Source organism: Balaenoptera ricei, chromosome 3 (genome assembly GCF_028023285.1).
Source record: "Balaenoptera ricei isolate mBalRic1 chromosome 3, mBalRic1.hap2, whole genome shotgun sequence".
Classification (NCBI taxonomy): Eukaryota; Metazoa; Chordata; class Mammalia; order Artiodactyla; family Balaenopteridae; genus Balaenoptera; species Balaenoptera ricei.
Window position 1 is genome coordinate 175,527,742 of NC_082641.1, and position 134,942 is coordinate 175,662,683.

Below are 134,942 nucleotides of genomic sequence, written 5' to 3' on the forward strand. Positions count from 1 at the left end.
TTCCCGGCCCCAGAGCCTTCCCTCTGGTTCTCATCACCGGCTGTCACCAGACCTGCAGGCAACGTTCCTTTCTTTTGTCTTTTTTAAAGGCAACTCTTGAGTACATGTATTTAACATGTAGGGAACCAGTCCTGACACCTTGATCTGGAGCTTCCAGCCTCCAGAGCCTCGAGGACATCCATTTCCATTGTTTATGCACCCAGTGAGTGGGGTTTGATGATGGAAGCTGACCCCGAGGGCGTCGCCACGTGCGGGGTGACGTCAGCGGAAGAATCCCGTGGTGAGGGTCTGCCTGAGGACCACGCGCGCGCCCGGGCCCTCCCCGCCCCCCTAACTGCAGCCCTACGCCCGCACCCACCTGGGAGCAGAGCTGGTGCATCACGTGCCCGAACTCGTGGAAGTAGGTCTCCAGCTCATCGTGCTGCAGCAGGGAGGGCGGGTCAGGCGGGGGCTTGGTGAAGTTGGCCACCATGGCCGCGATGGCGATCTGGCGCCTCCCATCCTGCCGCAGGCAGCCCAGCTGCAGGCCGAAGCAGGCCGCGTGCCCGGACTTCCATTTCCTGGGGAGGGACGCGGGGTGAGGCCCAGCTTCCGCAGAGGAGCCCCTGCCCACGGCCGACAGGTTCCCGCACGCACCGAGGGTAGAGGTCCAGGTAGAACTTGCCGATGGATGACCTTGCCCGAGGCCGCGTCCTGGACCGTGTAGAACCTCACGTCTTCGTGACACACGTTGGCGCCCTCCTCCAGGTCGAAGGTCAGCCCCAGCAGCTCCTGGGAGATGCCCAGCCGCCCGCGCGTGACCCCCTGCATGGGGAAGGACTCATTGAGCAGGTACTGGTCCACGCGGTAGCGCGTCTCCTCCTCCTGGTTCATGTAGTAGCGCAGGTCCCAGGCGTTGATGGGTCCGTCAAAGTGCAGGCCCCGCCTCTGGCACTCGGCCTTCTTTAGCTCCAGGATCACGGCCGCTCCTGCTCCCTGAGGGGCTTCAGCTTCTGGGCCAGCTCATCTGCGGGCGGAGGGGAGAGGCTCGGCTACGTCCCTGTGGCGGCCCCCCAGCCGCTCCCCACCCTGCGCCCCTCGAGGCAGAATGAAGGGTCCGGGAAGGTGACCCCCAAGGGCTGACACAGTGGGGTCTCAGGCAGCGCCAAGTCCAGTCAAGGTCCGCCTGACGCCCTCCCCACTGGGCCCCAGGGGGAGGCGGGGTTACCTAGGAAAGTGGCCACCACCTGGCTGGTCTTGGCCATGTTCATCTCCTGCACGGAGTCGGCACGCGTGCTGAACCCAAGCAGGTGGGACTTCTGGGCCTGCAGCCTCACCAGCTCCCCGAGGATCGTGCAGTTCTCCTGGAACCCAGAGACGGCCGGCGCTGGGGACCGTGGGCCATGCCCTCACCACGGGCCCCGGGCCAGGTCTCTGCGGGCGGGCAGGGCTCTCAGGCCACTGGCGGGCACAGCCAATCCCCCTCCCTCCTCCTCCTGGCCCGGATTTCTAGACACTTTGGTGCTGTCCTAACATGTGGTCTTTATGAACACAGGTCCTTTTGGAACCAGAAACGGTGGAAACCGTCATGGGCTCTAAGGCCAAGGGCAGGAAGAAATGCGGCCAGGCTCTCCAGGAGCCACCCAGGGGCCTCCCCGGGCTCAACAATACAAACTCGACTGCCGTGCAGACAGCAGCTCATCCCCACGGCGCCCGAACACCCAGACCCTGGACGGCGAGAGGCCTGTTGCTGCAGGTGGGCCGTGGCTGGCTGGTGCGGCCCGGCCCCAGGCGTACGCCACCTTCTCTGGGGCCACCTCTCCGGGTCTGCGGTGGGGTTCTCCTGGAAGCCGCCAGTCACCACAGGACCAACGTGGCCTGTCTGCAGCCCAAGAAGGTGGGGACACAGGACTGTCCCCCGTGCCCCCCGCATCACCCGCGAGGCCGAGCAAGCACCAGTGGTGTCTGCGGGGAAGATGAAGGGCTCGTGCACAGCCCCCATCTACTGAAGATGCTGAAAGGGAGAAGCACAGGCTGCAGCCACACGCGGTATGGACCAAACGCAAGTGTCCTTGCAGGAACCGATGTCTGAATGTCAAGGCCGTGCCCAGGCCACAGTGAGAAGGCCCAGACCCCACGCAAGGCACAGAGAGGGGATGGGGGGAACATCTGCGAATCTGAGCTCATCGGGCATCACCCCAGAGGGAGAGGGAGGAGGAGAGAGGGAGACGGAGATACGGAGGGAGAGGGAGAGAAAGGGAGGGAGAGACGTCTCTCCCTTCCCTGGGGGTTCTCTAGTGAAGTCAAGTCTGAAAACCACTGCATTTCGGGACATGGGTCCTCGTGGAAAAGTTAAATAGTAGTTCATGGCATTATCGACACATATTAAAAAGGCTCAAATTCTTGGGGAGTCAGGGAGGGGAGCTGGCGGCTGCCTCGTAAAGGAGGAGAGATTGGGTGTCAGGCAGCCCGCCGCCCAGGGCCCCGCAGACTTCATCTCTCAGCGGTGGTCCCGGGCTGGAGGTCAGCGGGGAGGTCAGGCCGTCCAAGCATAAACATTTACTTCAGGGCTTATTTAAAAGGCGCCTGGTGGTTGTTGAAGCAGAAAGAGAAAGCAGTGGGGAGAGCATGGGAGGGGGAGGGAGCCCCCCTCCTCAGCCCCTCTCCCTCCCTCCTTCTCCCCCTCCCTCCTTCTCCCTCCCTCTCTCTTTTCTGTACACCTGAAATTAACACAATACCGTTAATCAACTATACTTAACTATATTTAAAAAATAGATAAGTAAAATGAGGTCATTAGGGTGGGCCCAAACCAATATGACTGGTGTCCTTATAAGGATGATGTGAAGGCACAGGGAGAAAACAGCCATCCACAAGCCAGGGAGAGAGGCCTCAGAACGACATTTTGATCTCAGACCCCCAGCCTCCAGAACTGTGAGAAAATAAAATTCTGTTGTTTATAAGCCATTCAGTCTGTGGTATTTTGTTATGGCAGAAACTAATTCAAATTGTTCCCAGTTTTGGCCATTGTGAATAAATCTGCTATGTACATACTCTAATGCGTGGCCTTTTGTGGACGTGTATTTGTGGCTCTTATGAAGAATACTGAGAAATGAAATTCCACGTGTGACATCCAGTGAATCCCCGAAGCTGCCGCTGAATTTCCAAGGGATGGCACACCCTGCATGTCCACACTCCCCTCCTTATGCCTTTTGCAGGGGTTGCTTCTGCCCTTGTCTTGGCTGCTGTCCTGTGGAGATTCTGGATGTGGAAAGAATGTTCGTGCCATGAAAAGGACCAAGAGAAGGGCTCGGGGACTTTTTTCCATTCAGCCTTGGACTCAGGCTTCTCCCCACTGCACTATGTTTCCCTGGGCCCCCTTTTATTATTCCTTGGAAAATTCCTGATTTTTAGAAAAAAAAATACATACTTGATGTTTAGGAAAAAGTGTTCCAGGGACTTCCCTGGTGGTCCAGTGGTTAAGACTCCACTCTTCCACTGCAGGGGGCACGGGTTCGATCCTTGGTTGGGGATCTAAGATCCCGCATGCCGCACGGTGCAGCCAAAAAAAAAAAGAAAGAAAGAAAAAAGAAAAAGTATTCCATACAGAAAGAATACTGAAAAGGAAGTACATGCATACCTCAGAGATATTGCAGATTTGGTTGTGAACCACTGCAGTAAAGCAAATATCAAAATCAATAAATGGATCAATCAATAAAGAGAATATCATGAGTCGCAAATTTTTTTTTGGTTTTCCAGTACATATAAAAGTCACATTTACACTGTACTGTAGTCTATTAAGTGCACGATAGCATTATGTCTAAAAAAAAAATAAACCTTAGGGACTTCCCTGGTGGTGTAGTGGTTAGGAATCTGCCTTCCAATACAAGGGATGTAGGTTTGATCCCTGGTTAGGGAACTAATATCCCATATGCTATGGGACAACTAAGCCCTGGCGCCACAACTACTGACCCCGTGTGCTCTAGAGCCCTTGCGCCACAACTTGAGACAAGCCCGCGCACTGCAGTGAGGAAGATCCCGTGTGCCGCAACTAAGACCTGATGCAGCCAAATAAATAAATATTTTTAAAAACCCTTAATTTAGGGGCTTCCCTGGTGGCGCAGTGATTGAGAGTCTGCCTGCCAATGCGGGCGACGCGGGTTCGAGCCCTGGTCTGGGAAGATCCCACATGCCGCGGAGCGGCTAGGCCTGTGAGCCACAACTACTGAGCCTGTGCGTCTGGAGCCTGTGCTCCGCAGCGAGAGAGGCCGCGATGGTGAGAGGCCCGCGCACCGCGATGAAGAGTGGCCCCTGCTCGCCACAACTAGAGAAAGCCCTCGCACAGGGACGAAGACCCAACACAGCCAAAAATAAATAAATAAATAAATAAAATTTAAAAAAAAAAAGCCTTAATTTAAAAATATTGCTAAAAATGCTAACCATTATCTGACAACACAGGGTTCCCACAAACCTTCGACTGGTAAAAAATCTGCAAAGCGCAATGAAACGAAGTATGCCTGTAAAGATGAGGCCAAATTGAAACACCCAGAAGCATCAGTGTTTAGTGGTTAACGTCCTTCTGGGCAGCCAGAAATGGGCACAGTTTTCCCTCAAGGGGTGGTGTTCATATGAGTGGGCCGACATTTAGCTAATCCCTTAATCATGATGGTTGTGCAGCTTTCAATTTTCCAATCCTTTAAGCCACACTGTGCTGGACACTTTTTTACAGATGATTTAGTGCACTTGGATGTGTATTTCCTTGGGCCAGTCCTGGAAGAAGAAGTGCAAGTTCCTGGATATGAAAAACATATTAAAATACATTTATATGTTACATCTCGCATATATTACATGAATGTGTGTTATATATTAATATACAAAGTACAATTTTGTAGTTATGTATATGTTTATATTTAAACCAAAAAAAATCACATGATAAAAATTTTAAATACAACAGAAAAATCCAAAAATAAGCTTTTCTTTCCTAATGGCTTCCTCTCAAAGCATCCTTTAGCAACAGTTTGATATTTCTTTTCCAAAAATAGTTTGCATATATCTACATATCTATGTGCTATTAAAGATTTACAAAAATTGTTTCCTATAGCATATGTCATTTTATATCTTGCTTTCTCTCCTTATCTTAGATATATATATATATATATATATATATATATATATATTTTTTTTTTTTTTTTTTTTTTTTTTTTTTGCCTCACCGTGCTGACATGTGGGATCTTAATTCCCTGACCAGGGATCGAATCTATGTGCCCCGCATTGGAAGCGTGGAGTCTTAACCGCTTGACCACCAGGGAAGTCCCTCAGATATATTTTTTAACATGACCACAAAGGGACCTACTTCCTTAAAGACTGCATAGCATTTAATAGATTAGAGCATAGCATGTCTTAATCTATTTAACCAGCCCCATGAACGGACAGATAGGCATTGCTAGTTTTTGCTATCATAAACAATACTGCCCAGATAGCTTATTCTCACATCTTTGCATACATTTACAAGTTTTTCTCACAGGTTGAATTATTAGCTAGTTCAAAGGAAAATACATATGTGCATTTAAGTTTTATTAGGTGTTGTCAATATTCCATCCAAAGAGTTTGCATAATTTCACGTACTAACAAAGTGTGGGAGTGTCTTTTTCTCTACATCTTTGCTACCATTGGATAAGATCAGTTTTTTACAGTTTTGCCCATCTGCTACATTGTTTGGATTTTGCACTCCTTGGAGTAAACTTGAGTGAGTTTGCACAAATGTTTATAGGCTCTCTGTACAAACTTTATAATAGTTTCTTCTGTGTGGACACTCTCTTTCTGTCTGTCTTTTTTTTTTTTTTTGGTGGCGCTGCATGGCTTGTGGGATCTTAGTTCTCCAACTAGGGATCGAACCTGTGACCTCTGCAATGGAAGCTTGAAGTCCTAACCACTGCACGCCAGGGAATTCCCAACCACCCTCTTTATTTACTTACTTTCCCAGCCTCCTTCCTGGACTCCTGCTAATTTATTCCTTTCCACTCTATCCTCTACAGGCTTCCAGAATAATCTTTCTCACAAGAAAATCTGGTCACATTGGGTCACCACTCAAAACATGTCAGTGACCTCACCCACACCCCACAGCCTGCAGGATAAAGAGCCTATGCTCTTTAGTCTAGTTTAAAAAGTCCTTTATAATATGGTTCCTACCCCATCCCAAATGCCCATTAATTGAGCACTAAGTTCAGACACCCTGTGGGTGCTGGGGACCCAGAGATGAACGAAGCAGGCAAATGTCTGCTTTGTGCAGCAGTCTGCAGCAGTTTTTACTATTTTTTTCATTATTGCTTCTCTATAGGAGAAAAATGGAATTATCTTTAATTTAAATCAGTTTTAATCTAATTACATTTAATTTCTCCCTAACAACAGAAATTAAATGTTTAGGAATAAGATTTTGTCTGGGAGGGTTGGCTTTGGAGGGCCACAAGCCATTGTCATGTCTAAGGTTTTTTTGTTTTGTTTTGTTTTGTTTTTGCCACCCAAGAATTAGTTTTGGCCCCCTTGGGAGCCGTATCACTCCCATTGAGAATGCATGCTCTAGAGGGAGAGCTGGACAGTAAACAAGTAAATGGAAAAGATCATTTCAGGGAGCCAAGAATGTTACTGTGGATTTCCTGGTGGTCCAGTGGTTAGGACTCTGCGCTTCCACTTCAGGGGACCCGGGTTTGATCCCTGGTTGGGGAACTAAGATCCTGTAAGCCCCGCGGCGCGGCTAAAAATAAAAAAGTTACCAAAGGAGGAAGAATGGTTGAGGGGGCCACTTGACATCTTGATCATTTGAATCAGGAAAGCTCTTTCCAGACAAGGAAGACCAGCCTTGGTTTCTTCAGCTGCAAAATGGAAATAATAATTTCTCCCCACAGTTCCTGCAAACAGTGAAAGCTCAATAACTGAGCTTTGTTGTTATTATTAATTTTTAATTTTTTAAAAAACGTAAATGAGATGCGATTCTATTTACCCACCTAGCAGGGTACCAGCGCCCAGCCTCTCACACAGCCGGCGCCTCTACCTCCGTCCGTAGGGGGGCGCTGTGGAGCACGGCGGTCGGGCTGCTCTAGGCAGCGGAATCGGAAGTCTCGTGCTCCTCTCACTTCCGGTCTTGGGCCCAGGCTTGGGCTGCGTGGAGAAGGCGTTCCAATGCCGACCGGAGACTTTGAGTGAGTCTGGGGTCATGGAGGGAGGCTTGGGAGGCGGACTGGGCGTTCTAGGGGGTATTATGAAGCCTGGGTGCGCCGAGGCCGCGGGAGCCGGGCCTCGCCTCACCCAGCCCTCCTCCTGGCAAACTTGTCCCCTCAGTTCGAAGCCCAGTTGGGCCGACCAGGTGGAAGAGGAGGGAGAGGACGGTGAGTCTGCCCTGTCGCCCCGGATCACCACAGCCAGCCCTCCAGGCCGTCACTGCTGCCTGTTCCAATCCCCCACCCTGGCACCGCCGTCTGACCCTGCATCTCCCCTCACGGCCAGCCCCTGCCCCGCGCCATCCTTACCCGGGCCAGCCTATCTCCAATTCCAGATGTTCACCAGCCAGTTCCTCTTCCTCCCATACCACCGCCCAAATCCTTGGTACCAGCACAGCTGCTCCCCTTCTCCGGGGAGGAAGTTGTAACAGCCTCCCTCCTGCCTTTGTACTAGCGCCCGGGTGCCAGGGATCCCCTATGCTGGCCATTGCTGGAAGTTACTACAGCCAGCTTTGTGTCCCCGGATGGCTATCCCAGGACACTTCCTGGCCAGTCGTCTGCCCTTGGTCCCGCCTTTTTCAACTCTTGGTGCGGACATCATCCCAAAGGTCCCTCCATTTCGGTTTGGGAGCTCCTGCCCCTCCATCTGATCTCTGTTCCCTACACTCCCTTTCACAGACAAATGTGTCACCAGCGAGCTCCTCAAGGGGATCCCTCTGGCCGCCGGGGATACCAGCCCAGAGCCTGAACTATTGCCGGGAGGTGAGTGACAGACTTCTCTCCATCCCTGGGCTGCCTCTTCTCCCCAGCCGCCTTCCCGCCTGGTCCCCATTCCCCAGGGCTCAGTTCCTCTTGTGTTTTCCCCTCTCCCAGCTCCACTGCCGCCTCCCAAGGAGGTCATCAATGGAAACATCAAGACACTGACCGAGTACAAGATAGATGAGGATGGCAAGAAGTTCAAGGTGAGGCTGGGGAAGAGGTGGGTGCCTTTTGCTTTGGGGCACTTGGACAAGGAGAGAGTGATGTGTGTTGGGTGCATTGATGAGGAAGATCCCCTGGCCCCAGGAACCTTGAGGAGCAGGAAGCCCAAACGGCTCCCCTTCTGTCTACAGATTGTTCGCACCTTCAGAATTGAGACCCGGAAGGCCTCAAAGGCTGTGGCAAGGAGGAAGGTAAGCACTTCCCTCGCGGTCCAGTGGTTAGGGCTCTGCGCGTCCACTGCAGGAGGCATGGGTTCGATCTCCGGTCGGGGAACTAAGATCCCGCATGCCGCATAGTGTGGCCAAAAAAAGAATAAAAAAAAAAAGGAGGAAGGTAAGACCCTTCTCCTCCTGTCTTGGGGGCGCCTTCAGGGCTGACTCAGAGAAAGATCGGAATCCTTTTCCCCAGTACCTTTATTTTTAGAAGTGGGGTTTAACTGTTTGTACTTGTTTTACTGGAGCAGAACTGAGGCCTGTTTGCACTCTATGGGGGCCCTGAAAAGTCCAGCAGGTGCAGCAGTGGGTGGGGTTGATTCTTACTCCTCTTGGGTTGTCTACCAGGAGGAACAGAGCCAAGCCTTCCCCTCAGGTGGCTGTCACAGCAGAAGAAGTGATAGCAATAAATACATTTGGCACAGTTACCTGCGTACTTTCTCTGTGTTAGACCCAGGTGCCTTGCAGGAAGTATTTTCTCATTCAGTCCCCGTAGCATTCCGGGGAGGTGTGGGGAGCATTGTGGTCCCTTTTTTATAGGGGAGGAAGTTGAGGTTCAGGTTGTTTAATTAGCTCAAGGCCCCTGGAAGTCTGGGTGACCCTGCACACCCCTGAGCATCACTCCATGGTGGGAGCTGGTCCACCACCTGCACGGCCCCCACCAGGAGCTGTTGGCTGTGGAGCTGTTTCCCCCCTGAGCCTCAGTTCTCTCATCTGGAACATGGGGCTGAGAGCTGCCCTCTCCTCCTGGAGCTGGCGTGAAGCTAGGGCCTGGCAGGCACTCAGGGAACAGGAACTGTCATCACCACTGCTTTGAGGAGCATTTGGGGAGGGTGGTGAGTGGGGTTCAAGGCCCAGACACCCTGGAGGTGGCACTTGTAAGTCTAGGGTGCCAGTGGAGGGGGTCCCATTTGTCCTTGCCCTGACCTGTCCCCTATCCCGCCCTGAGCTCAGAACTGGAAGAAGTTTGGGAACTCAGAGTTTGACCCACCAGGGCCCAATGTGGCCACCACCACCGTCAGCGATGATGTATCCATGACATTCATCACCAGCAAAGAGGTAAGTGGGCCAAGAGGCCGGGGGCCTGTGGCCAGGGTGGTGGTGGTGTCGGGGCTGTGCCAGCCCAGTCTGAGCTGCTCCGACCTGCCCCGCCAGGATCTGAACTGCCAGGAAGAGGAGGACCCGATGAACAAGCTCAAGGGCCAGAAGATCGTGTCCTGCCGAATCTGCAAGGGCGACCACTGGACCACCCGCTGCCCCTACAAGGACACGCTGGGGCCCATGCAGAAGGAGCTGGCCGAGCAGCTGGGCCTGTCCACTGGCGAGAAGGAGAAGCTGCCCGGAGGTGCCAGGGCCCGGGGATGCGGCTGGCAGGCTGTGGGGTGGAGGACGGGGATTGTGTGCGCCTCTGGGAGAGTTGTGGGTCGTCAGCTGGCGTCTGAACGGGACCGCCACTGCTGGTGGCTGTTGGCTCCCACACAGCAGCGTCCGCACTGCAAGGCTGTGACCACAGGCCACGTTCGTTTGTGTGAGAGAGACGGGCAGGTGGGTGCTCTGACTGCTGGTGATGTCACCTGTCTGTCCTCACTGGGGGCTGTGAGAGCCGCTCGTGGGCACGGCCACGTGTGTGACTGCATACACCGTGAGTGGTGGGGAGACGGTTGTTCCCCGGATGTGTCTGTGAGTTCCCTGCCTTGAGTGCGCTGTGTTTGCGCGCCCACACCGAGGAGCGGCTCACCCAGGTGACTGTGATTTGCTGATGGTGAGTTTGAGAATGGACAGCTCTACAGCCATGACTTGTGTGTGCAGCCACTTGTCACCTGCCCGGGGGCAGGTACCTGGGGGCTGTCCGTAACCCTGTGTACCTGTCTTCCCGTGTTGTGAGGCTGGACGTTGCTGTCAACCCCTGTGGGTTCTCTCGCTCTTCTTGTGCCACCGGCAGGGTGTTTAGGTGGTGTCAGCTTCCTGCATGTGACCTTTAAGTCGTTGTGACCACAAGGCCTTGAAGGAGTCAACCGATCACCTGTGGTTTGACAGATGGTGCTTGGGCGGGGCCGTGGCTGGAGCCGCCAGCATCCTGGGGCAGGTCTGCGCCGGGGGAGGCTTGACTGGGCCTTGTGTTTGGTCTCCAGAGCTGGAGCCTGTGCAGGCCACTCAGAACAAGACGGGGAAGTATGTGCCTCCGAGCCTGCGGGATGGAGCCAGCCGCCGCGGGGAATCCATGCAGCCCAACCGCAGAGGTGAGGTGGCGAGGGCACCTGGCACTGGGCCAGCGGGTGGGCACCTCCCTGCACCCTGGGATTATCCCGCGGGCGGGGCCGGCCCCTTACAGATGCCTCTCCTTGCCCGCCCAGCCGACGACAACGCCACCATCCGCGTCACCAACCTGTCCGAGGACACTCGTGAGACTGACCTGCAGGAGCTCTTCCGGCCCTTCGGCTCCATCTCCCGCATCTACCTGGCAAAGGACAAGACCACCGGCCAGTCCAAGGTGGGCGGGCGGCTGGGGGGCGGGGAGGGGTCCTCCGTCGGTCCCAGTTGTGCCTTGAACGTCCCTGACCCCTCCCCCTCCCCCAGGGCTTTGCCTTCATCAGCTTCCACCGCCGCGAGGACGCCGCTCGCGCCATTGCCGGGGTGTCCGGCTTCGGCTACGACCACCTCATCCTCAACGTCGAGTGGGCCAAGTGAGACCCCTGCCTTCCCCCGCCCCCCCGCGGCGTCGCGGCCCACAGGCGCTCGGGCTGACTGCAGGCCCCGGGCCACGTTAACAGCCACAAAGGCTGTCCTGGGGCGCAGGTCATTTACTGTCCTCTCACGGAGGGGCGCACAGCCCATGCGCGGCGGGGCCAGCTGCTTCCCGCTGGTCTGGCTCACCGCGTGCTCTGCGCCGCCACCCGGTCTCGTCCTGCCCCGTCCCCCTCATCCCCGTTGAGTTCCCTGTGGTGTGGGTGTAGGGGGGGCTCTTGGGATTCCCTTAGGGGTCTGAAGCCCCCGTACGTCCCATCCTCAGCCACCTTGTGTTTCCCTCTCCAGGCCGTCAACCAACTAAGCCGGCTGCTGCTGCTCGGCCCCCAGCCCCGGGATCCTTAGCGACGGAGGGCAGCCTCCGGAAGCAGGGGGCTCCGAGGGCAATAAAAGGTCCGCATCACCCTGTGCTGTTCCATTTATTCGCAGATGTCACTCACACTGTGGTGGGCGGGACCAGGCCCCCTCCCCCCCTCCCTCCCCCCGTTGTGGGTTTGCTCCCTGGCCCTGCCCGGGGTTACTGCTGTGGGTGGCAATTCCTGCTGCTCTGGCTTGGGCGCTCCCTGGTCCCACTATAGACCTTTCTTTGGGGAGGAAGTTTTGGCTTAGGGCCTCTTGGGGGATCAGAGCCAGGGGCCTGCTGCGCTCTCAGCCTCCATTCTGCTGCTGGGTCACAGCGTCTCGTGATGAGGAGGGGGCCTGAAGATGGGCCAGGTCACGGGCTCAACTCAGGGGACTGGGGCCCCGAGGTTTTGGGGGTGGCTGTGACATTGAGGGGTAGGGCTTGGCCGGAGTACTCTGCGTTCTCTGGGGCCTGCCCCTGCCCGCAGCCAGGGCAGCGTCGGCGGCAGCAGTACAGGCTGGGCACCACAGCCATGTAGAGCAGCGGGTGTACGCAGATGGCCAGGGGAACGAGGCCCCGTGTTACCTGGTGGGCCATGTACGTCCTCCAGCCCAGCGCCGCCTTAGCCTGGTCCACACTTGCAAAGCCTGGGCAGAGGGCTCTCCAGCGCTGCCGGGCGTACACGTTGAGCACCCCCGTGACGTAGTAGGGCACATAGGAACTGGCGTAGAGGGCAATGCCACTGGCCACCAGCACCATCACGCGCAGCTTGTTGGCCGCCGTCATGCCGTGGCTCTGCTGCACGGCCTGCCCGAGGGCGCCGTAGGCCACCAGGCTGAGCAGCAGTGGCAGGCCGCAGCCCAGTGCCACGAGTGCCAGGCTGTAGACCCTGTAGGCCTCAAGCTGGTTGTCATCTGCTGTCCCCAGGCACTTGATGCAGGCATCAGGCGTGTCCACAGTGCACTTGCCTTTCTGCTGTGGCCCACTCAGGTGGGAGAAGCTGAGCATGGGTGCGGCCAGCAGGGCCGCCAGTGCCCAGCCAGCGGCGCTGATGGCCCAGGCGTGCTTGGGCCGCAGTTGGCTGTGGGTGAAGAAGGGGTGGACAATGCCCAGGTAGCGGTTCAGGCTGATGCAGCTGATGAAGATGACGCTGCCCAGCAGGTTGCAGGTGAAGAGGAAGCGCTCCAGGCGGCAGGCAGCCTCCCCGTAGCGCCAGTGTTTGGGTGGGTAGAAGTAGGCGGCCAGCGGGGGCAGCGTCAGGGCGTAGAGCAGGTCGCTGACTGCCAGCTGGGCTGAGAAGATCACGGCTGGGTGCCAAGGGCGATGCTCCTGGGTGCAGAAGCGGTACAGGGCCAGGCTGTTGCCAGCCAAGGCCACCAGAAACACAGCCACCAGCATGGGCCACAGAAAGTCCTGGAAGCCGCTGAGGATGTGGTCAGCAGCCGCTGAGAAGTTGGCTGGGCAGCGTGTGGGACCTGGAGCAGAGAGCATTGCTGCATCAGCCCTGTCCCTGACCATGGTTCCCGCCGCCTTCAGAGTCGGAAACACTGTGGCACCCATACCGACTGTGCGCCAGGAGCCCTTTGCGGGCATACTTCCGCTGAGTACTTTTACACACCCAGGAGCGGGGGCCAACCACAGCTCCTTCGTACAGAGGGAATCTGTACGAAGAGGCCCAGAGGCCCAGAGAGGTGAGAAGCACAGAGTCCTTCATTCAGGCTCTCTCTGTGTCCCGCACCATCAAGAACCAGCTGGAGCAAGAGCCAGGGACGCAGGCTTCCCTGGTGGCGCAGTGGTTAAGAATCCACCTGCCAATGCAGGGGACACGGGTTCGATCCCTGGTCCGGAAAGATCCCACATGCCGCAGAGCAACTAAGCCCGTGCACCACAACTACTGAGCCTGCGCTCTAGAGCCCACAAACCACAGCTACTGAAGCCTGCATGCCTAGAGTCTGTGCTCTACAACAAAAGAAGCCACCGCAATGAGAAGGCCGCGCACCGCAAGGAAGAGTGGCCCCCACTCGCCACAACTAGAGAAACCCCGTGCACAGCAACGAAGACCCAACGCAGCCAAATAAATAAATAAATAAATAATAATAAAAGTAAAGAAAAAGAACCAGGGACGCATGTAACCTGGCAGTGACCACCCAGAGCCATCGGGGCCTGGGGTGGAGGAGAGGGAGCCCAGGGGAGTGTCCCACCCCACTACACAACTCCAAGTCTGATCTGTCAGTCTGTCACCCCCTTAGTGTCACCCAAGTCCAGCCCCCACCATCTACCTGTTGGCTCCACTCGGGTCTCCCTGCTCTGGCCCTCACCCATCTGTTCTCTCACAGCCTCCAAAGGGCACCTGAGACAGGTCACATCCCTATCCTCCCAGCCCTCCCCGGCTTCCTCCTCACGTGGAGGAAAAGCCAGCGCTCACCTTTTCGCACAAGGCCCTGCAGGAGCTATCCCTCCCACCCCACTGGCTCTTCTCATTTCCCACTCCCAGCTCCCTGTGACCATGGTGTTCTGGCTGTTCCTTAAGGCACAGCCTGCCTCAGGGCCTTTGCACTGGATGAGTCATGGGCAACAGGCATCCTTAAGGCTGTCCCACTCACCACCTCCTGGTCTGGTCCTGAGAGAGGACCTGAGACCACCCTAACATTGTGACTACACCCTTGGTCCCCTACCCTGCTTATTTTTTTGCCACAGCTTGTACCTCCATCTGATCACTGTAAGAAAAATCCCCAGAATGTTCCCTCCTGAGGGTGGGGCAGTGCCCTGCTACTGGCTTCCCAGTGCCCAGAACAGCACCTGGGACTAAGCAGTGCTGGGGGAAAGCTGAGCTCTGCAGTTGACCCTTCACACACCCCGCTCAGCCTCAACTTTCCAACTTGAGAATTGGCCTGTTCCCTGTTGGTCCAGCAGGCTGGCCAGGAGCTCTGTGCGAGGCGCACGTACCCCTTCCCTGACCGGGTCAGTTACCCCACTCTCACTTCTGCCTTCCCATCCCATCCCTCCACCCTGGGAGGAAGTCGGTCCAGACATGATTCTTAACCCTCCTCCCCTCTGCCTTCCAGGAGCCGGCCGCCTCCACCCCCATGACCCTGGATGTGTGCCTGGCTCAACTGACCCCGCAGTGCTGGCTCCTCACCCGAGGTGGTGGTGGCCGTGGCCCGCATGGCCTGCCTCTGGGTCTGCAGCCCGTGTGCTGTGCTGCGCACGGTCCTTTGTTGAGCTTCCAGCAGCGCTGCCGGCCCCTCCCCTTCCCAGCAGCACCTCCTTCAGCCTGCAGAGCGCGTCTGGGCACACGCCTCACTTCCACCCCCAGTTTCCTTCCTCATGACAACCAATCCTCCAGAGCTGGCCCATCTGCTTGCGGGGGCCCTTGGTAGGCTGGGGGAGGGGCCCAGGACCCCAAGGCACCAAAGCAGGGTCAAATCTGCCCGTCACCCTTGCCTGTGAAACAAGGCCCTGCACTTCCACTGCCCAGGGTCGGGGAAATGGGCCCAGGCTTCGGGCAGAAACCAGGCCCACCATTTCAAGCGCAGACTAAGACTCATGAGAAATCGGTTTATTAGAGGGGGAGGTTAGGAAAACAGTTCTCCTTTATGAAAGGAAACCGAGGGCTGCACCTGGAGGCCCAGGAGGTGGGGAGCCCAGGGCAGCATTTCTCAGGCCCCAATCTGGGGCATTCCACCTGCCACCCAGGCTTGGCCTCAGGCTACTCTCTTAGGTGGCCACGGTCGGCCTCGCCTGTGGTCCCGGGCAGCCCCTCTGGGTCCCACCTTGGCCTGGGCCCCCGGGTGTCTGCCCTTGGCCTTTGGAGGCCTCCGGTCACTGCCTCGGTCTGGCTTCCGTTCGTTTACCCGTCGCTTCTTGCCTGGGGGCCCGGCAGGCCGCCTCCACTTGGCTGCCTTTGGGAACATGTCTGTGGGAAGAGACTGTGTCAGGGCCAGCAGGGCACAGGGACAGACAAGCCCACGGTGCCCAGCTACACCGACCCCTGCCCGCCACACACCCTCATCAGGCTCCTTGCCCACAGCCTGGCGGAAATACTCGGCCTCATCCTCCTCTTCCTCTTGCTGGCTGACCCCCTCTGCCTCTGGAGGGGCCCCGGGGTCCTCTGCATCGCTGTCCCCATCAGCCTCTGCCTGTGCCCGCTTCATGCCCGCCAGGCTCTTCTTCCTGGAGGAGGAACATTGGTCAACGTGGCAGCCTGCGCCTGGGACGCCGCCTCATCCGCCTGGTGACCACACACTTGTGGGCCTCTCGCCGCTCTCGCTTGCGCTGAACGTTCTGGGCCTGCTGGTCCTGCCTCTGGGCCTTGAGCCGCAGCTTCTCCTCCTTGGCTGCCAGGATGGCCTGCAGTTCCTCCTCTGTTTTGTGCACTAAATGGGAAGAGACAGCCACTGAGACCTTCACCAAGATCCAGGTGAGCCCCCCAGCACCTTGAGACCCACCATCGATCAGGCCTCAGACCCCGCTGCCCCTCCAGCCCCGTCCTCACCAAAACTGTGGAACAGCACGTTCCCTTCTCCTACACCCTCCTGGATCTTGATGAGCTGCAGTGTCATCCGAGGCCCGATCTGGAGGAACGGGGGAGGTGGGTGGGGGAGGCTGTGTCAGTCCCTCCTTGAGACCAGGGGAAGCCACCGGGCCTGCCCCGGGCTGGGCCTCACCTCGGTGAGCCGCACGGCGCTCTGCTGGGCCCGCATGTTGCCGCGTCCTGCCACGGCCTGGGGCAGCTCCGTGATATTGTGCTCGCCGTCCGGCTCCGCTTCACTCTCGGACAGCCCTGCGCCCCTGTGCAGGGCACACACGGGGCTCAGCAGGGGATCCCAGGTTCCTGGGACAGCTCTGGGGCCCGCTGGTGTGCGGTGGCCCCCCGCCCCCACCCTGAGCCCTCCTCACGTCGCCAGCAGCTCACTGACGTCCTGCAAGCGACTCATGTTGGGGAACTTCTCCTGAAGAAGTTTCTTCATCCCACGACTTGCACCCACAGGGACAACTCTGATGCTACTGCAGGGGTCAGAGCGAGGGAGAACGGGGGTCAGGAGCCATGGGGTCGCGCGTCAGCTCCACCCCCCACCAACCCTTTCCACGGTCCATCAGAGCGTGTACTTTGAAATTAAGCAATCACAGAGGCTCAGCAGCCGTGCTGTCATCGGCCGAAGAGCGGGGCCACACCCGCCACCCCACCCCAGACTCACTAATGGCGGAAATCCAGCTCCTGGGAGTCAGGGTTGTAGTTGATGAGAAGGCAGCGCTTGATGGTGTTCAGGTTCACCTGGACGGGAGAGAAGAGAAGGCACGGCACCACATGAGCTGCACCCAGGCCCCACTGTGTGCTGCAGCCCATGCCAAGCCCCGGCTATGGCTGCACTCCTGAAACTTCACAGTAAAAGGGCACGGAGTGCTGACAGCACTGCAGGGATGGATGGGGCTGCAATTGGTGTCTGTGGGCTCCCTGGACATTGGCTAGAAATCCTGGTTCCGAGGCCCACTGAGGCCGTTGACACCGGACTTCCTGGTGACTGGCATCTAACAAGGCTAATTTGAGATCCACTGGTGCCAGGGATTAGAAGCACGGGCTCTGCAGCCAGACAGAGTTTAAAAATCTGGTCCTGCCTTCTTGTCCCTCGTATCTGACCTGAGACTAGTGACTTCACCTCTGTCAGCCTCAGTTTCCCCCTCTGTAAAATGGAGCCACAATACACGCTACTCTACTTAGATCGCATTCAACGCGCATTTAGGAAATAAAGCACTATGGGCATCGTTTTCCACCTGCCAGATGGGATGGCAGCTCACGGGGGAAGCCTCTTGCCCAGTGTCACAGAACGTTATGAGTGGGATTCGACCCCAGAACCCGGAGTTCTCAGCCTCAGTGCTAGGAGGTGAAGACTGAGCAATCAACCCAAGGGCCTGTGCATGGTAACTATTGCCTGCCCCACCACCTGCCACCACGCCTGGCCCAGCCCACCTTGTGCACGTTGATGGAGGGGAACAGGTTCTGGAACATGGTGGCCATGAGCTTCACGTGCATGCCGTGGGGGCCAAAGCTGTTGAGCACCAGGAGGGGAGGGTGGGCAAACTGCTGCTCGTGCATGCGGTGACGTCGCAGCGAAGAAACCACATCACGCACCAAGGTGTACTGCAGGACAGGGTGACGAGTGGGTGACCGCCAAGCACACGTGGCTGGGGCAATCCCCAAACCCAGCTCCTACCCCTCGGAGGCCTCATACCACCTCTAGTCCTTACCTTGTTGATCCGGAAGGTTAAGGTAGGGCCTCCCGGGAGGCGCATCAGCTTCTACAGAAAAAAAGGATCAGTGAGGGTCGAGGTGTCCAGCTAGGGAGCAAGGGGAATGGGAACCTCTGCCCATCTCTTCAGAGCGTTTACTTTGAAGCCAGAATCACGGCAGCTCAGAGGCACAAGGGGTCATCATGAGAGCTGGGGGAGGAGGAGGGGGTGGGGGAGTGAGGGGTGAGAGCATCCACTCACAAAGTAGACACTGGTCTCCGTTTTGCTCAAGATCAGGAAGTGTGTGACCCCAAGGGGCCCAGCCACTGCTACACAATCTTTCAGAGAGTTTTTCTTTCGAATCTAGAAACGACAAAAAGAAAAAGGGATGATCACTGATATCCCCTTATTGAGCAAAGCCTATACGCTTAAGCTGTTATGCCCTTTCTTGCATTTAATCCTCGGAAGAAAGGGGGGAGGAGAGAAGAGTGGAATGCTCTTGGCTTCTACAGCCAGTCAGACTTGAATCTGAGCACCGCCTCTGTCCCTCGACACTGTGTGTCACCACATTTTGCAGATGAGCCAACTGAGGCCCAGACAGGTTAAGTAACTTGATCGAGGCCTTTGAGAGAAGCCAGCTTTGCTGATTCCAGAATCCCCTCTTAACCACCAGCCCTAGGCACCCAGCCAAGCTGGGTGCGTTCATCTGCTCGCCCTCGCTGCTGCCACTCAGAGCCCTGAGAGGCAGGCACGATGGTCCCCATAAGGGTTCCTTTCTCCGGCCAGGGAGACTGAGGCCTCGCGCGGTTTCGAGGATGGAGCCACCCCCGCAGAAGACGGGGCCCACGGCGGGTGGAGGTGGGCTGGGCGATGCAGACCTGCAGGCGGGTGGCGGTGAGCGGCTCCATGACCCGCCGCAAGTCCAGGCTGAGCTGTCGGACGCTGCGACCTGTGCGGCCCCGAGCGAACACGAAAGAGTGCGGCTGTGCGGCATAGGCCTCGAGGTTGCGGAGGTGCGCCTGGGCGCGCGCCCGCTTCTGGTGCCGGGACTGCGGGGGCGAGAGGCGAGAGGTGAGCACCGCGGCCACCGCCGGGACCCCGCCCGCGCTGCCCACTTTCCCGGCCGCCGCGCCTCACCCGCCCCGACTGCCCCATGCCACCGTTTCTTCCTCGAGGTCTCTTCTGCTGGCTGCTTCCGGCGCCGCACAGCTCACTTCCGGCGCCGGCGAGGCGATTACGTGAGGGGCCGCTGCGTGATGACGTCACCACATGGGCATGCGCACCAGGTCGCGGGAAATCTCCTCGGGCGGGTTGCTATGGAGACACCTGGTGCCTGTTTCTGTGGAAACCGGGGTGGGGGGCACGGATCGAAATGAGCCGTGGGTTCGAATCCCGCCTCCGCCATTTCCACCAGCTGTGCGATTTTGAGACACACGTTCTCCACTCCAAGGCTCCTAAAGTATCCCAAAGTGAGGAGGATCATCATTTCCTCTCTGACCCGCGAGTTAAGAGAGATGATGTATGCACAATACTTGGCACACTGGCGCCAGGCACTTGGGGGCCTGAGAAGGGGATAGCACCTTGGCAGTTACTCATCTGGGCTCCAGTTCCTGAGGACCGGCTGTCCCCCGCGGGGGCCCTGTCTGCGGACGGGCTGAGGGATGGAAATTCCACATCACCTTCTGGAAATTCAGAGCAAGGCGGGAGCTTCGTGAATAATTCACCCCCTCCCAGTTTCCGCTCAAAGCCCCAGCCTTGGCCTCAGGCCTCTGGCTTCTTCCCCAGAACCTTCGGGTGGGGGGAAGAGATCCCCCAACATCCCCTGTTCCATCTGTTTCCTTCCCCCATCTGTCTCCCCTCCCCATTTGCCTCCCCTCCCCCATTTGTCTCCCCACCCTTTGCCTCCCCTCTCCTATCTGTCTCCCCACTCCAATTCTTTCTCCTCTGCCCCCTTCTGTCTCCCCGTCCCCATCCCTGTCTTCTCCCTGTCTCTGTCTCCCTCTCCCCAGCTCTGTCCTTGCCGAAAATTGTCTCCTTCATCATCTGTAAGTTTCCATCTTTCTCCTCTCTCTCTCTCTGTCCCTATCCCCATTTCTCTCTTCTCATCTCTACCCCCATCTCCCATCTCTCTCCCGATCTCCCAGACGTTTCTCCTTCTCTGTCTCTCTGACTCTCTCTCCCTCCTGTCATCCCCTCTCCTTGACTTATGAGGTTTCTTCTCTCTCTGCTGCCAATGGGGGAAGCTGGAGGGGGCCCAGCGTGGGGGGGGCGCCAGCCCAGGCCGGGAGCCCAGCCTGGCAGCTTCTCTCAGATCTGGGACGACCATTTCCTCCTTCAGCCAGGGAGGCCACTCGGGTTACGAGTTCAGGACTGTAGGAACTGGGAGGAGACTGCTAGTCGGGGAGGCCTTCTTACAAGCCGGAGACCCTAGCCTGGTGGGGGCTCTACGTGAGTCACTTTGTCCCTCAGAGACATGATTGTGTGGGTTACTTCTGTCTGTTTTCGGCCCTGCAGGACCTGACCTGTGTGAGGATGTGAGAGTGTGTGTGGGAGACAAATGGAAACTTGCGCTGGGCTGTGGGCGGGTATCAGGGGTTTGCCGTGTGCCTGGTTTGCGTCTCTGCGCTTGCCAGTGTGTGACCACGTGTACCTGGGTGTGTACGTGCCTGACGCAGAGATACAGACACGCTCAACCCACGGGGTATTTTCCTTTAAGTCGTGGTGTGTGCGTGTGTGACCGCATTTTGTTTTTATTATTTTTTGTTGTTTTTTAAATTAATTTATTTATTTTTGGCTGCGTTGGGTCTTCATTGATGCGTGTGGGCTTTCTCTAGTTGCGGCGAGCGGGGGCTACTCTTTGTTGCGTTTCGCGGGCTTCTCATTGTGGTGGCTACTCTTGTTGCAGAGCACGGGCTCTAGGTGCACAGGCTTTAGTAGTTGTGGCACGCGGGCTGAGTAGCTGTGGCTCGCGGGCTCTAGAGCGCAGGCTCAGTAGTTGTGGTGCACGGGCTTAGTTGCTCTGTGGCATGTGGAATCTTCCTGGACCAGGGCTCGAACCTGTGTCCCCTGCATTGGCAGGCGGATTATTATTATTATTATTATTTTAATTAATTAATTTATTTATTTTTGGCTGCGTTGGGTCTTCCTTGCTGCACTCAGGCGTTCTCTAGTTGTAGCGAGTGGGAGCTACTCTTTGTTGCGGTGCGCAGGCTTCTCATTGCGGTGGCTTCTCTTGTTGAGGAGCACAGGCTCTAGGGGCGCGGGCTTCAGTAGTTGTGGAACATGGGATCAGTAGCTGTGGCTCGAGGGCTCTAGAGCACAGGCTCACTAGTTGTGGCGCACGGGCTTAGTTGCTCTGTGGCATGTGGGATCTTCCCGGACCAGGGCTCGAACCCATGTCCCCTGCATTGGCAGGAGGATTCTTAACCACTGCGCCACCAGGGAAGTCCTGTGACCACATTTTGAACACACAGTTGCTCCCCAAATCTGTGCTATTTCCAGTTGTGTCGTTTTTTTTTTTTTTGGACTGCACCACGCTGCTTGTGGGATCTTAGTTCCCAGACCAGGAATCGAACCTGCGCCCCAGCAGTGAAAGCGCTGAGTCCTAACCACTGGACCCCCAGGGAATTCCCTCCAGTTATGTTGTTGTAATTGTCTGTGCCGGGAAAATCCACGGACACACACACATACACATACACACACACAGATTCCATGTGTCTATCTTTGCTGCTTTGTGCAGTGGTTTGCATGTCTCACTGGGTATCCGTGTGTGTCTTTGTGCTGTATTGTTATGTGCACACACAGAGGTGTGTGTGTGACTGTTGTGGTATACGTGTGTGAGTTCTGGAGCCATGTTACCTGGGCCGAATCCCATTGCCGATCCTTTCTTTGGCTGTGTGACCACAGGCAAGTTGCTCACCCTCTCTGAGGTTCCATTCTCTGCTGTAAAATGTGGCTACATACAGAAACCAGCTCTGTTTGCTAGGATTAAATGAGATACAAAATGTAGAGTTTAGAGTCATGCCTGACAGGCAGCAGGTGCCGCTGATATTCGCTATTGTTGTTCTCTGTGGTGTGTGTGTGTGTGTGTGTGTGTGTGTGTGTGTCTGTGCCTGTCTATGTCTGAGGCTGGGATCCACCCAGCCTCCCTGGGCCTGCAGCCTCCCACGCTCTGTGCTCTGCTGTAGGGGGAACGTCCAGGGCACTGAACTGTGTTATCAGGCTCTGGTGGCCTGGGCAGGAGGGTCTGGCAATTCTGCCTCAGTTCTCACATGGGAAATGCTAAATATTTACAGTTGGAGCTCCTGGGCTCAGCATCACCGCTCTAGTCCCAGGCTCTGGGTGGCCGGGGGTGGTTACCAAGCCTCCTCCCTCCTGATCTCCCACCAGCCTCTCCCCTTCTCCACTTCAGAGGCCCTGCTGGACCCTCAGCTCCTCCCCGGACTTCTTGTGTCTGCTGCGGGCCTTGCTGAACTCAGGGTCTTGGTCGTGAGAGGTGAGAGCGCAGGAGGGTGGGAGGGCAGGTGGAGGCTGAATCTGTCTGTTGGGAAACCTGGGCCTTGGCTTGGCTGGGGGACTCCCCAGACCTCCTCTTTACCCCAGGCTGAGATCCTGGAAGGCAGTGGATGTTACACACACTCTAGTTCCAACGGGTTTGGTCCATCCCTGTTGTGGAGGGCCTGATGTCTTTGGGCGGGGGGCGGCAATGAGAGGACCCTGCTCTGCCCTTGGTAGCTAGTGCTTGGGGTGTGAGTACAGTAGTGAATATGCCTTTCTCCAGCACAGAACCCTCCATGGTTCCCACGTGACTCAGAGTAAAACCCCAAATCCTCCTCAAGGTTCACAAGGCCCTGCACACTTTGCCCCCATCACCTCCTTGTCGTCACTTCCTCCTGCTCTCCCCCTTACTCATTCTGTTGCAGCCTTACAGGCTTCCCTGCTATTCCTTGGGCATATCAAGTAAGGTTCCACCTCAGGGCCTTTGCACTTGCTGTTCCCTCTGCCTGAATGCTCTTCCCTTTCTCTCTCTTCCTTCAGGTCTTCACTCAAGTGTCATCTTCTCAGTAAGGTCTGACTCCTCTATTTAAAACGCCCCCCCAGCCCAGATCTCCCACCCCCTTCCCTGTTTTTCTACTAAGCACTTACCTCTGGCCTACCCACCATCTGTTTTCCCAACCTGCTCCACGAGGGCAGGGGTTTTGTCTGTGTTGGTCACAGCTGTGTCCCCATCTCCTGGAACAGCTCCTGACACACAACAGGTGCTCAAGGAATGCTTGTAGAGTGTGTGAACAAGGCAATGTGTGTGACAATGAAGCCTGCAGGACATGCGCCTGTGTGGCCATCAGGATGTGTGGGTTTGGATATGGTGGATCTTGGCGCGGACAGGGCCAGCATGTGGACATGTGGAACATTTTCTTAATGTTGGCATGTGCACGTGGGAGGGATGTGTTTCCCCATCAGACAGCCTGCAAGTGTGTGAACCCCAGGAATGAAGACAATGGAGGCCTGTGTGTGGATCCTGCAGGGCCGCGGGTTGGTGGCCACAAGTATACACCCTTGAGCGAAGACACCTGTATAAGCTCACCTGTAGGAGCCAGGGAACACGTGGCGGGGGCGGGGCATGTGGGCAGACCCGGGGCACGTGGGTGTTGCGTGCGGGGTGTGTGTGACACCTGGCACTGTTTTAGGCGCTGCGGACAGAGCAGTGAACAAAACCCAGCCTCAGCCTCTGGGAGCTGATGTTTTGGTGGAGGAATTCAGATCATAAACAATGGCAAACAAGGCAATTGCAGAGTGATAAAGGCTAAAATGAAATAGACGGACTGTGCTAGGGCGTGCCCAGGCAGGGGCAACTCTAAATGGGGTAGTCAAAAAGGGCTTCTTTTTGTTTTTAAGTTTATTTTTGGCTGTGTTGGGTCGTCTTTGCTGCACGCGGGCTTTCTCTAGTTGCGGTGAGTGGGGGCTACTCTTTGTTGCGGTGCGCGGGCTTCTCATTGCGGTGGCTTCTTTTGTTGCAGAGCACGGGCTCCAGGCGCATGGGCTTCAGTAGTTGTGGCACGCGGGCTCAGTAGTTGTGGCTCGAGGGCTCTAGAGCACAGGCTCAGTAGCTGTGGCACACGGGGTTCGTTGCTCTGAGGCATGTGGGATCTTCCCGGACCAGAGATCGAACCCGTGTCCGCTGCATTGGCAGGCGGATTTTTAACCACTGCGCCACCAGGGAAGTCCCTCAAAGAGGGCTTCTGAGGAGGAGACAGCTGAGCTGAGACCTGAATAAGGAGAGACAGGGAGCTGTGATAAATTCAGGGAAGAATATTCCAGGCTGCGGAAACAGCAAGTGCAAAGGCTCTGAGGCTGGAGGGTCCCTTGTGTGTTTGAGGAACAGCCAGGCCAAGCAGAGTGAGCGCGGTGGGTGGGAGGGTGAATGGGAGGAGGGGAGGGCAGGGAGGGGACTGGGCAGAGCATGCAGGGCCTTGTGGGCTGCGGGGAGGGCTTGGGCTTTTCCTCTGAGTGAGGAGGAAGCCACAGAGGTCCTGAGCAGAGGAGGAGGGACGTGACCTGACTTGGGTGTTCACGGGTATCCTCTGGCCACTGAGGGAGAAACAGAGCAGAGGTTGAGGATGGAAGCCTGGTGACCTGGCAGGCAGCTGCTCTAAGGAAGTCCAGATGGTGTCTTGAGCTGGGATCATAGGAGGGAGTGAGAATGGGGGGGGGGGGGGAAATGTGGAGGAATTCAGGGTCTAAACACAAGAGCTGATAGGCCTGGCTGATGGGCTCCATCTGCCATGAAGCAACATGGATGACTCTGGAGTTTTGATCTGAGGAAGTGGGAAATAGGGTGTCCGCTACTAGACTGAGTTAGTGAGACTTTCCCCTCATCTCCCCTCACCCCCTCCCACCTGTTTTCCCATGGCTTCTGCTCCAGTCTCCTCCAGGTTCCTTTAATACATCAGGCATGGTCCAACCTCAGGGCCTTTGCACTTTCTGTTCCCCCTGCCAGGGACCTCTTTTCTCCCAGATTCCCCCATGGTTTCCTCCCTCACCTCTTTCAGGTCTTTGTTCAAAACTGTCACCTCTTCCAGGTCTTCCCTCCTCTCAAATTGCCCCTGCACATATCCCCATATCTCTGTCTTTTACTGGGTTTTTTTTGTAGTTGTTGTTTGTTTCTTTGGTCGCGCCGTGCAGGTTGCGGGATCTTAGTTCCCAGACTAGGGATGGAACCCAGGCCCCTTGCAATGGAAACCGGGAGTCTTAACCACTGGACACCCAGGGAATTCGCCTCTGTCTTTTACTGTTATCTTTAGTACCTAGGGCTGTCTAATACACTCTATTAATTCTAAGTTTATTTGGTCCTTGCTCACCAGGGCAGGGATCTTTGTGTTTTGTTCCCAACTGTATTCCCAGCGCGTAGAACTGAGGCCAGCACACAGTAAGCACTCAGGGAATGCTTGCTGAATGAATGGACGAGACATACTGACCCGCAGGGCGTCTGGAACTCAGTGGCAAGGCCAGAGCTGGATTCTATTGTAGTATCTCCAGCCTCGGGGCAGGGAAAGGGATGGAGGCGGGCGTGTGTGGACCCTGATCCACGCAGCTGTACACATGTGCATTCCCGCGTGGGACCAGATAGGTTTGGCCCAGCTTGAGAGTAGGGGGTCGAGCCTGGGTTCCGGGGCCCCCTCCTTCCCGTTCATCCTCTGCCTGCAGGTCCGCCATGTCGGCACCCGGGCTGCTCACGATGCAGCTGCTGCTCTTGCTGGACGCTTGGTGGGCGCGCGCAGCCGCCCCGCGCTGCACCTACACCTTCGTACTGCCCCCGCAGAAGTTCACAGGCGCCGTGTGCTGGAGCGGGCCGGCGGCTCCGCGCCCGACTCCGGAGGCCGTGAACGCCAGCGATGTGGCGGCGCTGCGCGTGCGAGTGGGCCGTCACGAGGAGCTGCTGCGCGAACTTCAGCGGCTGGCGACGGCCGACGGCGCTGTAGCCGGCGAGGTGCGTGCGCTGCGCAAGGAGAGCCGTGGCCTGAGCGCGCGCCTGGGACAGCTGCGCGCGCAGCTGCAGCACGAGGCGGGCCCGGGGGCGGGGCTAGGCCTGGGGGCGGAGCCTGCCGCCGCGCTGGCGCTGCTTGGGGAGCGCGTGCTGAACGCCTCGGCCGAGGCGCAGCGCGCCGCCGCCCGCTTCCACCAGCTGGACGTCAAGTTCCGCGAGCTGGCACAGCTGGTCAGCCAGCAGAGTGGCCTCATCTCCCGCCTGGAACGCCTGTGCCCGGGGAGTGCGGGCGGGCAGCAGCAGGTAACTCTGAAACTATCCCCCTCCCCAAATAGCAGCCACTTCTTGCGAGCCTCTTCCGTAGATGGGCCTCCTGAAACCCCATGCTCTTTTTTTTTTTTTTTTTTGGCCGCGCTGCGGGGCATGCGGGATCTTCATTCCCCGACCAGGGATGGAACCCGTGCCCCCTGCAGTGGAAGCACCGAATCTTAACCACTGGACCGCCAGGGAAGTCCCAACCCCATGATTCTCAGTTCCGAAATACAAAAAGCTCCAAAAACGGACCCCTACCTCTTTCCCAGTAACTCATTTGGGTCAAAACGCAACTGGTAGCTACTTAAAGTCTTTACTTATCTACCTAATATGAATACTTATCGGACCCTATAATCAAGCATATTATTAATATGTGGATAAAGACCAAAGACCTCGTTGGGGGTGTTAGGTAATATAAAGGTAGACCCTGTATGACTCTTTCTAACTCGTGCTATATTATTCTAAATTCTGGACTATGTCTCGCCTTAGGTTTTGAATAAGCGATTGTTGCTTTGTGACAGTACCTAACTTACAGGGTTGTCGGGAGGATTCAGTAAGTTAATACTCAATATTGGATGTACTCATATTATCCCAACTTCACAGAAAAGTTTGGAGGCACAGATCGGTTAAGCCATTAACACCAGAGCAGGAGTTTAAGCCCAGCTCTGTCTCTTCTTGACTACTAGAGTTAGGCTTGGGAGGATCAATACACGCCCCTGCTTGATCTTCCCATCTGGGTGCTAGGAGATTTACGAGCCCAGAGCGTCCTGGGCTAAGGGTTAGTGCGATCACATCTAACTCTCTCGGTTACCCCAGGTCCTGCCACCACCCCTGGTGCCTGTGGTTCCAGTCAGTCTGGTAGGTGGCACCAATGACACCAGCAGGAGGCTGAACTCAGCCCCAGAATCCCAGCGAGACCAGACCCTGAGACAGCAGGGGCCCTTGGCCTCTCCTGTGCCCTCGGGGCACCCTGCTGTCCCTACCAAGCCAGCAGGTAAGACAAGGGCAGGGCTGTTGGGGGTGTGAGGAGCCAGGAGATTCCCAGTGCAGCGTGAATAGAGGGAAATATGAGTCAAGACTTTAATGCCAGATTCCTCTCATGCTGGGGGGACTGGAGGAAATGATGCTTTTATTCTGATAATGGAACAGGGAGATATGGCTCTTAACTTTGATAAAGACCAAAATTCTTACTATGGTGTGAAAATAGGAGAGGTACTCTTACTTTGACAAGAGGGCAGGGGATTCAGGACTGCTACTTTGGTGAGAATTTGAGGGAATTCAGAGGGCCATGTTTAAGACCTCTATTCTGATGAGAAGACCATAGAAGGAGAATTTAAGAATCCCAGGCTCCACATTTGCTCTAGTGAGAGAAGAATGACTTAGAGTCTTATTTAGGTAAGAAAAGGGGTATTGGGGCTCTTATTCTGGAGAGGGGATAGGAGAGGCAGTTCGACTGTTCTGGTAAGGGGACCAGTGAGAATCAGGACTCTTACTCCAGTAAAGGGTTGACTGGTCCAGGTTGTGCCTGTCCCATATCCCTGTGCTCGTAGGCCCATGGCGGGACTGTGCAGAGGCCCGCCAGGCAGGCCATGGACGGAGCGGAGTGTATGAGCTACGAGTGGGCCGGCATGTGATGTCAGCGTGGTGTGAGCAACAGCTGGAGGGTGGAGGCTGGACCGTGATCCAGAGGCGGCAAGATGGCTCCGTCAACTTCTTCACTACCTGGCAGCACTACAAGGTGGGCACGGGTGGGTGGGGCAAGGCTGGGCAGGGTAAGGGGACCTGCTTCTGACTCCCTGACTTTCCTGCCCTGCCAGACGGGCTTTGGGCAGCCTGATGGGGAATACTGGCTGGGCCTTGAACCTGTGCATCAGCTGACCAGCCATGGGGACCATGAGCTACTGGTGCTCCTCGAGGACTGGGGAGGCCGCGGGGCACGTGCCCACTATGATGGTTTTTCCCTGGAGCCTGAGAGTGACCACTACCGCCTACGGCTTGGCCATTACCATGGAGATGCTGGAGACTCTCTATCCTGGCACAATGACAAGCCTTTCAGCACCGTGGATAGGGACCGAGACTCCTATTCTGGTAAAGAGCCCTTATTCTGGTGGTGGGGTGGGGGAGGGAGTAGGAGACTGTTAGTGCGGAAATGAAAGGGGGTGGGGTAAGACTTCCCTCTGGTAAGGATCAGGATAAACAAGAGAGTGGAGGACAGGACTCTTATTCTGGTGAGGGGGTGCGGAGTCCAGATTCATTCTCTGATGAGGCAGTAAGAGTCAGGACTCCTGCCTTTGTGAAAGGTGGTGGGGGGGTGGGGGGAATAGGGGGAGCTATGAGAGCTAGGACTCTTATTCTAGAAAGGAAGTAGAGAAGGTTGTTTTCCCTGATAAAGGAATGAGAGGTAAAACTCCTAGTTTGCAGAAAGGGTGGAGAAAATGTGACTTGTACTTTGGTAAGGGGATAAGGAAGGAATTAAGGCTATTACTCTGAACAAAGTACGGGGACAGAGGATGCCTGGCAAAAGCCTTGTACTAGTGAGGTGCTGGTAGAGGCTTTTATTCTGGTGAGAAGACGTGGATTCTCTCTTCCCTCAGGTAACTGCGCCCTGTACCAGCGGGGAGGCTGGTGGTACCATGCCTGTGCCCACTCCAACCTCAATGGTGTGTGGCATCGTGGTGGCCACTACCGTAGCCGTTACCAGGATGGCGTTTACTGGGCCGAGTTTCGTGGTGGGGCTTACTCTCTCAAGAAGGCTGCCATGCTGATCAGGCCCCTGAGGCTGTGACCATCTGTTCGTCTGTCCCCCAGGTCACAGGGGATGTGTGTCAGCAGGAGCCCAAGTTGTCCTGGCCACACCTCCTTTGTGACTCAGTGTGGGCTGTGTCCCACAGACCTCTTCTCGTTGTGGATCTGCTCCCCAGGACCCTGAAAACAGCACCCAGGAATCCCCCTGCCAATATCTGGGACCCAGACGGCTCCCCAAGGGCATTTAGATCTCCGTTTGAGCTCATATTTTATAACAACACAAAATTTCCACAGACCGTGTCTGGTTTGCATCTGCACCTGGCAGGGGTCACTCCCCGTGCCCGCCCTCCTCCTCCTCCTCTTCCTCCTCCTCCTTCAGGTCCTCCAGAATGAGGTTGTCCAGGTCTTCCAGGAGTCCCCCCTGGCTCAGGCAGGTGGCCACAGTGGAGCCACTGCTGATGTGGAGGTTGCTGGGGTGCAGGACTTTGGGCAGGTGGTTCTGCTTCCGACTCTTGGGGTGTGCGCAGGACGTCCCAGGCACGTGGGGCTCTGGGGAGGGAGAGGTTCTGAGGTCCTGGGGCTTGAGGCCATGGGGAGCTCTGGGGAGGGGAGGGGCTGAGGCCACAAGCTCTGGGGCCATAGCTACAGGAAATTCAGAGGTGAAAGTAACAGGTGTTGAAGCCACAGGAGACCCAGGGACATGGGCGTCACCCGAGACTACAGAGGACACAACAGGAGCCAAGAACACAGAGACCACAGGGGCAGAGTCCACAGGACACTGGGGTGTGGGCCACCAGAGTGAAACCACAGAACTTTATGCAAGGAAACATGGAAAGTAGATGACGCCATGGGAGGTGGGTGTTAGGAGGGGCAGGGGTCCTGAGTGACCTGGAGGTAAGGAGGCTGGAGGACCGTGGAAGATGTGGAAGGAGGGGCCGTTGCAGTGGGAGATGAAAAGGCCTCCAGGACTGAGGCCTTAGGAGGTGTGTGGAAGAAGCAGGCAGAGACCTTGGTTCTTAAAGCCTCAGAGGTGTATGTCCCAGGAGTCAGTCAAGGCCAAGTAGACTGCCCGGAATGGGGGGGTAGGCCATGGGGATGCGCCAGGCCCTCACCTCGCCGATTGTAGCAGTCCTCAGCGGAGCAGGAGTGGGTGTGGGTGCTGCGGCGATCTGTGTCCCGGTCCCAGCGTGGAGGGAGGATCCGTGTCGGATACACGGGGAAGCCGCACCCGTAGCAGGGGGACCGGGACCCCATCTGTGCCCAGCCCCTGGGGGCGGGCAGGGCCGTGAGGGTCCAAGGGCCAGCTGGGCCAGGGTGGGGCCAGGGCAGGGAGGGGTTAGGGCTGGGGTGGGGCAGGGCCGAGGATGGGGGGTGGGGGTGGGGTCAGCGCCCTCACCGGAAGTTGTGCCGACATTTCGGGCAGTGGAACTCAGCCACGCCCCACATCTTTTCACTGGGCACCGGCTCGTAGCGCTTCCGGCATTTCCTGCATCTGGACACCTGGGGGTGCGGAGACAGGAGCAGGCTTGCTGTCAGAGGTGAGCAGTGATAGCCTGGTGTTAGCCAGAGCGAGATTTACACTATGGAAATTGGCAAACACTGTAAATCTGGGGGTGCCTCCGCCCCACGAGAGCCGGTTATTAGGCATTTACCAGAAGCATACCACTGGTCATGGGGTTCAGAAGCCAGATTTGGGGTTGTGGTTTGGGGGTCAGGTTTGGTTTCTGTGGTAGCTGTCAAACTGTGTAGTCAGAGGTCAGGCTCCGGGATAAGAGTTGAGCTTCTCAAGTTGAATGTCAAGTTGAAAAGTCCAGCTCAGTGGGTTGGGGTTAGGGTCTGAGATTGGGGTTGATCTCTGAGGTTGCAGGTCCGGGGCTGGGCTCTCAGAGGCTGATGTTCTTGGGTCAGAGGTTTGGACACTAAGAGTGGGGCTTCGGAGTGGAGCCAGGACAGAACCAAGGTCAGAGGTTGGGTTATCACCTCCTTCCGCTGGGGCACGCGGCGCCACCAGACATGGTCACAGGAGGAGCAGGCGAACTGCCGGTCCACAGCAGGGATGAGGTCTTCCTGGGCACGTTGGAACATGCGTAGGTTGGCTTCTGTTAGTGGCAGGAGCGAGGTCGCCACCGCCTGCAGAATGGAGAGGGTGGTCAGCCCTCTTCTCCCCTTCCTGCCCCTACAGTGTCCCTCCTCCTCACCTATGAACACCCCCATGGATGTCCTCCCTGCTTACCTCCCTGTCCCACATCCTGGACTCACCTGGATGTCCCGGTCCTGCTTCATGTCCTCTGGGGGGTCCTGGGTGGAAACACCAGGGGCAGAAACTGGAGATGTGGTTCACGCCTCTTTTCTGGGGGTGGGGCTTCTGCACGGGGAGGCAGGGTTCTGGCCCCATATAAGAGTAGAGTGTCCCTAACTCAGGAGGAGTTGATTGAGCAGCATACACTTCCTGAGGGCAGGATGTGTGACCTCAGTTGTCCTTATAGCAACCCTGGGAGGTAGGCACACCTGTCATCCCCGTTGCTCAGACGGGGAAACTGAGGCCCAGAGCCGGGAGAGGGCTTGCCTGAGATTACCCTGAGTGAGCATGGCAGAACAGGCTGGACCCCATGCTCCCTTCCTGCCAATGAATGCTACACACTTGCTGGCATTGTGACAGGTCACCTCTTTGAGGCCATGCTGCTTTAGGTTAAGTGCTTGAGCTCTGGATTCAGATAGATGCAGGTTGAAACCCTGGCTTCATCACTTCCAGCTGTGGGTGTGTGGCCAAGCCACTCCTCCTAATGAGGGACATCTAAGAGCCCAGGTTCTGACTCTTGGTGGCCTGGGTTCAAATCCCAGCTGCCACGTGCATTCAGCATGAACCTGGTGAGTGACTTCATCACCCTGTGTCTCAGTTTCCTCATCTGTAAAATGAACATGATAAGTAATAGGACCTGTCTCACAGGACCTGTGGCAATGAAATAAGTCAACAGGTAAAATTCCTGGAGTCCTGCCGCAGGGGAAGTGCTCAATCAATGATACTCTTTGCTATTTTTATCATACTCATTATATGTATAACTGTAAATATATAAATGTTAAGGGTATAATACGTACTTTATTATACTCTTTAACAACCCTGTGCTGGGTCTTTCAGGCACGCCAACCAGTACACCAGCCACCAAAGCCATCTAAGGGGCAAAGTGGCCATGCGAAGCCTTTCATTCATTCATTCATTCATTCACATGGGCTCCCCTGCCCCTCCCTCTCTCCTCTCTGATCTCCTGCTCATCCCAGCCTGTCTGTGTGTTCCTTTTGTCATGCCACCCCCTCTTCCAGGAAGACCCTCTCCAACCGCTCCCCTTCCCAGAGATCACTCCTCCTTAGTCTTGAAGAACTTGGTACCACCTCCTCCAGGAAGCTTTCCCTGATCTCTTTGGCTCCTCTATAATGACAATCCTGATTCGTTTCACTGCTTAGTTTCTTGTCTCTCTCTTCCATTTAATACAGTCAGCATGTAATGAGCATCTACTGTTTGCAGGCTCCCTGGCCAGATACACGACTGAGAGGTGCATAAGTGAATGAGGCTAGACCATGAGTTGTGGACTGACAAGGCACAGATGGGGCTTGCCATGGATGAGCCTGACCCTTCTGTTCTCCCTCCCCTTACCACATCCTTTGAGGGGAGGGGGCAGTTTACCTGGGCATCCAGGTCATTACTCAGTTCCTGTCCATCTTTCTGCTTTACCCCTGGTGGGGAGAGTAAGTGTAAGTGAAAGGCCTTTGAAAGATCTTGTGGGAGTTTCAGGGCCCGAACCCCGATACAGACCATCCCCCAAAGAGGTGATCTCATTGCCTCTTCCTACCCTCAGCAGAGACCACATCCCCTCCCCGCCCCCCAGCGGAACCCCCTGCAGGCAGGACCCCCGCCTGCTCACCGTACACGATGGAGCGCCCCACTCCGGTATGGTCGCTGCCAAATTTCCTCATCAGAGTCCCCGCCTTCTTGGAGGATACCTTCCCATGAAACTTCTCCCGGAGGCGCCGGACGCTCTTCTCCAGCTGGGATTGGGAGAGAGGGGCTCAGATGGAAGAAGGAGAGGCGCGATCGCCCCTCCCCCATCCCTAGGCATCCTTTTTTCACGGCCTGAACTTGACCCTTGGTTTTAGCCTCCGCATCCCCCCCACCCCAATCCCTCTACTGCATTTCCTGGAAAAAGCCAAAGTCCCCACAGGGCACTGGGGGAGGGAGCGGACTAAGGCGCACGTCCCAGGCTAAAGTAGGAGGCCGGCCAGGTAACCCCTGGCCTCTGACCCTTGACCCAGCAGCCCCCGCTTCTCCTCGAGGAGGCCGCATTTCGCTCTGGGGCATGTGGCGGTCACTCTCCTTTCTGAAGGGGACGAGTGCCAGCCTGGGGGAAGGTCTAGGTTTCGGATGGAGTCCCCAGGAACTGCGAAGCCCCCTCCGCGCCCCCGGCTCCTCCCCAGCAGCTCTCGCGGGCCCCCGGCCCAGTTGTAGCCTTCTCCTACCTCCACACCTTCCTGAGACATGGTGGCGGCGCAGGTCCCCGCGAGGGTCCGCACTGGGCGCTCAGCGCCCCCCTACCTGGGCGCGCCCGTCTGTCCAGCTGCCTCTCAGGGCAGGGGGCGGGGCCTCCAGGCCGGCTCCGCCCTTCCTTTCCAGCCCTCCGTTTCGCTTTCGATTGGAAAGGAGGGGGACGGGGCGCGCTGGCTCCGCCCTGGCTCCACCTCTGCTCTTGCGCCCCAAACCCAGGCGGGCGCCCCCGATCTGCACCCTGCGGCGGAGCGCGCAGATCTCGGGCGGGGGAGGCGGCGCGGCCTCTGCAGTCGGTCACATGTCCCCACGCTGCGCGGGGTCCGCGTCTTCACGTCCCTCGTGGGGGCGGGGCCGCATCTGAAGGCCGCGGTGTGTCTCCCGGCCCCCGCTAGCTCGCGCTCCCCCAGTCCATCGCTCTGTCCCCTCCCCTCCCGTCCCCTCCCCTCCCCCAGGAATCAGGCGCTAATTAGGACCTGGACCCCTTTCTCACTTTGAGCCTCATACCTCGCCACGTCCCCTCTCTGAACCTTAGTTTACTCCTCTGTAAGATGGGGATGATGATAGTGGCTACATCCTGGGGTGTGGGTTTGTGTGTGTGTGTGCCCGCGCGCGTGCGTGTGCCAGGATTCGAGTCCCCGGGTAGAGCACTTAGTAGCGCCTGGCATGCTGTAGACATTCAGCTAGTCCCTGGGCCACCTACTATGTGCAAAATATGAAGGGGCAGGCAGTTGGCGGGGAAGGAGGAAGTGCTTGCTAAAAATACTGATTCCTGGTCCCTAGCCGTCCTGCAGAATCGGGCTGTCTAGGGGTTCCAGGGAATTTGCACTGTAAAACGGAAGGTTGAGAACCCCGGGGGGCCAGGACAATTTTAACCTAGCAAGGGGGGGAGGGGCTCTGGCCCAGCCTGGCCGCATCAGAAATGGCTTCTTGGAGGAGTCCTGGCAGTGTGAAGTCTCAGCAGGTGACGAACGGAGTGGGGGAAGGAAGCAGCTAGCCGTGCAAAAACCCCAGAATCAAGGGAGTCTAGCGCTTTAGGCCAGGGCTTCTCAGCCTCAGCAATACTGGCATTTTGGGCTGGATGGTTCTTCGCGGTGGGGGCCTGCCGTGTGCATCGTAGGATGTTTAGCAGCATAACTGGCCTCAACCCACTAGATGCCAGTGGCACCCCTGCCCCAGTCGTGACAACTGAAAATGTCTCCAGACGTTGCCAAATGTCCTCCGGGGGTGGCAAAATTGCATTAGGATAAATGACTCCCAAAACTGTTTTTCAACATGCACCTCTATCAGTAAAAATGTTGAAGCTCAACCCCCAGAGGGATACTTGTTTATAAATTATATACAAATACGGTTATACTAAGAGATTCTGTAGATCACTTTATAATAATGCATTTATTACATAATGATATTCCTTAGCAAACTTAAAAAAAAGATTAAAAAAATGTTCTGATGTTTTCTACTTGAACCCCAAAGTTTTGTTTGTGGGGTCTATGCACCCCTCCCTGGGGTGCATGTAAACAGTTCATGGTTCTTTGTGCTGAGTGGTGGGATTTCAGGCAGGGAAGGGGCGGTAGAGGCAGCACAGAGGACCTGGGATTTTATCCTGAGGGAAGTGGGGAGGCGTGGAGGGGCTCTCCCAGTATAGTTGCCAATTACTACTTACCCAGTGGAGGGGGAGGTCACAGCTACGTCCCACCCCTTGGCCAGGGTGGGCACAGAGCAGGCAGGAAACAGGTGGGAGTCTGATCCAGCCCCCATACAACTCAGGTCTGCTAGATTCTCATCCTAATGGCCACCACAGTGAGAGCTTACTCTGTGCCAGGCACTGTTCCACTGTGGACCCAGCATCAAAGAAAACAAAGATCCCTGCCCACATAAAGCTAGCATTCTAGTGGGAAGAGACGGACAAGAAACACATATGTAATAGGATAGGAGAGAATACATGCCGGGATGAAAAATGAACTGGGGCAGGAGGATGGGTAAAGGGAGTTTAGGGAAGCCTGCAGGAAGTAACATCTGAGTGGAGACCTGAAGGATGTGGGAGAAGAGAGTTCCAGCTAGAGGTGGGAGCCTGGGACTCTTGTTACCAGGTGTTGTAGTTCTCTATTGCTGCATAACAAATTATCCCCAAATGTAATGGCTTAAAACAATAAACACTTATCAGTTCATATAGTTTTTGTGGGTCAGGAATCCACGAATGGCTTTACTGAGCTTTCTGGCTCAGGGTTTCCATAAGGTTGTAGTCAAGATGTTGACTGGGGCTGCAGCCAGCTGAAAGTTTGACTGGGGCTGGAGGATCTTGCTTCTGTGATGGCTCACTCACATGACCGGCAGGTGGGTGCCGATTGTTGGCAGGATGCCTCAATTCCTCCCTACTTGGGCTGCTTGAGCTTGATACTCCCAACCTGGCAGCTGGCCTCCACAGAGCAAGCAACCCAAGAGAAGGAAAGCCAGGTGGAAATTGTATACTTTCGAGACCTCACCTTGAAAGTCACGTAGCATCACTTCTGCCGCCACATCCTGTGCGTTAAAATTGAGTCACTAGATCCAGACCATGTTTAGGGAGAGGGGAATAAAGACCCTGCCCTCTCTCCCCTCCTCCCCTCCCATCTCCTGCTGGAGCCTCTCACTGGCTGCACCAGCAGGCAAGGAAGGTAAGGGAGCAAGTCATGCAGTTAGCCTGTTTGGGCACAGAGCAGGGAGAGAAGGGTGAGAGTCAATTCAGAAGGACAAATAAAGATACAACCTGAGTATTGAATTTTGGCATTTGTAGATGATCAGAAAAACAGATTCCCAGCGAACACATGGGGGCGCTACCTACCCACCAACAGTTCTGTTTGAGCTTTGTGGCCATCTTGGTCTGTCTGGCAAGATGTAGCTTGGTTGTACAGTGAGTGGTGTGAACATTTCTGCATTTTATCCTTTGTCTTTATAGAAAGGTGTGGAAAGGGAGAAAATGGATGTGCTGATAACAGTGATAAGAAGTGTAGCCTCTGACACTTTAGTATAATTGAGTCAAAGATGGAGCCCATTTGATCCATCCATTCATTAATTTGACAGACATGCATCAGGTGCCTCCTATCCGGCAGGCGTGGTGTCTGGCACCATTTCTGCCCTTCCGGAGTCATGGTCTTAATGGGAAAGAGAAACATGAAGCGGATGATATCACAAGTAGTTATTTAATTATATTTATGATATGTACCAAAAAAGAGAAATTGAGAGATCCATGAGAAAGGATAACACATGGGACCCTGAACTGGGTAAGGTGGTCAGGGAGGGCTTCATGGAGGAGGTGCCTCTTGAACTGAATTTTTTTTTTTTTACCGCTCCATGTGGCTTGAAGGATCTTAGTTCCCTGACCAGGGATTGAACTGTGGGTCAGGGCAGGAAAGCTCTGAGTGCTAAACACTGGACCTCCATGAACTGAAATCTTAACACTTTCTAAAACACTGTGTCAAGTGTTTTGAACTATGTATCTCATTTGATCCTCATAGCAATCCTATAAGGGGGGTAATATTATTACAAAAGGGAAGACAGGTTCAAGAACCTGCTCAAGGGGGGCCCTCCAAAGGATGAATAGGAACTAACTAGGTGAAGAGGTGCAGGGTAGAAAGAGCAGCAAGTGCAAAGGCCCTGAGGTGGGAAGGGGCAGGGTCTATTGCAGAAATCTATAGGCCACCATGGCTCCGGCTTAGCGAGCAGGGGGGGAGAGTGGAGGGAGGGGAAGCTCATGCCCAAAGCAGCAAATCCTGACCTTCAGTTGAACCTTTTGAGGCGTATGCTGGGTGACCATAGGTTTAATTGTGGAGGAAATGGACCCGACTGGAGCATGTGTATACTTTTTGCAACCTAGTCAATTTCCCTCTCAGTTTAATTAATTAATTAATTAATTAATTAATTAGACCATGCTGCGTGGCATGCAGGATCTTAGTTTCCTGACTAGGGATAGAACCCGTGCCACCTACAGTGGAAGCGAGGAGTCTTAACCACTGGACCGCCAGGGAAGTCCCCCCTCAGTTTAACCAAATGAAGAAATTTAGGGATGCCCAGAATTGGAGATGTTGGGAAATGGGAAATCTCCAAACTGTTGGTTGGAAAGGGCATCCCTTGGTAGAACCTTTGGAGAGGGCAAGTCGGCAACACCTACTAAAGCATTGTGTGCTATTTTTTTTTTTAATAACAAAATATTTTTATTAATTAGCTATCAGACATGCCTCTCCAAACTTTTTTCCCACATTTTATGTCTATGTACTCTTTTTTTATGTACATTTATTTATTTATATTTTTTATTTTTGGCTGCGTTGGGTCTTTGTTGCTGCGCGCGGGATTTCTTTAGTTGCAGTGAGCGGGGGCTACTCTTTGTTGCGGTGCGCAGGCTTCTCACTGCGGTGGCTTCTCTTGTTGAGGAGCACGGGCTCTAGGTGCGCGGGCTTCAGTAGTTGTGGCACGTGGGCTCTAGAGCGCAGGCTCAGTAGCTGTGGCGCACGGGCTTAGTTGCTCCGTGGCATGTGGGATCTTCCCAGACCAGGGCTTGAACCCGTGTCCCCTGCATTGGCAGGCGGATTCTTAACCACTGCGCCACTAGGGAAGTCCTATGGCTACGTACTCTTTAATTGACTCTTCATATGACAATGATTTGTAATATTTTCTATAGAGAGAATACAAAGATAATTTATCTTTTCTCTAGCATGGTTGATCAGTATTTGTTTTTTATTATTAATAACAGAAAGAATTTTTTCATCCTCGTAGTTCATTATTCCTGTGTGTGTGCACGCACGCATGAAATTTCAGAAGATTGTGTGCTATTTTAATTGTCTCTTTCAACTTCCGTATTCTGATGCTTTGACAGCTGGGGCCTCGCTGACCCTTCCTGGGCACACACACAAACCATTTGTGTGCATTTCTGCATGTGGATCTCCACACCACCTCTACTTTCCACATGACATATTTCTCTAGCGATCGAATTTTTGGGGTTTGTTTTTTGCAACAAGCATCCATAACTTTTGTAATGAGAACCAAGAAAATACACAATAAGACAAATCCAATTACTTTTTAAAATAACATGTACGAAACCCTGGATATCTATCTTTGACAATGACACCTAAGAGGTGAGAAGTAATTTGGGATTTCATAATTTGTGCAGTCCTTAGTAAATGGAATGTCCTTTACAGCACAGAAATCTATTGTTCAAGTTTTGCGAAGTCACATTCAAACACGTTTCCAAGAATGCATTATGTGCAAAAGTTGGGTAGCTTGTTTGGGACTCTGCTCAAATGAATTTGGTGAATGGAGAAATTGCAGCGGCTAAAAGAGCCTGAGTGTATCCAGGGCCCAGCTGGGCGCCAGGCTCTCTGTGGGGTGTCCTGCAGGCTTTAGGCTATCAAGTCATCCCTCAGCCTTCTGGGTAGGTGCCAGTGTCCCTTTTTCAGATGAAGAATCTGAATTTCAGAGCAATTAAGCAAATCATGCAGGCACCTGGCTTATAGGTGGCACAGTCAGGACTTGAACTCAGGCCAGCTGACCGCAATGCTCCTTCCGGTTGGAATTGACGATGAGAAGCATAGAGGTCAAGAGGGCACATGTTGGAACCAGACAGTCTGGGTTTGAGTCCATTCCTAGCTCTTTGAGCAATTTCTTTGCCTTTCTGGGCCTCAGTTTCCCCATCTCTGAAATGGGAATAGAGTTATGGTGAAGGTTCCGTAAGTTAATATAGATAAACCATTTAGAACTGGGCTGTCTGAAAGGGTAGCCACTGGTCACATGCGGCATTTGAGCTCTTGAAACGTGGCAGGTCCTAATCCAGATGTGCCATCGATGTCAAATGCACGCTGGATTTTGAAGATTTATGTGAAATAACACATCATTGACTTTTTGTACTGACTTCATGTTGAAATGGTATTTTGGATATATTGGGCTAAATAAAATTATTATAATTTTTTTCATATTATAATTAATTTCACTGGTTTTGTTTTGCCTTTTTAATGTGATGACTAGAAAATTTAGTATTACATATGTGGCTTGCATTATACTCTTATGGGATTTAGAGGATGCAAAACATAGTAACCCTCCAAGGAGCATGTAGCTATTTTTATGACCATACCACCTTGGTTATGTTGCTTTTCCTAAGGCATTAACTGTGGGAAAACTGTTCTCTGCTCCAGCCCTGGGCCTGGTGGCCCCGTGTCTGCTCCTGGCAGCAGAAATACCCACAGTTAATTATTGATCCCACATTCCGGAAAGTTCACAGGGAAAGTATCGGGAAAGTTCATGAGGTACCCTTAGCTCTGGGAGCTGGCCAGGTGACTTCATCTCTTTATATTTCACATTTTGAAATTTCAAATTTGTGGATAGCCCCCCTAAAAAACAGGACACTGCCTTTTTTTTTTCTGATTGCAAAAATTGTGTTCTTGTTCTTAACAAAAAAATGTTAAACATTAAGAAATATTTGATTTAGGGCTTCCCTGGTGGCGCAGTGGTTGAGAATCTGCCTGCTAATGCAGGGGACACGGGTTCGAGCCCTGGTCTGGGAAGATCCCACATGCCACGGAGCAACTGGGCCCGTGAGCCACATCTACTGAGCCTGTGCATCTGGAGCTTGTGCTCCGCAACAAGAGAGGCCGCGATAGTGAGAGGCCCATGCACTGCGATGAAGAGTGGCCCCTGCTTGCCGCAATTAGAGAAAGCCCTTGCACAGAAACGAAGACCCAACACAGCCAAAAATAAATAAATAAATAAATAAATAATAAAAATAAAGGAATTCCTTTAAAAAAAAAAAAAAGAAATATTTGATTTAGAAAGAGGAAGTCTTTATATACATAGGAAAATAAAATCTTAAGTTATAGTTTTGCTGTGGCCATAGAGGTGTCCATAAACTGCAGGAAAGAGGACACAGGGTGTGCAAGCAAACCATGGACAGTTCTGGTTCCTTGCGGGGGAGGGGGAGATTTGGACGGGGCATCACATTTTCTTTCCCATATGCCTGCCTTTTGGGGAATGTTTTTGCTAGGTCTTCATGTATGATTAAAAACAACAACAACAACAACAGAAATAATAAAGGAAGGGATGGTAACTCCTCATTGCCCTGCTCCTAGGATAAGCCTCATTAAATCTGATGTATTGGATTGGCCAAAAAGTTTCTTCAGGTTTTTCCATAACATCTTACGGAAAAACCCGAATGAACTTTTTGGCTAACCCAATATATTCTTCCACATCTTTTTCCTTTGAGCTACTTATTTTTCTATCTGACTTCATGGTGGTGATATTTGAAGAAAAACAGTAACTTAAAAACATCCAGATTTCTAAACAGAGTTCAGAATCAAAAGAGAAACTTTGTTGCCAGGTACTCAAGGAAGATATGCATGCTTTGGGTGCCTTCCTTTTCTCATTTAGGAAATGGGAAGAAAACAGTCCTCATCTCCTAGAGTTGCTGGGAAAAGAAAGGCATTCATGTGTGTGAAGTGCTTAGATCAGAGCCTGCTGTAATAGGTACTCAATAAATGTTTGTTTCGACTCTTGTTACAAGATGCAGGTTCAAACTGATACCGACCAGTGGTCTTGGCCTTCCCCAATCAATAGAAATTGACTAGAGGCCAGACAAAAAATTCAGGCAAGGCTTTATTGGGGCCCCTGCTGCAGCAGGGGGGAGGGAGAACAAGCAACAGGTTCCCTTGCTTCCTCGCTCCCTGAAGAGGGGGAAGCTTGTTCTTATATGCAGTGAGGGTAGGGTTGTGTCCAAGGGTCGAGCTGGAGGGGTGGCTTAGGTGTTTTGCCCACCCCTCTGGCGGTGTTGTGTGCAGGGGGCATGCTCAGTACCGTGCTTTTGCTCCCAATGTCCTGTTTTTGGTCCAGGCTCTTCAGAGGTGGCAGTTGAGTTTTTTTAGTCTTTTGTATCTTTTTGTCCATAATTTGCCCCAACTGCTCATGCACGCAGTTATTTTTCGTCCCATATAGCTTCTTTGTATTTTGTTGCTCGAGGTTTGTCCAGATGCAAGCACTGCAGCAAAGGGTTCCAGGTCCCAGCCCATCTCAAGACCAGTGTCCCAAGATGCCTCTCTGCCCGTGGCTGACCCCACTTAAGCCTTTTGTTGGCTCATCTGTAAAATGGGATCATAGCACTCATGCCTATTGTAGGATTAAGTGAGAGAATGAGACACAGAATATACCTACTCTGCCTTCAAGGATACCCCAGGGGCACCAGTAAAAAATAAGCAATCATAACGTTCCCTATAGATGTCCAGGTTGGGGGAGGAGGGAGCATGTGGGCAGTATTCCAGAAGGAGGTGGTATGTGTGGCACGAGAAGATATTGGCCCTGAGGTTGGGTGGGGAAGGGAGGAAGAGCTGAACTAGGAGTTCTCAAACTCTCCAGAGCGTCAGGACCTCACTGGGGACTTATTAAAAGGCAACTTTCCAGTGTCCACCCCAGACCTATTAGAGGTGCCCAGGCAGTGAGAAGACACTGGTTCTTGTCTATTCAATAAATGCTGAGTGCCTGGCATTGCTCTAGGAGCAAGGAAAACAGACACAAATTCCTTTCCTGCAAGGAGCTGACATTGTAATGGCCGAGAGAGAGTCATGTGAAGGTTTATTGATAGTGGCTGCAAGACAATGGAGACAGTGGCGGGTATGTAGAGAGCAAGAAGGAAACTATGATTATCATTCTTTTTTTGGCCGTGCCGCGTGGCTTGCGGGATTCTAGTTCCCCGACCAGGGATTGAACCCAGGCCCTCAGCAGTGAAAGTACGGAGTCCCAACCACTGGACCACTGGTTATTATTCTTTTTTTAAATTTTTTAAAATTTTTATTTGATTTTATTTATTTATTTTTTAATTTTTTAAATAATGAAACTCTCTAGGAGTTAAGCCAGCATTTTATTTATTTATTTATTTTTGGCTGTGTTGGGTCTTCGTCTCTGTGCGAGGGCTTTCTCTAGTTGTGGCAAGCGGGGGCCACTCTTCATCGCGGTGCGCGGGCCTCTCACTATCGCGGCCTCTCTTGTTGTGGGGCACAGGCTCCAGTCGCGCAGGCTCAGTAGTTGTGGCTTACGGGCCCAGTTGCTCCGCGGCATATGGGATCCTCCCAGACCAGGGCGCGAACCCGCATCCCCTGCATTGGCAGGCAGACTCTCAACCACTGCGCCACCAGGGAAGCCCTGGTTATTATTCTTAAGACATGTCTCATTTTTGTCTCCTACCATATCTAGAGAAGCAAGATGCATGACAACATGACCAAGCACTCAAGATCTGGAGTGAGACAGTCCTGGGATCAAATCCTCCCTTCTTCACCTACTCATTATGGGCCATTGGGTGACCGCTGTAACTTGGCCATGCTTGAGCAGGACAGTGAAATCGGGTCTCTGATGAGAGTAAGGAGTGAGATAGGTTCATCGAGAGGCCTTAAACAACCCAGAGATGTTGGACAGGACCCAGGTGGTGGCACACTCTTTTCCAAATGTAGCCACTGTATTAGCTATCTAGCGCTGCGTAACAAGTTGTCCGCACATTTAATGGCTGAAACAACAAACCTCTATTATCTTGTGGTTTCCTTGGGTCAGGAATCTGGGCATCACTTAACAAAGTGCCTTTGCGTCAAGGTTTCTCACAAGGTGGCAATCATGATGTTTGCTGGGACTGTCATCATCTCAAAGTTTGATTTGGTTGAATTTAGGTCTACCATTTTATCATTATTATTATTTGGCTGTGCTGAGCAGCATATAGGATCTTAGTGCCCCAACCAGACATCGAACCCAGGCCCTGGCATTGAAGGCACTGAGTCCTAGCCACTGGACCGCCAGGGAATTCCCTACCATTTTATTGTTTATTTCTGTTGGTTTCCTTTGTTTCTTTATTCTTCTCTATTTTTTTTTCTCTCCTGCCTTCTTTTGGATTACAGGCACACCTCGGAGATATTACAGGTTTGGTTCAGGATCACTGCAATAAAGCAAATATCACAATAAAGTGAGTCACATGAATTTTTTCATTTCCCAGTGCATATAAAAGCTATGCTTAGGACTTCCCTGGTGGTGCAGTGGTTAAGAATCCGCCTGCCAATGCAGGGGACACAGATTCGAGCCCTGGTCTGGGAAGATCCCACATGCCACGGAGCAACTTAAGCCCGTGAGCCACAACTACTGAGCCTGCGCTCTAGAGCCTGTGAGCCACAACTACTGAGCCCGTGTGCCACAACTACTGAAGCCCGCACGCCTAGAGCCCATGCTCCGCAACAAGAGAAGCCACCGCAATGAGAAGACCACACACTGCAACGAAGAGTAGCTCCTGCTTGCCGTAACTAGAGAAAGCCCGGGTGCAACAACGAAGACCCAAAGCAGCCAAAATAAATAAATAAATAAATTTATTAAAAAAAAAAAAAAAAACAAGCCAGAACCTCCCTGACATCTTTCCTTTCATCCTTCCTTCCTTCCTCCCTCCCTCCATCACTCTCTTCCTTTTTTTTTTTTAAATTTATTTATTTATTATTTATTTTTGGCTACGTTGGGTCTTTGTTGCTGCACGCGGGCTTTCTCTAGTTGTGGTGAGCAGGGGCTACTCTTCATTGCAGTGCACGGGATTCTCATTGCGGTGGCTTCTCTTGTTGCAGAGCATGGGCTCTAGGCATGCGGGCTTCAGTAGTTGTGGTGTGCAGGCTCAGTAGTTGTGGAGCACGGGCTTAGTTGCTCCGCGGCATGTGGGATCTTCCCGGACCAGGGCTCGAACCTGTGTCCCCTGCATTGGCAGGCGGATTCTTAACCACTGTGCCACCAGAGTAGTCCCTCTTCCTTTCTCTTTATCTCTCTCTCTCTCCCTTTATCCCTCCCTCTTTTCCTTCTCTCTCACTGTCTTTCATTCTTTTATTTATTCAGTCCTTCATTCAGCAAAATGAACACCTACTATGTGCCAGGCCCTCACTGAGCTGCTGCAATTATATCTGTGACCAAGACAGATGGCCTCCCTGCTCTCCTGGGGCTCCCAGTCCAGTAGGGGAGACAGACAGCAAAGATGCAAGTAAAGAATCTAATTTATCGTTATGCACTGTGACGTTTCCTCGGAAGGAAAAAATCAGGTTGCAGAGAGAGATAACTTCAGGGGAAGGATGCAATTTCATCTAGCGAGGGTGCTTGGAGAAGGCCTCTCAGATGGGAGACTTGAAGAGTGAGGAGAAAGCAGTCATGGGGAAAGTGTTTTGGGCAGAAGGAACAGCTTATGCAAAGGCCCAGAGGCAAGAAAGAGCTTGGAGTTTCTGGGAACCATGAAAGACGGCCTGTGTGCTGGAGTGGAGTGAGTGGGGAGTTGGGGGACTTGGGGTCAGGGAGGTTGACGGGGCCACATTGCAGGGCCTTGAGCGCTGCAGTGTCAGAGCAGTGGGAACCTGGGAGGGTTCTGAGCAGGGGTTGCTGTGGTCTGATTTTCTTCTCTGATTGTCGTGTGGATTCCAGCAGCTTTACTCCCTCCCCAAGGCCTCTTGTCTGGCTCATTGATAATTAGGCCAGTGAAGGTTTATTGAATAATTACTATGTGCTGGGTACTCACAAGAACTCTCTGAGGGAAGTAATGTTAGAGGTGAGGAAACCGAAGCGCAGGAGGTGAGTAAATGGGCTAATGTCACACAGCCAGGAAGAGGTGGAGGCAGAGTTAGAATTCAGGCAGCTGCTGCCATGCTATCCTGTGGCCCCCAAACCCCACCTCCTCTTCAGGTTTCTTGCCATCAACTCAGTTTCTGCCCGTCAGTCCACTGGGCCTTTCCACTTCAGAGCTGGTCAATTCCTCTCCTGCTCAAACACCTTCCATGGCTCCCCACTGCCCTTGATAATGACCAAGCCCTCTAGCCTGGTGTTCAAAACCCCATCTTTCTTTTTCTCCCTCTCACCTTCAGCGCGTCCTTGACATCCCAAGTTCAAGCCATCCTGGATACCTGGCAGTCCCTCCGGCACTCCCTCAACCCCCATGGGCTGCTGCCTTGGAGTGGCAGTCCCCCGCTCCCACTCCAGGCCACACTGATGAAACTCATTCATCCTCCCCTGCCCCCTGTCTCCTTTCTCCAGTTGCCTGGGGTTCCCGGTCAAAGCTTACATCAGGACCAACTGCAGAGTGGGTGCTACATTCATTCATTCATTCACTCATTCATTCATTCATTCATTCAACAATCATTCCTTGAGCACCTACTATATACCAGCCCCTGCTATAGGAACTGGGAGTACCGCAGTGAACAAGACAGACATGGCCCCTGGTCTTAAAGAGCTGATATTGTGGGGCAGGAGAAATACCCAATTCACTAACAATCAAACCAATAAATATCACATACAATATATTTTTAAGTGTCACTGAGAATGATGGGAGGAGGTCTGTTTTTAGGTATGTTATAAAGCAAGTATCTTAAAAAAAATTTTTTTTTTAAATTTTATTTTTGGTTGCGTCAGGTCTTCGTTGCGGCACGCAGGATCTTTGTTGCAGCATGCAAGCTCTTTGTTGCGGCACGCGGGTTTCTCTCTAGTTGTGGCGTGCGGGTTTTTCTCTCTCTAGTTGTGGCTCACGGGCTCCAGAGCGTGTGGGCTCTGCAGTTTGCGGCTCACGGGCTCTCTAGTTGAGGCACATGGGCTTACTTGCCCCGCGGCATGTGGGATCTTAGTTCCCCGCCGACCAGGGATTGGACCCACATCCCCTGCATTGGAAGGCGGATTCTTTACCACTGGACCATCAGGGAAGTCCCCAAAGCAAGTATCTTTGAGGAAATGACATTAAAAACAGAGTCCAAATAAGGGAAGTGTTCAATCCATAAAGACATCTGGAGGAAGGTGTACCTGGTGGAGGGGACAGTGTGTGCAAAGGCCCTGAGGTGGGAATCAACTCAGGTGTTGGAAGGACACAAAGAAGGCCAGTGTGATTGGAATGGAGTAGGAGTGAGAGGGAGGATGCAGGTCCAAGCAATGTCAGGGCAGGTTCTGCAGGGCCCCTGCTGAATGCTGAGGCAGGAACATATGTCTGGAGTTTGAGTATGATATTCCTTGCTCTTTATTTGCGGTTAAGCCCAGGGACCTGGGCATGCTTGGAGACAACCCCCTGAGAGCAGCAGAGGCCTCAGGGTCTCAGGACTCGCAGCCATGGGTGCGCATATATTCTGAAAACCCCTCCAGCTGGTCCAGCAATTCCTTCTTGCCCACTGCCCCATCCACTGGCCAGTGCATGAGGAACGTCTCCTTGCCCAGGACATGGGTGTATCTGTGGACAAGAGGTGGCCAGGATGGTGAGGAGAGCCGGGTGCCTTGAAGGTGTGGAGACCATTCTGACTTGCCCCTCTGCCCTGCCTGACAGACTCTCAGAGCCACAGCTTATAGTGTCCACTCCACCAGGCCATCTCAGGTCCCCCCCACCTCTAGCGCATACTGCTGGGGATTAGAAAACGCTCCCCTCCCTCTGACTCTTTCCTGCCCTCTGTTGGAAATTTACATCTACATTTACAACATCTCCTTATGAATGGTGTTCCCTGGAGTTGTGCAGTGCACAGCCTGCACCTCCATTCAGGGCAGCCCTGAAACCCAAGACTCCTGCTGACAGGTGCAGTAGAAACTTTGACACCAAGGACTGGACTTGGGTGGGGAAGGGGGCCCAGGCCTGAGTCCCCAGGGCAGCAGGAGCCCCCCACGCACTCAGATTTGACTCTCCACAGGTCTGATGTCTGGCCCATGATGAGGTATGTCTCGTGTTCTTGCAGCCCCAGGGAGTCATGGCAGGTGGTGTGAGTGACGAATTTCTTCATGGTGAGGGGCTTGGCAGAGTCCGTGCCTGGAGGAGAGGAGACCCAGTGTGTGAGCTTGCATAGGCCTGGCCCTCCTCCGCATTGGGACCCCCAGGGTAGGCCCCCATGCCCCCTGCTCTGCCACCTTGGACATACCACTCTTGATGATGGCTTGGAGCTGCATGTTGTAGTAGATGTAGGGGCTGGAGGCGGAGGTCTCCACAGACTCCAGCCTGGCCTTGTACACTGGGGAAGGGGTCCAGGAGGGTGTCGTGTTGGTGTCCAGCCCGCAGGTGGGCCGCCCCCTGCCCCCTGCCACTCCCCACACTCACCAAAGTCCACGCCAACCTCACAGGCTGCTGCCTGGAGCTCCTCCTGCTGCAGGTGGTTGCTGTCTTTCTTTGGGGATGGGCACTGTTCTGGAAGGGTGGGGCAGGGGGGCGGCTGTTCTAGCTGCACTGGAGGAGGGGCCTTCCTCCCATCTGACCCCCAGCCGGCCCCAGGCGGCAGCCGCTGGGTCTCTGGGTCTGGCCTTTCTGATCTGTACGGTGCTCTCTGCTCCTCTGTCTCTCCGTTTGGTCTTTTTCTTTTCTGTTTCTCTCATGTGAGTCTATTATGTGTCCCTCCGTGTCTGTGTCTCTGATTCGCCTGATCTTTGGCTGTGCCTGAGTGTATGTGTCATTCTCTGTCTCTGGGTCTCCTTTTCTCTGTCTCTCTTTGTCTCTGTCTTGCTATATCTCTGTCTCTCTCTCTCTCTCTGTCTAAACTCAGCCCAGAAGGCACCCAGGAAGTGATGAAAAGCTCTTGAACCCCTAGCCTGGCAGTCCCAGCCCTCCGTGTCCCCATGACCTCACCCTCGGCGCATCTGCACACGTCTCTGTGGCAGATCTTCCTCAAGGAAGCGCGCTCTGTGGGCAGGTTGTAGAAGGAGCTGCACCTCCGGGCTGCGAGAGGAGGCGAGTGACCGGGCTTGGCTTGGGCCAGTGCTCCTGGGGGCTGGGTGCACGTCTGGCTCCGCCCCCAGCAGGCCCCGCCCCACTGACCCGCCCAGCCACCCCCTTAACAGGTCCCTCCTCTTTAAAGAGCCTGCCCCCTTCTTGCCCACCCTTACCCAGCGGGCCACGCCAAGCCCCTTCTCAGCTCTGCCACACCCGCTTCCAGGCCGCGCGGGGCCACTTTAACCACCAAGGAAGGCCACGCCCCTCATCACCACGCCCCTTGGGTCCCTTCCGGCGCCCTCTTGGCCACCCCTCCCACGGAGCCAAGGACCCCCTCTGCCACGCCCCGTTCCCCCTTTTTGGCCCCGCCCCTCACGCCTCCCTTTTCTTCTGGCCCAGTCCTTCTCAGGCTCTGTACCCTCCCGGGATACCCCTCCACCCCCAGGCCCCTGCTCACAAGGCTCGTAGTAGTCGTAGACCATGACCTGGGCAGCCTGCAGGAACTCCGCCTGCAGCATCCTGTGGACGCGGAAGCCCAGCACCGTGTCTGCCCTGTGGGAGAGCTGGAGAAGGGACGTCCTGTCTGAGCTGATCAGGGCCATTGAGCATGGGGTACTGACCACAGGGCCTTGGCCATAACCACTGACCGCGTGGCCCTGAATACTGAGGAGCTGATTTCAGAGGGCATGGCTCTCGGACAACACTGACCAGGGTGCTGATTGTGGTTTCTCCGCCCATCTGGCTGCCCACGGACCTCTGACAGAGGACACCTGGCCTTCCTCACCTTCTCCAGGTAGAGGACAACAGTGCTGTCGCTGGAGGTCGTCTTGGTCTCATACTGGAAGGCGTACCTCTCCACGTCGCTCGTGAGCTGGGGCAGAGGGTGAGGACTGCGCGTCGGCAGAGATCCTCCAAGGCACCCAGCCCTGGGAGCTCCAGTTAGTGTGAAGCAACTCTCAGAGCTCCCGGCCCTTGTCCAATCAGCCCCAGTGTTGGGGAAACTGAGGCACAATCAGGGCAAGAATTTAGCTAAGGTCATACAGGGAGTCCCCCAGAAGTGACCATGGCCGCTGACCTTGGGGCAGGGACTGTGGGGCATTAACCTGGGGGTCTTGACCCAGGCAGATGCTGTTCTGCACCCACTCGGGGAATGTGGGATGTTGCCAGGGCATCCCCGCCCTGCTCATTACCTGTTTGAGGTCATCCTGGTTGGGGTAGAAGCCGGTGAGCAGGGAGACCTCCATGATGGTCATTGTGGCCTCTCGATGACCCTGGTACCTGGGGATTTCACAGCACCAGTCTCTTCCCACTGTCCCCTTGCCCCTCTCCCACGCTCCCACTGTCATCACCTCTCGCCTGGACAAGGGCAGTAGCCTTCTCCTGTGTCTCCCTGTCACTCCTCTGCCCCCAAGAGGATACAGCTTTAGCGAACAGAAATCTGGTATGTTGCCTCCTTGCTTAACTTCCTTGCTTTACCAAAACACCTGGCCTCATCCTTTCAATTCACCTCCTTCCCCTCCGGCCTCGGATTGATTGCTCTGAAGTGTCAGTCTCTCGCCTGCCACTGGACCTTGGCACATGCTGTTCTCTCAGCCTGGAATTCTTCCTCCCTCTTTGCCCTGAAAAATCCTTTCATCTTTGCAATTTCAGCTGATGCATCATCCCCTCTGGGAAGCCTTCCCCAGCCCGCACACCAGATCATTCTCTAATTTGCCCTCCTGTGGCTCCGTGGACCTCTCCTTTGCCACATTTAATCACGGTTGTCATTTTGCATTGATTCTGGGTGATTATTCGGTTATTGTTTGTCTCCCCTGATAGTCTGTGAGCTCCACCAGGCAGGGAGGAGCTGCCTTGCTCACAGCTGTGCCCCCAGCTCCTAAAACAGAGCATGGCACCAATTAGGTGCTCAATACATTTTTTAAAAAAAATCTGGGACAGACCTGGGTGAGTGTATTTGGGAGACAGAGCCAGCCTGGGGTGGGGGCTGGAATGTCTGGAGAAGATGAAGAGAGGGGAGAGTCATGGGGTTCAGAACTAGCCCTGGGCATCTGGGTCATGGTGCATGTTCACTGTGCAGGAGCCCGCCTTTCTGGGACAGGGAAAGCTGGGGGGCAGGGTTGGGGTAGCAGGATGGTAGATAAGCATGGAAAGGCGGGGTAGGGGGCAGAGTGGGGGACAGGCAGGGGAGGGCAGGAGGAGAGGTAGGGATGAGGGGGCAGGCATGGAGAGGCAAGTTTGGCTGGTTCCCTCCCTCCACTCAGTACACAGGGAGAGCTGCTAAGGAGTCTGGATTCCAGGAAGTGGGTCCTTCCTCCTGCCCAGTCCAAGATCCTGGTGACCTGACCTTGTTTCCATCCGGAGCTGAAAGGTCGCTTCCCCCTTTTTATTATCTGCAGAGAGAAGGCAGGAATTTAGAGGCTGGGTAACACAGCCTCTGGAGCCAGCTTCCTGGGTTCAAATCCTGGCTCTGCTATGACTTTGAGCAAGTTGTTTAACCTCTCTGTGCTTTGGTTTCCTAAACTGTAAATGGGGATCATAATATTCCCAACCCAGCTGGTTAATTTTAAGTGAGTTAATACAAGTAAAGCATTTAACATAATGTCTGATTAGTGCTTTATAAAACTGTCAGTTATTATTACTATAGTATTACTACCATTATCATATTACTACTACTACTGCTACTACTACAATTAAGAAATGGGGTCCAAACCAAAGTCTTGGTCACTTTTAGTCCCTAAAAGTCTTGGGACTGGTGAGACTTGTTTCCCCCTACCCTGACAGTGAGCTCCCAGTGGCAAAGTCCTGTCTCTTCCTTCTTGGTACCCCAGACTGGAAACTCTGGAATCCATTTCTGATCATCTCCACAGCCCCCTCCCTGGTCCGGCCCCATCATTTCCTGCAGGACCAGTGCGGTCACCTCTTCCTTGGTCTTCCAGCTCTCACCTGTGCCCTCTATAGTCTGTTTCCCCCACAGTGGCCAGAGGGAGGCTGTGCGAACCTGTGCTAGGTCATGTCCCTCTTCTACTCAGAACCCTCTCTGGCTCCTATTTCACTCCAAGCAAATGCTAGAGTCCTCACCATGGCTTGTAAGTCCCTGCACCATCTGCCCCATCACCTCTCCAGCTCTTTCTCCTAAAACTCTACCCCTTGCTCCTCTGTAGCCACACGGGCCTCCCTGCTGTTGCTCAAACCAGGTGAGTTCATACTTGCCTCAGGCCCTTTGCACCTGCTGTTCTGTCTGCCTGGAATGCTCTTCCCTCAGATCCTTCCTGGCTCACTCTCTCACTTCTTTCATGTTTCATCTCAAATGCCACCTCCTCAGAGAGCTTCCCCTGGACCTCCTCCAAGTCTGTAGCACCTTTCCCTACTTTATTTTATATGGTACTTATCATCACCTGCTATTATGCTTCATATTTATATTTTACAATGCAGATTCACTTATGTTATAAAATAAATAACAATAGAAGTATAATATACTGTTATTGTTGTATTGTTTATGTCCTTCTACTAGAATGTGGGCTCCAGGAGAAGAAGGGATATTTTTCTTGTTCATGCCTACGTTCCCAGGGCCAAGAAACAGGGTGCAGCACCTAGTAAATGCTCAAAAAATATTTGTTGGGGAAGGGTAAGCTGGGACGAAGTGAGAGAGCAGCATGGACATATATACACTACCAAATGTAAAATAGGTAACTAGTGGGAAGCAGCCTCATAACACAGGGAGATCAGCTCGGTGCTTTGTGTCCACCTAGAGGGGTGGGATAGGGAGGGTGGGAGGGAGACGCAAGAGGGAGGAGATATGGGAATATATGTATACGTATAGCTGATTCACTTTGTTATAAAGCAGAAACTAACACACCATGGTAAAGCAATTATACTCCAATAAAGATGTTAGAAAGATATTTGTTGAATGGCTGAATAAAGCATTAGAGGTGCTTACTGAATGATAGCTAAAATAAAGTAATAAAAAAGAAGAGCTGGGTATCCCTGGGTCCGGGCTCACCTTTCGGGGCTGTATGAAGAGTCACATTCAGGTGGTACAGGTTGCAGGTGTCCTCCCAGGACTCTGGAGACCTGTGGTACATGGTCAGGATCTGTCGGGGTTGGGGGGGAGGTGTCAGAGCCCAACCACATTTACTCCTTTCCTCCTTGCTTCAGTTCCTGCCTGCCCAGCTCTCTGCCCTATGGGGAATTCACAGTGAGGTCTTTCCCGTTCAATCCATGTGTTCAGTGGCCAGAACACCCTATATAGTCTAGGCAGGCCAGCTCTGTAATAGAACGTCTTGCAATGTTGGCAATAGTCTCTATCTGTGCTGTCCGTGTGGCAACCACTAGACACGTGGCTTTTTTTTTTTTTTTTTTTTGGTTGTGCCGTGCAGCATGCGGGATCTTAGTTCCCCGACCAGGGATTGAACCCATTCCCCCTGCGATGGAAGCAGGGAGTCTTAACCACTGGACTGCCAGGGAAGTCCACACATGTGGCTGTTGAGCACTTGAAATGCGGCTAGTTCGACCGAGGAACTGAATTTCTTATTTTATGTAATTTAAAATTAGCTGAAGTTTAAGGTGGAGTGTGACTTGCCTGAGGTCACACAACAAAGGCAGGGATTCAACTGTGGCTCTATTGCCTGAAACATGATAGCAGGCTACCTTGAATTTGGTGACAAAGAGGGCTGTCCTCCTGGGTCATAAGGCATAGGGCCAGACGATGTAATGGAGCCTTCAGATACTGGGGGAAGGGTGGAGTTGTTCTCTGGGTCTTGAGAGGCACCCTGGAGGGAGAATCTTTCTTTGGGGGGCAAGGAAAGAGACCCCTTCAAGGATTCAACATAAGAGGGGCAGAGGGGTCCAAAGATCTCTGGCCTCTGTCTTCCCTGACTCTTGACTTACTGAAAGTGAAAACCTCTATTTCCCCACCCGTCAAATGGAGCCCATATTTTTACCAGCTTCTCAGGGGGGTTTTGAGGTGTCCTTAGATTGATTCCTAACAAATGGTTGTGTCCTAAATAGTAGCTAAGATTATTGCTGATTTCCTTCTTGTTTTGGAGTCTATGTTTGCCTCTATTTCCACCAACTGGGGGAGCCCTGGGCTCTAGCTAGGGAACACAAGACTTACCGAGATGGTGCCTCTTCCACTGCCGCTGGCTTTGATCTCTAGGTCATCCTGGGCAGAGAACTGAAAAGAAGGGGGAGGAGGATTTGAGGGGAGAAGAAGCAGCAAAACATGGCTTACACGCAGTGGAGATGGAGAGGAAAGCGTGCACGGGCACTGGGGCCTCAGTTATTTCCCTAACTTGGGGTCTAGTGACTCTCCCACCTCTCTCCATGAAGATGGTTTTACTTTTCCTTCTTTTTTAAACAAATATTTATTTATTTATTATTTATTTATTTAGGCTGCGCCAAGTCTTAGTTGCGGCACGTGGGATCTTCGTTGTGGCACGCATGAGGGATCTAGTTCCCTGACCAGGGATCAAACCCGGGCCCCCTGCATTGGGAGCACAGAGTCTTACCCACTGAACCACCAGGGAAGTCCCTGCATCTACTCTTGTTTCCCTCATTCATTCTTCCCTCGTCGGCCAGAGCAAAATTTTACAAATTCACATCCAATCACATCACCCCTGCTTAAATCCCATTGCTGTTCTTAGAACACTCTTGCCTCAGTACCTTTGCCCTTGCTGTTTGTTCTGCCTAGATATCCACAAGGATCACGTCTGCCTTTCCATAAAGTCTTTGCTCAAATATTACCTTCTTGGTGAGACCTTCCCTACCCAGCCTAATTACAACTCCTTGATGTTCCCACCCCCTCCCTGCTTAATTCTTTCCCATAGCACTTGCCATCATTTAACACATTACATATTCTACTTATTCACATCGCTTTTTTGTCTATCCCCACTAAAATATAAAATTCTACAGGGACAGGGATTTTTTTTTCTTGTCTTGTTCATGGCCATATTCCCAGAACCTAGAACAGTGTCTGACACACAGTAAGTGCTCAGTAAGGATGATTGAATAATTGAAGGTGAATATCACCTCCTTCATGGAGTAAGGTCATGGAGATGACCTTACTCCCCATACCCAGGTTATTTTGTCCTTTACACACTTATTTCATTCCCCTGTGTTCTGAAAGCTTAAAGTGGAATGTAGAATTATATTTATTGTCTTAATTTCTTTCTAAACTGTAAGTGCTTTGAGAGTAGGGACCACAGATGTTTCATAATGTAACCCAGGAGAATGCTTGGCACACAGTAGGTGCTCAGGAAATGTTTGTGGAATGAATGAACCAATACGTTGATAGTATAGCCAATGGTGATTAGATAATATTGGTGGGGGGAGACTGCCAGGGACATGACTCTTGGTCTCATCTCCAGCGCAACTTCTGTGTGGACTTCCCGTCTGCCCCTTAGCTCCGTACCTTTGCTGACCGCAGCTGGTAGGCATTGTTCTCATCGATGAGCCATTCCATATTCAAGGCTCTCTTGGGGGCTCTGATCTGGACGCGGAGATCCTGGACACCGTCGAAGGGGACAGCTTCGCGGAAGCGGGTGAGGGCCTCTATGGCCACGACCGTGGTCTGGGTGTTGGGATGGGGGCCTCGAATCAGCAGCACTGACAGTGCACCGGAGCCCCTTGGGGCACGAGCACCACGGACAGCTCCTTCCGGTGGGCCAGTAATGTCAGCACCTCGGCTAGCGACCCATCCGCCCCACCCACCCCCCCCACCTCCACCCCGAGTTTCCGAGGCTCCAGTCACCTGCGTGGACCGAAATCCTCCTCCCAGCTCCCGTTTCTCCAGTAGCCACTTGGCGATGGCATGCGTCTCATTGCGCCGACCCAGCTCCAGCTTCTGCATCAGCGCATAGGCCGTGGCCTCAATGGTGTATAGGGAGTCCGTGTCCAGGTCGCCCACTGGCCAATGGGTTTTGTCTAGAAGACGGATGCCCACCTCGTCACGCAGACCTCGGCCCACCTACCTAAACCTGCCCTCTCCTCGTGTCCTATCGCCCAGTTTTTCTCATCTGCTATTTTACTGAGCACCTACTTTATGTGAAAATCTTTGCTGAGGAGACGTATGGACATTGCATTTTTTCAGAACCACTCTAGGAGACAGGGACACTATTTAGAGTTGGGGAAATTGAGGTTCAAAGAAGCTCCTTCACATCCCTCTCGGTCCCACTGCAAGTGCGTTTTTCTACCTCCACTCCTCTTGACTTGGGGAATGGAGAGGATGGGCTCAGGACCCTCAGGGATGGGATAGGGCAGGCCATGGGAAGTAAACCCCTCTCAGTTACCTATGTTTTATGACCTTCTCTCCATCCTCGAACGTACCAAGCACTTTCCCACTTCAGAGCATTTGCATGTGCCATTCCCTCTGCTTGGAATATCCTTGGCCTTTCACGTAGGTGAGCTTTCTCATCTTTCATTCCAGCTGAGGGGTCCCCTTTTCACAGAGGCCTTCCCAGTCCTCCAGTCTATACTCCCCTCCCCTCATCATCGCTCCCACCCACCTTGTATGTTATTACCTCAGCACCTGTCTCAATTTGTAATTCTCTTTTGATCTGTTTGTCTTCTACCTGCCTCCCCCAGGAACGGTGGGACTTTTGAGGGCAGGGACCACATCAGTCTTGTTCACCTTGGTTTCTCAGGGTCTGAGCTCAAGGGTTGGCACACCATAGGTGCTCATAAATGAAGAATCACATTTTGCTGGATTTGAGATCATACAATCCCCCTCTCTCTGCCCCCGTGACTGTGGTTAACACATAGTTGGTTGAAAAGTGGCCCACACCCACCCTGGCTGGCAAAGCTGTCCAGGCGGTCGTTGGCTCGGGGGCTCCTGGTGAGGGCCAGAGCATAGGAGACTATGGCTATGGCAAAGGTTGTCTGGATGTGGGGGAGTTTTGTCTCCAGGAAGTCACCGGCTTGCTTCATGCTGGCAGCCAAATTCTAGAGAGTCAAGAGAAGAGGCTAGAGGGAGGTGATCAGAGGAAAGGGGTCTGGGAGTTAGAAGAGAGGAAAGCACTAAGAAGGACACGAGGGCAGGGGAGCTCCCTGTGTGCAGGGGGTATGGCACCCTGGAGACCCTGCCCTCGTCTTTGGGTCCTACCGGTATCTTCTGGTTGCACCACTCCTTCCCCTCATTCAGAGCGATCAGGACAAGAGCTGTGAGGGATACATCTGCCTCCGAGCCTTGGTAGCCACCCTGTGGATGCAGAACCACACCCATAATCCCTTTACCATCTTGGAGACACCTTCCCCAGTCTCTCCTGACTGACCTTGAGAAGCTCCCAGGTGCTCAGCTCTGGGCTGGATGATGCTGAAAGCAGGATGAGGAGAGAGGTAGAGGAGGAGGAGCTATCTTGCGATTTGCCTGTGTGGGGTCTGCTTTACTAAGAAAAGTTGACAGCCGTGGAGGGTGCTGTGCTAAGCTCTCTATGCTAGCTCAAAACATGCTTGCAGCAGCTCCATTTTCCTGACGAGCAAACTGAGGGTCAGAGGGGGAAGTGTCCCCATTGCTGGTAAATGACCGGCAAGGTTCAAACTCCTCTTTAGTCTCCCAAGTTCCACCCTCAATCCCTGTACTGGACTGAAGAATTTTCCCCCCAAATGCTTGTCCACCCAGAACCTCAGAGTGTGATCTTATTAGGAAATAGGGTCTCTGTAGATGTAATGAGCTAAGTTAAGAATAGGTTGTACTGGATTAGGGGGACCCTGTATCCAATGACTGGTGTCCATATAAGAAGGCACACACAGAAGGAAGAAAGCCATGTGAAGATGGAGGCAGAGATTGGCGTGCTGTGGCTATAAGCCAAGGGATGCCAAGGATTGCCAGGAACCACCAAGCTAGAAGAGGCAAGGCAGGATTCCCACCCCATGCCCCAACGAGCCTTCAGAAGGAGCATGGCCCTGCCGAGACCTTAATCTTGGACTTTTTTTTTTTTTTTCCGGCCACGCCGCATGGCATGTGGGATCTTAGTTCCCCGACCAGGGCTCGAACCCGCGCCCCTTGCATTGGAAGTACGGAGTCTTAACCACTGGACTACCAGGGAAGTCCCAATCTTGGACTTTTAGTCTCTAGAACTGGGACAAAATAAATAGATTTCTGTTGTTTTAAGCCACCCAGTTTGTGGTACTTTGTTACAGCAGCCCTAGGAAACTAATACATACCCCAAAGTCTCTTCTTCTCACAGTGGCCAATGAAGCCTGTGGACTCTTGAATCAGTTTACATCCGTCCTCTGCTCAGAACCTTCTGTGGCTCCCACCTCACTCAGAGGAAAAGCTCAAGTCCTCCCTTTGGCTCACAAGGCCCTGCACAATCTGTCCCATCACCTCCCCGCCCTCCCCTCCTCCCCCTCTCCCCTTGCTTACTCTGTTCCAGCCACACTGGGCTCCTCACTGTTCCTCCAAAGTATTGGGCACATTCCAGTCTCAGGACCTTTGCACATGCTGCTCCCTCTGCTTAGGACACTCTCTCCTTAGTTATCCACAGGACTTGGTCCCTCACCTCTCCAGTTCTGTATAAATATAATCTCCTCAGGAAGCCTTCCAAAATTTCACCCTTCCCACCTTGATTCCCCTTTCCCTGCATTTTTCCCATATCACTTATAACATGCCACATCATTTATGCCCCTATTATGCTAATTGCCTATCTGTCCTCCACTAGAATGTCTGCCCCATGAGGACAGGGATTTTTGTCTGTTTTGTTTGCCCTGAGTTCCCAGCGCTTAAAGCAGTGCCTGGCACATTATAGGTGCCTGATAAATGTTCGTTGGTGGAAACAAACTCAGATCTGTGAGCCTGTCTTACTGTTCCTGTGTTTGTAACTCCTTTATGTACCGCCTTCCTGTACCATGTAGGGCTTTCACTCACACAGTCCTCCCTTCTTTTGGGGGTGCATTCTGTCTTTGCTGGTTCATTCATCCATCCAGAGTTTCATTCAGCAACATTTGCTGATGATGATGAACCAGACCTGCTTTTCTCCCTGGAGGACTCACAGTGTAGGAAAAGCAAACCCTGAACAGACTATTGCAAAGCGCCACAGGCTTCAGGACCTGGCATCTTTCCTCCTTCCCAGGCCTCGGGATGGATCACCTCTTTGCCATCTTTGGGCTCTGATGACACTGGTCTCTTTTCCCCGTCCTCAAACATGCCAGAGCCTCAGGGCCTTTGCACACGCTGTTCCCTTTGCCTGGAGCTCTGTTTTCCATTCTTTCCTCCGCTATCTCCTATTCCTTTTTCAGGTTGCTGCTTTACTGTCACTTCCGCCTGTAGGCTACCCCTGACACCCCCAGCGCTGGGCATGGCTCCTATTAAATCCTACCTCCTGCTTTTCTCTCCCATGGAACGTGGCACAATTGTGACTTAAACAATCACTAGTTATAATTATTTGGTGAATTTCTGTCTGCCCCCCACTACCCAGCTTATGTCAGTTCTACAAGCAGGGGTTGTCACTGTCTTGTTTACCTCTGTGTCTCCCCTCTACCCAGCACAAGGCCTGGCACACAGCAGTTGCTGGATAAATGTTTGTTGAATGAGTGAATAAATCACATCCCTAACGTGATAGGTGCACAGGACAGGGCTGGTATTCGGGGGAGACTTAGAGGAGGTGGTGTCTGATCTAAATCTAAAGAGAAAACATAATTTGGCTAGGTGCAGGGGAAAAAAGGGATGAGGCGTGAGTATACCATGCAGAGAGAGCAGCCTAAGCAAAGATACGGAGGTGAGTTGGAAGGACCTGTGAGCAGGGAGTATTGAGGGGTGAGGCTTGGGGGGAGATACAGAAGAGAAGGATAGAGTAGAGAGATACTGTTGTAGGTGACTGTGTTTGTCGTAGGTGACTGCCACAGAAGGTGTTTGAGCAGGGGACAGACCTCCCAGGCTGTTTGAAAGCTGTTTCTGGAGGCTGGTGTGGAGGAACAATCGGTAGGGATGGGTGTGTTGGCTGGGGGAACAAGGAGGACTCAGACCCAGAGAGAGGTGGGCCAGGACTGGCAACTCCTTGAAGTAGGGGTGGGGGGATATGTCCCAGCCTCCCCACATTGTAACAGAGTGCAGCATGGTCCAGAGCAGGGAGATGTGATGCTTGGTGCCGGACCTCAGCTCTTTCCTGTTCTCATTCTACCTGGGAACACGTCAGGGGGCTGAAATTCCCCTCCCAGTGTGCAGAGCCCTTGGGTTTTGTTTGAATGGCTCAGGTAGTGGTGGGGGGCGGTGGGCACCTTCATGGACCCCATGACCACAGGGCTTTCCTCCACGAAGCTCCCGTCCTTCGCCTGCCTCTGGGTGATGATCCAGTTGGCAATGGTGCAGAGAGACTCAGGGTTGAGCGCCCCGATTGTCATGGTAGGGTAGGCCAGGGCGAAGACCCGGAATACGTAACTCGTGAGCCTGTTGGAAGGGAGACAAGGTGGGTGATGGCTGGCAATAGTCACCAAGGGGGTTCTAGGACAGGGGCGTCTACACTATGGAGAAGTCTACCCCAGAGATCACGGCAACTTGGATTGCTGCTGGCCCACAGGCTGCCTGCCCCAAGACCCCTCAGTGGGGATACTTCTGGGGTCATCAAGCCCCAGGCTGGTCCCTCAGGCTTCCTCCTACCAGTGCCCTCATCATTACCAGGTGCTTCCTGGGTTTCCCTTGCTGGTGTGGTAGGTGCTATCTGCACTCCGGTGGGTCAGCATCCGGCTGTACCCTGGGAAAACAGGTGGATGGGGGTTTACCAGGAGAGTTGGTGCTTGAGTGGGGCTGTGAAGCGGGGGTTATTACCAGGCATAATCTGGGGGGCAGGGTATGGGTGGGACTTAGGGGTGCATCATATCTAGATGTAACCTGCAGGAGGGGACTGGTCCAGGTGCATTAAGGAGGGAGCTGCAGGGCCCAGGTGTAAATGAAGGTCATGGCCACATGTGACAGTGGGAGCCAGGGTACAGCTGTATCTGGGAGTAAACTGGGAAACTGCGCCATTGGGGTGTGACTGGGAATTACTACTAGGAGGGATCATGGAAGGTGAAACCCAGGAAAGGGCGTATCCTGAGGGGCCACTACCTGGGTGTTTTCCTGGGGGTTGTTTCTTGGCTGTAAACTAGAGATGTCAGTGTGTCTGTGTAGTCAGAGGATGTTACTCCTGGGTGTATTCTGGAGAGGGCACCTCGGGGGTAGATTCTGAGCATTGCTACTTGGGTATTATCTGAAGGCTACCTGGAGGTTTACTGTTTGGGTTTAACACTGGGGATGTTAGTGTCTGGGTGTTACTTGGCTGGAACACCATCCAGAGCAGCTGGATGGAGAGTTGGTGTCTGAGTGTAACCAGGGAGACGGGGTCAGCATCCAAACTAACTTGAGGGTCTCTGTCAGGGTGTAACCGGAGTATGTATCTATGGCTGTAACCGGAAGGCCACCACCTGGGATTATTCTGGAGTCTTCTGCCTGGAAGTTCCCTGGGGGTGTAGCCCAGGGCATGGAACTGATTGGCTATAACCTGGGACAGTGTCTGAATATAACATAACCTGGGAGGTTGCTGCTTTGGGGTTAACCAGGGTGTCTGTTATGAGACTTGTAGCCTGGGAGAGGGGTCAGGGTGAAGGAATAATGTGGGGGTCACCATTGGGGGTCACCTGGGGGACTTGGTATCAGGTTGTCATCAGGGAGAAGAGTCAGAGTTTGGGTGCTATTGTCTGCGAAGGTCCAGTGGGGGCCTCCTCCAACCCTAGGGGTACCTCAACCACCCTCCCCAAGAGTCCCAGACACCCTCATCGAGGTCCCAGGAGGGGATCCGCTCTCACCGCTGACAATGTTCTTCATCACTTGCTCCCTGAGCTCCACCCCAACCTTGTTCCACTGGCCCGTGCTATCCAAATAGCGGGCCAGGATGATCACGGGTGCCAGGGAGCTCAGCGTCTGTTCGGGGCAGCCAGTGGGGACCCTCAGCAGTCGCCTTGTTTCTCTGGGTGTCAGGCTGCCCAGGATGGTCTCTCCAAGGATGTCACCTGTCAGGTGGGCATGGTCTAAGCTACCATGGCTCCCCGATGGGGACCGTAGGTACCCCCAGTCCCTCCTTCAGCCCCCACAGGAGCCAGCTCTGTCTAGGCACCTTGAATGCTGACAAACACTTCTGCCTCTGTGTTGGGCATCTTGTTCAAAAAGTCCTGTTTTGGCACCAGCTCCATCTGGGTCTGACCTGAGCAGGCACAACTTTGTGTGACAAACAGGTTCTGGGACTGGGGAGGTCAGGGTTAGACTGCAGACTCTGGGAGAATCTCAGACTGGCCCTCTGACCAGATCCCCTCATTTCAGCCCCTCCCTCCACTGGAGCATGGTCCCAGGATCCCACGTGCTCCCTGAAGACCCCACAAACCTTGGGGGTTCAGGAGGATGCTATGGGATATTTGCTGTATCTGACCCTCTGCCTGTAGGATGCAGTAAAGAAGAAAGTTAAAAACAATAGTAATAATGACAGTAAGAGGAAATGCAGCTTTTAGCACAGGCTCTGGGACCCAGATATCTGGGTTCAAATCCCAGCTCTTTTGCTTCCTAGCTGCATGACCTTGGACAAATTACTTCACCCCTCTGTGTCTCAGTTTTCTCATCCATAAAAGGGAGAGTACAGTAGTTCCTACCTCAGAGAGTTGTTCTGAGGGTGCAGTGAGTTAATATTCTTAAAGCGCTATAGCCTAAGTGCTAAAAAATGTGTTTAAGTAAATAAAGTATCACTGATGGGTCATGCACTGGTCGTGTGTAATCTTCACAGCTCTCTGATTATTCGTGGGTATGAGGATTATCCCCATCCTGCAAATGAGGAAACAGAGGCTCAGAGAAGTTAAGTAACTTGTCCAAGGTCACACAGAAGAGACAAGGTTTGAACCCGAGCCTGACTCCAAAGTCCCGAAGTGGGGACTCTGTGATTGAACTTTCAAATCATTGTCTCGCACCTCACTCCTTTCTTGGAGGCCTGTTCATTGATCTTGGGACCACCTGCCCCTCCCGTGATCACACAACCTGGAGCTCAGGAGAAGCCCCACTCGCTGCACTGGCAGCAAGGGCTGGGGGTGCCTATTACCTGGACCAGGAGTGTCTTCCTCACGTGGTCCTGGACCCCAAAGCCCATGACCTTGACCTCCACATCCACTTTGCCTGTTTCAAGTGGGAGAAGCACGAAGGGCACCATCTTGGAGGAGGTGGGGGGCACGACAACCACCTGGCGGGAAGGGGCTCCTGGCTTTGCCGCACTGCACAGTGGCTCCTTGTGGGGGAACTCCACTCGGACCTGGGGCAGGGTGGGCAGTTAGAGGGTCTTGATGCATGAGGAGGCCCAGGACCCTAGAGTCGCAGTCTCCTCCCGGCCCCCACCCTGAGAATCCTGAGTAGGTGACAGTGTAGCATAATGATTGAGAGTAAAGACCCTGCCTGGGTTCAAACCCCTTCTGTCACTTAGGTGCTATGTGATCTCAGGAAAGCCATGTAAGTTTCCCTATCAGGAAAGCCATGTAAGTTTCCTCATCTCCAAACCAAGAACAGTCATAGCATCCATCTCCTGGGGTTATCGTGAGGCTTAAATGGGAAAATGTCTTAGAAACTTTTTCAAAAATGCTGCCACTTCACTGGCTCCTTCGAATAATGGACACCCTCCATCCCCCTTATAAAACACACTGACAGACGTTTTTGGGGGGAGAGGGGAAGGCTGGGGGCTTCACCTTGACCGGGTAGACCATGAAATTGTACAGCACAGCTTGGATCTGGACCTGCTCATTCCTGATCACGGAGAAGGGCAACTTAAGATCCACAAAGAATGATTTCATAACTGTCAGCTCAAAGGGGTCAGAGACGCAAAGACCTAGAACCAGGAGAGCACTTGACGTTAAGCAGAGGCCAACTGCCCTGGGGCTGGCCAGGGCCACTGTTCTCCTATTCCTTCAGCACTGGGCTTGTGGGGTCACCTTGTCCAGCCTTGAGACTGACGGCCACAAACTGCCATGTGGTGATGGAATCTGGCACGGTCACAAGGGTGCTGTAGTGCGAGATGCTGCAGAAAGTGCCAGGGTAGGGGGAAGGGAACATAAGTGAGTCTGTGCAGCCTGGACAGAGCCTCTGATTGAGGGTTACTGTCTTGGGCTTACCGTCACTATGAAGGGGTCAGTGGGTCACCCAATTAGAGAAATTATCACTAGAGGGACATCATTTTGGGGGACCCACTGGGATCTTTATCCCCATCCAGGAAGTTTCCTGTCATGGGACAATGCTGAGAGCTCAATGTCACTCCTGGGGGCATTGGCCATGATGGATGCCCCCTGATGCATGGAAAGGGCCAGGGACCAGAGGCTGGCATGGGGGCCATAGTCCTACCCCGATTCACTTTTGGGCAGAGTTATCTTCTTCCAGAACCAACTTTCAGGGAACAAGCTCCGGACAGGCTGGTCCTCCTGGAAGATGTCATCAAAGTCCTCGTCTTCATCCGCTGTAGGGAGCAGGTGTGGGTCAGGGTGTCTTTTGCATGTCTCCCATGACCCACCAGACTCTTCAGTGGGGTCCTCCCACCTCATCCCTCCATGGCACATGTCACCCCTTGACCTGTCCATGGCTCTCCATGTCCCTCAGTGGAGCCCCCCGACCCTGTGCCTCCTGCCGTGGCCCCCTCACTTGTCCCCAGAAGCAGCTGCTCCTCTCGGGCCTCCCGAGTCAGGGCCTCAGACAGACGGCAGCAGCTCAGGAAAGCGGCGATGCAGACTGGTCCATAGCGGACGTGACGGGTCCTCTCCTCACACGATAGCCCCACTGGGCTCTCCCGGATCCCAGCCTCACAGCACTTTCGCTCCAGCTCTGTCTCGAACTTGTTCACTGCAAGCCAGAGTTAGTGGGACAGAGGAGGGGCTGGGTAGGACCTGAGGAAGCAGGGACCCATCCACCTCAATGCCATGTACACCTGACCTCTGTTTAGCGGTATCTCTGGCAATGCTGTCCCTAGAACTTTGCCCGTGTCTTTCCCCTGAAGCTTCACATTGAACTCATATGATGAGTTCTGATGAGGAAGCTGAGCTACAGAGAGGTCAATTCACTGGCCCAGGGTCACACAGCTCACAAATGGCAGAGCTGGGACTGGAATTCATGCTGCTGCCCCTGCTATTTCTTCTCCTTCTCCTTCTTTTTGGACAGGCATTGGCAACGCCATGTTTATTTATTAAAGTTGTGATTTTGACTCCTGGTTTTCGTTGTGTGTTTTAAAAAAATGAAAACACAAAACTTGCTGTAGAGCATGATGTCAAGTTGAATGCTTCTAAATTAGTGAACTGAAGGAATGCACTTAAAGATAGAAAATATTAGAGTAATTTAATAATCTTATTGTCTACCATATAACATGGTTAGAACATCTATAGTTAAGTGATTGTTACCATAAATAAAACAACGGTCTATATTATGTACTTTTCTCAGAAGGTTAGCATGATTTTCGATATTGAAATTAGAGTTAGGGTTTTACCTCAATTTTTATTAGATTTCACTTATTTTTCCTTTATTTAGATCCACAAAGTCATTAGTGCTGCTTAAAAAGACTGAAAAATCTAATATTCATAGAATCCATGCTTCTAACAACACCCAGTGCTGCCTCTCATCTTCCTTGAACTCTAGGCTTCTTGGTCCCATCCACACCCTGGTCTTGGTCTACATGTTATCCATCTCCCCCTTCATCTACCTTCCTTCCTGTATCACAGAAGCTAGACATCTAAAAACTACATTTCCCAGACTCCCTTGCTGCTAGGGTTCTGGATGGGATGAGATTCTGCCACCCAGATGCTCTTGTATAGAATTTGGAAAGTGGAAGAGAGGTGGAGACCATTTTCCCTGCAACGGTGGTAGCTGATGGGTGGGCTCCAGTCTATGTGTTTTTGTAACAGGCATAATTCTGTGTTTCACTATCTACCTGCCAGCTTCATGAGAGATTTTGGCAGAGTTTCCTGAGATTTCATGCACTGAAACCTAGATTTCATGCATTGCAAGAACTACAATGGAGTGATCTTGAGTCTCAGCAAGCAGCCTTCCAACTTCCACTCCTAAAGTTCAGCTAATGATTTTGAAAGCACCAAACTCCCATCATTAAATCACCTCCCCTCCCTGCCCCCCGACTGGAGTAACTAGAGTGGTTTCAGTTTTCTTTTCTAAGCCCTGATGAATACAGATTAGGGAGCCAGGAGGGCACATCCAGCTTTAGCTCTGACCTGCATTCCTCTTGGTCTCCAGCCTCTTCAGGGAGCGGCGGTGACGGCTGGGAGATGGGCTCTGGGGGCAGTGCCAGTCTGGGGATCAGAGGGAAGAATGAGAGGACAAGTGTCAAGATCATTATCAACATCCTTGAGATTTATTGGGTGCTTACTGCATACCCAGTGCTTTATATGCATCACCTCATTTTATCCCACAGCCTCTTTGTAGTCAAGATTTGCCACTTAAAAGTTGTGCAGGGCTTCCCTGGTGGTGCAATTGTCAAGAATCTGCCTGCCAATGCAGGGGACACAGGTTCAAGCCCTGGTCCGGGAAGATCCCACATGCCATGGAGCAACTAAGCCTGTGCGCCACAACTACTGAGCCTGCGCTCTAGAGCCCGTGAGGCACAACTACTGAGCCCATGTGCCACAACTACTGAAGCCCGTGCACCTAGAGCCCATGCTCCACAACAAGCCACTGCAATGAGAAGCCCGCGCACTGCAACGAAGAGCAGCCCCCGCTCGCCACAACTAGAGAAAGCCTGCGTGCAGCAACAAAGACCCAATGCAGCCAAAAATAAATAAATAAAATAAATTTATTTTTAAAAAAAAGTTGTGCAATCTTCAGCAAGTCACTTAACCTCTCTGGGTTTTAATTTCTCCAGCTATGTAAAATGGAATAATCATAGTTCTATCTATGAGATCATGCATGTAAAAGTACTTGGCACAGGGTCCAGTTTGTAGTAAATAGAAATTGTTATTTTTAAATATACACTTTTTTTTCCTTTATTTTTATTATTTATTTATTTATTTATTTTTGACTGTGTTGGGTCTTCGTTTCTGTGCGAGGGCCTTCTCTAGTTGCGGCAAGCGGGGGCCACACCTCATCGCGGTGCGCGGGCCTCTCACTATCGCGGCCTCTCCTTTTGCGGAGCACAAGCTCCAGACGCGCAGGCTCAGTAGTTGTGGCTCACGGGCCCAGTTGCTCCGCGGCATGTGGGATCCTCCCAGACCAGGGCTCGAACCCGTGTCCCCTGCACTGGCAGGCAGATTCTCAACCACTGCGCCACCAGGGAAGCCCGAAATTGTTATTTTTTAAAAAATATTTATTTATTTATTTATCTGGCTGTGCCAGGTCTTAGTTGCAGCACTCAGGATCTTCATTGCAGCATGCGGGGTCTTTTAGTTGTGGCATGTGGGATCTTTTAGTTGTGGCATGTAGGATCTAGTTCCCTTACCAGGGATTGAACCCAGGCCCCCTGCATTGGGAGTGTGGAGTCTTAGCCACTGGACCAGCAGGGAAGTCCCAGAAATTGTTATTAATATCACTATTTATAGCTGAAAAGAAGACCCTCCTAGTTGTCCCCAAAATATCCATTCTCCCCTATCGTTTGTGGCAACTAAACCTCCATCTTTTATGTATCACTCAGAATGAAGACTACATTTCCCAGCCTCCTTTGTATCTAGATAGGGCCATGTAACTGAGTTCTGGCCAATGAGATGAGAGAGAAGTGTACTATTCTTTCCACTTCCCTTCATCCTGGTGCCTGGCAGGAGGTCCTGGTGAGACTTCATCTTGGAATATGGCAGAGCAACAAGCTAGAAGGAGCCTGAGTCCCAGAATGACCTCTGGACTGTTACTGAGCAAGAAATAAACTTCTACCTGTTTAAGCTACTGTTAATTTGTATCTCTGATACACATGGCCAAAACTACATCTTAATTAGCACACAGTAAGTTACTTCTATTATTATGTACATTTTATGGAGAGATAAATTGAGAATCAGAGAGGAAATATGATCAGCCTATGGTAAGTGGCAGGGTCCTAGGTTTTAGCTCATCTCTTTCACACCAAAGTCCATGTTCCTAACCACTAGATAGCACTTCCCCCACCCCTGCCCTCTTCCTGCCCCCCTTAAGTACCCGAGCTTGCCAAAGTGTCCATCCCTGTGCTCATCTTCATGTCCAATCCAGCATCCTTGAACACAGCAAGTCTGTCTTTCCCACTGCCTGCTGTGCAGCCAATGTCATGTTCCTCCACCGTATCCCAGACCTGAGGGTCAAGAGAGGAACCTGGATTTGGAGCCTGTATGACCCCTCCAGGGAAGGTGCAATGGTGCACTGTAATTGCTGGTTCAAATAATAATTTTCACATAACCACCCATTTATTGAGCCCTTGCTACCTGCCAATCTCTGTGCTGTGCACAGGCTCCTTGAATCCTTGCAACCACCGATATTGTTCATTTACTAGGTGAAGAAACTGAGGCTCCAGCTAGAATCTCCAGGCAATCTTTGGGTCCAAAGCCCACATGTTCTTACCTTCTTCTGTGTGAGCTTGTGTTTGCTGTTCAAGATATAGACAGCCTTGTCCACAGCCACCAGCCCTACTGTGGCCTCTGCATCACCTGTCACCTTCAATTCCACTTGGCTGCTGGGCTGTACAGGCTGGAGGTATCCTTCATTCTTCATGCCAACCTTCAGCTAAGCAAGGAAAAAGAGAGATGTCAGGAAAAGAGGCTCATAGGTCACCAAAGGGCTTCCACAAGTCCACTTTCAAGTTCATGCTCCCTCAGCTCTGATGGAGCATCTGGGAACTCCACCAGGCCAATCTCAACTCTACACATTTACTTGCATCTTCTCCACCCCTTAAGTTGAGCTTTTAAGGCCACATCACTTCTCCTTCCTCTCCTCTGCCTCCAGACTGAGAGCCCTTGAATTTGTACAGACCATCTCCCAAGCATTATGATGGTGGTGTACAACTTCAAGGAGTTTGACTCACCTTCTCCTTGCATTTGTCATTCACATCAATCCAAATGGAATCAGCCACCAGTTCAGGGTCCTGCCCTGTTCCCCTTGGCAGTAAATAAAAGGCCAGGATGCGGAAGGAAGGAAGCATCTTTGAAGTCACATCAATAATGGCTGACGTGTAGACACTCCCATGACTTTTTAACTGATGTTTGGCATACACAATCTGGCCCTTACTCAGGACCTTGGAGACAAGGGCGACTATGGATGAGAAGGGTAGAACCAGCCCTTCCCCTAGGCTATCCCAGCCCACAAGGGAGCCCCCTAGTCCCTTTGCTTCAGCCTCTAGGTCTGAGTCCATCCCAGATGGTTCCCACCAGCTCAAGTCCTGGTCCTAACCCCTCACCAGGATGGTGAAGTGAGTGATCCAGTCCTTGGTTGCAGGATTTTGATGCTTTGTGTTGAGGCTCAGCTGGATGTTGCTGCCAACCTCTGTGCCCAATGTCTTCACCTCAATGTGCAGGAAGTTCCCAGACCCGTTCTGAGTTGAGTAAGGCCAAGCTGTCATCCTGGCTGAAGCCTGCTCCTCTGGCTGGAGAGGTGCATCAGTTTCCACCTGGGGAGCATCATGGGCAAGTAAACCCCTAATAACCCTTCCAGCTCACACAGTCCCAGCCCCACTATCCCTGCCCCATAAGGTTGGTACCAGGATAGGGAGCTCCTTCAGATCTCCATTTGTGTTGATGGTCAGAGTGGCCACCCCACTGGACGAGGTATGTACTTTGTGGTTTTGGCAGCGGACGAGGACTTTGGAGGCTGGGGACCCATCAGGATTTGAGACAAAGACCTGGGGTGGAATCTGGCATGAGATGAAGGACAGGCCTGGGGGTGGCCTGTTGTAAGAGGTGGGAACTGGGAATGCAATCTGGATAGGACTGCCTTGTACAGCTGTACAAGTTGTGCACTGAGCAACACCAGGGGCACCTCTCATTTAGAGCCTATGAGTGGAGCCCCTAGAGTTTTGCAGAGTACAACCGTATGTGGCAGCCCTGGTTGTTGGTGTACCGGGGTGTAAGGGTGGGGGGAATTGAGGGTGAAAAGGGTAGGAGGAGATGTGGAGGTCTTGGGGAAAACTTGGAGTAGGATTGGCACCAAAGGATGTCTCCAGCTTTTCTAATGCTTATCAGACATTTCAAAGTCACCCCAAATGAATGTATGTAAAAATAGCATGCTTTCTGGGCAAATGTAGCCTTAAGATAAACTTCTAAGCATCACCTTCCAGCCTGACTGTGATCCCTAACCCCCCACAGAGAAATTCTGGAGCCATCACTGTGCTTTGGGGGGACCTGGTGAAGACTTGAGGGAACCTTGGGATTGGTCTGGAGGCATGATGGACTCAGCTCTCAGACAGATGAGCTCTGGGAGGCAGGTGAAACCTGTGTGCGTTTTTGTCTCCTGGGAAGGTCTGTTTCAGGGAGGGGCCCAGAGTCCCTGCGTGGAGTGAACCCAGACTCTGACCCTAAAGTGGAATGGCATCCCTGGCTTGAAATACTGGGGTGTCCTGGTGAACTTGATGTTGTACGGGCTCTGGACAATCTTCACCCCGGAGGTCTCGGCCTGGACCATCTCACCCCCTGGAGAGACAGGAGGATCGTAAGTTCTGTGGCAGAGGTTCAGTTTCCTGGGGAAAGAGCAGGCTGGTATGGGAGGCCCATCTTGGTGAAGGCAGGAAAAGACAGTACCACGATTTCAGCTCCTCCCAGCCCTTCCAGCATTTCCCCATTTCTCTGATGAGGAAACTGAGGCAGGAGGTGGCCCAAGGTCACATGGGTGGAGTGTCTGGGTTGGGAAAGGACACAGGGTCCTGACCTCAGCCAGGGGCCTGGGTGAGGGTGGCACCTGAGGAGAAGACAGTGACGTTGACAAAGATTGAGGCCCCAATGAAGTCCTCTTCCGGGCCTTGGAATGTGGCCATCAGTGTGTCCTTCTGGAGGGAGACGTGGCCGAGGCCTTCAAAGATCTGCTCTCAGTGCAAGAGAGAGGAGAGGAGATGGTTTTTTGGGAAATGGGCGATAGTAGAGGAAGGGGAGGTGGGGAAGGGGGAAAGAAGGGGGAGGAGGTGGGGAAGGAGAGACAGGGGAGGGGTGGGTCTCAGTCACCTCCACCCTCTGCAGGGAGCTTTTGATGGAGATCCGATGGGAATCCTGCTTCACCCCAAAGATGGCCAGAGCGTGTCCATCCACTGGCTTGTTGAATATATATCTGGGGGATGGACAACCATCTCACTGGCTCTGAAGCACCCACACAACCTCATGTATCTGCAGAGACAGCCTGTGTAATCTCCTGGGGCTGCAGAAATGGCTGTAACACTTTGGGAGGGGCGGAAGTGGCCTCTGGTAACTTAGATGTTTCCATTACTGACCAACACAAGCCTGGGAGGTGACAAATATGTCCCTTAAGGCCTTGTTGGGTTGCAGATGAAGCCTGTGTAACCTCACAGGATGGTAGAGGTAGGCTGTACAACCATATGGAGCCACAGAGAAATCTGAACAAGGACTTCCCTGGTGGCGCAGTGGTTAAGAATCCCCCTGCCAATGCAGGGGACACGGGTTTGATTCCACATGCCGTGGAGCAACTAAGCTCGTGCGCCACAACCACTGAAGTCTGCATGCCTAGAGCCTGTGCTCTGCAACAAGAGAAGCCACCGCAATGAGAAGCCCGCACACCACAGCGAAGAGTAGCTCCTGCTCGATGCAACTAGAGAAAGCCCGCACACAGCAACGAAGACCCAATGCAGACAAAAAAAAAAAAAAGAAAGAAAGAAATCTGAACAACCCCTGGGATGGCAAAGGTGGCCTGTGAAGCCTCGTCAGGCAGTCTAGGTGACCTGTATGGAATGATAGAGCTGCAGAAATGGTCTGTATAATGTCAAGAAGTGGCAGATATGGCCCTTACAACCCTAGGTGGACAATATGGCCTGTGCAGCCTTGTAAAGTTGTGGGGATGGTCTGTAAATTCCATAAGGCAACATATGTGACATTTGCAATTTCATAGAGCTTCAGAGATGGTCTGGACAACCTCACAAGATGGCAAAGGTGCCTATGCAACCTCTTGGACCTTTAGAGATGGTCCAAACCATGAGATGTCGTATAAGTCCATTAGGTAGATAAGGTGGCCTGTACAACCCCAGAGACCTGAAGGGATGGTCTGCATAACCGCGCGGGACAAGAATGTCTCATGGGTGGCAGACAGTGCTTCTCCTATACCCTAAGAGCTACAGAAGTGGCTCATTTCTCTCTACCCGTTCAGTTTCTTGGCATTTCTGGTCCTCTGGCCAGGCTGGGGGTAAAGGAACTCACCGGGCCTGGATATTCACACCCAGGGCCTCATCGTTGAGGTAGAAGAAAGTCTTGTTTGGTGTCAGCTGGACCTCAAAAGATGGGAGCACTGGGTGTAGTAAAGAGAGTGTCACCCTCAGCGTTTCACTGTCACCCGCCCGTCCCCTCCCTGCCCCACTCGCTCCTTCCTCAGTGATTCTGGCAGCCCCCAAGGGCTGGAGCACATAGTCCTCAGGCCCTGGCACACAGTAGGTGCACCATGAGACCTCCTTTGCATTTCCCGCCCCGGTCCTTGCGTGATCCACCTTGTCTACCCTGGCACACCCTTCTCACCAAACTCCTTCACTTCAAAGTTTGCCTTGAACTTCTGCTCGGGTGCACTTTGGTATCTGGCTTCGATGCTCCAGGTCCCAAGACTGAGACACAGAGAGTTAGGAGAGATGGAGCCTGAGAAGGAGAACCTCCCTCCCTCCACCCCTAGGGTTCCCAACAGGGCACCTGATGAGCTCTGGGAGGCGGAAGGAGTTCGCGAAGACACTGTCCTTGGCCAGGAGATCCTGGCTGATCACAGTGATCCCCTCCGGGTTCTGCGGGGATCGGGGGTGGTTGGTTCATGCCCCAGGCCTTCAGCATGTGATATAACCCCAGTGTCTGGGATCCGCTCAGGAGAGGTCACCTTGATGTCCAGAGTGAACGTCCTGGGCACAGGATCCATCCTGTGGTTCACAGTGTACACCCGGTATTGAACTGGAGGAGGAGGGAAAACTCTTTGAGCATGAGATAGAGTTTGGAGAGGGGGTGGGTATAGTCATTAGGATCTCGGGCAGCGGGGGGGCCTTGGACAGAAGGACACCCTGGGAGGTGGAACATGTGGGCATGGGGGAAACTGGGGATGAGAGTCAGCGCCTGCCCCAGGCCAAGTGCCTAGGGGCTGTACCCAGTTGCTCAGGAGTGTAGATGGTCTTATCTGTCTGGATGAAGATGTAGCCAGCGTGGGGAGCTACCAGCACCAGCTTCTCCATTAATGCGGAGGCCGAGGTGGGTGCCCAGGTTGCCTGGATGATGACGTACTGAGTTCCTGGTTGTGGCGGGTAGACCAGGCTTTCGGGAATCTGGGGAGAGATGCCCACACTCCTCAGGGCCTGCTGGGGTCTCCACCCCTGCGGGCAAAGCCCTGGACCAGATCTTGGAGAAGCAATTGAATGGGAACTCTCTGGTTCTGCCCTTGGGAGCAAGGTCCCCACGTGTGCCGCCCAGGTTGCTGCTGTACAAGGGCATCCAGCCCAGCGCGGGGGTGGGGGGTGGGGGGGTGGGGGGGTGGGGGGGTGGTGGAGGGGGGATGCGATCCCGTTTAAGCTCAGTTTCCCAGACTACCAGCAGAGGGCGCCTTTTATTAATTCGCACAGAGACGTTATACGGACTAATCGAGGCCTTTCTCGGAGCCCAGACCTACGGGACTTTGAATTTCTAAATGGATAGGACATGCAAACTGGTATATATAGAATGGATAAACAACAAGGTGCTACTGTATACCGCAGGGAACTGTACTCAATATCCTGTGATAAACCATAATGGTAAAGAATAAGAAAAAGGACAGATGAATGGATAAAGAAGTGGCACATATATACAATGGAATATTACTCAGCCATAAAAAGAAACGAAATTGAGTTATTTGTAGTAAGGTGGATGCACCTAGAGTCTGTCATACAGAGTGAAGTAAGTCAGAAAGAGAAAAACAAATACCATATGCTAACACATATATATGGAATCTTAAAAAAAAAAAAAGAGTTCTGAAGAACCTAGGGGCAGGACAGGAATAAAGACACAGATGTAGAGAATGGACTTGAGGACATGGGGAGGGGGAAGGGTAAGCTGGGACGAAGTGAGAGAGTGGCACTGACATATATACAGTACTAAATGTAAAATAGCTAGCTAGTGGGAAGCAGCCGCATAGCACAGGGAGATCAGCTCGGTGCTTTGTGTCACCTAGAGGGGTGGGATAGGGAGGGTGGGAGGGAGATGCAAGAGGGAGGAGATATGGGGATATATGTATATGTATAGCTGATTCACTTTGTTATAAAGCAGAAACTAACACACCATTGTAAAGCAATTATACTCCAATAAAGATGTTAAAAAAAAAAAGAATGTATATACAACTGACTCACTTTGCTGTACAGCAGAAATTAACACAACATTGTAAATCAACTATACTTCAATTTAAAAAAATGGATAGGACATAAGAGGAGCAGTAACTATATCCAGGCCTTGCATCTCTTTTTTTTTTGATGTGGATCATTTTCAAAGACGTTATTGAACCTGCTACAATACTGCTTCTATTTTATGTTTTGGTTTTTTGGCTGTGAGACATGTGGGATCCTAGTTCCCTGACCAGGGATCGAACCTGCACCCCCTTCAGTGGAAGGTGAAGTCCCCACCACTGGACTGCCAGGGAAGCCCCACAGGCCCTGCATCTCTTCTCCAGTGTGCCTCTTGGGAAGTCCCTCTAGAGTCTGCCCCTCTCTATGCTTGCTGCTGACGCAGAGATTCCCTTTATGGCCACCCAACCCGGCCTGTCACCCACCGTCACTGGTGACTGGTCCATAAAGTGGTTTTCTGGTGAGAGAACGAGCTGAGCCCTAGCCACTGGCATCTTCTTCATGGGGAAATCCCACACGGTGAGGTTCACCTTGAGGGGCCTGGTGAGGGGCTCTGTGGAGTCCGAGTGAGCCTGCACGTGGATGTTCTCCGGGCTGCCGACCCGCAGGACCCGGGGGGTCACCAGGATGTACCTGCCAGCAGACAAACATGGGAGCACAGGGGGACTCAAGTGGTGGAAGTGATGGACGGGGGTCACATGCGGGGAATCATACGGATGGCAGATGTCCCCTCAGTTCTCCAGACTCACAGCGGCTCAGCGTGGGCAACGGGGGTCCCCAGGTGGAGTAGGATCAATCCTAGGAACCAGGGCACATCCATGGCGGTGGGAGGACAATGTGGGGCCACAGGCCACGGATGCCTGTCCTCTTGTTCACCCCAGCTCTGGTCTGTTTGCCTTGGCTTACCCTGGCCGAGTTAATATCTAAATGAACATGGGGAGGAAATTCCCATAAATCCAATGGGTGACTAGAGGGCTGCTCCGCCCTCCTCAGCTAATCCTCCGCAGGATGGGGGGCTGGGGACAGTTGCATTGAGAAGTGTTCCAGGCCCCACCCACGCCTTGGGGGCCAGGGTGTTAGGAGGGCTGCCTTTCCCATCAGCCATGGGTTCTCATCCTGAAGCCCTCTCCTCCCCCAGCAGGGAGCCTGGGCCATGTGGCCCTGGGCATGCACTCAGGGCTTGGCTGGGATTGGCTGGTAGGGGCAGGAGGAAAGAGGACTGTCCCCTCCTCTGCCCTTGTGAAACTGGCGAGAATTTCTGGGGTAGTTGTTCCAAGTAGGGCAATGCAGGCATTATGTTTTCATTTCCCAATCACAGGCATGATCAGCCATATGGCATTTAGCCATCTGACCCCGGGGACCCACTGTAGTGGAAGCTTCTGGGAAATGCATGGGTCAAACGCTCTTACTGGGTTTCAGATCTTTCTGAGCCCAGCATGTATTGCATGGCTTTTCTCCTTCCTTGCAGGAGCCGATCACACTTGGTAAATCGTCCACTGTCTATTGTTCCTAAATCATGCCAGTCTCTCCGGGCTCCTTTCCCAACAGGCGAATTATACATATTAAACCGGGGAGGAAAACACATCTTGCTTGAAGCATTCCTGGAAGAAGGCTTTCTCTGGCCAGAAATAATTCTCACTGGCTGTTTAATATGCCCTATTAAAGACGTTGAACCCAATTTGTGATGTCTGCCCCTTCGAAGCAGGTGGGGCTGCAGACAAATTTGTCTGGTTCTTTCTTCTTCAGTGAAGTCAATACTGCCAGCTTGGAGAGTCTTGCCTGTTGGAGGGACCCAGACCACCCCGAACAATGATAATATACATTTATCCCACAAAAATTCGTTAAATATTTACTACAAGCTTGGCCCTACTTAGCATGCTGAGGACACAGCAGTGACCACAATAGACAAAGTTGCTGCTTGTGTGAAATAGGCTTTTTTTTAAAATGAATTTATTTATTTTATTTATTTTTATTTTTGGCTGCGTTGGGTCTTCGTTGCCGTGAGGGGGCTTTCTCTAGTTGCGGCGAGTGGGGGGTTACTCTTCGTTGCGGTGCACGTGCTTCTCATTGCGGTGGCTTGTCTTGTTGCAGAGCATGGGCTCTAGGCGTGCAGGCTTCAGTAGTTGTGTCACATGGGCTCAGTAGTTGTGGCTTGCGGGCTCTTGAGCGCAAGCTCAGTAGTTGTGGCGCACGGGCTTAGTTGCTCCACGGCATGTGGGATCTTCCTGGACCAGGGCTCCAACCCATGTCTCCTGCATTGGCAGGTGGATTCTTAACCACTGCGCCACCAGGGAAGTCCCTGGAGTGGACATTTTTTGAGAACTTACTTTCTCCTTAAACCTCATAGCCTCCCGTGACTTGGGTTCACTGTGTGCCCACTTTCCAGACTCTATCTTTGTAGAGATTTGGGAAACCGAGTGTGTCAGACACGAAGGGGGTAGTCATTTATTCCTCAGGCATTTATCGTGCACCTACTGTGGGCAAGACACTGTTCTACATGCTCTATGTACACTCACAGAAGTCTCACAGCTGAAGTAAGGATTACCACCCATTGTACAAATGAGGAAACCGAGGCCCCGAGAGGATGAGCAACTTACCCCGGGTCAGGCAGGTGAACCATGAGGATGGGTAATGCTCTTAAGTCTATGGTAAACAATCTCTTATGAAGCAAAAAATCAACAGAATTGAATTAAAGCCTGGATCAGGGATGCAGATGAGACCTAATTTAGAAAGTTCTAGAACACTGGTGTCCATTTGGGGTGGCATGTTCCACCGCTGTCCCAGGCTCTCAGGGAACCTCCATTGGTTCTGTTCAGCTCTCTCTTGGCTGGGGGAGAGCTCCCCCCCTTCACATCTTCATTCTTATACCAGGTATCCACATCCCTGCCCCCATCCTAGGGGCACCCAGGTGTCCAGGATGGGGGATATCCAAAGGTGAGGGGCTGCAGAGGCTTTATTCTCACCTTTCTCTCCAGTCTGGGCTCTTTCCTCAGTGCCAGTGTCTGTCCCCCGAGTGGGAATCTTTACCAGGTAGGTGCATCCAAGCCTCTTTGCAGCACACTCAGGCCTGCAGAGGTCTCTTGAGTTTCTTTTCTTTCCTTTTTTATTTTATTTTTTTTTAGCAGTAAGCAGAACTTATTTATTTATTTATTTATTTATTTAGGCCACACTGCAAGGCTTGTGGGATCTTAGTTTCCGACTAGGGATCGAACCCGTTCCCCGTGCAGTGGCAGTGGTTAGCGTCCTAACAACTGGACCGTCAGGGAATTCCCTTGAGTTTCTATTTTGACTTGGAGGTGGGTCCAGGAAGGGAAAACTGCCCTTGGGTGCCAATGAGCAGCAGAGGAGGCAGGAAAACAACTAGTGTAGGGTCCTTTGGGATATAGCCTTGCCACCCAGTGAACTAATGGATGGAGTCAAAAATGGATGCTGAGTGAATGAGTGATAGCAGGAATTCATATCTCATGCACCTGATCCCTCCACCCCACCCCAGTCCAGGTCCCCCAAAAGAAGAATGATAAGCATTTGCTCAATAATTAATAATGAAATAAATAATATAAATTTGAGCGGCTTTGTTGCTGGGGACACAGCAGTGAACAGGATGGAAACCCCCCCCTCATGGAGTGGATATTTACTGTAGCCGCATTCACCTGGACTCTCTCTTTGAATCCTCTCAGCAAGCTAATGACCCATTGACCCATTTTTCAGGTGAAAAAATCGCAGAATGAAGTGTCCTGCCCAATACTGTACAGCTAGGAAACTGAGGCACAGAGAGGTTAAGTGACTTGCTCAGGGTCACACAGCAGGTAAAGAGATGGAACTGAGCTTCTGAATCCAGGTTTGAGAGGGAGCCCAAATTAGCAGATACAAACCATTATATATAAAATAGATAAACAACGAGGTCCTGCTGTATAGCACAGGGAACTACAGTCAGTATCCTGTGATAAACCATAATGAAAAAAATATGAAAAAGTATATATATATATATATATATATATATATATATATATATATATAATCACTTTGCTATACACCAGAAACTAACACAACATTGTAAATCAACTGTAGTTCAATTAAAAAACAAAACAAAACAAAGAGGGAGCCCAGGGAGGGTAGGAGGTCGGGAGAGTAGCTATGGGCTCCCCCCAGGTCTGCTGGCAGCTGTCAGTGGTCAAGTCCAACCTCTCGAACTTGACCACGAGAGGGCGCCAGCGAACCTCCGGCCAGACGCAGAGAAGCGCTCGGCCTCCTCCCGCAGGAATGTCAGTGGAGGAGGGAGGGGACTTTGGCCTCTAGCCTAGAGCAGCTGCTGCTGCCGCTCACATTCCGCCCGCCTTCCCCTCCCTGGGACGCCGGGTTTGCAGCGAGGCCGGGGCGGGCGGGGCGGCCTTGCAGGGATGTGTGCCCTCTGTTTTCGCCCCCTCCTCCTGGGCTTCCAGCCCGAGGCTTCCCCGGGAAAAGCTGGGCAGGACCCAGGGGTCAAGGAATAACACCCATAGCGACATAACAACGAATGTCTGTCATTGATGGTACACCTACTAAGTTCCTGCACTTACTGGGACTTTCTCTCCACCAACTCTTCCATTCTACGGATGAGGAAACTGAGGCTCAGAGAGGTACAGTTGATCGCTCTGGTAGGAGGTGTCAGGAGCTTCTTAGCGTGGATGGTATGCCGGGATGTGCCCAGTTTGGTCAATTCCAGTCCCAGCCACGGCTCCTTGGGTCATTTCTTGGTTTCCTCAGGGCTTCAAGAACTGACTTTGCTTCCAGATCCCTAAGGGAATCGCGTGCCTCCTCTGCTGGTCAAAGGAGGTTTCTGAAGGCAGTGAGAGTTTTCAAGAGAAGCTTATTGCTAAGAGGGGAGAAAGAATAATTTAGCAATCATGTTTGGGGTTGATTACTGGGTCTGAAAGCACCATGGAATTTCAATGATATGTGTCCCCACAGAGCTCACAGCCGGGCCAGGGAGAACTACCCATAAATAAGAAGCTGCAAGGGCCCAGAGGAGCCTGCTATCTCATCTAGCCTGGGGAGTCAAGGAAGGCTTCCCGAAGGAAGTGGTATTTAGGCTGAGACCAAAAAAGTTTCAGTAAATTAAGAATAATTGGATGGGACTTCCCTGTTGGCGCAGTGGTTAAGAATCCGCCTGCCAATGCAGGGGACATGGGTTCGAGCCCTGGCCCGGGAAGATCCCACATGCCGCGGAGGAACTAAGCCCATGTGCCACAACTACTGAGCCTGCACTCTAGAGCCCGCAGGCCACAACTACTGAAGCCCGCGTGCCTAGAGCCTGTGCTCCGCAACAAGAGAAGCCACACAATGAGAAACCCACACACTGCAACAAAGAGTAGCCCCCGCTCACCGCAACTAGAGAAAGCCCGCGCACAGCAACGAAGACCCAACACAGACAAAAATAAAATAAATAAAATTAAATTAAAAAAAAAAAAGCAGGTTCAGGGGATAGAGAGGGGGCCTCTCTGAGGAGGTGACATTTGAGTCCCTATATGAGTTGAAGGAGGGAGACATGTGGATATCTGGGAAAATTATTCTAGGCAGAGGGAAGAGCAAGTGCAAAGGCCCTGAGGTGGAAGTGTGTGTGGAGCGTTTAAGAAACAGCAAGGAGGTCTGTGTTCTGGGAATGGAGTGACTGATAGGGAGAGAGTGGGATATAATCTGAGCTGAATATTCAGGGATCAGATCGTGTAGGAGGCCACATCACTGTAGATCTGAATCTAAGTTAGAGAGAGAACCAGTGGAGAGTTTTGAAAAGGGGAGTGACATTTTCTTTCTGTGTTAAAAAATTAGTCTGGGGATGTCCTTTGTTCCTATGACTCGAAATCCAAAAGTAACAACGATGACAAAGATGAATAATTCCACAACATAAAAATAAGACCAAATACCACCACAGAAAAGTTTAAAAAAAAACTGAGAAAAGGTATCTGCACTTCCTACTATAGACCCCTTAATGTTCATAATATGTAAAGAGTTTCTAAGAATTAATAATAAAATATAAACAATCCCATAGGAAAAAAAATTGAGCAGAAGTTGTAGTCAGGATGTCCACAAAAAATAAAACACAAATAGTCTTTAACGCACTAAAAGACACTAGGCCTCACTCATGATAAGAGCAATGCAAGTTAAAATAAGAGGAATGTGAGATACTAATTTTTATGCATCAGATCAGCAAAACTTTGGAAGATCGATAACGCCCAGTATGGTGAGGCTGTGGGGAAGTAAGCATGTTAACATGTGGACATCAGTCCTCCCCAGTAGAGGTGAAATTGGTGATGTTCATAAAAATTACAAATGCTTAGTTTCTTTGGCCAATTAATCCCATGACAGAAATGCTTGCACACGTGTGAAACGATGTATAAACACAAGGCTATTCATTGCAGTCATTTCTATCATAGCCAAAGACTGAAGAGAGCCCAAAGATTCATCACTACAGGGTCAGTTGCATAAATTATTGTCCATCTACACAGTGGAATATATTGCAGCTGAACCAAAGAATGAGGAAGTCTTCTCGGGCTGATGTGAGAAACTCCTAAGACGTATTATTCAAGGAAAGAACCAAAGTTCACACTTATGTGTATAGTATGTTGCTTTTTGTGAAAAAGTTAAAAAAAGTGAATATTCATGTTTTTCCACTAAAATACTCCATATTTACTTTTAAAGTTGTGATAAAATATACACAACACAAAATTTACCATTTTGACCGTTTTTGAGTGTACAGTTCCGTGGCATTAAGTACATTCATATTGTTGTGCCACCATCACCACCATCCATCTCCAGAACTCTTTTTATCTTCTCAAACTAAAATTCTGTCCCCATTAAACACTAACTCCCCATTCCCCCTTCCCAGCCTCTTTGAACCACTATTTTACTTTCTATGAATTTGCATACTCTAGGTACCTAATATAAATGGAATCACACAATATATCTGTCCTTTTATATCTGGCTTATATCACTAGGCATAATGTCTTCAAAGTTCATCCATGTTGTAGCACATGTCAGAATTTCCTTCCTTTTTAAGGCTGAATACTATTCCTTTGTGTGTATATACCACAGTTTATCCATTCATCAGGTTTTTTTCCCCTTGTATAATCAGAAAGAAAACCTGGATAAATAACTCATGCAAATTATAACAGGCAGTGGTGGGGGATCAGGAATTGGGCAGTTGAGGAAAGATGAGGGTAAGAGAATTGTTTAAAAAATATTTCTTCATATATATTTTTTATTTTTAAAAGCACTGTGAATGTTTTACCTCTTTGAAAGATATTTTTATATCTATACGCAGGGAGGAAAACGCAGAAGAGGAGGAGGCTGGTGCAATATTCCAGGTGAGAAATCATGGTGGTTGGAGTAGGTTAAGGGCCAAGAAGGTGTTTTGAAGTGGTTGGTTCTGAATATACTTTGCAGGTCAGGTGAACAGGATCTCCTGATAGATTAGCTGTGAGATGTGAAAGAGAGAAAATAGAGACGATGCCAAGATTTTTGGCTTGAGCAGCTAGGATGTAAAGATGAGGTGGTGGGGGCATGAGTGTAGAAATAAAGAGTCAAGGGTTAGCTTGTTATTATCACCTCCTGAGCTTTGGCCAGTCTCTGCTGGTCACCAATAGCATCCCCCTGGAATTTAATAACAGCATCCCTCCCCGCACTGCATTTGTTTTTATAGTTGCCATCTGGATTGATGATGATTCTTCCTTATATGCAACAGAAACTGACTCAGTGTGATTTAAGCTGCAAAGGAATTTCTTGGGTAGATCCTGAGGGCTCATGGAATCACCAGCCTTGGAAGATTGAAAGGGACAAAGTGGCAGCGCAGGGCAGCAGCTAAGATCACAGCTTAAATCATCCCCCTGAAACCAACCAGAGGCTCTGGCTTTTGCTGCCAACGCTGGCAATGCCACGCTCCTGTCCCTTCTGCTACCGCCTCTTCCTGATCCCTTCTGTGGGCGGCCAACTCTCAATTCTAAATCCTGTGCACCTGCAGAGTGGAATCAGGGTCACATGCTCACCCTCTAGCTGCAAGAGAAGCTGGGAGAGAAGGTCTGGTGTTTTCTTGCACCAAGAGTCTATACGTAGGGGGTTTGGAATACTGTACGCGCCACCTGCAAATAAGTATCGAGTTCAGCTTCACTCATGGTGGGTATGATGGCTTTTTCTTCTTGGTAAGGAGATAAATGTGTCTTTTAAAATAAATTATTTAAAGGAATTTTAAAAACATTTTTCAAATTTAATCTTTATTTTTTATTGGAGTATAGTGGATGTACAATGTTGTGTTAGTTTCAAGTGTATAACAAAGTGATTCAGTTATACATATGCATATATCTATTCCTTTTCAGATACTTTTCCCATATAGGTTATTACAGAATATTGAGTAGAGTTCTAAAGGATTTTTTTTTTTTTTAAAGCAAGAGAATGCTGGACATAAAATTCAGGACAGTGGAGACCTTTGGGGTGAGGCAGACAGTGAATATCGATAATGTTCTAATGGTAGAGTCTGATGGTGGGCTAGTGTGTATGCATTTTGCTCCTCTGCTTTGTCAAGTGCATATGTTACATCAGTCAGCATCTTGGATGGAAAGAGACAGCACACTCACAGTGAGTAATTTGGGAAGCGATGAGGACAGGAACGATGGTTAAGGGAAGGGTCGGGGGTAAGGAGCCGTGACGCCCTGCTGGCGACCGTGGGGTCCCATCACCATCTTTAGCTGAAAGGGGCAAAAGGAGGGGGTGGTCCTCAGAAACTTGAGCTGGGGCTGAGATAGAGGGATGCTGCGAATCCACAGTGACCTGCATGGAAGGAGCTTGAGGGACAAACGCCGTGGCCTTTCCCCTCCCATTGGCAGAACCCAACATAACCGGAAGCCAGAGGTGGTGGAAATTGATTGATGTAATCCTGGGGTGAGCCTCCTGGGTAAAGACCTCTTGCACATGTGCATTTCATCTATTCTTTTAAAAAATTAATTTAATTTAAAAATTGACACAGGGAGCTCTACTCAATACTCTGTAATGACCTATATGGGAACAGAATCTAAAAAAGAGTGGATATATGTATATGCATAACTGAATCACTTTGCTGCACACCTGAAACTAACACAACGTTGTAAATCAACTATACTCCAATAAAAATTAATTAAAAAATCAATATTCAGGTCATGTGAAATAAAATTACTGGGATAGACTCCAAAAAAATAAAAAATAAAAATTGAGATGTCATTCATATACCATAAAATTTGCCCTGTTTAAATGCACAATTCAGTGGTTTTTGGTGGATTCATAAACTTGTGCAACCATCACCACTCTCTACTTTCACATATTCTTTTTCAGGTATTCCAACATTGCTTCAAAAGTCCAGTATGGGAGAGGGGAAGGGAGGAGTTGATTTGAAAAAATATTAAATAGCTCCCATTATCTCTGCAATGACTCAAAGAGACCTCTTCTGAGGGTCCCGGACTCAGTTTCCCTTTTCCTAGAAAAGATCACGAGAGACCCCTAAAGAGCAGCATAGACTGAGTTGGACAGCCCCAGACTCGATTCCTGCCCCTTCCCCTCTGCCCCTGGCAAATGGGGACGTTCTGAGTGGCTTCATCTCATTAAACTGCAGAGCAAACATTAATTAAACACTTTGCCCAGAGCTTGGCATTCCAAGGTTTGAACACAAACCACAACAAAAACTGCAAGTGAAATGAAACAGTCCAGAGGACTTTCATTTCAGCACTGTTATTGCTAACCCTGCTTGGCAGAAGATGACATCAGGGGAGTCACCTGCCCAGGGCCACCCACTGAACGAGAGGAAGAGCCAGCATTTATGCCCAGAGTCCATTCACTTGCGAATTCTCAAGAGGAGGGCCAAGAAATTTGGGGACACTGTCTCAGGGGTTCAGATGAGACCCCTATTGATTTAAATTTTTTAAAATTGGGCTAAAATACACATGACACAAAATTTACCATCTTCACCATTTTTAAGTGTACAGTTCATTAGTGATAAGTACCTTCACGTTGTTGTGTAACTGTCACCACCATCCATCTCCAAGAACTCTTTATCTTGCAAAATTGATACTCTGCCCCCATTCAACACTAACTCCCTGTTCCTCCCTCTCCCAGCCCCTGACACCCACCATTCTACTTTGCCTCTATGAATTTGACTCCTCTAGGGACATCATATAAGTGGAATCATACAGTATGTGTCCTTTTTGTGTCTGGCCTCTTTTGCTCAGCATAATGTCCTCAAAGTTCATCCATGTTGTAGCATGTGTCAGAATCTCCTTCCTTTTTAAGGCTGAATAAATATTCCATTGTATGGGTGGATCACATTTTGTTTATCCAGTAACCTGCTGATGGACATTTGGGTTGCTTCCACCTTTTGCCTATTGTGGACAAGGCTGCTCTGAACATGGGTATACAAATATCTCTTCAAGACCCTGTTTTCAATTCTTTCAGGTAATACCCAGGAATGGAATTGCTGAGTCATGTGATAATTCTATTTCACTGTTTGAGGAACTGCCATACTGTTTTCCATAGTGGCTGGACCGTTTTACATTCTCACCAACAGTACACAGGGTTCCAATTTCTCTACATTCTTGTGAACACTTGTTATTTTCTGGGCAATTTTGTTTTTTGATGTAGCCATGCTAATAGGTGTGAGATAGACCCTATTGCTTTTTAATTTTTTATTTAGATGTAAGAAATTGAACTTTATCAAATACAGTGATTGCTAGTGGTTACAAATATATATTTTGTGAAAAAGTATACATACATTGCCGGTGTATGCACGAACAGATTTTACTGATGGAGTATGTGACCAGAAAAGTCTGGAGACCCCTTAGTCAAACCAGCTTTGGCTGTGTGTATAGGCGGGGAGGAGGGATGGGGATGTTTGGATCATCCCAGAATCCACAGACCGAAGATAACGAAGTCCAGAGGTTGACTGAGGCAGTCTGTCTCATCCTTCAAGGTCCAGCAAAAATGCCCCCTCCTCCAGGAAGCCTCCCTTGCCTTCCCAGACACAACTCCAGCTCTCTGATCTGGGCTCCTCAGCCCAGGGTTCCAGAGTCCCAGGGTCCCCTCTCTCTGCCCCAGCCCTGACCGCAGAGGGGTCTGTGTCTAGACGCTGAGGGCTCTCTGGGGTCCCAGCAATGCCCAGGCACAGAATGGGTCAAGCAGAGTTTGCTGAATGAATGAATGAGTGAAGAGTCTGTATGGCCTGAGATGGATGTGAACCCAAGAGGCTTGGCTGTTCAGGGGTGAGGAGGGTTGGGTGAGGCTCTGCTCACTGGGGCCACACTGGGGTACGGAAGCAGCTGCAGGCCAGACATCGAAGGCCAAGGTTGAGGAGGCGTGGCCAGCGGAAGAGTAGGCGATGGGAGGTTTGCACATACAGGCTGCCGGAGGGGTCCATGGCTTTGAGGGCGATCAGGGGAGTGTAGCGGGTGTTGGTCTGTCTGCGCAAGGGTGGTCTGGCTGAGCCGATGACCTTGACAATTACCTGTGGGGTAGAGCCCTGAGCTTTGGGACCCAAGGAGAGGGAGGTTCTGTCGGGAGGGGCCCCCTCACATACCTGAGCCATGTCCTGGGGCTCTGGGCCCCCCACTCACCTTGGCCACATCCTGTGGGCTCTGTCCCACAGAGTGAAAGAGCTCCCTGGAGGCTGGGAGGTACAAATTCCGAAAGTAGTTCAGGGTGTCAGCGTCAGTGCCTGGGAACTCAGCTGTGGAAACCTGCTCCAGGAGCTTCCCTTCAAATTCGGTGGCCACCGGGCCCGGCTCCACCAGGGAGATGCTGGGAACAGGGGTAGGAGGAGAGGGTCTTGAGCCCCAACACACTCGCTGCCCCATTTTGCCCATTACCGTCCATCTTTCCTCTTCACTCCCCTGCTTCTCCCATCATTGTTTCATGCCTCCTTGCTCCCCCATCTCCTCGCTACTCCCCTCCCCTTGTCTGTCCCATCACTGCCTTCATTCCCCTGTCACTGTCCAAGTGCCCGCCTCACAAGATGTTGAACTGCAGTAGCTGGACAGCCAGACTCTCGAAGAATCCCTCCATGGCGAACTTGGAGGCCGCATAGACTTCATTGAACACGACACCTGAGAGGATTACAGGAAGGTGGGCTCTTTGGGGGTCTGGGTGATGGGCTTTGTGGGTCCAGAGGGATGGGGTCTTGGGAGACAGAGCAAAGAGGATTTAGGGATCAGAGCATATCTGGGGCCTACCTGATGGGTGTATGTGATGGGAGCATATGGGGTCAGGATGAGGTTGTCTTGGGGTGCCAGGTCCCACCTTTTCCTGGCAGTGTTCCATCCACCCTCAGCCCAGGGAAGTCTCCTATTTCCCTCTATCCTCTAAACCCTTGGGCCACTTGGGCATGGGATACTCAGGTTCCCCAAGGGCAAGCGCCATTCACCAAGGTCTTTATTGGTCCCTGTTGAGCAGTGAATGTGTCCCCCTCCCTTCCAAGATCAGGAGGTTCAGCTGGAAGAGGGGCTGAAGGGATGGGGCTGAGTAAATGCAGCTTTTCCATGACAGGGTAACAAGTAGGGTGGATTCCTTAGGGGACTGCTGGGGAGGGGGGCAGATCCGAGGAAATTTCCAGGGAAAGGAAGGGAGTCTAGAGAGGTTCAAGGAGGAAGGGACCGGGAGAAAGGATGGCAAGTAGATGGCCTCCATAGTAGGCCCATAGCAGACATCATTAGTCGATCTCTGCTCTTTTTCCTGCAGAACCTCAGGGTCCCAAATCTAGACATCTCTGGAGCCTGGTGGGAGGTGTTTGGGCAAGAAGGAGTCTCAGGAGGAGTGCTGATGGTTCCTTTGAGTTTTGTGGGATGGTTGGAAGGAATTTTTGGAGGTTTCCAGAAGTGGGGTTGATAATGGATGTGGATGGCCTTTGGCAGCATCTATACCACCCCTGTCTATTCCTGTACCATGGTAGACATAGTTAATCTATCCCAGAACTTTTTCCTCCTGAGCTGCAGAATGCTTCTCAATGCAGGCATATTTAGGGAATATGAGCTAAAACCTAGTTGCCAACCTTCCAGTCGGGGGAGGGTCAGAAGCTGGGAGAATTCCCAGGGGTGCATCCCCAGGGCTCACCTTGCAGCCCCATGACACTGCTGACCACCACGATGTGGCCCTGTCGTCTCCTCTTCATGCCAGGAAGTACAGCTTTGACCAGACGGACGGCCCCGAAAAAGTTGGTATCAAAGACGTTCTGCATGGCAGCTAGGCTGAGCCCCTCCAAGGGCCCCACCAGGCCCACTCCAGCATTATTCACTAAGGGGGTAGGGCTGAGGGTTACTTTGAAGTCCCCCAACCCTTCTAGTGTCACTCCCCCAGGGACACTCCCTAAATTATCCCACCCCTCCCCCACTCCAAGTTCAGGACTAGTCCAAGGTATCCTGGGTGGACAAATGTGTAGCATTGATAATCTTTAAATATAGTTCAGCATTTGCTATAGGGGACTCTGAGCCGTGGGTGGGGAAGAGGGCTGCCGAGAACAGCCTCCACTTTAATGCATGAGCAATTCAGCTCTGACCCCAAATTGCATCAAAACAGCCACACCCTCCTTAGAAGACCGTTTAGGGACCATGAGTTGCTTCTTCATCATGCTCCTTTCCCACAATGACTCATCAAATTAATTTTCCCAACCACATATGGTTTTCTCCATATGTGAGAATTTCTATTCGATAAAATCCACCCTATCCCCAGGTCTCAGTATATTTCTTGTATCTCTAATAAACTGAATGGTATCCTGGGCTCTTAGCCAACTGATCTACCCCTTCTGTCCAGGGTCAGAGGTTATTAGGGAAAGAAGACAGCTAGTGCCCAGACACTGGAAAGAACTTGCTGTGATAAGGATCTATGCTTGGGCCAGGGAGGGGGCGAGTGACCCCAGGGGATGCTCAGACTCACCCAACACGTCCACTTCCCCTCCCTGGATGCAGCTGAGACACTGGGCCACTGACTCATCACTGCACACATCCAGCTGGGCCACGGTGAGGGTCTGACCCAGAGCCTCCCCAGCAGCTGCCTCCAGTGTCCCCTTCTTTCCCAGGTCCCTCATGGTGGCCACCACTGGGGACAGAGAACAGAGTTGGAGCAGGCACTAGGTTCCTTTACCCTGTGTGTGGACTTACATATTCCTGTGATATTTTACACGAGTAGTCACAGAGGAACGGAGACCCACAGATTTATACACCTACATTCGCCATACAACCACAAATGCATACTTGTGTACAGATATTTGTATATACTTCCATCCATCCATCCACTCATCTAGCAAACATTTATTGAGCATCTACTACACCCTATGCACTATTCTAGGTGCTGAGGCTATTGCATGAAATAAGATAAAGTCCCTGCCTTCATGGAATTCAAAACCAGTAGGTAAGATGATAAAATAAATATAGAACAGATGGCTTGAGAAAAGAAACGCATGCACACCTAAAGTCAACATATGTGCAAATATGCACATGCAAGTATGAATAGCCCCATTTACATCATCAACATAGGTTCCGATTTATTGAACACCTACTATATGCCAGATAATATGCTAAACACATTTATAAACACTAACTCTAATCCTTACAAGAATCCTATGATTAGGTCATTGACTTATTTTCCAAAGATGGCCTCAACATCTTTTATCACACATGCTCTTCTAGAACCTAGCTGCTCACCCATCAGCCCATGAAATCTGATTCCTCTCCCCTTGAATCTTGTGGCTAGTTGGGACTCAATAGACTATGGTAAAGGTAACACTGTGTGGCTTTTGAGATGAGGATGGAAAAGATGTTGCAGTTTCTGCTTTGCTTGCTGGAATACTCACTGTAGGCTTCAGCCACCCTATAGCAGCCCAGCTGTCCTGAGGCCACCATGCTGGGAAGAAGCCCAGGCTAGCCCAGATAGAAAGACCACATGCAGGAGCCCTGAGATTACTGGAAGAGAGAGAGGTGCCTGCCCAGACCTGACATGTTCCAGTCTCCTCTGTGAGCCTTTGACCCTGAGCCCGAAGTGCCCAGCTGAGCCCTTCCAGATGCATGACCTTTGTAAGCCATGAGAGATAGATGATTGCAGCTGTTTTACGCCATACATTTTGGGGTGATTTGCTTTTAGCAATAGTAATCAGAACACGTAGGTAATATTATTATCCCCATTAACACACTGAGGCTCAACACAGTGAAGTTTCTTGCCTGGTCCACCCCTAGCAAGTGTGAGAACTGAGATTTCAACCTGGGTTTGTCTGAGTGCTGAGCTCATGCACCTGTACACATGTTTGCACCCCCCCTCCCCAACGCCTGCACCCACAATCACAGACACATTTGCATGTTGTCTGTGAGCGCATGTAAGTTTGGGCAAGGACCTTTGGCAGTCGGTGCCTCAGTTTCATCATTTCTAAGATGGAGCAAATGATAGTGTCCACCTTATCGAGGTGATGTGGGGATTAAATGACTTTCTATATGCAAAACACTTAGATGGAAGCCTGGCACATTGCAAGCAGTCAATAAGCATCATCTTTCAGCAGTGTTAGACACTCATCTGCCAGCCCACAGGGACACACACTGCACAATTACCTCTCTGCACACTGGTACCCAGACTGTCAGACCCAAAGCTGTGCATGTCTCTAAGACAGAGGGCAGAGGGCTGGGAGAAGCAACTCTGCCAGCTGGGGCAATGCCCTCACCCCTGCATCCTCCTCTTAAGTAACGGCCCTTTGCTTACTTGACTCCAGTGTGCTCTGGGTCAGAGGTTCCCATGGGTGGGGTGCAGATTGGGGCCATTGATTCCAGAGTGGCACGGGGCCAAGTCTCTAGACCTAGAGCCCTCTCCTCCTTAAACCCTCAAGGTCAGGGTCACTTAAGAGGCTTATCTTGGAGCGTTAATCTGGGGAGGAGTGGGGGTGGGGACTCTTAGGGAATGACTAAGTGAAACCTCAGAGAAGCCCTCCCCAGCCAGCCCTTCTAAAAATAAATATCACCCACACCCACCCCACTTGCTTTATTTTGCTTCTGACCACTTACCTGCACCAGCCACATAATACAATTTAAAAATCTGTTTGTTGTTTGTTCTCCCTCGCCTCCCCCACTACATCAATCTACCTAGAACAGAGATTTTTGTCTATTTTGTTCGCAGCTGTGTTTCTAGCACCTAGAATCTGGCACCCAATAGGTGCATTAGAAATATTCTTTGGATGAGGGGATGATTCACAGGCAGAGGTGGGAAGGGGGCCTCCGTGTGTCCTGGGTCCTCCCCAAGCCCACAAATGCAGTCGAAGTCATGGACCAGTGGAAATAGTGCTGGGAGAGCTGAGGGTCTTGGGAGGCCATGCCCATCCCTGTCCTTCCCAGCCTCAGCCTGGTCCCCTTACCCTGGTAGCGCTGCCTGGGGTCACGAGCCAGTTGCACTGCGAGCTCCAGGCCAATCCCCGAGGAGCATCCTGAGATCAGTACAGTCCGGGCTGAGTCGGCCATGTTGATCCCTTCCTGGACGCGTGACCTCTGCTGGCCAGCACCTGACTCCCGCCACCCATCATCTATCTGCTCATCTGTCCCCTCCTAAGCACCCCCCACCTGACTCCCTGCAGGATGAAGGGGGCCCTGGGAGCCCCCAGTTATGAACTGACTTTGGGCAGGCAGCTGGGGGGAATCCCTTAACTTCAATATAGTCCCTTCCTCTTATCTGTCGAAAATTTCCTCTCGCTGCTACACTCAAAACTGGGGGCTTTTGTTATGATGATAAATTATCCAGGGCTGGGGGCAGTTTCAGGGAGTGTGGGGAATAAGTGGAGGTGTTCTCTTCCTGTCTCTACTCTGGGCAAAGAATCTGTGATTGGAGAGAGGTGACCAAGAGTGTGGTCCCAGAAGGGTCCGTTCAAAGAGAATGGGCAGAAATGTCAGAACGTGGGATTAGACTCTAGGAAGAACTTCCCGACAGAGCAAGGCAGGGCAGGAACTTTATGAGTCTTTTAGCTAGAAAAGTCTTAGTCTCTGATGTCCCTGGAGAGGGAGGAGGAGCAGCTTGGGGAGATCCCCTCTCCTCCCCCCTACTCAGGGCCCCCCTCTCCCCCTCAGGCCAGATGGGGCCCCACCCCCTCCTCCCTAAGGACACAGAGTCTCTTTGTCTGAGGAGCCAGAGGCCGGGAAGGAGACACTGCCGGCTTCTCCCTCTTGGCCTTGGGGCGGGGGGAGTGGGCAGTTCAGGGCCCGGGATATGCCCCTTGGGTTCCTCCTTGCAGAATCTCCTTCAGATCCTGCATGTCTGTGCTTGTTCAATTGCACAGACAGCTCCACCTGACCTGACCCGCTGGGGCATCCTCACATGGGGGTGGGGGGGTCCCAGTGGGGTGGGGGGGGTTCTGCCTCACCCCAGGAATGGCAGGGGTCCACCCCTCCCTGTGGCAGCGCCCTGCTTATGGTGGGGCCATACTCCCTGATTTAATGGGCCATGTGTGAGGATGGAGCTGGGGCATCCATCTGGGGCCTGAGTCAGGGAGAAGAGGGCTGGGGATGGAGGTGGGAGCCTTTATTTGAAGACTAAGACTTTGGGGGTTGAAAGAACTGTGAGAACTGTGTTTGGGAATCTGTGGTGAGGGTTTGGGGGTGGGGCTAGGAACCCCATTTTGGAATCTGGGGTGAAGTTTGAGGTGGGGTGAAGATCCCTTATTTAGGGACCTGCAGGGAAAGTATGGAGTGAGGTCGGTACCTCTTATTGTGGGACCAGGCAGGTGGGTGAGAATTTGGCATCAGAATTTGGGGGCCTGGCTGAGACAGAAAGGATCTGGTATAAAGCTGTACCCCCTAATTCCGGGGCCTGGATGGAGGCTGAAGGTTTGAATGGGACTAAGATCTCCTTTGACGGGGCCTGTTAGGAGAAAAGGGTTTGGGCTAAGGCTGGGACCCCGGATTCTCAGGGTGGGTGGGAGTGACCCTCCTCCGACCCTGTGGGGTGAGGCAAGAAGGGCCCAGCTCCCGGCCCAGGGCTCCACCCCTAGCTGGGCAATCAGAGCTCAGCGCAAACTTTCCCAATTCCACCCACCAGCTGTCAGCTACCCCCCCTTCCGCGAGCTCCGCCTGGCCCGGAGCTGGAGCGCAGGGCGAGGCCAGGGCGGGGTCTCGGGCAGTCTCCTGTGGATCCCGAGTGGAGCCGGCCGCCGCGAGAGTGCCCCGAGCCCGTGGAGTCGCCGCGCCCCGCAGCCGCCCCGGCTGGTCCCCCCGCCTTGAGTGTGGGTCCCGCGGGAATGGGGAGTCGCCGGGGCCTGGGCCAGCCGCGGGCCGGCCTCTGCCTGCTCCTGGTGTCTCTGCAGCTTCTCCCCCGGACGCAGGCCGGTGAGCCGGGAGGGAGAAAATAGGACCCGGAGTGCAAGATCCATCGAGGTCCCCAAAGACGGCGTGGAGTCGGGAGTCGGGGGCGTGCATGGGGGCCGTGCACGTTGCGCGTGGCTACGGTGTGGTATTGGGGGGCGAGTGTCTGACTCTGGGCGGTTTGTGAGTGTGACAGTTTGGCTGGGGGTGGGGGGAGTCGGGGAAACGTGTGACCCTGTTTCCTGGTGGGTGCGTGGGAATGAATGCAATTTATAGGTATACATGTGTGTAACAATGTGCATGCGGCCATTTGGAGTGAAACTCTGTGTGTGCTGGGTGTGGGAGGTGACGATGATTGTATGCATCTGGGTGATGGGATGGCCCCTGGGCGAGTATGTGATTGAGTTGTGGGTAGGGGAGTGTGTGTCTGTGTGTGGGGCTGATTTTGAGAATAACCGTGTGTGTGTTATGCGTGTGATTGTGTGTCTCTGGGTGACCCTCTGAGGGCTGTGGTTGTGGTCTGGGAGGCCAAATATTTGCCCATGAGGATGATTCTCAGGGGGACGGTGGATGGTGAGCGGAGACTAATAGGGGAGAGGGTTGATCTGGGATTCAGAGCTCCCTTTGCGTCTCCCCAGATAGCTTCGCCTTATTCCCCCTCTTTCTCCTCTGCCCCTAATTAGCGCGCGCCCACCTCCTTTCCCCCCCATCTCTGCCCCCCTGCCCCCTCCCCGCGCTCCCCTGAGCCGGGATCAGCACCATGGACAGGGCCTCGGGAGGGCCTTGGTGAGGGGCGAGGCGGGGCGGGGCGCGGGGCGGGGCGGGGCAGAGCACGGGCGGGGTCGGGGGGAGTGGAAGTTGCTCCCCCAAGCTATGCGAGCCTCGGGTGTTTTTTCTGAGGAATTTCTCAGGGGCCCCCCCAGGGGTCCCGGGGGCCGCCGGACGGGTGAGTCAGCGCTGACGCACGCCCAGCTGCACGAATCTGGCTGGACGCCGCGCCCCGCCCCGCAGGGTTCTGGGTCGGGGGCGCCCCGGGGTTCGGGAAGGTCGTGGTCCCTCAAGTGGTGATTGAGGGGGGCTTCCCTGGTCTGAGATACCCCAGGTCAGGCCCTCCCCGTAATCCCTCCCTAAGGTGAACTCAGGACCCCAACACACCCACCCCCACTTTCTCACTTTCTCCTTTTCCCTGCAGTCCAGAGAGGTAGCGTGGCTACGGTGTGGTGTTTGTTTACGCGGATAATCCCAAAGTGGCCTATGCCCCACTCCCACGGTCACACATCCACATGGTCGTGCGATCTCAGGCACGCACTCAGAATGTAAGGCCCCTGGGACACGAAGAACGTTAAACACCTGGTGCCCAGGCCAAGGCAACCCCATCAGCCACCCGCCACACGGTCACAGCTTTTGTCACCCACCTACACTTTCAAACTCTCACACATGCTTCCACTGGCATCCATACAATGCAGTCGACGTTCTCAACCAGTCACCCACTCGCTGACTTGGCCACACTCTCGCTATAACCACACTCCTCCATCTCAAGTCTGAGCTATTACTATCACAGACTCCCCTTCATCACCTGCAGGACCTCGAGCTCACTGCCAGGACCCCAGGACAAGTCAAAGAACTGCACCTAATCCCTCCATCATAGGCCAAACACTCACAGACATTGACACGCTACAAAGCACACGCTCAGCTAGTCCCCAGTCCATACAGTCACACACGTCCTTGCACAGTCTCACGCATGTACACAATCGCACACGTACCTGTTTGCACAGACACTCACACCTAGGCTCTCCTACTCATCTGAGAGGGTCCCAGCCATGTCCCAGCCTGGTCCCTGCCTGCCTTCTTCCACATCCTAGACCCCACCTAGCCTCTCCCTGGGGTCCTGACCAGCACAGGGGAGAATCTGTGGGGGAAGGGCGAGCCGGTTACTTGACAGACTGCCGCCCCCCCTGGCCCTGTAGGCAGGACTCAATGCCTCTTGTGTGTCTCCTTGTCACAAAGCCAGCCATGGAAAGAAAAGGCAGTTGGTTTCTGAAAGGTCCTTACAGAAGGAACACAGATTGAAGCAGGAGACATTTGGGTTAGATGCTGGGAAAGACTTTTAAAATGTTAATGAGCAGTTGGTCAAACAGAGACCCCTTCCCACAGCATAGAAAGTGGAGTCTGGGTGAAAGGAGAGCCTGGGAGAGCCACACGGGGTGGAATCATGGATCTCAGCCCTCCCCTGGGCCCCCGCCCGGAGAGGGGGCAGCTGGGATGGTCATTCCATGGGGGAGTGACCCTTGTGGTCAGCAGAGCCTGGGAGCCCAGATTTTAGCCCCAGGGGGCTGTAACCCAAATACCTCTTAATAACAGCCCAGCCACAGAACAGGCAATTAGAGATGGGGCCGGTGGATGCAGCAGGGTTAGGGGGGTGGGTGCTGAGGGAGAGAGAGAGAGAGAGATGGAGGGAGTAATCCACACACAGAGATATATATAGAGAGGCACAGAGATAGAGGTATGCAGAGAGAAACAGATGTGAGACCGAGGGAAATACCAAGAGGCAGAGACAGAGAGCTAGAGAGTGAGAGAGAGCTGGGAAGTAAGAGAGGGAGGGAGAGAGAAAGACTGATTCAGAGTTGGACACAGAAAGTGGGACAGAGAGAAGGCAGGGAGGGGGAGAGAAGAAAAAAAGCAAAAGGAGGTTCGGGGCAAGAGAGAGCTGAGGTTGGAACAGGGCTCTGGAGAGTTTGGAGAATGAGGGGTCTGACCCAGGAGGAGCTGGGATGGGGGAACCCTCATCCAAACCCCTGTCTCCCACAAGTCTGGCCCCCCACCCTGGATCCCAATGGTGAAGTCAGTAGAGCCGCCCCCGGGGTGAGGTCATGGCAGAATCTGGCTCCTGCCAAGAGGCTGGGTCAGGGGGTCAGTGGGACAGTCTGCTGGGGGGAGGGGAGATCAGGCAGGAGTTTGGGGCTCAGGGGAAGACCCCGCCCACCCTTGCCCAAGCCATGTGGTTCCACTTAACACTGGCCAGGCTGCACCGGGTGGGGCTGGTAGGACGGCCTGGGTTAGGATCTGACTGGACCAGTCCCTTCCTTTGTTGGGATGAGAGGGAGGGGGTCAGGAGGTTATCAGAGAGAGGTGATCAGAGGATAAGGTCAGAGAGGGTGATAAAATGGGGAGGTCCACAGGTCAGATGGAAGAAACTGCAATAGGAAGAGGGAAGAGGTCAGGTGGTAGTCAGAGGGAGGTGGTCAGGGTCAGGCAGAGGAAGGTCAGAGGGGGTGGCCAGAAGAAATCAGTGGGGATCAGAGAAAGAATGGTCAGAGGGAGGAAATGCAAAGGGGTAGTGGTCAGAGGGAGGAGGTCATGGGTGATGAAGCTCAAGGAGGAGGTCAGAGGGAAGTAGTCAGGGGAGGTGGTGGTCAGAGGGAGGTCATGGGTGATGGTGGTCAAGGAGGAGGTCAGAGGGAGGAGAGCCCAGGGAAGAGGTGGGGAGAACACACGCAAGGAGCCCCTCCTCTCTAAGCAGGTTTCCCCTGGCAAGGGGGCTTCAGGCCTGGGAAGCAGCCCCAGGGAGCTGGTGCGGGGGAGTGTGGAGAGGGGGACAGTTTGGCTCTGGGGCTCAGGCCAGGAAGCTTTGATTCATCCCAGAACTAGGTCAGCTTTTTTTTTTCTCACCAAAAACCAAGGGAAAAAAACAGGAGTCAACAGGCTGATGAGGCTGGAACAGCTGTGGAGTGGTGAGGGGGGTATGTGTCCCAGAACTGCTGCTTCCCCCTGAGTCACAGACATAGCCGGGGTGGGGGTGGGGTGGGGGCTGAGTCCCCCAAACCCGAGCCACTCACGCAGAGTGCTGGGCTTGTTGTAACTGCCCCGCACCCTGGCTTCTTTCCGTAGCAGACCCTGTGGATGTGCTGAAGGCCCTGGGCGTGCGGGGGGGGCAGGCTGGGCTCCCCGAGGGTCCCGGCCTCTGCCCCCAGAGGGTCCCGCAGGGCGACCGGGCATTCGGGGTGGGCAAGGCCAGCGCGCTAGGTGTCCCCACGTGGGAGCTCTTTCAAGGTGAGTCAGGGTGAGAGGGGCTGTGGTTCATCCCGGGAGCATGGGTCACAGTCGGGCCGTCTGAGCTGCCCCTTTCCCTCTGCCCTCCCAGCTGGGCACTTTCCCGAGAACTTCTCCGTGCTGATCACTCTGCGGGGCCGGCCAGCCAACCACTCTGTCCTTCTATCCGTCTACAATGAGGGCGGTGTCCGGCAGCTGGGCCTGGCGTTGGGGCCGGCTCTGGACCTCCTAGGTGACTCCTTCAGCCCCCTCCCCCAGCAGGTCAACCTCACGGATGGCAGGTGAATATGGGGGGGGGGGGAGAGTGGGAGTCCCAGGAGAGGTGAGATGAGAGCACGCCCCCACTGAGACTGTCCCCTTGCAGGTGGCACCGTGTGGCGGTCAGTGTGGATGGTGGGACGGTGACCCTGGTGGCTGACTGTGAAGCTCAGCCCCCCGTATTGAGCCAGGGACCTCGACTCATCAGCACAGCTGGACTTACGGTGCTGGGGACCCAGGACCTCGGGGAGGAGACTTTTGAGGTAGCGCTTCAGCGATGGGGGAAACTGAGGCAGAAGGCAGGAGGGAGATTTGTCCACAGCCTGAATCTGGAGAAGAGAACGGAGAAGGGAACTATCCAGCTTCAACTTAGCACCAGGAAGCTGAGGAAGGGAGCACGAGGCATCCTGGTGCATCTTTGTGGCGTGCGCCTGTGAGACTGTAAAGCCGTGAATTGATCATTTGCGATGGTGCATACTTGGCTCATGGTGGGAGGATAAGGTTGTGACGTGTGGCGGCGCTGTTGCTTGTGATGGTGTGTGATGCCAGCAAGGCGTGGAGTCGTGTGGCTCTGTGACAGATGTGTTTTCGATGTGGTGGTTGTTATGTGTGCCACGACAGTCCAGGGACCTCATCATCTTGTTTCCCTCCTTATAGTACCTTGAAGGGCACCTGGCACACAGTAGGTGTCACCATGTGCCGCGAGCAAAGGAACAAATGTGCCTCTGATGGGACAGATGTTGTGGGGTGTGGCTTGTGGTTGTGGTTTGGTGTCACCCTGATAGAATCTTCCTCCTCTCAGTTTTTTGGGGCAGAAGGATTTCTGGGGCTATAATGGGGCTAACCCCTCCCTATACTTAGCATGCTTTGGGTGGAAAAACACCAGACCTTGATGCTTGGAATGGGGGTCGGAGTCAGCCTGCAGACCCCTTCCCCGACCCCCGTTCTCTCCCCAGGGAGATATTCAGGAGCTGCTGATAAGCTCAGACCCTCAGGCTGCCTTCCGAGCCTGTGAGCAGTACCTTCCTGGCTGTGACGACCTGGCTCCTACAGCCACAGGGGTGAGTAAGGGGCTTGTCCTGAGGTAGCTGGCTGAGTCATCCCTGGCTCCAGGTCTCAGGAATGAATGAATTCTGAGCCCTATCCAGGGGGCTGAGTGACCCCTACCCTTAAACTGTTCTTAGGCATGAATGACCTTGACTTCAGGTCACATAACTGACCCTTGGCCCCTCATCATATGATTTACCTTGACCCCAGGTCCCAGGGCTGAGTGAGCCCTGGCTTTAAAACATAGGACCAATGGACCGTGTGCCAGCATGACCCCAGGTGATCTGAGTGATGGGGCCTCCACTCAGGGAATCTGGACCCGACTGGAGTCCTCTTCCCAGGTACCCCAGGGGGAGCCAGAAACCCCTCCCCCTCGGCGGAAGGGGAAGGGAAAAGGGAAGAAGAAAGGGCGAGGTCGTAAGGGGAAGGGCAGGAAGAAGAAGAACAAGGAAATTTTGGCCCTGAGTCCACCTCCTGTCTCCCTGGAGAACCAGGTAAGGGGTCTGCGATCTCTCCCCTCTGTTCTTTGACCGCCCTGCTTCTGACCTCTGATCCCCACTGATCCCTTGTGCCTCGTCCAAGGTCTCTGCCTCTTGTCTTCAATAACTGACCTTTGACTTCTCTCAGCTGACCGATCACGGTCGGGGGGTCTGGTCCTGTCTTAGGTACTCTTTCATATCTCCCTCCCAACTTCCAGTTTTGCGCGGGGACTAGAGAGAGGGGGCACACCCAGTTGAGTACCTTATTATTAGGGGGCTCTTGATGAGGGCTACTGTTTAAGGGGAGCCACTAGCTGGGGTGAATGATGGGTTCGTTAGTTAGTGTGTCATTGTTTGGGGTTGACTGGTTGGGGTCATGGGTGAGGGTTATTCATTGGGGGTCGCTAACTGGGGGGACACTATTTGGCCTCCCTGATAGAGATTGCTTGTTAGGGGGGATCATTGTAGAAAGATACTGACTGAGGTTGATGTTTGGGGGTTTCCTAGTTGGAGGTCACTGTTAGAGGTCATTGATGGAGGCCGCCGTTGGTGTTATTGGTGTCTGTAGTTTAGGGTTAATGGTGTGGGGCTCATTGCTGAGGATCACTAGTTGGGCAAGTCATCAGTGGGGGACCACTGATTAGAAGGCACTAGTGGAGTCACCAGTTGGGGTCAGTAGTTGGGGGAGTGCCTTTCAGGGGATCATGGATGAGATAGTTAGTTTGGGAGTCCCTGATGGGTAATTAGTTGGGAAGTCATTGATGGGTCACTGGTTAGTGGAATTACTGTTTGGGGGTCGTTGATGGGGAGCACTAGTTGAGCTCACTCACGGATGTTCATTGTTGGAGGATCACTGGTGAGGAGGAATGATTGGTTAGGGGTCACTGGTAGGGCTTATCGGGGTTCACTAGTTAGTACTTATTGTGGGGTGGGGTCATTTGTTGGGGAGGTCACTGGATGGGAGAGTAACTGATTGTAGTCATTGATGGGGGTCATTAATTAGGGGGCCACTGATGGATCACTGGTTATAGAAATAACGGGTGGGAGGCCAATGATTCGAGTTATTAGTAGGTGTGTATGGGTCATTGGTTAGGTTCCTTAGTGGGGATCACTTGTCATGGGTCATTAATTGGGGGTCATTAATGGGTCACCGGCTGTAGGAATAATTGGGGGTCACTGGGTAGGTGTCCCTGGTGTGGGCCACTGGTCGGGGTCCTTGGTTGGAGGGTCACTGGTTGCACTACATCTGCTCGCCGCATCAGTGGGGAGAAAGAGGGTTATCACTTCAGCCTAGAACAGAGACACCAGGAGTAGCCTACCCTTTCTCAGCCCCTTCCTTAGCCTTCACCTGGGCCCCCATCACCTGCTTTGCGCCCTTGGCCCAGTTCCTCTGCAGCTGTCCAGGCCAGGAGGAGCTCCCACTCCTTCTCTGACTGCGGCCTGGCTGGCTGACCGACTGCTGAGATCTGCCTTGGGAGAGGACGTACGGGATAGGCTTCCGGGAGTCTGGCCCTGAGTGGTGGCCATTGACCCTGACCCCCGGGCTTTGGAGCCAGCCCCGCTCTGCCTTCCAGCCCTGCCAGCCCTGCCAGCCCTGCCCCTCCTCCACACACAAGGGCTCCCCCTGCTGGCTGTCCTTGTTCAGCCAGCACACCTTCGCCTGCACTGGCCAGCCCCCTGCCCCATACCCCTCTGATGTGTTTTTTGGAATCCTCCTCTGTCCCCCTCCCTAGACTGGGTGCTCTGGGAGAGAGAGTCTGTCTCCTCCTTCGTCTCCCTTTTGTCTTGATTGTCCTGACCGCAGACCTGGTACCCTCTCTGTCCTTCCTCCAGACCTCCACTGACATCCCCAAGACAGAGACACCAGCTCCAACTCTGCCTCCGACTCCCACGCCTCTGGTCATCACCACAACTGTGGCCACTGGCAGCAACGTCACCGTCCTAGAGGTTGTGGGAAGTGGACGAGGCTGGAAGGGAAGGTCCTGGGACAGTGGTGGTGGCAGACAACGAAGAGGTCAGGGGTAAACTTTGGTCTGTCCCCATGTCCTCAGGAGAGCTTGGACCCTGACAATGGAACTGAACTGGGGACCGTGGAGACTGAGTTAGCCAGAGAAGAAGAAGGAGAAGGTGGTCCCACCATGGGCCCCCACTTCCGGGCAGCAGAACAGTCATGGAGGACTGAGTTCCAGATCTTTCCTGTGCGTCTGGGTGGCTGGGTTAGGTGCAGGGGGGAGGGACTCCGACCTGGAGCCACACATAGCTGCATTCTCTTTTTTGCTTTCTTTTTATCTTGCCTAGAATGCCTTCCCACCACCCCAGTGCAGCTGACAAATATTTATCTACAGATACTATGCTAATGTGACAGGCATTGTGCTAATGAATGGCTCTGTGGGTAGGGTGATTCATTCGGTTTTTAGTCTAAGCATGATGAGAAGCCACTTGAGATGGAATATGTCCTGACTTGGGAGTTTTCAAAGCTCTGTCTGGCTGCTGAACAGCATGTGGACTGTAGGGGGAACCAGAGGGGCAGCAGGGAAACCAGTAGTCAATGCAAAACAGAGTGGTGACCTGGATGAGGGTGGAGGCTGTAGCGGTGGCGGTGGGGATAGAGAAAAGTTGGACAGATTGGGGACATGCCCCCATTTTGCTCTCGCTGCTGTATGTGGAGAACGATGCAAAAATGACTGGGTAGATGCACGGTGGCATCACTGAGTAGGATGGGGAAGCCTGAAGAAGGAGCAGGTGGAAAGTGTCAAGGATCTCATCTTGGATGTGCTAAACTGGCAACCCTTGTTTGATTGTCAATGCGAGGGATTGGTTAGAAAATTCTGGAGTTCAAGGAAGATGGTCTAGCCTGGAGATAAAGACTTGGAACTCATCAGCGGAGAGATGCTATCTTTAGTCAAGGGATGAGATTGCCTAGGAAAATAAGGCAGACAGAGAAGGTGTCTAGGTCCTAGCTTTGGTGTTGGACAGGGGAGAAGGTGAATAATCCTAACCATCTTACTCTGAGTGCCTGTTATGTGCTAAGCATTGTTTTAGCTTCTTTATCTTCCCGTGGGATATATACAGGCGGCATTCACCCACACACTTTGCAGGTGAGGCCATAGGAGTTGAATAAGTTGCCCAACATCGCTCAGCTATTGAGAGGCAGCTCCAGGATTAGGACTCCACAGTATGCCCCAGGGTTCATGTTCACCTTGCTGCAGCGTGGCCAGCTTGAAACTGGAGCATGAGCTGCTCAAAACATACTGGTTGAAGAAAGGACAGGCAGAGACAGCTCAGAGGGTGGGCTCTGTGCACACATGCATGCCTCTGTGTGTGTGTGTGTGTGTGTGTGTGATGAGTGGGAGGTAAGTTAGCTGAGAGTTCTATGTCTGAGTTCCAGGGCTCACACCTCTTCTCTTTCCATCCCCTGCCCCAGGGCGCTGGGGAGAAGGGAGAAAAAGGAGAACCGGCCGTGATTGAACAGGTGAGGGGTCTGGGGCTGGAGGAGGTGGCGGGGTCTGTGCTAGAATGGGGGTCACACTTATTTCTCCCCCAGGGACAGAAGTTTGAGGGACTTCCAGGAAGCCCAGGACCCCAAGTGAGTCATGGCTGCATTCCCCTCTTCTTGTCTTTTACTTCCAGTTGGGGTATTTGATCCTCTGGGGTGGGGAGTTGGGGTGTAATGTTGCCAGATCATTTGAAGACTATTGGTTATTTGAGGCTCAGAAGATGAGTAAAAATAGGAGCTGAGATGTAAAGTTGGGGGTTTATATGTGTCAGTATAGTATTGAGGGGCCAGGGGTGGCTCGGTGATGGGGTAGGAAGGTCAGCATGGGGTCAGTGTCAGTGGTGGTTTGGAAGTCAGCCTGGCTCAAACTTTGCATTTGTCATGACCTCTGTTCCTCTGTCCTCAACAGGGGGTGGTTGGCCCCTCAGGCCCTCCTGGCCCCCCAGGATTCCCTGGGGACCCTGGTCTACCGGTAAGAGACTTCCTCTGGGGTGTAAACTCCTGGGGGAGTGAGGTTTCAAGTTGGGAGCATGGCTGCGACTGGGAACATTGTCTTGGAGCTGGCTCTGATCCCCTCCTGCTCTGGGAATTATCATTCTGGCTCCTCTTCTGTCTCTGGGAGCGGGTGGGGGGGGGCTATCCCCTGCCTTTCTCCTTCTGACTCTATCCCTGAGTGTCTTTCATCTCTGTCTTTCTCCCTATGTCTCTGTGCCCGTTTCCTCATCTCTTTTTTGTCTGTCTGTCTGTCTCTTTCTGTTTTTGTCTCTTCCACTTTTTATGACTCTTTCTCCTTCCCTCCATTTCTCTTTCTCTCGCCTTCTGTCTCTTCTCTCTCTCTCTCCCTGCCTCCATCTTTCTCTGTCTCTCCCTCCTTTCCTCTCTCGATCTCTCTGCCTTCACTTCTCTCTGTCTCTCTCCCCTCCCCCCCCATTTCTCTCTGTCCCCTCCTCCCTCCATCCTTTCCTCCATCTCTCTACCTCCATCCCTCTCTGTCTCTGTCCCTCTCTCAGGGCCCCGCTGGCCTCCCAGGAATCCCTGGCATTGATGGGATCCGGGGTCTACCAGGCACTGTAATCATGATACCGGTAAGAGGGAGATAGGGTGGCACAGCCTTGGGGAGTAGAATCCTCACCAAGGAGGGGGGCTTCTCCTGGAGTCTCCCCTCACTCCTAGTTGCCCCCTAGTTCCAGTTTGCAAGAGGCTCCCTCAAAGGACCCCCAGTCTCCTTCCAGCAGGCCCAGGCTCAGGCAGTCCTGCAACAGGCTCAGGTGAGTGGAGGATAATTGGGAGACTGTCAGGGGGTGATGGGAGGACATTGAGAGAATGACAGAGATGGGAGATGGTGAATAGTCAGGAGACAGGTGGCTATTTAACTTCTGATGATGGCTTTGTTCCCCCTGTCTCTTCAGCTCTCTATGAAAGGCCCCCCTGGCCTGGTGGGGCTCACTGGGCGCCCAGGCCCCATGGTGAGTAAGGCGGCTGAGTGGAGTGGGGAGTACATCAGTGGAGATGACTCTAACTCAAACTCCCGCTAAATGCATTACCCTATCTTTCCTCCTCCAAGGGTCTCCCTGGGTATCCAGGTCTGAAAGGAGAGATGGGAGAAATGGGGCCACAGGTGAGATTGGTGGGGGTGGGGACAGGGTTGATGGGAAGGGTCTTCTCACAGGGCTACAGGACAAAGTACTAGCTGGGGAAAATGGCAAAGGGGCTGGGGTTACCCTTGCAATTACTGACGTTTTTCTTCCTCCTTTCCTTTCTCTTCTAGGGCCCCCGAGGACTTCAGGGACCTCTTGGACCCCCTGGCAGAGAGGGAAAGATGGTGAGTGATTCGTAGGTCCTCAGGTCATCCCTTATCCATCTCCCAACACCCAACAGGAGCCTCAGCTCTGTGCTCCCAGGGTCTGCTGGTGTCATTGGTGGGATAAGAGCACTGAGGACAGGGAATGACAGTACACTGAGGGTGTGACAAAGGAATCTGGCCAGGTCCCCGAGTCTGGGGGGACTTGCAGAGGAATGATGCTTGAACTGAGATCTGAGGCATAACCAGGGAAAAAGGAGAGGAAGGGCATTCCAAGTAGAAAGAACAGCACATGCAAAAGAAAAGACTGGCACATTGGGGGAAATGATGAACAAGATAATTCCAGATAGTTTTTTTTTTAAATTTATTTTTCGGCTGCGTTGTGTCTTTGTTGCTGCGTGCAGGCTTTTCTCTAGTTGTGGTGAGCAAGGGTTACTCTTTGTTGCGGTGTGCGGGCTTCTCATTGTGGTGGCTTCTCTTGTTGTGGAGCACAGGTTCTAGGTGTGTGGGCTTCAGTAGTTGCAGCACACGGGCTCAGTAGTTGTGGCTCGCTGGCTCTAGAGCACAGGCTCAGTAGTTGTGGCTCATGGGCTTAGTTGCTCCACGGCAGGTGGGATCTTCCCGGACCAGGCACCGAACCTGTGTCCCCTGCATTGGCAGGTGGATTCTTCACCACTGCGCCACCAGGGAAGTCCTCCAGATAGTTTTAAAGTGCCATGAGGAACATACAGCAGGGAAATTAATGGAGACTGAAGATGAGTGTTCTTAATTTTTGTGGTGATGGTAACTTGAACTAGAGAAAGGGCACTAGGGCTAAAGAATAATGGATGGGTTTGAGATATATTTAAGAGGTTAAACTGGTACATACAGAAGCCCCCAGCGTAAGACACTGCATGAGGAAAGTGCTCGATACATGGTAGTAGATATCTTGATGATGTCACCTCCCGCATAGGGCCGCCCTGGAGCAGATGGGGCTCGAGGCCTCCCAGGGGACACAGGACCTAAGGTAGGTGATGGGGCCAGGACTGGGACTTGGAGGGACTGTCAGGGTAGAGGATTCCAAGCTCAGCTGGCGTTTCTTTCTTTCTTTTTTCTTCCCATTTATTTTAATTAATTAATTTTTAAATATTTGTTATTTATTGATTGATTTTGGCTGTGCCGGGTCTTAGTTGCGTCATGCGAACTCTTAGTTGCAGCACGCATGTGGGATCTAGTTCCCTGACCAGGGATCGAACCCGGGCCCCCCTGCATTGGGAGCACGGAGTCTCTCCCACTGGACCACCAGGGAAGTCCCTCAGCTGATGTTTCTTTGTGCAGGGTGATCAGGGCTTTGATGGCTTGCCAGGGCTGCCTGGAGAGAAGGGCCAGAGGGTGAGTGTGTGAGACCCCTCCCCCATATTCAAGCCCCCTCCCAATGTTCATGACACCCTCCCCACCCCCAATATCAGAGCCTCCATTCCTGGGTCTGAGTCCTCACCCTTAATACCCCATCTCCTTTCCTGGGGGCTGGTCTCCACTTTTTGACTCTGAACTGCCCTCTGTGTTCCCCACTCCAGGGTGACTTTGGTCATGTGGGGCAACCTGGCCCCCCAGGAGAGGATGGTGAGAAGGTAAGTTTGGAAGAGAGTTAGGGAGTGGTTTGGAAGCTAGAAAGCCAGAACAGACGGAGTAGAGCATTCAGGAGCCTGGGGGAGGGGTGAAGGTCTGCACTGGAGAGTCAGGAGACCCCAGTGGGGCTCAAAGAGACAGGCTGAGAGTTGTGGGGTTAGGACTAGAGTTAAGAGGTTAAACCCAGGATTGCAGGTCCAGGATTGGGGTCAGGGGCTTGAATCAAATCACGTATACTCAGTTGGCTGGATCCTGCCACACACTCTGACTCTGAGATCCCCTGGAAGGGGCTGCCGATGTGAGAGAAGGTGATTCTATGAGGGTTATACGTCCCCCGTCCCCAAGTCATATGCTTTCCCACAGGGAGCAGAGGGCCCTCCGGGGCCCACCGGCCAGGCTGGGGAGCCGGTGAGTATCAGGGACCCCTGGGCCCCTTGCCTGGCACGGGGGAGGGAGTCAGGACTCATAGGACCTCAGAGCAGTGATGCTGGAATAACACTCCTACCTCCTTGCAGGGCCCCCGAGGACTGATTGGCCCTAGAGGCTCCCCTGGCCCCCTGGGACGCCCGGTGAGAATGTCACTGTCTTGCTACATCCCGTGTGTCTTTTTCTCACCTTTGTCTCCTCTGCATGTCCATTTCTGTTGCCTGGATTCTCTGCCCACTCAGCTTTTCACCTGTGCCCCTCAGTGTCTCAGACGCAGGCTCCTGCGCATGGGTCTGCCCTGGTCTCACACCCTCTCCTCCCCCAGGGTGTAGTTGGAAGTGATGGTCCTCCAGGTGCCAAAGGAAATGTGGTATGTGTTCCGATCCCTGATGCGTTCTGACACTCTGACCCTAGGACCGCCCATATCCTTGTCCACTCCCATGATCCCCCATTTCAACTTCCCTGACACCGCAACACCATAACCCCTTTCAGCTTCACAGAACCCTCACTTTCTCCCCAGGGTCCTCCAGGAGAACCAGGCCCCCCAGGACAGCAGGGAAATCCCGGGTCCCAGGTTTGAGCTATCTTTGCTGACAGAAGGGGCGGGTTGTAGCGGTGCTCAGCCGAGGTCAGAGACCACTCCTGGCTTCCCCAGGCTCTGCACTTGCTGCCGCTTTCTCATGCTTTCCTTCTCTCTTTTTAAAAAAATGTTTCCAGGGAATCCCCGGCCCCCAGGGACTCATTGGCACTCCTGGGGAGAAGGTGAGTGACAACTCTCCCTCCCTCCCCTCCCCTCCCCCAACATCTTTTCCCTTCAACTCTGCCTGCAGGAAAATCTTCCCACCAGGGCCCCTTTTGTAAGCCCTGGATAATGATAAATTGCAACATTCCCTAAATAAGCTCAGAGTTACCAAGTGTCATTGCTGGGAAAGGGTTGATGGCCAGAAACAGAACTGCACCAAGGTTAGATCATAAGGGGATATTGTCAGGAGAGAGGGGAACCCGCAGAAGCCAGTCATAGAAAATATTACCAAGACTCATGGGCCAGGAAATCCCTTTGTCTCGGGTCTTGTGGCGTCATCTTTCTTCCTCTGCGCATCTGTTTCCATCTCCCCTGAAAGACAGGCTTCTTTCTATTTACATCTGAGCCTGTTCTTACCCCAGCTTCTGTTTCTACACACTCTTGTGCTGCTCTGTCACTAGTTCAGTCCCCAGTTCCTTATGACCTTACAGTTTCTTTATCCAAATCCATCTGATCCTAGTTTCTATGAGGCAAGATATCCCTTACCTCAAAATTTCAGGAGAGAATCTGATTGGCTTATCTGGGCCAAGTGCCCGCCTCTGGACTTGTCAATGGTTTGCAGGACATAGGGGGTCACCTCATGCCACACCTCTTCAGGTGGAGCTGTGGGATGGAGGTGCTTCTAAAGGAAGAGGTGCGGCTGGGGAGTCCCCCACCCCAGCATGTCTCTCACACTGTTTTTACATCCCTTGTCTCAGCCCTCCCAGAAGCAGAGGATTTCTGAGGCACAGAGAGGGGAGAGAGCTTGTCCAGGGTCACACAGCAAGTTTGCAAGAGCTGAGGATAGATTTCCTGGCCAGTAGGATCTGGTTTTTCTCTAACCTTGAGGTAGCTGTATGTCTGAGTAGGGACGTTCCTGGTGGAATGCCAGGCTCTGAGACCCTCTGTCTCCTCCTACTATTCATCTTCTTTCAGGGTCCCCCTGGGAACCCAGGAATTCCAGGCCTCTCAGGATCTGATGGCCCTCTGGTGAGAACTAGATTCTGGGAGAAGGAGGAAGGAGAAGTGGGGAGGCTTGGGAATTTGGATGGCATATCAGGTCTCTGACAACTTAGAATGTTTATCCATCTCCTAGGGTCACCCAGGTCATGAGGGCCCAACAGGAGAGAAAGGGGCCCAGGTGAGTGACCTGGAGAGGGGCTGATTTGGGGATGAGGGTTGGCAGGCAGGGCCAGGAGTCAGGGGCTATTAATGAGAAGAGAGATGAGGGCACTGGGAACATGGAGGGGGAAGAGCAGGATGACGCTCATCTTATGTCCATCTCAGGGTCCAGCAGGGTCGGCAGGCCCTTCGGGCTATCCTGGACCTCGGGGTGTGAAGGTAAGTGATACTTGGGGCCTGCAGATAGAGCTTTTTTTTTTTTTTTTTTTTTTGGCCATGTTGCACGACTTGTGGAACCTTAGTTCCCCGACCAGGCATCAAACCTGGGCCCTCGGCAGTGAAAGTGTGGAGCCCTAACCACTGGACTGCCAGGCAATTCCCTGCAGATAGGGTTGATTCATCAGCATTGACTTCCGGGAGCCAGCTCTATCAGAAACTTCTGTATGTGTGATGAGAGGAATCAGTCTGCCAGGCAAGGTGTGGTAGAAGTGACAATATATAGTAGGGTGTGTGCTACTTTGGAGCTGAAAAGCCAAAGGGTAACATTAAGGTATGGTTGTCACCTTGCAGATGAGAATAGTTAAACCCATTAGAGGCTGAACCCATTTCACTGTAGGCACACACATCACATCCAGGTCCAGGTCAGCACACTGTAATCAAGCAGAGGGTTGTTTTAAAGCTCAAGCCCAGAGCCATACAATCTGCAAGCCCAGAAATGCTAGGACAAGCTGAGAGCTGTACTGAATAGAGATTCACTGTTGACCAAGTGCAGGGCCATTGGAATTCACATCTATATGGTAGCTGAGTCCAGTTACATTGTAGCCAAGTACAGGTATCCATTACCTGTAGTCCAGAAACAGAGTTTGATGGTAGCCAAGAGCTGGCTCCTCATATTTTTGCATTATAGACAAGCTTAGTTACACTATAACCAAGAAGGTGGTTATATTGTAGCTGGCCACAAAATCCTGTGGGTGTCCAAACTCAAGAGTTCCATTGTAGCCAGGCCTGGTTTTCTATATATAGTTGAAGGCTATGTTGTTGTTGAGTCTAGTTACGTGGTAGCCATGGCCAGAGAACAATTGTAACCAAGCTCAGTTACATTGTGGTCAATGAATTGCCCTGTGGCTAGAGACAGTCATGCTATTGTCCAAACACATAGTTATATTGTATCCAAGTATAATTTTGTTGTAGTCACTGAGTTCGGTTATATTGTGTCTCCCTGTGGCTGGAAACAGTCATGCTATTGTGAAAACATAGTTGTATTGTATCCAAGTACAATTTCATTTTAGTGGCTGAGCTCAGTTACATTGTAGCCAAGTGCAGCTTTTCTTGTGGCCCAAGCCCAGAATTTGGTGTGAGCAGCATCTGGGCTTGCACCCAGCAGTCTTGCTGTAGCCAAGCACAGACTCCCCTTGTTGCCAGGCACAGAGTCGCATTGTAGCCAGCACAATGGGAAACATTCCTTTGCCTTTAGAATGCAGCCGGGGCCTGGAATGTTCATCCTCTTTCTCCTGCCAGAAGGAACTGTGGACACAGTGTCCCCGGGAGATGGGAATCAATTACTTGGAAATTTGGCCTTGCCTGCACTCCCCCACACAGATGACCTTGGGAGGCTGCCAGTGGGAAGGGGCCGGGGAGAGGCAGCCTCTTGCACACCATACTAGCAGACTCTGGGGAAAGATAATTTCCTCTGGGGCTGACCCTCACCCCCCTTCCTCCAGTCTGACATCCTCTTGGGACTCTCCTGGCTGTTTCAGGGCAGGGGACTGAGTCTGGGGCCCTTCTTAAGTGGGGGGGAGGGGGGACCTGAGAGCTTTTATATTTTTCAGGGTACCTCTGGCAACCGCGGCCTCCAGGGGGAGAAAGGAGAGAAGGTGAGAAGGGAGGGGATTCCTTGAGGGGGGAGCCCTAATAATTGGGCTCTGGCTGTGTCCCTTCCCTGAAGCTCTGACATCTGATCTCTGTACTATCTTCCACCCAGGGAGAGGATGGCTTCCCAGGCTTCAAGGGTGATGTGGGGCTTAAAGGCGATTGGGTAAGACAACCTCCAGAGGAGGAGTCTGGTGGATCTGGGGGACTTGGGAAAGAGAAGGAGGGGGTGAACTGGGGCAAAGACAGGAATGACAAAGGGACTGATGTCAGGGCTTCTCCTTTTCTATTCCAGGGGCAAACCGGACCCCCAGGTCCTCGGGGAGAGGATGGTCCTGAAGGGCTGAAGGGGCAGGTGGGGCTTGCTGGTGAGGAGGGGCCCCCAGGCTCAGCTGGGGAGAAGGTGAGTGGACCTGGTCACCCCCTCCAGTATAGACTGCAGCTTCTCACCTGCAGGCAAGGTGTTCCCTGGCCCTTTGCCTCCTGCCCTCTGGGCTTTTGTCTCCAACTTCAGGAGGCTCTCAGCTCCTTCAATTCCCCAGCTCAGCGTTACAGAGCAATTCCATGCACATTATCTTATTTTTATCCCCATAACCACCACAGGCAACAGATGTTTTTACCCTCATTTTACAGACAAGGAAACTGAGATTTGGAATGGTTGAATGAGTTGCCCAAGGACATGCCCCTAGCAGGCAGGGGCCAGGACTTGAACCCATGTTTCCCTGAATTGCCCCCTCCTACCCCTGCAACCATGCCCGAGCCTTCCTACCCCTCCCCCACTGACCTCCAAGTTGCAGTCTCTGACCTTTGTCCCATATTCTCTCTGCAGGGCAAGCTTGGGGTGCCGGGTCTCCCAGGTTACCCAGGACGTCCAGGCCCTAAGGTCAGAAGCTAGCAGGAGGGTGGTGGGCAAGGGCAGGGTTCAGAGACTAATTAACATCTGGGGGTCCAGGCTGTGGTCTGAGGGTGTGAACTGTCCACCCCATGGGGCACTGAAAGTATAAGATGTGGGCTTTGGCATCAGACAAACTTAGGCTCAAATACCCAGCCTTATCTGCTAAGTGACCTTGAGTAAGTCACACCTTACCTGCTAAATGATCTTGAACAAGTCTATTGAACCCATTTTCTCAGTTGCAAAAGGGAGATACCAGTAGTATCTACCTCATCACTTTGGTTATGATAATATTGATGATTTTGGTGATAATAAAACTGTAGGATCCTTCTTATTTGGTATGATTGAGGTTGGCTCAAACAAAAAGTCAGTAAGGAGGAGAATCATAAAAAATACATATTTTACATATCTTGAATTAATTATAACTTAGAATGTACTTATGTAAAACTGTACATTTGGCTGCCAATGTTTTGATGAATGATGCTATTGGTAAGACATGTCTTTCTGCCTAAACCACACCCATATTACATCACTGATGATTTATAGTTTTTTGTTACATAAAGTGGAGCAGAAACGCAAAGACACTTGGGAAGAAATCTGAGTACAGAATCCTTCTTGAGTTCCACACTTTTGGTATCTCGATCTGGCAGTTATCTTGCCCATGCCTAATTTGACAGTGTTTTTTTTTAAGTGACTTCCCTTTACATTGAGTCTTTTCCATTTAACCTAGATTTTACAGATATCTTTCTTTTCCCTTTCTACATTTCATCAGTTTTTGTAAGGTTTCATTAAGTCACATGACCCCAATAGCAAGGGCAACTGGCATAAACAGGTTTGGGATTAACTCAAGGTATCAAAACTAAGAGCAGAACTCAGTCTGTTGGAACAGAAATTCATGGGAGTTAGAACAAAGCCTCCTAGCCAAGACTGATCAGTGCATCTTGGGCAAGAAGCAATGAATACTTTACACGAGGCCTGATATGTTAGTTTAGTTGAGGTCAGTGTCTTATTCAGCTTGGGTTGCTAGAATAAAAATACCTTAGACTGGGTGATTTAAACAAAGAAATTTGTTCTGCAGGCCAGAAGTCTGAGATCAGAGTGCCAGCATAGTTGGATTCTGGTGAGGGCTTTTCTCCTGGTTTGTAGATGAACATTTTCTGTCTTTGTCCTCACATAGGGGAGAAGGAGAAAGAGAGAGAGAGAGAGAAAGAGAGAGAGAGAGAGATCTAGTCTCCTCTTCTTCTTATAAAGACACTAATCCCATTCACGAGGGCCCCACCCTCATGACCTACTTACTTCCCAAAGGCCCAACTTCCAAATATTATCACACTAGGGACTGAGGCTTCAGCATATGAATTTTGGGAGGACACAAACATTCAGTCCATAGCAGTTACTAATAATCAGCATGAATAACAAAGACAGCTAATATTTCTTGAGCACATACTATGTGCCAAGCACCTTTAAAAAAAAAATCCCATTTTCTCTACATATCCCATTTAATCCTAACGAAAACCTTGTGAAGGAGGTATTGCTGGTATCCCTAGGCTACAAAGAAGACTGATGCTCAGAGGGGTCAATCCATTTGTCCAGGGCCACACAGCTAATTTAGTGATGGATCTAGGATTCAAAACACAGTGAGGGGTGAGAGGGGATATCAGAGCATATGATGTTTTCCCCCAGGTCAAGGGACGATGGGCAGGAAAGCAAGTACTGGAGGCAGTTAATTAACAAGTATTGAGTAAGCCACCACCATGTGCCAGGCAGTAGGGAATAAGACCAGAGCATTATGTCCTAGTCATTGAATAAGTAAACAGATGAGCAAGGTCATTTCAGTACAAATATTATAGGGGAAACAAAATAGGACGTGATAAACAGAGCATGACTTGAGGATGTGGTGGTCAGGATGATGGCGGAAGGCTTCTCTATGGAGGTGATGTCTGAATGAGATTTAAATGATGAGGAGTAGCTGGCTTTGTGGGGATCTGAGAGAAGAGCATTTTAGGCAAAGGCAGCCAGTGCAAAGGCCCTGAGGCAGGAATGTACTGGTATTTGAGTAGCATGAAAGAGACCAGTGAGGCTGGAATGGAGTGAGCAAGGGAGGGGCTGCTCACTGGGGCTGGAGGGGCCAAAGAACTTTCTGTAATCACTGGCCTGGAAATGCCTGAAAAGATGGGGTGGCTGAATGGGGTGAGGGGCTAACGTCACCCACTCCTCACACCCACGTCTTCTCTCTCATTCTCTTTACTCAGGGATCTATTGGCTTTCCCGGGCCCCTGGCACCATTAGGAGAAAAAGGGAAGCGGGTGAGTCGCAATCCAGGGGTCAGGGGAGAGGGAAGGGCTTGCATGAGACGAACAGACTGTATGGCTGTGCGTGATAGCACGTGGGGCCCTAGGTGGCTGTGTCCATGCCTGGAAGCACTTGTGTGCACACATATTGCCATGTGCAATGCAGGGCACATGTAGGTGATCCCACCTGGCATTACAGCAAACGTGCCTGCGTGTCTGTGTATGCATGTGCATCCCGTGTGCCTTTCAGCGCAGATTAGATGGGATCTGGGTGCTGCAGCCTAGGGACCTGTGACTGGGTGAACAAGGGCACCAGCTGCACGTACGTTGTGTGACTATGGGTGTACATGTGTGAGGGCGTATGTCGAAGTGTGTGAAAGAATAGGGAAATACACATATGTGTGTGTTTCCGCGCACCTGGGGGATTGTGTGTACATGCATGCGTTGTTTCGCTATGTGTGCACCGTAGCTGTGTAAATGGACATTGTGTACATGCACATGAGGGTTTGTATACTGCTGTGTTTATCAGGACCGTGTCCGCACATGAATCCATGCACATACGTGTGTACACTGGATAGACACGTGTGCAAGGGACATATTACATGACAGGCTCCGAGTGTCATCTCGAAGCTGCGGTCACCCCTTGCATGCTGCGACGGCATGCGGTCATGTGTGCATACCATGCAGCTGGGATAAATAGGTGTCTGTGTGAGCAAATGTGCTTGTATGTGTGGACCCTGTAGGTGCAATCATAATATAATTGGGTGCCTGTGATCTTTGCGTAGTTGCATGTGTAAGCTGTACTTACGCGTGTGTGTGAGTGAAAGGCTTGCAAATGAATGTGGGGCAGGCGTCTCTGGCTCGGTGCATTTGTGTGTTTGTGTCGTGTATTTGCACCATCACCCTCTTCTGCTTCCCCCTCATCTAATTTACGTTCCAGGGGAAGGCTGGGCAGCCAGGCCTGGAAGGAGAGCGGGGACCACCAGTAAGAAAATGGGGGCAGGGCTGGAAGGAGGGGCTGCGAGAGGAGAAGTGGGCGGGAAGAGGGTTTGGGTTACTTCAGGTAGTCATGGTGGGGGGACCCAGAGGACTCATCCTCATCTCCTAGGCTCCCCCACCCTCTTACTTCCAATCTTTGCTTCTTTTCTATTCAGGGCTCCCGTGGAGAGAGGGGGCAACCAGGTGCCACAGGGCAACCAGGCCCCAAGGTATGGGGTGGGTGGGTGGTCAGGCCCCCCAAGCAGGCCCTCTGCCCCAGGCTCACCAAGTCCCACCCAATACCTCCCTGTTGAGTTTGTTCTGCAGCCTGAGTCTCATTCATTCTATCCTAGGGTGATGTGGGCCAGGACGGAGCCCCTGGGTTCCCTGGAGAAAAGGTGAGTGAGTGAGTGTGTGTGTGTGTGGGTGTGATTCTGGGTAGGAGACAAGCCCAGAAGGTGAGGAGACATTATAATGCAGAATGCAGAAAAAGCACAGCCTCTGAAGTCAGAGAGCTGTGAGTTCAAGTCTTAGCTCTGCCATTCACCTGCTGTGTGACCTTGGGTGAGTCACTTAACCTCTCTGTGCCTCAGTTTCCAACTCTATCAAATGGGAATAACCACAGTCCCCATCCCAAAGGGCTGCGGTGGTGAATGAAATGACTTCCTGTGCATAGAATGCTTGACCCCATGCCTGGCCTGCAGGAAGCACCCAACATGCTGTTGTCATTATGTGGGACTCAGGGGCAGGCGGGAGGGATGAGTGAATGATTTCTGCTTCCATTTCAGGGCGTCCCAGGTCTGCAAGGCCCTCCTGGGTTCTCTGGACCAAGGGGTCCCCCTGTAAGTGAGCTCACCCTGCTGGGGGGGAGGCGGAGCCAGGCAGTGGGGCGACTCCTTGTTTGTGCCTCAACTCTCTCCCACCTTGTCCCTCAGGGCCCCCAAGGGAAAGACGGGCAACCTGGGCACCCTGGACATAGAGGAGAATTGGTGAGAAGCCCTTTGACCTCTGACCCATGACCCCATTAGGCTCTCCATTTCTTCCCCTCCATGACACCTCCTTTTAATGTTTCTCCTCAGGGCTTCCAAGGTCAGACAGGCCCACCTGGACCAGCTGGTGTCGTGGGTCCTCAGGTCAGAGTGGACCCCACAGGTCTCCCCGGTTTTGCACCAGTTCGGGGATATTTGGGGGAGGGAGAGGTGATCTCAGGCAGACCCCCACCCCGGGCCACCTCCATTCAAGATGAGCCTTCTTCCTCTCCAGGGAAAGACAGGAGAAGCAGGGCCTCTGGGTGAGAGGGGGCCCCCAGGCCCCCCTGGATCTCCTGGTGAACAAGGTCTTCCGGGCCTGGAAGGCAGAGAGGGGGCCAAGGTGAGACCCTGCCCCGCGGGAGATCTCATCAAGTGACCCCAAAGGTCCCTCAACGGCCCCACGGTACCTCCAGGCTCAGAATCAACCCCATGGGGCAGGGGGCCCAGACTCACAGATTGAGGGGAGACGCCGTCTTCTCTGGAGTCTGACCTCCCTCCTCTGCACTCCTCCAGGGGGACCTGGGACCACTGGGACCCTTTGGGAAGGAAGGGCCACCTGGACGCAGGGGCTTCCCTGGTCCCCAAGGAGCCCCCGGGGACCCAGTGAGTATCGTTTGGAGCCCCTCCTGCATGTGCCTGGCTGGGCTGTGAAGCAGAGAAGGAAAGGGCGGCCCAGGGGAGGGGCAAATGTGATAGTAAAATAATGGCTGCAGGAGGGACAGATCCCTGAACCTCAGTGCCCGGGAAGCGGGTGGGAACTCTGAGCCCCCCAGAGTGAAGACAGGACCCGGGGGCACCTCTGGGAGTCTCTTGACTGTGAATCATCTCCTCCTCAGGGACCTACTGGTTTGAAGGGTGACAAGGGCCCCCCGGGCCCCGTCGGGGCTAACGTAAGTGTAAACCCGTCTGCTGTGTGGGGGGCAGGGTGCAGAGGTCTCAGGGTTTCTGGGACGCTGGGTATTGGCCTCATCAAGTCTGCTATTTGGGGAGCCAAGCAGGTCGGGGTCACGGCCAACTCTGCCGCTCACTGGCTGGCAGTCGTGTCACTGCGCGAGCCGCAGTTTCCTTGTCTGTAAAATAGTCCCATCTCCTAGATGATCGTAAATCTCAATGAGATGATCCGTTGGACACATACTTACCTGCGTGTCAGACATCAGCGTTTAAAAACCTTCTTTCTCCTGGAGTTTACTACGATCTAGCCAGGGAGATAAGGGATCAGCCGTGATGAATGCCACAAGGCAAACTAGCGCAGAGTAAAGGGGAGAAGGGGAGAGCCGTTGAAATAGGCAGGCCAGGGAAGGCCTCCTGAGAAGGTGACATTTGAGCTGAGACCTGAAGGCGGTGAGGGAGGAGCCATGTGGGTGTCTGGGGGTGGGGAAGAGTGTGCCAGGCAGAGGGAACGGCATGTGCAAAGTCCTGAGGCTGGAGGAAACAGTGAGGAGGCCCGTGTGGCTGGAGGGGAGTGAGCCTAGGGTGAGTGGGAGGAGGTGAGAGCATGGTCGTACAGGACCTTGAGGGCTGCCAGGAAAACCTTTTTTTCATCAAGTGAGGTGGGAGCCACAGAGGGATGTGGGCAGGGAGGCACGTGCTCGGACTCAGGTGTTCACAGCGCCCTCTGGCTGCTGTCTGGGGAATAGATTGGATGTGCTGGTAACCACCTAACTCAGGGCCTGACTGCTTGAAAACCCTCCAATAAATGAGAATTACCACTACTGCTGTTATCCCTGACCCTTCACCCCTGTTTTCAGGGCTCCCCTGGGGAGCACGGTCCTGTAGGCCCAGCAGGGGGCATTGGGCTTCCTGGCCAAAGTGGAGGCCAAGGCCCTGTTGGTCCTGCAGGCGAGAAGGGGTCCCCGGTAAGTGCCTGCCCCCCATCCCCCAGGCATCCCCAAGATCCAGCCCTCTACATATCAGGAGCTCATTTCTGCCCTCCTGGCCCCGACATACCCTTTTCCACTCCACCCATCAGGGTGAACGCGGCCCCCCTGGCCCCACTGGCAAAGATGGGATCCCAGGGCCCCTGGGGCTTCCTGGATCCCCTGGAGCTGTGGGACCTTCTGGCGAGGAAGGGGACAAGGTGAGAGAGAGCTCATGGAAGGGGAGGGGCTGGGGGGAGGATGGGGGTAGAGGGAGGCTTGGTCCTCCCTCATCCTGTTTCCTCTGCAGGGAGAAGTGGGAGCCCCGGGTCACAAGGGCAGCAAAGGCGATAAGGGGGATGCGGTGAGTGGGGGGCCCCAGTGAGGGGGCTGGTCCTTGGGGAGGGGAGAGGGATGTGGAGGGTGGACGGGGGGAGGCCACAGAGCTTCCTGCCTTCATGAGACCCATCTTGACACCTGCAAGTAACAGAAGCCACTCAAGCTACCTGGAATAAAGGGGTTAATTGCACCCCCAGCTTCCCTCCGGAAGTTCAGCCTCAGCGCCCAGCATCAGGGGGCCAGCTCAGTCCCTGGGTCCTGGTGGGACTTTTGGGCAAACGTCCTGATGGGCCAAACTTAGGACAGATGCTCTGTCGGGTCCCATGAGTTGGTAGCTAATAAGACAGGGTTGGGGGAGGGAAATGCAGCTTCTTGGTGGGGGGAGTGGACAGGGGTGCAGTGATTGACATCTCTAGTGTTTCCTCCCACCAATCTTGAACCTGAGGGGTTTTTGACTCTGTTCCCTCCTCCAGGGCCCACCTGGACCGACAGGGATACGGGGTCTTGTGGGACACCCAGGCTCCCCGGTGAGTGCTCCCAGCTTTGTGGCCATCCCTGGATCCCCAGTGGGAAGGGACAGTGCTCTCCATGGTGACTCGGGCCCAAACTCAGCCCTGACCTTGACCTACCCCTCCATGCCAATGCTCAATATGAGCTCACCCCAGAATCTGACTCAACCCCGACCTCAACCCCTGAACCCCATCACAGCCCTAATCTCAACACTGCTTGTGACCTTAACCTCAATCCCAACTCACACCTGATCTGCACATCCAACATTAGCCGAACCTGACCCCGTCTTACCCTTAACCCCAGTCCTGACCCACCCTCCAAGGCAGACCCCAAACCCGGGCTCAAACTCTGATTCTACCTTGGCCCTAACCTCAAACCCTACCCTACATCTCAACCCCATCTGGACCTTCCCCTCACCACCTTAACTGACCTCAACTTGACCCTGACTCACCACCCAAGGCAAAGTTTTTAGAAAAACTTTGACTCAACCCTTGACTTCATTCCTAATCTCTGACGCTTAACCTGCATCCCCAACTTCAGACCCGGTCCTGACCCTCTCCAAACTTAATCCCAACCCTGAACCTCAGTCCTGACTTTGACCTTGAGCCTCTCTCCAACCCTTGACACAGACCCTAACTGTGCCCTGCCCTGTCCTCCTCCCAGGGGGCAGATGGGGCTCAGGGACACCGGGGACCTCCAGGCCTCTTTGGGCAGAAAGGAGATGATGGAGTGAGAGGCTTCACGGGGGTGATTGGCCCCCCTGGCCTGCAGGTAGGTGTCTGAGTTTGGGGGTGCAGCCTCTGGTCCTTCCCACTTTGTGCCCCAATTTTGCCTCTTTGTTCCACAGGGGATGCCAGGCCCTCCTGGAGAAAAGGGGGAAGTTGGAGATGTAGGGTCCATGGTATGGACAATGGGGGCAAATGGGGGGGGGGTGGTAGGGCAGGGGTGGCCATTAAACCGATTTGGGGGGGGGCACATTGTCATTTTAAGGATCCTGTGGGTCACCAGCACCAAGGGTGGTGTTTGTGATTAGTGGAGTTTTGAAGGGCCATGGGGTCACTGGATGCTCTTCTGACTGTCCCACAGGGTCCCCATGGAGCTCCAGGCCCTCGGGGTCCCCAGGGCCCCAGCAGATCAGAGGTGAGGACTCTGGGGGAGGGCAGGATGCCTCAGAGGTGAGGACACGGCTTTCCCAGGAAGGGGCTGTTGGGATCGCACAGTCCCAGCTGTACCCCTTGCTGTCTCTCCAGGGTCCTCCAGGGTTGCCTGGGGGAGTTGGTCAGCCTGGAGCAGTGGGCGAGAAGGTGAGAGAGAGAGAGAACAGGAGTCTGCCCGGGGCGGGGAGGCACAGCCAGTCCTGCCTGGGGGTGGCTGTTCTGGCTGCCAGGATGGGAACTCTCCTCACCTTCACTTTGCCTCCTGCAGGGTGAGCCAGGGGAGCCTGGAGACCCGGGACCCCCAGGAATCCCAGGCATCCTTGTGAGTAACTTTGTCCAGTGTCGCTGCACCCATCTCAGGGAATCCCTGACCCCTGGGCATCTAGGGCCACCATGACCTCTGCAGCCCTAGGTCACCCACTGACCCAGGACCTACAGGCATCCCCCGTTATCTTGATGACAGAGCCCTGAAAGGTATCAGGGTTGCTACATAAAGTTCTCTAGGTTGTATACTGCACAAGGGTGTAGGGCTGAGGAGGCAGGTGGGGCTCAGATCTAAACCACAAGCCCTGGCTTGGGGATGAGTCGCCCAGAGGGGATCCCTTTTCTGATTCACTCCAGGGTGGCACATGGGCTAGCCCAAATTTGCCCATGACCTCTGGGCAACTGGACCATCCTGACCCCTGATTCCTATAAATCCTAGATTCCTCTGACCTCTGACCCTTGGGCAGTCTAGGCTACTCTGACCCCTAACCCCAGGAAAGCCCCAGGCCACCCAGATTCCTGAGTCCAGGTATGCTAACCCTTGACCCCTGGAGAGTCCAGGCGCCTCTGAACTCTGTTTCTGCAAAGGGGCCCAAGGGAGAAATTGGTGAAAAGGGGGACGCAGGCCCATCTGGGGCAGCTGGACCCCCGGGCAAGAAAGGCCCCCCCGGAGAGGATGGAGCGAAAGGAAACGTGGTGAGTCCTGGGGGACATGGAGGCAGAGACTCGGGGGAGGAGCACATGTGTCACCTTGGACCTGCTACCCAACTTCCAGCCGGGGGGGGGGGGGTGTCCCATCCTCCAGTGTGCTGATTCCACAAGCAACCCGGAACATGGCTGAATGAATGAATGACTGAATGAAAGAATGAATCAATATAAAAATGGAGTGGTTATATGTCATTGCAGTAGGGGAAACTTGATTCCACACTGAGTTGTTCTAACAATGCTGGCAAGGTCAAGGTTGAGACTCATGCTGGGTCAGAGTTGGCTGATGAAGGATTTGCCATCAGGGCAGCGGTTGAGCCCCTCCCACCATGGCGATGGGGCTCGGGCTTGGGAGGGAGAGCAGCAAGGAGCTTCGGAGTCTGAGGGACCTTGATTTGAATCTCACCACCCCACCGCTTGCCGAGTCCTTTCTCTGAGGTCAGTTCTATCTGTGAATCCCAAGCCTAGAGGATACAGTGAGATGATGCATGGAACATTCTTAGCTCACATTAAACACGAGAGTGTTCCTTCTACCAGGGCTGGGATTTTGTGTTTTGTTCACCATTGTATCCCAGCAACCAGAACTGTGCCTGGGCACAGTTAAATGAATGAATGAATGAATGCTCCATCGTTCAGAGATATAATTATCCATCATTCTGTGTTCCAGGGCCCCACAGGGCTCCCAGGAGACCTAGGCCCCCCCGGAGACCCTGGGGTTTCGGTGAGTGTGACCCCTCCTTACTCGAAAGCCCAGCATATTCCCTATTCTGTCCCCCTCTCCACAAGCCCCCCACAGACCTGGGCAAGGTCGATGGAGAAAATAACCTTCACTTTCCTCCAAACCTCACCCCTAAATTCTCATGTGCCCCCATGACCCCTTCCGACTTTGTTCCTCCCACCAAAGGGTCAAGACGGCCCCCCAGGGGAGAAGGGAGACCCTGGAGATGTGGGGGGACTGGTGAGTAGGGGGACAGAGGATGTGGTGCATGAAGAGGGGGGGTCGGGGCTGGTGGGTGGGTGAATTGGGGGGTCAGGAGAGTGGGTCAATGAGGTACCCAGGGCCCTTGTAGATGCACCTGCTTTGCCTCTCTGGGGCCTCACCTTGAATGCGAGCAGCTTGAGGGTGGAGGCGGGAGATGGCTGGTGCTGGGTGATATGTGGGGAAGGCTGTCTTCGCATCAAAGGCATCCTGATGGGGACATATGTATACGTATAACTGATCCACTTTGTTATAAAGCAGAAACTAACACACCCTTGTAAAGCAATTATACTCCAATAAAGATGTTAAAAAAAAAAAAGGCATCCTGAAACCGTCATCCTCAACTACCCTGCTGGTTCTAATCTCCACAGGGTCCGCCTGGTGCTTCTGGGGAACCCGGGCCCCCTGGGCCCCCTGGCAAAAGGGTGAGTGTTGACCACCCCACCACCACCTCCTGGCTGCCCTGGCTCCAACTTTGTTCCATTCACTCTCACAGCCCCCCGCTCCCCCCTACAACCCCCCCACTCATCCCCAGAGCACCCACTCACCTCACAGCCCCCCACTCACACTTTCTCCCCTAAGGGTCCTTCTGGTCACATGGGTCGAGAAGGCAGAGAAGGGGAGAAAGGTACCAAGGTGAGTGCCCCCTGCCAAGGTGGTGGTGGTGGGGGGTCCTTATCCTGACCTGTCAGCCAACAGTTGGGCCATCAGAATGGGGAGAGGCCTGGGACACCACGGGTGCTCCAATTCCGCCCCCCTCCCTGCTGGTTCTTGGCTGGCGGGTGGGGAGGCAACCACCCCCTGATTCTCTCTGCCCCCTCCCTTGCCCCTGTCCTTTTCAGGGGGAACCAGGTCCTGACGGGCCCCCAGGGAGGACAGGCCCAGTGGGGACTCGAGGGCCCCCTGGGCGTGTCGGGCCTGAGGGTCTTCGAGGGATCCCCGGCCCTGTGGTGAGTGGGGTGGGAACAGGGACAGGGCGGGGTGGGGGGGGTGGGATCCTGCCTTCCTTAGGTGCTCCCGTCTTGTAATTTCTCACCATAGTTAGCAGGAGCTGACCCTGGTGGGCAGTGGGGCATCCACATTGAGTTCTGGCAGAGTTCAGCCCCCCATGTTCTGCTTTGCCCTAGGGTGAACCAGGCCTCCTGGGACCTCCTGGACAGTTGGGCCCTCCTGGCCCCCTGGTAAGAGACTCCTTTGTCCCTGAGGTCCCAGCACTGGGAACCACACTGGGCATCCAGTGACCATCTAGTGACCATGGGTGCTGATGCTGCAGACTGACCTCTCATTGACCATCCATCTGATGGTCCACCCTTAACCATCTATACTAACCATCTCTTCTGATCACTCATCTCAATGATCTACACTGGCTATCCACACTGACCCTCTATCTTGATGGTCTACATTGACCAAACAGACCACCTATCTTAATAGCCTACACTGACCATCTACATTGATGTTGACCACTGACCATCCAAGTTGGCCATCCTCCAACAAACCCCTTCATTCATCTCTCATCATCCCTCCTCTTTCTTGACCAGCATCCCCATGACCACTTCCCTGGTAATTCCATTTGAAACCTGGGTAATTTCCCGTTGGACCATCCCCCAATCACTCACATGGACCTTGAGGCTTTCTGTTTGAGACTCACCAACTGACCCTAACTCTCCTTCCAGGGGCCCTCTGGCCTCCCAGGGCTGAAGGGAGATGCTGGCTTCAAGGGGGAAAAGGTAAGGATACCTCCTTCCATTATTCTCCTCCCCCACTTACCTCCCTCTCCTCCACCTTTACCTCCCTCTGTAGCCAGAGGGCTAGGAGATTGGGGTCTCCTCTGCTCCAAGCTCACTACACCAAGGCTCTAGGAGAAAAGTCTCCCAATCCCCCGCCCTCACTTCTTCCCCAACATGTGCCTCTTTTATCCTCCAGGGCCACATCGGATTAATTGGTCTCGTTGGTCCCCCTGGGGAGGCTGGTGAGAAAGGGGATCAGGGTTTGCCAGGAGTGCAAGGCCCCCCTGGCCTCCAGGGAGAACCTGTGAGTGTGTGTCCTGCCTCGAGTGGGAAGATTGTGTTCAGAGGGTGGTGGGAAGGCAGAAGTGGGGCTTGTTTGGAGACTGTGGGTGTGGGGATTTGGGAAGCCTGGGTCTAGAATAATAGGGGTTGTGTCTGGAGAAAATGGGGGGCTCTCTCTGGGGACTTGAAGGTTGAAGTCTGCATCTGGGATTTGGGGTCTTCTTTGGAGGGAGCAGGAAGCCTGTCTGGGGGATGTGTCTGGACCATAGGGATGAACCCTATCAATGATGACTCTGATGTCCTTTGTCCAGGGTTCCCCTGGTCCCATCGGCTCTCTGGGCCACCCTGGGACCCGAGGTGTGGTGGTGAGTATGAGGGGTTTGTGGGGTGGGGTCACCTTGTTGGGCCAGCCAGGACTCCGGCTCTCCCTGTCTCTACCCCACAGGGTCCTCCAGGACAGAAAGGCTCAAAGGGGTCCCTGGTGAGTACTCACTGTTCCCTTGGGCTCCCACATCCCAGCTTCCCAGCCCCCTTCACTGCGCCAGAACTCTCAGGGCCTTTGCATTCATTCATTTATTTATTCAGTCAGTCAGGCATTCAACAAGTATTTCTTCAACACCTACCATTGTATTTTTTTTTTTTCATTTATTATTTATTTATTATTTTTATTTTTGGCTGTGTTGGGTCTTCGTTTCTGTGCGAGGGCTTTCTCCAGTTGCGGCGAGTGGGGGCCACTCTTCATCGCGGTGCGCGGGCCTGTCACTATCGCAGCCTCTCTTGTTGCGGAGCAGAGGCTCCAGAAGCTCAGGCTCAGTAGTTGTGGCTCACGGGCCCAGTTGCTCCGCGGCATGTGGGATCTTCCCAGACCAGGGCTCGAACCCGTGTCCCCTGCATTGGCAGGCAGATTCTCAACCACTGCGCCACCAGGGAAGCCCCTTACCATTGTATTTTATCAAATCTAAGATGCCATCCATTGTAAGATGAGCCATTATTTTATAAACTGCTACGGAAGGAAACAGTTCTGCCAAGTAAACTATGACTTGTCACAGATGTTAAGACGATGACTTCAGAGATGTTCACATATAGAAAGAAAATTTGCAGTTTATGCTTGGTGCTGAAAATTGCATGTCCTTACCCCCAGTGCTCTGTGTGTGTGTGTGTGTGTGTGTGTGTGTGTGTGTGTTGGCAGCGCTCTCCATAGACAGAGTTCACACCCAAATGACTTCTCCCTACAGGGATCCCAAGGTCCCCGCGGAGACACCGGCCCCCCAGGTCCCCCCGGCCCCCAGGTGAGTTACCCAGGGACTATGTTGGAGTGTGTCCCCCTTGGGTCCCTCAGTGCCCAGAAATGGGCGGAACACCAGGTGTTCAGGGGGTGCAGGTGAGGTGGGAGGTGGCCCAAAAGCTGAAGGAGGAACTGGGCTGCGTGTAGGGCATTGGGGGGGATATCCATGGGGGCTCTGACCGTATCTCATATGTCCATCTCTCCTGGCCCTTCTCTGTCTCTATCTCAAACACTTGTTTCACTATTTTATCTTTGTTTCTCTCTTCTGGGCGCACCCTCTCTCTGTCTCTCTCTGTTCTTGTCTCTCTCTCTCCTTTGCCTGACTTTGTGGTTCTGTCTCTTTTTATCGTCTCTCCGCTTCGGCCTCTCCCCATCTCTGAGCCTTTCTTTCTCTCTCCTTCCCGTGTCTCCCTCTGTTTCTGACTGTCTATCTCCCCCTGTCCCTGTCTCTATCTCTCCCTCCCCTTTCTCCTCTCCCCCTACCCCTGTGTCTTTCTGTCCCCCATGTCTTTCATTTCTGCCCGTCTCTCTCCCTGTCTCTTCCTCCTGCGTCTCTGATCTCCTCCTCTCCTCCATCCCCACCTCCGCCCAGGGTCCATTTGCGGAGCTGCACGGGCTGCGCCGGCGCCGGCGCTCGGTCCCGGGCCTGGGAGTCCCGGAGGGCGGCCTGGAGGAGGTGCTGGCCTCGATCACGTCGCTGAGCTTTGAGCTGGAGCAGCTGCGACGCCCTCCGGGCACGGCTGAGAGCCCGGGCCTCGTGTGCGGCGAGTTGCACCGCAACCACCCGCATTTGCCCGACGGTGAGGTCCCGTCCCTCCCCCGGTGGGCGGGGTGCCTTGAGGTCCGCCCGGCTCATCCGCCTTACCTGGCTCTGCGGCAGGGGAGTACTGGATTGACCCCAATCAGGGCTGCGCGCGGGATGCGCTCAGGGTTTTCTGCAACTTCACGGCGGGAGGAGAGACCTGCCTTTACCCAGACAAGAAGTTTGAGACCGTGAGTACCTCTGGGGGCGAAATGGGAGGTGGTGGTGGTGGTGGAAGGAGGGACAAGACTCTGGAAACCATTTCATTCATACCCTGCCCACACACACACACCAGGCGTTGACTGGGACTTTATTTTTCCTTCAACCAACATCTATTGAGCACCTACTGTATGCCAACTCCTTGAAATGCTGGGGTTACAGCGGAGAATCCAAAACAAAACAAAACAAAACAAACTTCTTTGCTTTGCTGTTATGGAGCTCATTTTCTATGGGGAAAGACGGATAAGAAAATCTAGTAAAGAAATCAATAATGATGGAGAACCTTGAAATAGCAGGTATGTGTGCCAGCCCTAAGCGCTTGGCTGCATTAACCACCACCAATGTGGCCATTCTGTCATCCCTAAAATAGATAACCAACAAGAACCTACTGTGTAGCACACGGAACTATACTCAATATTTTGTAATAACCTATAAGGGGAAAGAATCTGAAAAAAATAGATATGTATGTATGTATAACTGAATCACTTTTCTGTAACCTGAAACTAACACAACATTGTAAATCAACTATACTTCAATTAAAAAAATAAAATTCTGTTATCATCCCCCAGACAGGGAAACTGAGGCACAGAGAGGGACAAGATTACCCACGACAGTCTGACTCTTGTCCCAGCCCTTAACCACGCTCTTTTGTGCCTCCTAACCTGCTGTCTTATAGGCCCCATGGGCTCACTGCCCTCCACCTGGTCCCCCAGAAATCCTGGGGTTCTCCATCAGGGAGCCCTGAGCCTAACAGCCTCTGACACCAAGGCACCAGGCTTAGCTCTAGAGGGCAGTGGGTGAGCAGTGAGCTTCTGGACCCTGGACTGCTCGGACTGGAATCCAGATCTGTCACCTCAGTTTTTTCATCTGTAAAGTGGGGTTCAAGAAAGTATCTACCTCATAGGGTGGTTGTGCAATTGAGGTGCCAATGAACGTATCAGGGGACACTGATTGAACACTGACTATGTGTGTCACTGTGTTAATACCTCTACTGCAGGTAAAACACGTTGTAAGCACAGGGCCTGCAAAAGTGCCCAATAATGTTCTTCTTATTTATTCTTATTTTTTACTGGTCAGAGCCTTGGTTTAGTGGGAACTCAGATACCTTAGTAGATGCAAATTTAGATGAGCTCACCCCCACCCAATTTATGGGGGCTTGAGGGCGGGGCTTGATCTCTAAACAGTTGCTGAAAACTGAGGCCTGATCTCTCACCATTTCATCTTCCTTCTGCCCAGAGAGAGGCTGGGGCAGGGAGTGAGGAACATTCTTGGTTTGGGTTCCCCAGACACAGACCCTGAGATGAGGGTTTGACAAGGGCAAGTCATTTATTTAGGAGGTGATCCCAGGAAGGGTAAGTGAGAGGGGCCAGGGGAGGCAGCCAATAAGGGGTGTGCTGTTAAAACATCACCATTGGACACCCAGGGCTCAGTTCCACTGGGGACTTCCGGGAGACAGTGTAGGGTAGGCTCCTGGGAGCTGTCCCCCACCTCGGGGAGAGGGAGCTGGGGCATTTATCCACCATCTCTCGTCAATCATTGGTGGAGGCTGCCTCAGAAGGCAGGACCACCCAGCCTCTTGGGTCTGTCCTGTGCACCAGCCAAGCCCAGTCCAACAGTCAGAGAACAGCCTCAGAGTCCCTGATATTTACAGTCAGTAGCTTTCATTGTGGGGAGGTAAATGCAGAAAGGACACGGTGGCCCCCTGGGGTACCTGCTACACCCTCCCCTCCATCCCCCAGGTGAAACTGGCCTCCTGGTCCAGAGAAAAGCTTGGAAGCTGGTATAGCACATTCCGTCGAGGGAAGAAGGTGAGTTGCCCTGGAGGCCAAGGCGGGGATGGTATAAAAATTGGTGGGAACTAGCATGGGAATTGGAGGAGGTGAGATGAACAGGATAGACTCACTTTGCCTTCCTGATGATCACAGCATCAGATGTATGATAGGGCAAGCACAGGTCATGGTGGCGATCCAGAGGCAGTGCTGGAAGGACCTGAAGGCTTCCTGGTAGAAGTCACAGCTCAGCTGAGGTCTAAGGAATAAGTTGGGTTGCAAGTTTGGGAGGACAAGGAATAGTGTTCCAGGCAGATGGAACAGGATATACGAAGGCCCAGAGTCAAGAGAGGGCCTGGTAAATTTAAAGAAAAGGTGACTTGCTCTGCTTTAGAGAGTGTGAGGGGGAATGTGGTAGGAGAAGAGGCTGGGGAGGTGGGTGTGAGCTAGGCCCACTTCCTCAGAAAGATCTATGAGCAGTAGGGAGCCATGGAATGTTTTTAAGTGAGAGGGGGACCGAGATTAAATCTCTGTGATAGAAAAATGCCTCTGAGCTGGTGGTGGTGGTGATGGGGAAATTGGAGGCTGGGAGACCCAGAAGACTGATGTGTTGGTCCAAGAGAGCAAGGAAGGGACCATGCTGGAGCTGGTGCTATGGGGATGGAGAGGAGGGCATGGCTTAGAACAACCTCTAAGAGGGCAAGTCAGTACCACCTAGTAATTGATGAGATGATAAGTCAATAGGACCTAGTAACTGATGAGATGGCACGTGAATAGGACCTATCAATAGTAATTGATGAGGTGAGTAATTGATGAGATGAGTAATTGATGAGATGAGTAATTGATGAGATGGAGGGGATGGAAGAGGTCGGGATGACACCCAGGTTCCTGGTTTACGGGACTGATGTCTAGTGAGGTTCTAAGATATGTAAATGGGAAGAAGGTCAGGTTTACGGGATGGAGTGGAATCCTGGGTTCATTTGGGATTTGTTTATGTAACATATATGTGTATGCTAAACATTGGGAACATAGCAGCAAAGAAAACACAGTTCCTGACTTCATGAAGTTGATATTCTACTGGGAATATGACCAAGGAAGCAGACAGACAATAACCAAGGAAACAAAGCTATAATATAATGTCAGGGGGTACCTTGGTTTGGGTTCCCCTGAAACAGACCCTGAGGCAAAGACTCAATTGCAAGGGGTTTATCTGGGACGTGATTCCAGAAAACATCAGTTGTGGAACATGAAATGGTACAGGGAAGAGAAGGAAGCCAGGACGCGTTACCAAGCCAGTTATCTCAAGCCAGTGATAAGTTAGTAATATATTTTATGTAACCCAGTATATCCAAAATGTTGTCATATCAATATAAAGACTATTGAGGCATTTTAAACTTTTCCCCTCTGAGTTCTTCAGAGGCTGGTGCATATTTTATATTTATAGCACATCGTAATTTGGACACTAACTTTCCTTGGAAGTACTTAGATTGCATAAAACCTGCAGTTGCAAAAGTAGATTCACATCCTCAAGTTGTTCCAAACCTCAGTTTTCTGATAAATGGATTGAAGCTCAGTTATTAGTTATAAATTAAAGTTACAATTTTTAAATTAAATAATTAAATAAAAAATTAAAATTTAAATGGATGGACCTAGAGATGATCATAGTAAGTGTAGTAGGTCAGACAGAGAAAGACAAATATATGATATCACTTACATGTGGAATCTAAAAAAAATGATACAAATGAACTTATTTACAAAACGGAAATAGACTTACAGACATAGAAAACAAACTTACAGTTCCCAAAGGGGAAAGGGGAGCGAGGGATAAATTAGGAGTTTGAGATTAACAGATACATACTGCTATATATAAAATAGATGAACAATGAGGTCCTACTGTATAGCACAGGGAACTATATATTCAATATCTTGTAATAACCTATAATGGAAAAGAATCTGAAAAATAATATATATATGAGTATATGTATATATATATACACACACATACACACATATATATATACACAAATAACTAAATCTTTTCACTGTAAGTCTGAAAATAACACGACATCGTAAATCAACTATACTTCAGTTTTTTAAAAATGGGTGCCAAAAGAAAAAAATTAAAATTTAAATAAAATTTTGAGAAGTTTCTCGGTCTCACCGGCTGCAATTTCAAGGGCTCAATAGCCACACGTGCCTAGGGGCTTGCAAGAGAACCGTGGATGGCCGGATGGCTGGTGGGGCTGATATAGATGAGGACATGGCGGGGGGGGGGGCAGGTCTGCGGTGAGTGGAGATCCTGGGAGGTGGGTACCTCAGAAAGAGTAGAGGCGAATGGAGTACCCTCACCTCCTCTTTGTCCCACCTCCAGTTCTCCTACGTGGATGCTGACGGAGCCCCGGTGAGTGTGGTACAGTTGACCTTCCTGAAGTTGCTGAGTGCCACAGCCCGCCAGAGCTTCACATACTCCTGCCAGAACTCGGCCGCCTGGCTGGATGAAGCTGCAGGAGACTATGGCCGCTCCGTCAGTTTCCTTGGGTCCAACGGGGAAGAGCTGTCCTTCAACCAGACGGCAGCAGCCACCGTCACTGTCCCCTATGACGGCTGCAGGGTAAGGGAGGGGTGAGGGGCTGGCCAGAGCAGGGCGGGAGGCTGCGGCGGCCCTCCCCCTGACTCGGCATCCGTGTCTTCCCATGATCAGCTCCGGAAGGGACAGACGAAGACCCTCTTCCAGTTCAGCTCTTCCCGAGTGGGATTTCTGCCCTTATGGGACGTGGCGTCCGCTGACTTTGGCCAGACGAACCAGAAGTTTGGGTTTGAACTGGGCCCCGTCTGCTTTAGCAGCTGAGAGCTTCAGGGGTGGGAGAGACAGTGAGGGAGCCCCGGATGGGGCACATTTGGTGCTGAGGCTTTGAAGCCATCATATTTATCGTCTCCTGGGACTGTGGGGCCAGGGGAGAGTCTGCTCGTTACGGTCAAACAATATTCCTTCTCCGTTCCGGAGGTCTGGAGGCTGGACTCCCCTGGCCCATGAGTCCAGTTTCCCTGCACTGCACCCCAGCTGGCATAACTGTAGTCTGGCTGTTTGTCCCCTTCATGCTCACCCGATGCTCAGCTCCCTCCCCCGACCCCCATGCAATGAACTTCTAACTCAGAGCTGATGAATGCCCCCCTGTGCCTGCCTCCCACCCCTCAATCAGTGCTCTCAACACCCTTTGGTGCTACCTTCCCCATAGTTAAGCACTGGATGTCTCCTGATCCCAGGCTGGGACCCCATCACTCATTCCTATTTTCAGGTGGGTTCACAGTGAAGGGACCGAAGTCAGACTCCAGAGGGAAGTGGGACTTCCCTGGACTGAGCTGTGTGCCCCTTCTGCTGCCTCGGCCCAGCTCTGAATACTGCTTCCCCCCCATATCTCCCCAAATGCACCTTGCCATGCCAGATGGTTTGGGGACCAAGATGGTGGGGGGTAAATCAGGATCCTAATGGTGCTGCCCTATTTATACCTGGGTCTGTATTAAAAGGGAAAACCACCTCTGTTGTATATTTAATCTGCTTCCTCCTTAGAGAAGGCTGGGATATGATGAGAGAGATTCTAGCATGATCCCCCTGCCCCCCCCCCACCCCACCGCCCCAGGCCATAGGGCATAATTGGCATCTCAAGTCTGAGAATAAACCAGTGAACTGTGTCCCTGTCTGTCTTTCGTCTGACGCTGGCTGTATCTCTCTTAGGGTCAGGCTCTTGTCTCACCTGAGGAATCTGCCACCACTTGTCTTAATAATTGAGTCTTTTGGTAGAGGTAGCTTTGGGGGTTGGGGAACCTAATTATAATGGGATTCACTGGAAGTGACAGACCTGTTTATTAACTTAGGCTGCTAGAGGAAAAGTTGAAAAAATAGCCAGATCTCTAAGAGAGCAGATCTTAAGTGTTCTCAGGACAAAAAAGAAATGGTAAATATGTGACGTGATGGAGGTGTTAGCTAATGCTATGGTAGTAATCTTTTTGCCATATATAAGTGTATCAAATCAACATGTTATATACACTTTAAACATCCACAACGCTATATGTCTATTATATCTCAATAAAGCTGGGAAAAATTGTGAACCTATTAGGAAGACATCTAAACTTTAAAAAAGAAAATAGCCAGATCTCCATGTTGACCTTGATTGCTAATGGATATGGGATTTCTTTCTGAGGTGATGAAAGTGTTCCAAATTGATTGTGGTTATGGTTGCATAAGTCTGTGACTACCCTAAAAAAAATTGTGAACCTATTAGGAGGTTGATTGGTCCTGGAATCACTGGCTGAGCTGAGGGGATGTATCAAGAGGTGACATGGAATGTGGTTTTGGTTTGAGATAAAATGACTAGGGGTCCAAGGTTTGGGAGGCAGGTCAAGGGAGTGAGTTGGGAGTGAAGAGAATTGAATTATGAGTTGACCCTTGTGGTGAGTTGGAGGTTAGGGGTTAAGGGTAGGGTAAATTACATTGAAGTGGGTTGAAGATAAGTGGAGTTGGAGGGTGGTTTGAAGTGTGTTGAGTCAGTTTGGGGATCTGTTGAATTGGGGGTTGGAATGATGAGTGGATTGCATTAAGGGTTTGGAATTGGATATTGGGTTGAATTGAATTAGGGTTGATTTAAGAAGTAGAATGAACTGAGTAGAGGTAAGTAGGGGTTACTGTGAATATGGGGTAGGGATTGCCAGTTTGGTAAGTTAAGATGTGATCAGTTAAGATGAGAGTTGGGTTTGGGGTGACTTGAATTTGGGGTTAGATGTTGGGTTGAAGGCTTTAAAAAACAGATTTATTGAGATATAATTCACATACCATATAATTCACCCATTTAAATTATATAATTAAATGGTTTTTAAGGTATTCACAGACTTGTGCAACCATAACCACAATCAATTTGGAACATTTTCATCACCTCAGAAAGAAATCCCATATCCATTAGCAGTCACCCATCATCTCCTCCAAACCTCTCGGTGGTAGGAAACCACTAATCTTTCTGTCTCTGTGGATTTGCCTATTCTCCACATTTCATATAAATGGAATCATACAATATGTGGTCCTTTATGTCTGGCTTCTTTCATTTAGCATAATAATGTCACAGTTCATGTTGCAGAATGCATCAGAACTTCATTCCTTGTTATTGTTGAATAATAATTTACTGCATTTTGTTTATCCATTCAGCACTTGATAGACATTGTTGAGTTAGGAGTGATGGAGGGCTGGTGTGAGTTAAGTTGGATCAGGTGGGATTGTGTGGGTAGAGGTAGCAGGTTGGAGTGGATTGCCTCCCTCAAACCCAGAGCTTGGGACTTCCCTGGTGGCGCAGTGGTTAAGAATCCACCTGCCAATGCAGGGGACATGGGTTTGAGCCCTGGTCCCGGAAGATCCCACATGCAGCGGAGCAACTAAGCCCGTGTGCCACAACTACTGAGCCTGCGCTCTGGAGCCCGCGAGCCACAACTACTGAAGCCTGTGCGCCTAGAGCCTGTGCTCCACAACAAGAGAAGCCACTGCAATGAGAAGCCCGCGCACCGCAACGAAGAGTAGCCCCCGCCTGCCGCAACTAGAGAAAGCCCGTGCGCAGCAAAAAAGACCCAATGTAGCCAAAAATAAATAAATAAATTTATTCAAAAACCCCAAAAACCAGAGCTTACTCTGCTATTCCTGCCAGCAGCCCTCTAAGGCCACCTGAATACTTGCTCTGGATTCCTTTATTCATTCCATAAATGTTACTAAGAGTGCTAACTCTATGAAGAATATTGGTGCCCAGAGGTTAATCAATGAGTTCATCCCTTTATTCACTTATTCATTTGTTTAGCTCTATTGAGTGTGTACTCAGCACTAGGCATTGCTCAAGATGCTGGGGTTAGAAGAAAGATGCCGTATCTGCCCCTCAGTATCTTACTCCTGAGGAAAACAGATTATACACAAATCTCTATGTAATGTGACTTCAGGTAGTATTAATTGTTGTGAAGGAAAATCAAACAAGTTACATGGAGAGTGATGGAGTCGGGGGCTTATTTGAAATAGGTTGGTCAGAAGAGGCTTTGCTGAGGAACTGGTGTTTTAACAGAGACCTGAAGGATGTGAGGGAAGAAACATGTGGAGTCTTTTTTTTGGCCGAGCGGCTTGAGGGATCTCAGTTCCCTGACCAGGGATTGAACCCAGGCCACAGCACACAGCGGTGAAAGCCCAGAATCCTAACCATTAGGCCACCAGGGAACTCCCCACATAGAGTCTTGAGGAAGTATCCGACACACATTGAAGAACCCAGAAACCCTCAAATACCAATGAGGGCTCTTGAGGGGGTGGTGTTTCTCCTGGTCATCTCTTCTCCAGATGTGTTGCTTTTGCTGATTTCTTCACCTTGGGTTGACGTCTATCAACCCAAATGTAGACCTGCGCCTGCCTTCCTTTTAGTTCCTCTCTCAAACATCTTTAACTCAAGAATGCATATGGTAACACCAGTGCTGTGCGTTATTTTCCTCCTCCTGGGTACACGTGATTGAGATCACATCTCCCAGCTTCCCTTGCAGTTATGTTGGGGACATGTGACTGGGTCTTGGCCAGTGGGATATGAGTAGCCATAAAACCTCCCGCATAGCCCTCCCTGCTCTTTCTCTCTATTCCATGAAGACCTTGGAGATCACGTGTGTAAGATGAACATGTCATACATGGAACTAGTAAGGGGCCTGCTTCCATGAGTTACTGCAGTTGACCCTTGAACAATGCTGGGGTTAGGGGAGCCAAGCCCCACACAATCAAAAATCTGCACATAACTTTACAGTCAGCCCTCTGTATCCGTGGTTACAAATCTGTGAGTTCAACCAACCCCGGATCATGTAGTAATGTACATATTTATTGAAAAAAATCCACAAAGAAATGGACTTGCACAGTTCAAGCCCATGTTGTTCAAGGGTCAGCTGGACTTGGAAGAACACTGTCAAGAAGACCTTCATTAAACATGACCAAGAAATAACTTAATTGTTTTAAGCCCTTGAGAGTTTAAAGAATTGCTTGTTACAGCAGCTGTCATTAATTATCCTGACTAATACAGTGAACAAATCCAACTTTTACTGAAGGTCAGCATGTAAGCGTGTGTGAGAACCAGGATGTCTCATTGCAGGAAAATCAACATGTTAAAATTTACTATTGAATATCCTTATCCTCAAAAGTGCCCACCGCTGTGAAATTGTCACTGGAGGTGTGCTCTTCCCAAGTCCAAGTTTCCTACCATTCTGCTGTCCTCTCCCATCTTTCCCTCCCTGACACCTCTTCTTGCCTACCCTCGTCACTCCCTTCCTCTAAGCCTTTCTGCTCTTTTTTTTTTTTTAATTTTTGGCCAAGCTGCATGGCTTGTGGGATCTTAGTTCCCCGACCAGGGATCGAATCCGGACGCCCTGCAGTGGAAGCTCAGAGTCCTAACCACTGGACCGCCAGGGAAGTCCCAAAGGCTTTCTGCTCCTAGATCAAATTTATCTCACTTTCTTATGAAGAACCACCCCCTCAACCCTTCTTACAGACCCTGGCTTCACGCCCACATGATCCATGATTAGTTCAATTGATTGTCTGCATGCCAGACACCGTTCATCAAATGTTTTCCCGAATGAATTTATTTATTCCTCATCACAACCTTTGAGGAAGATTCTGTCACTACCCTGATTTTGCAGATAAGGAAACTGAGAAACAGAGAAGTAGAGAGTAACTTGCCCAGAGACTAGAGCTGAAGATTTTGCTGAACAAAAAAGCCATCTTCTCCCTAAAGGGAATTATTTCCAACGTAATTTAAAAAATTACATCCAATAACAGCCCAGGGTTTGAATGCAGGTCAGCTGGCATGCCCTTCTGCAACTCCAATCCCACGCTGGTACAGGTATTTTGGAGGGGAGGAACAATTAATAGTGTAATGAGGACTCTTTAATTAGGTAAAAGCTCATTAAAGAATTAGAAACTCGGCCCTGCTAAATTAAAGGGTAATTGACAAAGGTGTAAGGAGGGAATTTTAGGCCTTGCACGCTCAGCTCTGTGTATTTACCCAGCATCAGCACCGGCACCCTGGCGGCTGCTGGGAAACTCCCAGCTGATTTGCATATTCAGCAGCCGTAATTAATCACACTGCTTGTGCTTCAGGAGCAATTACTCCCGAGCTGGGGGTGGGGCAGGGCGGCCAGCGTGCGGGACCGCCTGCAGATTCAGACAGGGTTGTAGGGGGTGGGTGGAGCAGGGGATGTTACACATACACACTCACAACATTGTCGGAGATACAAACAATGACATACGTAGACCAAGGGCTCATGGAATTGGACCCTCATCTTGTCACCTCCTTCCATCCCCCGTTGCTACCACAGCTGCAAGTCACTTCCCGGACCCACAGACTCAGAGAGGCAGACCCGCATCACACACTCCCCTACACCCTCAGCCAGATCCAGATACACTGACACACAAAGGCCACACAGACAGTTGCACACACCCAGTTGTGTCTGGACATACACCTAGAGCTGCCCTGCAAAAACAACCGTGTTCACAAACCCACCCTCAGAGATGGAGCCACATCTGGAGGGAGATCCCCATTGTCACACATAGAAATACTGTATCCTGGGGCCTGGCACATGCTAGGCACACAGAGGAACACGCAGCCCCACACAGAGACATGCCACCAACACACAAGCCACAGATGTGGGCCCAGGTAAACTCCATCATGGGTGGTTCAGAGATAACCCTCCCTCTGCCCACACATTCATTCATTCATTCAATCAATCAACCAATCTTTGTTAAGCACCTACCATGTGCCAGGCACTATTCTAGGCTCTGGGGACCCAGCTGTGGACAAAACAAAGATCCCTGCCCTCGTGGAGTTAACACTCTAGTGGGGCTGACAGGCAGTAAGCAAATACATATATGATATGTCAGGTGGTGCTATGAAGAAAAATAAGGCAGGGAGGAGGAATAGAGGGGTGTTCCTTGAGACAGAGTAGTCAAGGAAGGCTTCCTGGAGGAGCCATCCCTGAAGTGGTGGCTCATACAGAGAGAGAGGGAGGGAGCCATGTGACATCTCACACAGCCAGGCCCAGAGGCACTGACCCATGCAGAACTGCACCGATCCACATCTGGCCATGCAAAGAGGTCCTGACCCCACAAGGGCAGACGTGTGGCCTCCTGTGCTGAGTGCCCCAGACACCAGGGCTTCCTTTCGAGAGGACGGTCCTGTACCCTGAAGGTGACAGTGCAGCACTGGAAAGACAGGCGGCTGAGCAGA

General features: G+C 52.4%; 7 protein-coding genes and 2 non-coding genes across 19 annotated transcripts; 3 read left to right on the forward strand and 6 right to left on the reverse strand.

The window, feature by feature from the left end:
• Positions 1–7,087: 7,087 nt before the first annotated feature.
• EIF3G (eukaryotic translation initiation factor 3 subunit G) lies at positions 7,088–11,531 on the forward strand. Its single transcript, XM_059918465.1, has 11 exons — positions 7,088–7,172; positions 7,312–7,358; positions 7,869–7,952; positions 8,064–8,152; positions 8,303–8,362; positions 9,338–9,442; positions 9,539–9,728; positions 10,516–10,623; positions 10,738–10,874; positions 10,961–11,067; positions 11,417–11,531. Exons 1-11 carry the CDS (start codon positions 7,153–7,155, stop codon positions 11,430–11,432), a joined length of 963 nt encoding a protein of 320 aa, XP_059774448.1. The 5' UTR covers positions 7,088–7,152; the 3' UTR covers positions 11,433–11,531.
• Positions 11,532–11,654: 123 nt separating this feature from the next.
• LOC132363082 (suppressor of SWI4 1 homolog) lies at positions 11,655–18,955 on the reverse strand. 2 transcript variants are annotated; one of them, XM_059918473.1, is made up of 13 exons: positions 18,837–18,955; positions 18,578–18,748; positions 17,961–18,062; positions 17,718–17,768; positions 17,440–17,610; positions 16,670–16,746; positions 16,371–16,478; positions 16,139–16,262; positions 15,967–16,045; positions 15,718–15,847; positions 15,478–15,644; positions 15,301–15,387; positions 11,662–12,946 (listed from the first exon to the last, which is right to left on the reverse strand). In XM_059918473.1, the coding sequence occupies exons 1-13, from the start codon at positions 18,852–18,854 to the stop codon at positions 11,844–11,846; spliced, it is 2,388 nt and encodes a 795-aa protein (XP_059774456.1). In that variant the 5' UTR covers positions 18,855–18,955; the 3' UTR covers positions 11,662–11,843. The 2 variants fall into 2 exon arrangements, with proteins under 2 accessions (XP_059774455.1, XP_059774456.1); XM_059918472.1 differs by lacking the exons at positions 15,301–15,387; positions 15,478–15,644; positions 15,718–15,847; ... (7 more) ...; positions 18,578–18,748; positions 18,837–18,955 and adding an exon at positions 14,611–14,715 and having other exon boundaries at positions 11,655–12,946.
• Positions 16,558–16,637, reverse strand: LOC132364224 (small nucleolar RNA U105B). The gene has a single exon (XR_009502769.1). It is a non-coding gene; the product is annotated as a small nucleolar RNA U105B (small nucleolar RNA).
• On the reverse strand, positions 17,831–17,916 carry LOC132364220 (small nucleolar RNA SNORD105). The gene has a single exon (XR_009502765.1). It is a non-coding gene; the product is annotated as a small nucleolar RNA SNORD105 (small nucleolar RNA).
• Positions 18,956–19,556: 601 nt separating the features above from the next.
• ANGPTL6 (angiopoietin like 6) lies at positions 19,557–29,033 on the forward strand. Of its 5 annotated transcripts, XM_059918467.1 has the most exons (8): positions 19,558–19,744; positions 20,038–20,147; positions 22,111–22,194; positions 25,404–25,986; positions 26,812–26,989; positions 27,546–27,733; positions 27,813–28,083; positions 28,590–29,033. In XM_059918467.1, the coding sequence occupies exons 4-8, from the start codon at positions 25,411–25,413 to the stop codon at positions 28,778–28,780; spliced, it is 1,404 nt and encodes a 467-aa protein (XP_059774450.1). In that variant the 5' UTR covers positions 19,558–19,744; positions 20,038–20,147; positions 22,111–22,194; positions 25,404–25,410; the 3' UTR covers positions 28,781–29,033. The 5 variants fall into 5 exon arrangements, with proteins under 5 accessions (XP_059774454.1, XP_059774450.1, XP_059774449.1 ...); XM_059918466.1 differs by lacking the exon at positions 19,558–19,744 and having other exon boundaries at positions 19,751–20,147; XM_059918471.1 differs by lacking the exons at positions 20,038–20,147; positions 22,111–22,194 and having other exon boundaries at positions 19,557–19,744.
• On the reverse strand, positions 28,992–33,574 carry SHFL (shiftless antiviral inhibitor of ribosomal frameshifting). Its single transcript, XM_059918474.1, has 8 exons — positions 33,250–33,574; positions 32,658–32,781; positions 32,420–32,469; positions 31,000–31,038; positions 30,721–30,870; positions 30,137–30,240; positions 29,853–30,007; positions 28,992–29,289 (listed from the first exon to the last, which is right to left on the reverse strand). Exons 1-8 carry the CDS (start codon positions 33,268–33,270, stop codon positions 29,069–29,071), a joined length of 864 nt encoding a protein of 287 aa, XP_059774457.1. The 5' UTR covers positions 33,271–33,574; the 3' UTR covers positions 28,992–29,068.
• Positions 33,575–46,221: 12,647 nt separating this feature from the next.
• LOC132364076 (complement C3-like) lies at positions 46,222–68,011 on the reverse strand. The gene is made up of 29 exons (XM_059919836.1): positions 67,895–68,011; positions 67,435–67,596; positions 67,039–67,168; positions 65,136–65,213; positions 63,565–63,762; positions 63,271–63,382; positions 62,865–62,950; positions 62,622–62,761; positions 61,988–62,194; positions 61,286–61,337; positions 61,022–61,108; positions 60,714–60,917; positions 59,548–59,623; positions 59,151–59,319; positions 56,038–56,133; positions 55,724–55,877; positions 54,688–54,860; positions 54,349–54,507; positions 53,053–53,112; positions 51,940–52,030; positions 50,284–50,329; positions 49,130–49,217; positions 48,724–48,810; positions 48,397–48,502; positions 47,856–47,945; positions 47,334–47,420; positions 47,158–47,247; positions 46,913–47,048; positions 46,222–46,484 (listed from the first exon to the last, which is right to left on the reverse strand). The coding sequence occupies exons 1-29, from the start codon at positions 68,009–68,011 to the stop codon at positions 46,352–46,354; spliced, it is 3,414 nt and encodes a 1,137-aa protein (XP_059775819.1). The 3' UTR covers positions 46,222–46,351.
• A 16,618-nt stretch (positions 68,012–84,629) lies between these two features.
• Positions 84,630–89,823, reverse strand: RDH8 (retinol dehydrogenase 8). Its single transcript, XM_059919837.1, has 6 exons — positions 89,721–89,823; positions 87,266–87,427; positions 86,447–86,626; positions 85,350–85,443; positions 84,955–85,138; positions 84,630–84,845 (listed from the first exon to the last, which is right to left on the reverse strand). Exons 1-6 carry the CDS (start codon positions 89,821–89,823, stop codon positions 84,630–84,632), a joined length of 939 nt encoding a protein of 312 aa, XP_059775820.1.
• A 1,663-nt stretch (positions 89,824–91,486) lies between these two features.
• Positions 91,487–129,363, forward strand: COL5A3 (collagen type V alpha 3 chain). 6 transcript variants are annotated; one of them, XM_059918479.1, is made up of 69 exons: positions 91,490–91,677; positions 95,542–95,703; positions 95,795–95,984; positions 96,068–96,224; positions 96,918–97,022; positions 97,350–97,502; positions 99,321–99,434; positions 99,539–99,685; positions 100,912–100,959; positions 101,032–101,073; positions 101,393–101,455; positions 101,994–102,068; positions 102,168–102,251; positions 102,393–102,449; positions 102,548–102,601; positions 102,752–102,805; positions 103,737–103,790; positions 104,102–104,155; positions 104,341–104,394; positions 104,756–104,800; positions 104,908–104,961; positions 105,144–105,188; positions 105,339–105,392; positions 105,536–105,580; positions 106,536–106,589; positions 106,696–106,740; positions 106,887–106,940; positions 108,551–108,595; positions 108,703–108,756; positions 108,886–108,993; positions 109,420–109,473; positions 111,732–111,785; positions 112,711–112,755; positions 112,925–112,978; positions 113,102–113,146; positions 113,537–113,590; positions 113,684–113,737; positions 113,828–113,881; positions 114,012–114,119; positions 114,293–114,382; positions 114,616–114,669; positions 115,528–115,635; positions 115,749–115,856; positions 115,946–115,999; positions 116,448–116,501; positions 117,148–117,255; positions 117,332–117,385; positions 117,571–117,624; positions 117,735–117,788; positions 117,910–117,963; positions 118,494–118,601; positions 119,278–119,331; positions 119,515–119,568; positions 119,961–120,014; positions 120,172–120,225; positions 120,432–120,539; positions 120,717–120,770; positions 121,263–121,316; positions 121,513–121,620; positions 121,910–121,963; positions 122,044–122,079; positions 122,834–122,887; positions 123,476–123,683; positions 123,764–123,876; positions 125,644–125,712; positions 128,045–128,074; positions 128,150–128,284; positions 128,375–128,487; positions 128,970–129,363. In XM_059918479.1, the coding sequence occupies exons 1-69, from the start codon at positions 91,590–91,592 to the stop codon at positions 129,067–129,069; spliced, it is 5,232 nt and encodes a 1,743-aa protein (XP_059774462.1). In that variant the 5' UTR covers positions 91,490–91,589; the 3' UTR covers positions 129,070–129,363. The 6 variants fall into 6 exon arrangements, with proteins under 6 accessions (XP_059774463.1, XP_059774462.1, XP_059774458.1 ...); XM_059918480.1 differs by having other exon boundaries at positions 91,487–91,677; positions 128,045–128,284; XM_059918475.1 differs by having other exon boundaries at positions 95,545–95,703; positions 128,045–128,284.
• Positions 129,364–134,942: the final 5,579 nt, after the last annotated feature.

Bases quoted from the DNA above. Each gene is read 5' to 3' on its own strand.
- RDH8 (XM_059919837.1), bottom strand. From the start codon at position 89,823: ATGGCCGACTCAGCCCGGACTGTACTGATCTCAGGATGCTCCTCGGGG. The intron at 87,428-89,720 runs GTAAGGGGACCA...CTCTGTCCCCAG, and splicing joins CCCCAGGCAGCGCTACCAGG to TGGTGGCCACCATGAGGGAC. The intron at 85,444-86,446 runs GTGAGCCCTGGG...TAATCCTCTCAG, and splicing joins CAGTGTCATGGGGCTGCAAG to GTGTCGTGTTCAATGAAGTC.
- EIF3G (XM_059918465.1), top strand. From the start codon at position 7,153: ATGCCGACCGGAGACTTTGA. The intron at 9,729-10,515 runs GTGCCAGGGCCC...TTTGGTCTCCAG, and splicing joins GAAGGAGAAGCTGCCCGGAG to AGCTGGAGCCTGTGCAGGCC. The intron at 10,875-10,960 runs GTGGGCGGGCGG...CCCCTCCCCCAG, and splicing joins AGACCACCGGCCAGTCCAAG to GGCTTTGCCTTCATCAGCTT.
- COL5A3 (XM_059918480.1), top strand. From the start codon at position 91,590: ATGGGGAGTCGCCGGGGCCTGGGCCAGCCGCGGGCCGGCCTCTGCCTG. The intron at 103,791-104,101 runs GTAGGTGATGGG...TTCTTTGTGCAG, and splicing joins CAGGGGACACAGGACCTAAG to GGTGATCAGGGCTTTGATGG. The intron at 108,757-108,885 runs GTAAGACAACCT...TTTCTATTCCAG, and splicing joins TGGGGCTTAAAGGCGATTGG to GGGCAAACCGGACCCCCAGG.
- SHFL (XM_059918474.1), bottom strand. From the start codon at position 33,270: ATGTCTCAGGAAGGTGTGGAG. The intron at 32,782-33,249 runs GTAGGAGAAGGC...TCCCAATCCCAG, and splicing joins TGTCTCAGGAAGGTGTGGAG to CTGGAGAAGAGCGTCCGGCG. The intron at 32,470-32,657 runs GTGAGCAGGCGG...TCTCCCCACCAG, and splicing joins GGGGCGCTCCATCGTGTACG to GGGTAAAGCAGAAAGATGGA.
- LOC132364076 (XM_059919836.1), bottom strand. From the start codon at position 68,011: ATGCTTCCTTCCTTCCGCATCCTGGCCTTTTATTTACTGCCAAGGGGA. The intron at 56,134-59,150 runs GTGCCCACCGCC...CTGCATCCACAG, and splicing joins TGGTCATGGGGTCCATGAAG to GGTGGCTACCAAGGCTCGGA. The intron at 54,508-54,687 runs GTGACTGGAGCC...CCCAACACCCAG, and splicing joins GAGGATTTCGGTCCACGCAG to ACCACGGTCGTGGCCATAGA.
- ANGPTL6 (XM_059918471.1), top strand. From the start codon at position 25,411: ATGTCGGCACCCGGGCTGCTCACGATGCAGCTGCTGCTCTTGCTGGAC. The intron at 25,987-26,811 runs GTAACTCTGAAA...CGGTTACCCCAG, and splicing joins GTGCGGGCGGGCAGCAGCAG to GTCCTGCCACCACCCCTGGT. The intron at 27,734-27,812 runs GTGGGCACGGGT...CTGCCCTGCCAG, and splicing joins CTACCTGGCAGCACTACAAG to ACGGGCTTTGGGCAGCCTGA.
- LOC132363082 (XM_059918473.1), bottom strand. The intron at 17,611-17,717 runs GTAAGGACTAGA...CCTGTCCTGCAG, and splicing joins TAACCTTCCGGATCAACAAG to TACACCTTGGTGCGTGATGT. The intron at 16,263-16,370 runs GTGAGGAGGGCT...TGCCCTGCACAG, and splicing joins GTCAGTGAGCTGCTGGCGAC to GGGCGCAGGGCTGTCCGAGA.